Genomic DNA, 144,179 nt, shown 5'->3' with positions numbered 1-144,179 from the left:
TATATATACACAATGGAATGCTATGTCTCCATCAGAAAGAATGACACTGCCCCATTTGTTAGGAAATGGAAAAACTTGGAAAAAATTATATTAAGTGAAGTAAACCAGGCCCAAAGAAACATAGGTCCCATGGTTTCCCTTATTTGCAATATCTAGTATATGTATGAGTCAAGCGGAAAAGATCAGATAATGTGATGTTATGAAAATAAACCCTTAGATATGTATTTTAATGCTTTTTTATTTCATGCATTTGTTTCTAATGCATTTATAAGATTATCTCTTTGTTGCTTTGTATGTCCCTCCCCCACAGTATAACCCCTGCTTTCACTATATTTGATGTCAGTATAACTTGTGGAGGAGATGGGGAAAAACAAGTCCTTTAAGGATACAGGTGGACCTGTTGCAACAATGAGAAGTACAAGTTGTCATGTCGAAAACAAGCTTTACAACGTTGGTGGGGGGGAAAGGGGGGAGGATTGGGTGGGGGGGTAGGGGGAGGTAGGGAAGGGATGTGAAGGGTAAACAAAGGAGGAGGCTGCAATGCTTGATAAGAAATGTACGCATTATCCTGCCCATGTAATTGTAACCCCTCTGTACAGTATGTTCACATAAAAAAATTAAATTAAAAAAAAAGAAATAACTGTAAACAGTACAATATAAAAGTCCTCTTGTTCTCATTTCTTGGAGTTTATTTCAAGCATCATTTTAGAATCACATTGCCCCATTTGTAAAGAAATAGAGGAAGACTTGGAAAAAATTATAATAAGTGAAGTAAGCTAGACCCAAAAAAACATAGGCGCATGGCTTTCCTCATTTGTAATAACTAGAATATGTCTATAAATCTACAAGCTAATCTAATGGGTAGTAAAAGCAAATAGTTACACTTGGACATGATTAATTAATTCTAAGTATTGTCACACTGAGAACAAAGGAGTATAATCTTAGGAGAGGATCACAATGGCTCAACTTTACTTCTGTAAGTGCCCTGCCTGGAACCCTTTCACTCAGACTCTAATTCCTACCAATTTACCAAGACCCAGCAAAAGCAGCCACTTGGCTTTACAGTTAACCTTCATTATTCCATTTCCCTCCTGGTAATCTCTTTCTTCTCTGACCTCTTAGAGCACCAGTGGCTGGCTACAAGACATGATGTAGCACTTGATTACTTTCTGTCTTCGGCGATTGTCTAACGGTTTCAGCACACACGTTCAGTCTCCAAATGGATTGTAAAGTCTTCAAGCACAGGACCAGAGAGTCTCCGTCTTTCCTGGCATCCCAGAGGGAGAAGCATGGACTGCATCCTAGGCACTCAAATATTTCCTTCCCCGAGGCTAACCTGGGAAATCAAATCAACAAATACTCTGTGCCACCTGCGGCTGGCAGCAAAGTTGGCTTCTTGCACCATATGACCTCATTGTTTACATAAAAGCCTCACAGGTGAACATCCAAATGAGCTCCACAATGGGAAGCCTCGACGCTATTAATGCTCATAAATATTTAGCAGGGATTGCTCATTAACTGGGTTTAGAGAGGTCTCCCTTACTGTCACACTGTGTAATACCAGCTGGCATTTAATTGTGCTCATCCAATAGTAACTAAGCTGCTACAGGGCTGGGGAGGAGGGAGTGAGAAGCACAATACCCAATACCTTGAAGAGTCCTCCATGATTCTTAGGTGCTTCCAAGACAATTTTAAGGGTGCCCGGGGGAAAAGAGGAGACAGAGAGCTGACCCTCCATCCCTATTTATGTGCATTCAGCCTATCTCAAAAGAAGTTAATTCTGTTCCTAAAAAATATTTCAAAATATTTTGCCAAACCACTATTTGCCGGGCACTAGCAGCTCACCTCTATAATCCTTGTTACTCAAGAAGCTAAGACCTGAGGACTGAGGTTTAAAGCCAGCCCAGAAAAATCCAAGACTCTTATCTTCAATTAGCCCACAAAATCTCAGACATAGAGGTATGACTGAAGTGATAGAGCACCCATCCTGAGCATAAAAGCTAAGCAAGAGTTTGAGGCCCTTCATTCATACCCCAATACTGGTCCATACATACAAATACATATACACATGCATGCATGCATGCATGTGCACACGTGCACGCACGCGCACACACACACACACACACACACACACACACACACACACACACATACCACTAAGCACAGAGACTGCTGGGAATCAGAAGACAAAGTAATTTCCATGTTCTGCCAATTATTATTCATTGGAATCCAGACACATAGTCATTTTTCTGAAGCTAAAATTATGGCTGTAAGTATGGCTTTCATCAAATATACCAGCTTGTAGTGAAGACTAAATGAAGCAATGTGTATACAGTAGGTGCTTAACACCTGCTAGATGTGAATTGAACACACTCAACTTTATCTAGGGCATGCACTTAGGTACTGGGGCTTGGATGGGTAACAAAATCCTCATAAGTCCAGTTCACTGTGCTCAGGCCTCCAGAGACTCCCACAATGCCCTGCCCTCAATGATCAGGCCCCCTCAGACATTTCCATGGTGTTCATCTTTCTTCACTGTATATCAACAGATTGGAATCCACTTTGCTCTCATAACTCAATATAGCTCTCATGGCTTGGCCCACTGACTGCCCTTCTCCCCCAGGAGATCTTCCTGAAATCCTCCAGCCTGGTCTCCAGCCCAGAATCTTCATGTAAATATGAAGCCCACTCCCCTACCCTCTCAGGTGATAGGTCCCCGAGGGAGGGGCAGGAGACTTGCAATCAGTTCCCAGTGCCAGACCTGTTCCATTAACTTGAGGAACTCTGAACCTTCTGGCTACCTGGGACCTTGCCCCTCACCCATTACCTTATTTAAGCTCTTCCACCCCTGCCCTCAGTATACCATGCTCATGTCTCCTGACTCTCCTCAGGTCACCATGGTGTCCTTCTTCAACTTTCCATTGAAGTTAATCTGGTCTGCTGAGGTCATTTTCTGCTCTTTCTTTTTTTTGAGGGGGGTGGGAGGGCCCGGTCGTGGGGCCTGAACTCTGGGCCTGGTCGCTGTCCCTCAGCTCTTCAGCTCAAGGCTAGCACTCTACCACTTGAGCCACAGCACCACTTCCGGCTTTTTTCTTTTTGCTTATGTGGTGCTGAGGAATCAAACCCAGGGCCTCAGGCATGCAAGGCAAGTGTTCTACCACTGAGCCACCTTCCCAGCCCCTTTCTGCTCTTTCTTTATTCTAATATCTTCACGACTCAGTTTCCTAACATCAACCATCATTAAATCTTTGCGCAACTGTTTGCTTACCATCCACGTCTTCCTAATAAATACTGAACAATTCTGAATACTGAATATCTCCATGCTGGACACTGAGAGTATTAAAAAAGTAGAAAATAGGAATTCTGGACATTGAAAGACTTTTCTAGTCCTAAGAAAGACATATCTGAAGGCACACTCATCCAGAGCAATGTAATTAGATTTCTACCTAAATCTGTTACTGCACAAAAGGAAAAAAAAATTCTGGACTGATTTTTCCTCAAATTTGAAAGACGTGTTTGAAAGACAAACTACACCTATCTATAAAATTCACTCTGAATTTCACAGCTAACACTGAAATGCAGTAAAAGGACTGTCCATCAAGAAATAGATATCATAGGTATTAAATTTCTAGAGGACAGGACGTTTCTAAGGAAAGGTAGCATGGGTAGACATCCCAAATTACAGATAGTGATCTTTCATTGGGCTGTCTCTCATAAAAGTGAACTTGTGTGCTAATCCTATTCCATTCTATCAGATTTGGTTATTTAAGCATAATTCATGCATGGATAATTGTTCTCAAGCATGGTCAGCTTTCTGAGCCCGTTGTTAGGATTCTTACCCATAATGATAATTAAGCAATCCCTGTCTTCTAACACAACACCCTTCAAAGTGAGTATCATTGTGTCTATTGCACAAATTAGTTTGATCAGGATCCAGGAATTAAATGCCCAAAATGACAACTTGGGATGTAGCCCAGCTTGGAATTATGTCCCAGACTCTCTGACTCCAAAGCTCATGGATTTGGCAGTTTCCCTTCTGGGTTGGAAGGATTTTGAGCTTGAGACTTCACAACCTTACCCTAGATAAGCCCCAGGCACCACACCATTGTCATGGAGACCCAGAAATGAAAGCCTAGGAGTCTAGACCTGGGCTCAGAGCTTTTATTGTTAAAATGTGAGACTAGACTGACAAACCCCACAATGCCTCTCTTAAGAAAGCACATTCAAACTAGGCACCAGTATCTCATGCCTAAAATCCTAGCTACTCAGGAAGCTGAGGGCTGAGGATCCTGGCTCAAAGCCAGTCTGAGTAGAAAAGTCTATGATAAACTCTTACCTCCAAAAAAGCAAAAGTTAAAGTGTGATTTAAGGGGTAAAAAAACTAGCCTTGTGTGAAAAAATCCAGGCCCTGTATTTCAAGCTCCAGTACTGGCACAAAAAAAGAATGAAAGGCAGGCAGGTAGGCAGGCAGGGCAGGTGGGGCAGGGAGGGGAGATTGGGAGAGGGCAGGGGAGGGGAGGGCAGGGAAAGGATAAAGAAAAAAAAGAAATGGTCACTACACTGGAGTATAGAATGAGCTTGTCATTTTCTACACCAAGTAGAAGATAAATCTCTAACAAGAGTACAGGTTTGCCGGGGAGGGATGGAAGGAACTCCATAAAGCTCTGTACCCTGGTCCACAGCCCCCTTTCTCTTTTCCCCAGAAAGACCCACTGTCCTGAATTGGGCTCTCATTACCCCCTTGCTTTTCTTTGCAGAGATCACCATTTGCATTTGCAAAGAAATCTGCACATTTGGGCTGGGAAGGTGGCTCAGTGGTAGAGTGCTTGCCTTGCATGCATGAGGCCTTGGGTTCGATTCCTCAGCACCACATAAGCAAGAAGAGAAAAGCCAGAAGTGGCGCTGTGGCTCAAGTGGTAGAGTGCTAGCCTTGAGCTAAAGAGGTGAGGGACAGCGCCCAGGCCCAGAGTTCAGGCCCCACGACCGGACCCAAAAAGAAAAGAAAAAAGAAATCTGCACATTGCTCTAATTGATTGGCCTGGTCAAAGTCTTGACAAAGTATATCTCAAGAAAAAGGCAAAAACAAAAGTCAGTCTCAGTGCCCTACAATGAGTGGCCACAATGGCCACAGTTACAATCCTCACATAAATCAGCCAGCCACAGCCACCTCAGGGATGAGACAAGAATGGCTATCCACCTGTTTGGGTGATGCCTCACTCATTCTCTTCTAGCAAGTTCCTTCTCATGCCTTATTGACTCATGGTTTTCTCCTTGTAGGGAAATTCAGGGAAAAACACACCTTTCTCTCAGGGTGACTTATTTATATTTCATATCTAAGAGAGAGTTGCATGTTTACATATTCATAATTCTTCCCCTCACAAGCCAGAAACATTTTACAAACTCAAAATTCTTCGTGTCTCCATGTCTGGCAGACAGAACAGAATCCAGAAGTACATTCTTTCCCTCCTATCTAACTCCTTCTTTTGCTCACCATGCCCATGATTCCTCTCTCCTGTGCCTAGAAAGTCTATCCAAGATGCTGACTTTTCCTCTATAAACTTTTGGTTGGCTCATTCCTTCATGATCTTAGTCAAGATCTCTGTTTTGTGTTCGTTGCATTGGAACTAAATCAGCTAGCTCCTTTCGTTCGACTGAATGATCCATACATATTCACTTGTCTCTCTCCCAATTTATATTTTACCTAGAAGGAAGTTTGGTTAATGTAAAAACATTCTACATCTCTATACCACCCCCTTCTGTTTTCCTCTCCTATGTTCTCTATCTTTCTTTTAACAACTGTGTTGCTCAAACCCATTTATATGATTCTACACCTATTTTGACATTCCATGATTTCTCATGGGCCTCAGAGATACTGGCTCAACTTCCAAACATGTTTCTTTATCAGTCAAATAGATCAAAAGATAGTTGTTCTCTGTAGGAACAATTTTACACATACACACATACAATCTCTCACAAAATTTTCATTTTGCTTTCACCACCAGTCATTATGAAAATAATAGCCAGACTTGACTGGGAGCTTCCAACTTCATATTATATTACCTCCTTTCTATGCAGCATCTCATTTAAATCCTCACATCTTTTTAATACCATTTCACTGATGATGAGCTTGAACGTGGAGAAGTAAAGTAACACAGCCAGCAGGGGGAAATTACATTGAATATGACTATCTCTCCTTCAGAAAGTGTTTGCTAAGAAGATCAAGTCAGGAAATAGAGCTCTATGATGGAACATGTACTTAGCCTAAGTTCTATCCACAGCATCAAAAATAAAAGTACAAAGGAATATTTTATTTGTGGTAATGGTGGCAATGGTTCCATAAATGCTTTAAAAGTGACTTACAAAGTGTATATATGGCCTGAAGGATGTTCCCTGTGCTCTCTGGACCCAATAAAGAGGGAATTAAAGAGTAGGAAGGTCCTCTTAAGCATAGCAGACCAAACACTATTACTACTTGTGCTTTCTATAAAAAAAAATGGAATATTTCAGTAAAAGAGAGTTTTAAGATCTAACAAGACAACTAGAAGGGACAGAAAATAACAATAAAAGTTAGAAATCAAGAAGAAATTGGGGGGAGAGGGAAACTAAAGCTAAGATGGAAAAGCCAGAAGTAAGCACTCTTATTCTGTGACATATCAGAAAGGCTCAGTGACTTGAAGTACGAAGTGCCTCTGAACATGAGGGCACACACAAATGGAGCTGAAGATGTAGAAGGTGAGGGGTAATTAGACTCCCAGGTTTCCAACCTGCCCTAGACCACACTGGGAAGGAAGCACCTCTGTGCTACTCCAGCAGACCACTGAAGGCCTCTGAACTCAGCGACTCTAGCGCCCTCTGTGCCTGAGTGTTGCATTGAACATAGGAAGCTTAGAAGGGAAACCCTGAATGTCTGATGCCCCTTATCACTTCCATTCAGAAATTCCCCATCAAATTTATGCTCTCAAATCTGGAAAGTATATCTATTTTCTCTGGGGAAGATAAAAAGTCCAAGAAAAAATGAACTCCTGATAGTAAAACAGCTAAAGTTTCCCATCACATCAGCCTCCTCCAGGCCTCCAAAGCAAAGCCCGTGCTGCAAAGTCTGCCTGTCACTTTTGTAGACATCAACTCAAGAAAAGCTGAGAAGAAAGCCAAGGGCCCTCACAAAGTTGAGAAATGTGTCTAACATGAAAGATAGAATTCAAAACAACAAACCGAAAATGAAGCTGGAAGAAAATAGAATATGAGGGAGAAGAAAAAATCCAAAGCAAGCTGTAATTAATGTCCTCCAAGTGATAACAAATGACAAGGAAATCAGGATACAAGAACATGATGTTATTTTTTCAAAAAGGAACATGAAACTATCTTAAAAACTTAAGAAGTTAATATTGAAAGCAGAAATGAAAATGCCAGTGAAGAAAGGAGAGATGAGGAAATTCTTTATGAAATAAAGCCAAGAGAAAAACAAATGGGAAATGTAGGTATATAAGAAAAGTCAGTATCAGACCCTGGCAGGCAAAGCTATAGGAGCTGGTCAATATAGGAACACTGAAAGGAAGGAAATCATCAAAAATGTACTTAAAGAAAAGTTCTAAGCCAGGTGCTGGTGGCTCACATCTGTAATCCTGGCTATTCGGGAGGCTGAGTTCTGAGGATCGTGGTTCGAAACCAGCCAGAGGATAGTCTATGAGCCTCTTACCTCCAATTAACCACCAGAAAACTGGAAGTAGAGCTGTGGTTCAAAGTGGTGGATCACAAGCCTTGAGCAAAAGAGCTCAGAGACAGTGCCCAGGCCCTGAGTTCCAGCCCCATGACTGGCATAAAAAAAAAAAAAAGTTCCAGAATTAGAGGGATTAAGTTCCAGGTTTGAAAAGCTCACAAAGTACAGTCAAAGATAAAAGACTCAAAAACCATTGCAATGGTTTTTTAAATACTGGTAATGAAGTGTGGAAACTAACCACTTCCAGAGAGGAAACGTAGCTTAACAACAGGAGGGAGAACTCTTCATATTACTCTGTAGTGGCACAGAGATACTCAGGAGGGAAGTAGAAAGTGACTTTAAAACCCTAATGGATACTCAGGAGGCTGAGGTCTGAGCATCAGGTTCAAAACCAGCTCAGGAACACAAGTCTGCAAGACTCTTATCTCCAATTAGCCCACAAAAAATGGGAAGTTGAGGTATGGCTCAAGTGTAGAGCATCTGCTATAAGTGGAAACAGATGAGCAAGAGATCAAGGCCCTGAGTTCAAGCCACAGTACTGGCTTAAAACTCTTAAGGGAAAATTATTTTCTGCCTACAATTTATACATGTGAGACTATTGACCAAAAGGGAAGGAAGAGTCATACATCTTTGTCATCTTGTCAAGGAGCTTGGCCTGGCTGCATGCAGCCTAGAAACCTTAAATACACCAGGACATCTGCCCCTTCAGGGACCATCCCAATAGTGAGCAAGGCAGCCACTGTTGTAGTAGTCAGGTTATCAAGGAGCCTGAATGAGCTTGGTCATTAGCTTCCTGCACTATCTCCTACATTCCCCTCCCCACCTAAACTTGCCTACAAATACTCTGTACAAACCTATAGTTGGCACTCTGACTTTTGGATTTTGGAGGGAAATCCTCTGGGCCCACCGGCATAAAACTAACTTGAGTTACTCCAACCTCTCCGAGTATTTTGCTTGCTCTGCAGTCTACTCATATTTCCATAACAATATGTTTCCAACAGTGTATGTACCATGCAGCCTTTCCCAGAAAGCTACAGGAAGACAATCTGGACAAAAGAAAATAAAGAAACAAACAGGAAGACTTGCAAACTAGGGAAAGGGGGTCCAAGAGAGGAAACAGATGAGCACCATGATGAAGTTTTAACAACAGACCCTCTTACAGACAGACACCCCATGTGTGTGTAAACAGACATACATACATACATGTAAGTTCTCAGTTGTCAGTATGTATTCATGGAGATGTTTAATTTTAAATATTTAATGACTGAGCCAGGCACCAGTGGCTCACACCTGCAATACTGACTATTTAGGATGCTGAGATCTGAGGACTGAGTTTCAACACCAGCCTGGGCAGAAAAATCTGAGACTTATCTCCAATTAACCAGCAAAAAAGCTAGAAGTAGAGGAATGACTCAAATGGTAGAGCACCAGCATGGAGATAAAAGCCAAGCAAGAGCATGAAGCCACTTTAAGATGCTTATCCAAATGAACTCCAGGAAATTGAAACAAGAGGTTGTTTTTCATTGTTGTTTGTTTTTTTTTAGTGTACTGTTTGCAGTTATTTTTTTTCTCCTTTGGTTTGTTCTATGTCATCACTTTTTTTTATTTCTGTACCCTTTTGTCTTGTATATAAGTTTATCTGATTTGGGGAATGGAAAGGGAATCACAGAAACAATGGGACAAAGGGTGAACCAATGTAACTGATTCTCACTAGACACTATGTTGGAAATGAACTTTAAAACTTAAGAGACGGGAAGTGGGGGCGGGAGTGGGAGAAAATGAAGGAGTGGGTAACACTGTTCAAAGAGAAATGTACTCATTCCCTTACTTGTGCAGCTGTAACCTCTCTGTACATCACCTTTACAATAAATTTTTTTGGGGTCGGTCCTGGGTCTTGAACTCTGGGCCTGGGCGCTGTCCCTGAGCATTTCAGCTCAAGGCTAGCACTCTACCACTTGAGCCAGAGCACCACTTCTGGTTTTCTGAGTGGTTTACTGGAGATAATAGTTTCTCAGACGTTCCTGCGTGGGCTGGCTTTTGAACTGCGATCCTCAGATCTCAGCCTCCTGAGTAGCTAGGATTATAGGCGTGAGCACCGGCGCCTGGCTTACAATAATTTTTTTTTTAAGAGCATGAAGCCTTGAGTTCAAGCTCTAGTACTGGTACTAGAACTGGCATGCACACACACACACACACACACACACACACACACACACACACAAATTAACTACTGAGAGATGTCATAGAAAGGAAATGGCTAGGGAAGGGAAGAAAGCTTGATTGCTATCTTCTATAGCTAGAAGATAAAATAAAATAATTCTTCTATAGCTAGAAGATAAAATAAAATAGCTCAAACATAAAAATATGTATGTATAGAATTTTCCAACATGCAAATGAATGGCAGAGAAACCAATGAAGAACTAAACATCTTAATTACTTTTGAGAATGAATGTCAGAAGTGAAAGGTGGTAACCAAATGCCCCCTTTTCTTATAAATGTTAGAGAGAAGATTAAACTAGTTTATCTGTCATTCCTTGCATTTCTAATTGTATTTTTAGGACATCTATTTTATAAAATTAGTTCATTCTGAGTCCCAAATGTCTTACAGGAATCCTTCTTGCTAGAATAGGACCTGATTCCTCTCCTGCTTAATGTAAAACACCTCACCCTTGTTCCCATTCACCCCAGGGCACGATGTCTCCTCCCCAATATTTCTGGATCCCAACCTGGCTCCTACACAATGGGACTCCTATTTGAGAGAGGCATGGACTAGGCTTGTGTCCTGACAGTAAGTAAAGCCAGTTAGCCACATAGATTAGCAAAGAAAATCCACAATTAAGAACATTAATTAAGTTACTAATTTAAAAATTGAAATCAAAACCTCTTTCTTCATCTCACTCAGCCCTCCATACTGAGACCTTGCAGAAATGCTTTGACCACCAGTAACGAGGAAGCATTTGCAGCACCACAATAGGTCATGTCCTGGGTAATCTTATTTTAAATGGAAATTTGTCTGTGGTACATTGTTTGATGATAGAAAACAGACACAATCCCCACTTGAAGTTTCCTGCCTTTGTTAGGTTTTTAACTTTCTCTCTCTCTCTCTCTCTCTCTCACACACACTCACACACACACACACACACACACACACACACACATAAAGATACATACATGCAAATAAATAGATAGGCAGGCATGCAGACAGACAGACAGATAGATAGATGGACAGACGATAGATAGATAGATAGATAGATAGATAGATAGATAGATAGATAGATAGATAGATAGATAGATAGATGAGTCCATTAATTAGCTTGATAAAATATTCCTTTATGGCCCCTGGATATTACTTATCAATTAAGGACCTGAGTTGCCTTCTGCGGTCACAACCTGAGTCCCTATCACCCTAAAGCCCTCCCTCTCCCTCTGACAGCCCTCAGTGCAGGTTTGCTGACCTCCAGATAAAGTGCTCCATTACTCTACACATCTGAGCTGGCTCCACTTCACTTAGCCAAGTCAACCTTGGATAACGCCAACATGAAAAGCAAAACCAGAGCTTCTCCCCTCCCCTACAAACCCCCTCCTTCCCCTCCGGAGCAGGTTGCTTGCTGTGGCTGTGTAGCTGGCTTTGCGGGGAAAGGAAGAGGAGTGGGAGGGGTAGGTATGTGTGTTCTCACAAAGCATGCAGCGTCCACCACTGTAATGAAGACACATGCAGTAGACGGGGAAATGTCTGCCTTGATTATATTCTCTTTTGCAGCTACAGGATGTGTTTGATTGCCAGGCTCAAAGTACAGAGACCTAGAATAACACGCAGCATGGATTGTCCTCCTCAGGGAGCCCCCAGCACAGCCCCAGAGACCATGATACCCTAGACACTCCCACTCCTTTTGAGAGAGCAGAAACAAGGGATGCTGTACTGTGACCTTTAAGAAAATGGAGTCTCTGGTTCCAGCAATCTCTTGATCTAACTTCAAGTCAAATGTAGCTTCTTGTAGTATAATTCCCAACTTAGAAAAAAAGGTACTGCATGGCACACGCCTTGAACATGATCCCTATGTTCTAATGCCTATCATACGATTGTGTGAGCATCTAGCATTTTAGTACAAATCGTTTCTCACCCTCCACTCCACTCCCCCTAGCCAGCTGCCTTTCCCAAGATAAATTACAGGGCCTCAGAACACATTTCATTAGTCTGTAAAGGCTAATTAAATCACCCAATGTCAACACATTGTACTTTCCGAGGTTCGATGGACTTCAAAACTGTTATTGACCTGTACTAAATGAGCCAAAATATTTGCATTCTTCGAAGAATTTATTCCAACCACGCAAGGCTTACTAAGCAGAGTCCCATGGAAAATTCACTCAATATGGGGCTGGGGTGTTTTAACAGGGACAGGCTTAGGATCCACACAGCCAGGGAATGCTTCTCAGAGGTGTTTCCTGGCTGAGTGCACTGTGGTTAACACTCAGAAGGTTCCAAGATGGCCGGCCTAAGACTTCTCTGCTTTGAAGGAAATTCCCTGTGCTCCACAAAGAAAGAAAACTCCAAGCCAAAGAAAAATGCAATTGAAGTCACCCAGAATGGCACAGAGCTCTCAGCATGACAAGAAGAGAACAGTTCATCCCGATTGAAGGAATCTGTCACATAGATACCACCGTGAAGAAGAGCTTAGAGAATGATTGATTACACACTGCTCCCCAAGGCTCAGATGTGAAGAGAGTGAGACAGGCCAGGAGTTGGAGGTAGCAAAGGCTCAGGAACACCAGTGGGCTTGACCAGCAGTGGGTGGCTCAGGGCATGTCCAGAATGAGATCAGGAAGAGACAGCCTGCTCTGTCTGTCTGTCTCTCTCTCCCTCTCTTTTTCTCTCTCTCTCTCAGGCTCAGATTTCCATGGGAGTAAAGTAGCTAGGCTAAAAGCACTGTCTCTGTGGTTTTATAATGAGGGAAAGCATAGTCGAACACAAGAGATCCTTTAATACTAAGATAAGAATTTTGTGTTTCTGAAGTTGATAGACAGCCTCCACAGCTTTGCCAGTTGAGTGGTGGCCTGGCCTGGCTTGTTTAGTTGTAGGAAACAGTCCTGTAAAAGATGCACCAGACAAAGGCCAGGAAGTAGCAGCAGAAGCCCAGAAAACAAGGTTAGAGCCCTTGATTCTGGCCCTGATGCAAAGTCAAGCAAACTACCCTTCCTTTCTCTAACTACGGCAAGTGACTAGGTTTCTTGCTATCTCTCGAATGGATAATGACAAGTCTATCTCTTCTGTTGTTTGGGGGTTTCTTAATTTTTTAAATTATGGTTAAATAGTTGTGCAAAGGAGGTACCATTGAACAAAGTAGTTTAGGAACATAATGTATCTTGATCAGTGTCATCCCTTTCAACAGCCTCATCCACCTTCCACCCACCCTTGCCCTGATTTTTCTTAATTTTATGGTGTATACAATGAATTTGTTCTCTCCTATTTCCTCTGCTTCGTTCATCTACCCCTCCCCACTTGGTCCCATTGAATATACCCATTTTCTGGCTCTTATTTTCTTGAGCTTTGATCTAGTCTTTCTAAAAGGTTATACTATTTGAGCTCTCCATAAAGTCTATTATACCTCAGTTAGTTCACTTGTAACCACTTGCCTACTGCCCAGCACGTTCACTTACAGATTTATAGGTACATTCTATCTACCATAAATGAAGGAATGCACACAACCTTTGTTTCTCTGAGCCCAGCTTACTTCATTTATATAGCTTTTTCCAAGCCTTCCCACTTCTTTAGGAAGAGCACAGTATCATTCATTCCAATGGATAAGTAAAATTCCGTTGTGTATTTATACCACATTTTTTTGATCCATTCATCCACTTAGGGACATTTCGGATGATTCCGTATCTTGGCTATGATGAATACTGCTGCTACAATGAACATGCTGGTGGCTGTACTGTACCCTTGCTTGTATTCTATTGGATAAATGCTCAGGAATGGAACTGCTGGTCATAGGGTAGCTCTTATGTTTAGTTTTTTTGAGGAACCTCCACACTACTTTCCAGAGCCGTTGAACAAGCTTACATTCCCACCAACAGTGTATTAGGGTTCCCTTTTGGTTTTATCCTCACAAGTATTTGTTGTTGTTTGTTTTCTTGTTAGTGGACATTCTAACTGGGGTGAGGCAGTATTGCAGTGTTGTCCTGATTCACATTTACTTTTTACAAATTAAAGTGTAAGTCATCTAACTTGCCATTAGATGAGTAGGCTGAGGGCTCTGGATGTCCCATTTATTCATATCCACTTATTTATTTATTCATTTATTTATATTTTGGGATCTTCAAATTTCTAGTCCTCTGACTTATTTTTCTATCCTGAGATTCCCAATCAACATGCTATGTTCATTGGCGATTTCAACTGTAAATCATAGCTGATCAAGTAAATCATAGCTGATCAAGTGTGGGAGAATTTGCCAGGTGCCAGTGGCTTCTGCTTGTAATTCCTAGCTTCTCAAAAGGCTGAGATCCAGAGGATCATGATTCAAAGCCAGCTCAAGCAGACAAGTCTGCTATAGTCCAATTCCAATTAACCAGCAAAAAGCAGGGCTTCAGACTTGGCTCAAATTGTACAGTGCCAGCCAAGCAAGCAAGCCAAATAGATGTGAGGCTCTGAGTTCAAACTCTAGACTGCCAAATTAAAAAAAACTCATGGAAAGATTTATTAGCACTCATGGAAGCAATACAACTCACAAATTGAAGTTAACAGTTTCAACAGAAGAAAAAACTCAATACTACTGGAACATTCTAGGTATGTGTGAGTTTTCTTGACCCTGCTCACCTATCTCTGCATTGCCTGGTATACCAGTTGTATCTTTTCACTTCTAGCAACCCATTTCTTCAATTTTGTTTTGTTTTGTATTGTTTGAGTCAGAGGTACACTATATAACCCAGACTGGCTTTGAACTCAGATCTACTTGCTTAAGCCTCCTGAGTGATAGAATTACAGGTGCACACCATGACAATGGCACTGGTGGTCCATTCAGGAAACATAGCTAGCTGTCAGGAAACCCAGCTTAGCAAAGCCAATGTGAGGAGAGAGAAGTTTCTTCCCTGTGTTCTTTCAGTCTCAAGGAAAGACTCCAAGTGGGATTACCAAGCTTCCCTGCCCATTTCCTACAAAGATCACTAATTATTGTCACTAACCAAGCCTGGCTCATAGCACAGCCCCTATGGACCAAAAGCAAGGTCTGTTTCCAGAAGAAGGCATCTGAGAAAACCTTTATATAAATAAAATAGAGTAGCTGCCATAGTCTATTAAACCCACCTGTGTGGGGAAATCCTCAGGAAATCACTATCATCCACTCTCCCAGTTCAGAGCACCATCTTTCCCCATAGGACAAGGTTGAAAATGTGTGTTGGCCACTAAATCTGGTATGTTCTCTCATGAGTTGCTGAAGGATATGCAGGCAATGACATAGTTCTCACTCCACGTTTCCTACTAACACTTTAATGTAGCTCATCTGAGCCATGCTCTGATGAGAGAAATGCATATTATGTTCCATTCTCATGCATGGATATGGACCTCCAGCCAGGAGGGCTGTGTAAGCCTTATCCAAATCATTTGATACATATTGAGACACAGACTGTTCGCAGGCCTGTCTCCTTGTATAGGCATTTTGCATGGGCCATATTGTTTACATCCAAATGCCTTTAGGGGAAAAAAGGTTCCCTACTCATGTGCATAGAGGTTTGCTGTCTGTGTGTCAGGTCTTGGTGATATAAAACCTTTATAGAAAACCTTTCCTCAGAGCTGATGTATGCAAGTCCAAGTTCAGACTTACCTGGGAAACAAGCTTGATTCCAGGTGAGATGAACTTAGGCAACTCTGGCATCCTACCACCCACTTTCCAGGTGCTCTGGCTCCCCCTTTGAGTCCCTGCTGAAGGAATGGTGGCTCTACGTCTTGTTCTAAAGACCAGATTCCTCCATCAAAAAAGCTAGCCAAGCCCTCCCACCTCAACCCCTGCCTTGGCCCTCAATCCTAAAGGACAAAGCTCTTACCCACTCCCAATAGCCCTCTCCCAGAGTTCCAGCAGTTTTCATTCCTGTGGCAGAGACCCGCTGACCTCCACTAGGGCCATCTTCCTTGGTCTCCAAATCTTACCTCCTCAACTCTCCATCACCCCACTCCATCCTAACACACCAGTGTTTATTTGCAGACTTTCACCCACAAAACACCTTGGTGCTGCTTCTACTAAGGTACAGGTCCTGCCAGATACCAACCTGACTCAGCCTGCTATGTTAAGCAACGTGCACCATGACAGTTATGGCACTAAGTCAATGTCTCAAAACCCAGTGTAGCACGCCGAGGGATGAAGGCTGAAGAAACAGGAAATACCTTTGGCAAAATGACAATAAGCCTGGACACTATAGCTACTTCATGCATTCCCATCTAGACAGGGTGAGACAAACTAAGGTGACCACAATGAATGGAAATAAATTATGTAGGAAAATAATTATAACAATCATCTTGTTGTTCCACATAACACAAGCAATGAAAACATAATGACTAATCCAGCCATTTGTGACTACTACAAAGTTGTTTGTGGAGCTAGGACTAGCTAGAAAACAGACAAGAAAACAGACTACTGCTCTGACCTATCTTCAAAATTTGTCCAGGTACAATGGAAGGAAATACCTGAATCCTCAAACCCAACTCCCATACGCATAGATTTTAGGCCTAAACTCATCCCAATGGTTGTAACAGTGGCTCTCAAAGTACAGTCTTTGGAATAGTACCAACAGCCTCAGCTAGAAACTTGCTAGAAATATAGATTCTCAGATATTCCTCCTCCCTGAAGAATTGGAAGCAATATGTTTTAAGAAGCCTTACGGAGATCACTAATTCCCATAAAGGTGACTGCATTGGAAGTGTTAAAAAACATCCAGATGCTCATATCCCATTTCTGAGATTCTGATTGTGTCTGGTCTAGATAGGTATGGGATTTAAGCAATTGCCAAGGGGATGCTGATAGCTACTGTTGAGAAGCACTGCTTAGGATGTTCAGAATCCTGCAGTTTACTGTGTTCACTTTCTCTCATTCTGTCCTGGTTCCCTGCACATAAGAACCTTCATCAGTTCTTGATCTCCATGTTTCAGTCCCTGCAGAATGAGCTGGCCAATCCTGGCAAAGGTACCACCTCATTTTCAAAGGCTCCATTAATTATCAAGCTTCTCATTATTCATGTCATTTTCTGTTAGTTATAGTTGTTGGTGTCATCATCAAATCAGACTGAGAGATTTTTGCAGGCTTGCTGTGAAATGTTATCTAGATATCTGCAGTTTTTGCCAAGATCCGAGTTAGGCAATGTCACATCTGCTATCTGGAAGGACTGTAGTCAGCAAGTTGAGCAAATCCCAGAGCTACAAGAAGGGTGAGAGGAATCGAAGGAGCCTGAGATTGAAAGTTGGTTCAAGTTACCTACCATGTTCCTGTTCTTCATGGAGGCCCACCTAAAAACCACATGCTGTCCAAAGCTGTGTCTGGAAAAGGAGTCAGGACCAGGAGGTATTATACAGGCAGTAGGCTGTGCCTTACAAACCCCTGTGCTCTGCAACCTTCAAGAACAGAGGATGCATTTAATGCAAAAATACTGCCCAGAGCACCATCTGACAGCAATGATTCTTTTTGTGATGTTGGATTGAGAAAACCTACACAAAGTTAACTATGCTAAATTCACTGCACTTAGAAATGTATTCGAGCTGGAGGAATGGTTCAGCAGTATAAATGTCTGCCTAACAAGCATGAAGCCCAGAGTCAAAACACCAATCTCACAACAAAGGAAAAAAGAAAAGAAATGAATATATATTTCCCTTATCACTTTATGTATAAATGTAAACATATTTACCAAATATTTATATATTTACCTAAATAATGTCCTCTATTATTTGATGTGCTGATTTGCTGCATTTCCAACATAAAAAGGCTCACTGCAGCATGATTTAAGATAATTTAATCCATGGATGCTCTTTCATCCAGGAAGTCCTCTTTGACTTCTTGAGGCTGGGGGAGTTGGTCTTCCCACAGGGTCTCTCAAAGGCCAATCACAGTACCTCTGCTGTGACATCACTGCAATTGACACTGCTCTTTCTCCCCACCAGATTGCAAGGTTCAGGAAAGCAGTGACCACTTCTAATTCACTACTGGGCAAAGGGCTCTATGTACATCCCCTCCTGTTCAGAAACCTTGGGAATCTCTACATGATGTTCCACAAACTGCTTGTTCTGAAAGCTAGGGGACAGGTTTCTCCATGACTCAAGACAAACCTGTGTTGTTATTTGAACGACCACTTCCTCTGTGTGGAAATATTCATTTCTTTATCCAAGCATGTACTGACTGCTATGAGACCAGAGGATCAATTCCTTTACAACCCAGGGTACATTAGGGAGTTATGGACTCTAAGTAAAAGTCAAAAGTACTCTGATATTAGGAAACTTAATTCAAGAGTTTTCTTATGCCTTCCATCTTCTCAAAAGACCTTTTGTTGTTTGCTTCCTGTTGTCTTTTAACTGCATTTTCATGGTTGGTGTTGCCAGATTCATGACCTTCTCCTAAGAGACACAACATGGTTTAAAAAGTAGTTAGTGGTTTCTGGACATCTGTAAACTAGTACTTGGTGATGCTATCTCAGAGGAGCGATGCAGAATGTAGATAAGTGCCTAGAAAAGAGCATGAGATAGGCAACCCACCCATTACCTTAAACAGTGGACTTATTTTTTTGTCAGTCATGGGTCTTGAACTCTTAGCCTGGGCACTGTCCCTCAGCTCTTCAGCTCAAGGCTAGTGCTCTACCACTAGAGCCACAGCACCACTTGGTTTTTTCTGTTTATGTGCTCCTAAGGAATCAAACCCAGGGCCTCATGCATGCAAGGAAAGCACTCTACCACTGAGCCACCTTCCCAGCCCCTCAAACAGTGGACTTTATTTATACATTACCAGAAAAGACAAAACAGCCCACATGTTTGCCATCAAATTGGATTTACAGAGCTCTTATTGTAAACCGAAGACTATATGAAGTACTATACCTTTACTCTAAGAGGGTTTATATAATCTTTTAATGACAAGATGTATAGACCCAAACCTCTAGATCCCCCAAATTCAATTCTCAGCCCTACAGATGAATAAACATATTACAATCATCAACAAGCCTAACCCACCTTTGGAACCGATGAGTCTAAAAACAATTGAAGTATTGGGTTTGTGGGGGGGGGGGTACCAAATTGTTTTGACAAAAGGGTTTAGGGGTGTTGAGCCCAGTACAAGGAAGCTAAGAAGGGCTGCAGGCCTAATTCCCAAAGTACCATCACTTATAGCCACATCCGGATGCAGACACACAGCAGAACAATGATCAGTGCATTTAGGGGCATCAAACAGCAAGATAATAACACCAGATATTTACATACTTCCTGCTCCTGGAGTGTCAGAGGCTCTTGACATTTTTTTAAGTTTATGGACAAAAATCTCCCTAATGCATTAGGGCACATAACACATAACCACTGGTCTCGCCATCCTTGTAGTACAGGCAATGGGGTTCCAACAAAAGCCAGATATGAAACTAGCTCTCGTGTTTTTACCCAGCACCATATTCTTCCCTGTCTTTGCCTCTATTTCTTAGTTAGTTGTTTGATGTGGTGAATGTTCCTGTCATTGTCACAGTGCCCATTGGAGGTAGGCTGAGCTTGGTTGAGCAATGTCGTTGTCAATGGACACCGACAGAAGTAAACTGTACCACTTTACCCCTGAGGTGGCTAAAGTCATTGCCTATACCACTACTATGTTAACCTAGGTAGCCATGGGATGATGAACATTCATGGCAGATGAAATGCAGGAACATGGAATCACAAATCCAAATCCCTGGATGAATGACAGACCCCACCTTTTCTGCATCAGACTCCGCAAGTGTGGAGCAAACTTGTGTTGGGCTAAACCACTGGGGTGCGGGGACTTGTCACCTCAGCATCACTTGTCTTATCTGATCAGATGTCACCGATCAGCCATCCCCAGCCCATCCAGCCTTGCTGGCAATGGCCCAGTGTTGTTCCTGGTTTACCTTCTGTTTGTTTATCTGCTCAGAGCAAATCCTTCCCCAACCCAAAGAACATGAGTCATGCATCCATGCTGGCCGGCCATAATCCTTGCCACAGATGGGTGTAGGCCAATTTATAGAAGTCTAGACTTGGCATGATAAAAAAAATCTGAAGAACTTCAGGAAATGTTTCTTAAAGATAATCCTGAGCTTGACCCATTGTAACAGTGAGATGTACAAGACACTATGTTGAAACCAAACTTCACAACTTTGGGGGGTGGGGAGGGAAGAGTTGGGGAGGTGGGGAGGGAAGGGATGATAGGGGATAAACAAAGGAAGGGGTAACAATGCTTAATAGGAAATGGCCTCATTACCTTGCTCATGTAACTGTAATCCGTCTGTACAGTATCTTTACAATAAAAATATATAGTTAATAAAATAGATAATCCTGAGCTGTCAGGGGAGCATAAGGCCAAAGATGACAACCAGAATAGTGAACATGGCAAGGGAAGAAATACAGAAAGAATGTGAGTTCTAGAAATCACTGAGCCGTCGATTAACCAACTCTAGCACCACTCTCTCCCTTTTAAATTATCATTATCACTACGTGTCAGTTGTGGAGCTTGAACTTGGGGCTTGGACACTGTCCCTGCACTCTTTTGCTCAAGGCTAATGATCTCCTACTTTGAGCCACAGCATCACTTTCAGTCTTCAGGTGATTTATTGAAGGTAAAAATATCACGGACTTTCCTACCTGGGCTGGCTTCAAACTATGATTCTCGGATGTCAGCCTCCCGAATAGCTAGGATTGTAGGCATGAGCCACCAGTGCCTAGTTCTTTTTAATTATTTGACATGTGAGAAGTACCTGCCATTTAGTAGGCAATTTTCAACGCCAGATGCACGGTCTAGGGAACATTTGAAATATACCAGTGCCTCAGTTTAACCCTAGAGAATGCTGGTTTAATCTCTCTCCTGTGGAGCCTTGATATTATTTCTTTTAATCTCTCAAGCAATTCTAACATACAGTCAAGAGAACTGACTGCTGAGGGAGTACACTATTCCTTTCTGGTACCCAATGTCCCTGCAAATACCAAACAGAATTCAGAGTACAAATACATTCTCCCGTAATTGGCAAACACTAACTCTATAAAGCAGAGAGCAGGGGCTCCAATATATCTCTAGAGGTACATATTTACTCATGAAGTAAACACTGAGTTGTGAATGGGAAAAAGGGTCTTGTGGAACAGCCACCATCATCAGCCCTTCTCCCCGATTCCAGTGTATCTTTGGATCACAGGGTGCCAGTCTTCCACCACGTGTATCCCTGGCCCTTCTCTGCAACTTCAGTGCTCAGCCCTTCAGCCCATTCCAGGCACTGAGAGGATCTAAGGGCAGAGTCTGGACTTACACTTTTCTGTATCTGGTAGAGAGAAGTTCTCCAATATTGTTATTATCTTACGCTGCTTGAACATCAATCTGCTCTTCCTTTACCGAGAAGCCGTCAATTCCATAAAACAAAATTATTACTTTGCTTTATGCTGAAGGCTCAGATTCTGAACAGCAAGTGAAAGCGGAGCCCATGCTATAGAGCGTCAGCAGCCCCGAGGCAGAATACCTTCCTCCACCTCGGCCATTGCCCAAGGGCCCTCTGCTTCAAGGAACAGACGACCTCACCGAACACTACGTGTCTCTTGCTCTCTTCTTTGTACCCTGGAACCCAGAGAAAAGCCCCAGCTCTGAACACCTTCCACCGTCTTCCCCCTATTCCCTTTCCCTCAGAAAGCACAGTCATCAGCCCATTGCTGCTGCCTTCCAGTCAGCTCCACACTACAAACTAAGCTGAGCCTGAGCCTCTCGTGACTGTTTTGAAGCAATGAATGGTGCTATCGATCTATTCCCACCTTCTCTGCACAGGCACTGGGCCAAAGCTCCACAAGCCAGGCTCTGGGATAATGTGATCCTGCCCAGAACACAGTCCAGGGAACGGACAGTAGAAGGCTGAGCAAGTCCTGCATGAGCAAATTGCTGATGGAGCAACGGTGACTGCTGAGTATACAGAACTACTCAGAATTTCTTAAAAGTTTAAGCTAAGTTCAGCTGGGTACTTTCTCTAGTCTTGTCTGGTTTTATGGTTGGGGTATTAAATGTCCCTAACAATGTCCATATGTTCCCAGTCTTAGTCTCCAGCCTATTGTGACATTGGGAGATTATGGGACCTTAGGAGCTGGGGCCTGGTAGGAGGAAGTTAGGTCATTGGCGGGCGGGGCGGGGCGGGGGGGGGGGGGGGGGGGGGGGGTGGGAGGGTGGGGGGGGTGGGAGGGTGGGGGGGGATGTCCTTGAATGAGTATTGAGACCTTCCTCCTTTGGCTGCCACGAGGTGAGCAGCTGTTTTCACCATGTTTCCTAACCAGGATGAAATAACGAAGCCAAGCTATCATGGGCCGAAAACTCTGAAACTGTGCACTGAAATAAAACCTCCCTCTTAAAAGTTGATTTTCTGAGGAATGTTCTCACTGTGACAAAGCTGTTTTCCATCAACTGTAGGTTGTCAAAGCCTCTGTCTCTGGATGTTGACTCCTGTTGGCTAAGTGGACTCCATGGGTGTCTGTGAAGCCTCTCATACTCCATCAGTCTAGCTCTGGCTCATCCATGGGGCAGAAGCAGTGTTCCATGAGAAAGGGCAAGTACACAGAAACCTTGAGATCTAACCTTGGAACTGACATACAATCACTTTCTCTAAATCCTATTGAGTACAGCAGGTCCAAAGGCTAACTGGATCCATAAGGAAAAAAGTAGAACGCAACCCCTTAATGTGAGGACCAAAAACGCATCACAAAGGTCATAGGATCTGTGGAAGCTCTTACTCCACCAAATCTAACAAGTGATACAACTATATTGGAATCCAGATAGCATTGGTTTGGTCCCTCGATTTTATCCACTGCACATCCAGGTAACTACTCACACACCCAGCTGCCCAGGGCTCATAGTTCTTAATTTTTCCCAAGTGCTTTCCTTCCAAGTGAAAATTCCTGCCTACTGTGCAAACATATGCTCAATGCAGACAATAAGTAATGCCTGAATCAGCCATTCCCAAAACTGGAGCAAACAGAAGAGAGAAATTTCAAAACTCTATATAATCTTACATCAATAACAATATACCCCAACTAAATATCATTTGTGCTGGAACCTCAAGCACCAACAGCATTAACACAATCTACAGGATTCTGTGCTATGGTATACTAAGGTGGCACAATAGATGTCATTACACAAAACTGCAAGAAGAAATCATTGAGGAGTGAAGTATTTTCTGAACAGCTACTTTCCCCCTTAGAGAGCTGAGCATGCACCCAGCTGACAGCTCAAAACTCAGACTGTCATTTCCAAGAGCATTTCACCCCCCCAAAATTCCATCTTACAAAGACTGTTTCTGTCCTTGAACTCCCAAGACCAGCACACTTCATTTTTCTTCAAATTACCTGCAAACAATTACATTTGTATTGCACTCGTGTCCAGTAATACAAATCCCATTCCACCAAATTGTCTGCAATATGAAACATGACTAACTCCATCCCGGTGAGAATTTTTTTTTCTGATGTGTGTAGTGACATCTTTTAAACAGATTCTCACAAATTGAACTTATTACACCGTATGTAAGTATTACTTGGGATGTGCAAAGAAATCCTTAGTGAATATACCCAAGAGGTCTCCAACAGCATGAGTCCCCACTTTATTCTGCATCTCCCCTCTTTGGAGGATGTTATGGTCCCTGATTTAAGTAAGACACACCCAAGGCAACTGTATACACATCTGCCCCAACATTTGTGCCCCAAGTGGTCCAAACACCAGTGGGATCCAATGGGACGAGTGTGTCTTAGACTTTGAAGTGTTTCAGAGTAAAGGGAAATTCTTAAAGTATTATTTTAAGTAGTTATCCAAAAGAGTTGCCATTCAACAGAGCAGTTTGTGGAATACAGTGCTCCGTGATCAATATCACCTCTTTCAACATTCTTACCCACACCTCCCAACCCACCCCTTCCCTCACTTGCCTTGATTTTTAGGTCATGTGTTAAATTTTGACCATTTAACAAAGCAATTTATTCTTTTATTGTTAAACTACTGGACAGAGGGGTTAAAATTACATGGGCAAGGTAATGAGTACATTTCTTTATCAAGCATTGTAGTGTCTTCCTTTGTTGCCTCTTCCCATCACATCCTCCCCACCTCGCCCCCCTAACCCTCTTCCCCCACCAAAGTTGAAAAGTTCGTTTTTGACATAACGACTTGTACATCTCATTGTTGCAATGGGTCCGCCTGTATCGCAATGGGTCCGCCTGTATCCCTATTTAAACGATTTGGTTTTTCCCTTCCCCTCCACAAATTATATCGACATCAAATACAGTGAAAGCAGGGGTTATACCATGGGGGAGGGACATACAAAGCAACAAAGTGTAGAGAGCTGCGTGCAGCCGCACCTTAAAGATGGCGCCGGCTTCCGCCCTCCACCTTCCCGATGACGAGCGCTCTCTGTGGTAAACAACTCCTTATATGGCTAAGGCATAGAATCTGGCTTGCTTCCGCGCACCTGAACCTATTGATGGCTCTCACGAGGCGTATCAGGGTTGGCTACCCAGCGGGTACTTAAGGCTGTGTGTGGGATTCTCCCCGGGGTCAGAAGATTGCTCAAAGGTCCTGAATAAACTGCAGAGAGAAGAGCTCGGTGTTGAGTCTTCCTTGCTGGTCGAGGTGGTCGTGACAACAAAGAAATAATCTTACAAATGTGTCAGAAACAATCACATGAAAGAAAAAAATTTGAATACATATCTCAGGGTTCATTTCCCTAACATCAACTTATCTGACTTTTTCTGCTTGACTCAGACATATACTAGATATTGCAAATGAGGGAAACCATGGGACCTATGTTTCTTTGGGCCTGGCTTACTTCACTTAATATTTTTTCCAAGTCTTTCCATTTCCTAACAAATGAGGCAATGTCATTCTTTCTGATGGAGGCATAGAATTCCATTGTACATATATATATATATATATATATATATATATATATATATATCAATCACATTTTCTTAATCCATTCATCTACTGAGGAGCATCTGGGTTGGTTACATATCTTAGCTATGGTAAATAAGGCTGCAATAAACATAGTCGTGCTGGTAGCTTCAGTGTGGGGTCTTGTTTGTGAACATTTGGGCAAATGCACAAAAGTGGGATTGCTGGGTCATAGGGGAGCTCTATGTGGAGTCTTTTGAGGAACCTCCATACTGCTTTCCAAAGTGGTTGAACAAGTTTACACTCCTACCAACAATGCAATAAGGTTCCCTTCTGTCCACATCCCCTCCAGCATCTGTTATTAGAGTTCTTTTTTTTTTTTTTGGGCGGGGGGGAGGCCCAGTCATAGGGCCTGAACTCTGGGCCTGGGCACTGTCCCTCAGCTCTTCAGCTCAAGGCTAGCACTCTACCACTTGAGCCACAGCACCACTTCCAGCTTTTTTCTTTTTGCTTATGTGGTGCTGAGGAATCGAACCCAGGGCCTCAGGCATGCAAGGCAAGTGCTCTTCCACTGAACCACCTTCTCAGCCCTAGAGTTCTTGGTTATAGCCATTCTAACTGGGGTGAGGTGGTATCTCAATGTTGTTTTGATTTGCATTTCTTTTATGGCTAGAGAGGTTGAACATTTCTTCAGGTGTCTATTGGCCATCCTTCTTAACTCTTCAGAGAATTTTCTCCTTTTTAGCCCGCTTATTTATTGGGCAGTTATTTCTTTGAAGATTTGTTGATGGGGCATTTAATTTTTTGAGTTCCAGGTATATTTTAGATATGAGACCCTTGTCTGTTGTATGGCTAGTGAAGATCTTCTCCCAATCCATGGGTTTTCTATTGATCTTGCTAGCTATGTCCTTTGCCATGCAGAAGCTCTGCAATTTCATGCAATCCCATTTGTCCAACCTTTCTTTGATTTGTTGTGTTTCCAGGTCTCTATTAAGAAAATTTCTGCCTGTGCCAAGGAGACCTAGGGTTTCTCCTATTCCATCCTGTAATGTTTTCAAAGTGTCTGCTTTGACTACGAGGTCTTTGATCCATTTGGAGTTGATTCTGGTGCAGGGTGATATATAAGGATCTAGCTTTAGTTTTCTACAAGTAGTTAACCAATTTTGCCAGCACCATTTACTGAAGAGGCTGTCTTTCTTCCATTCTATTTTTTTAGCTCCCTTATCGAAGATTAGATGGTTATAGGTCTGTAGGTTCATTTCTGGGTTTTCCATTCTATTCCATTGGTCCTGAGGTCTGTTCTTGTGCCAGTACCAAGCTGTTTTGATTACTATGGCTTTATAGTAGAGTTTGAAATTTGGTATTGATATTCCTCCAGCACTGTTCTTTCTGTTGAGGATCGTTTGTGCTAATCAGAGTCTTTTATTGTTCCATATGAATTTTTGGATTGCCTCTTCTATTTCCTTGAAGAATGAGGTTGGAATATTGATAGGCATCGCATTGAATTTGTAGATAGCCTTGGGAAGTACTGCCATTTTCAAGATGTTGATCTTTCCAATCCAGAAGCATGGGAGTTTTTGCCACTTTCTAAGTTCTGTTTTGATTTCCTTTTTCAAGTTTTTAAAGTTTTCATCATAGAGGTCTTTCACTTCTTTGGTTAAGTTAATTCCTAGGTTTTTTATTTTTTTGTTGGGCTATTAGAAATGGAGTTGCTTTCCTAATTTCAGCCACACTTTTCTCCTTGTTGGCATACAGAAAAGCCATTGATTTTTGAGGGTTAATTTTATACCCTGCTACTTTGCCAAAGTTTTGAATCAGCTTGAGTAATGTTGGAAGGGAGTCTGTGGGATTCTTAAAATACAAGATCATGTCATCTGCAAAGAGGGAGAGTTTTATTTCTTCTTTCCCTATTTGGATCCCCTTTATGTTTGCATATTGTCTTATTGTTGTAGCTAGGCATTCTAATGCTAGATTGAAGAAAAGTGGAGAGAGTGGACATCCTTGTCTCGTTCCTGAGTTAAGAGGAAATGGCTTTAGTTTTTCACCATTAAGTATAATGCTGGCTGTAGGTTTGTAATATACAGCCTTTATTGTATTGAGGAATGTTCCATGGTTTCCTCATTTTTCCAGAACCTTCATCATAAAGGGGTGTTGGATCTTGTCAAATGCTCGCTCTTTCTGCATCTATTGAGATAACAATGTGGTTCTTATCCTTGCTCCTGTTATTGTTATGAATTATGTTAATTGATTTGTGTATATTGAACCAGATTTGCATCCCTGAAATGAATCCTGTTTGATCGTAGTATATGATTTTTTGGATGAATTGTTGAAGTCAATTGGCCAGAATTTTGTTGAGAAGTTTTGCATCAATGTTCATCAAAGAAATGGGTCTATAGTTCTCTTTCTTTGATGAGCCCCTGCCTGGTTTTGGGATGAGGGTTATGATGGCTTCATAGGATGAGTTCGGTAGTGAACTTTCTCTTTCAATTTCATTGAAGAGTTGGAGGAATATTGATGTGAGCTCTGCTTTGAAGGCCTTGTAGAATTCTGCTGTAAAGCCATCTGGTTCTGGGCTTTTCTTAGATGGGAGGTCTCTTATTGTTGTTTCTATTTCAGTGCTTGATATGGGCCTGTTAAGATGGTTTAACTCGGAGAGTTCTCAAGATGGCGACGGGGCAGTAGGGAAACGCCACAGCTCTCTCCAACCAAAAAGAGAGTTCGAGTTCCAACCTTTAATCTCCCCAAGAGACCGACAACAACAAAAAGACGAACACTCAGAGAAAAACCAGAGGTGGAAAATAACAAAAAAAGAAAGAGAGGAAAAGAAGAATTTCAGAACAGAGAAGAGCGAAGACCCCTCCCCCAACCTTTACTGGCCGCGCGGCAGTGCGCCAAGCCGCCGGCCAGCCGGCCCGGCAGGGGCTGCCGGAGCCACAGAGACACAGGGGGCTGCTTGCAGATCACCAGGTACCGGATTGCAGAACAGCGGATCGCCAGGAACAGAGAAACCTACCAGCCGGGAGTCTCCAGGAGGATCCCACCCCACCCATCACTCTCCACCGGAGCGGAGAGGCTCCATCCCGCCAAAGCCGCCCGGCACCAGCAGCGCCACAAAGGGACCTGTCGCGATCGCAACGACCCGGCGGGGGGCCGCCCAACCCAGCCCGCAACCACCCCAACTGAACTCGGACTGCAACAACAACTGACGGACTGCAACAACAACTGACGACCTACAGGGTGAGTACCCATCAGGGGACAGGGAATCCATCAAGGGAGACCAGAGCTGGAGGGAATCCCCAGACCCTGACCTAGACTCCCTACCCCAACACCCGGACCACAGGACCCACTAAAACTGGGAACTGTTCGAGAGCCCCACCAGCCGGTGGAGCACACTCTGCTGGCCAGGCCAGAGCAAGAGCGCCCCGGGAAGGGAGCTTAAATGCTCAAGCCAGGAACAGTGCCCCTGGGTCAAGACTACCAACAGTAGAAGAAATTTGAACTGTGTCCTCCAGGCTGCATAACCAAGGTGGTATACACATTAGCACAGGCCTAACGAGCGCGCTCCAGGCTGGGGCCGGAACCAGGCCAGGGGACCGGCGCCTGAACAAAGCAAAAAGGGTCAGAAGTGGGGCTGTGGCTCAAATGGTAGGGTGCCAGCCCTGAGCTGAAGAGCTGAGGGACAGCACCCAAACCTAGAGTTCAAGCCCACAACCAGCCCAAAACAAACAAAAACACATCAGGAGCCCATAGCAGACTCCAGTATTTGGGAGAGTGCATCCAGAGCATCTGATCTTCCCAAGAGCACCCGCAGGAGCAAACACAAGCAGTCTAGGCTGCTCAACCCTTCCAAAGGCGGGAATTGCTACAGCAGAGAGCTGAGAATCCTAAGTGAATAGCAGCTGGAAATAGGCTCCCAACAGAATCCAGATCAGACACAGACTCTCTCTACCAATAGAGAATCAGCAACCAAGCAAAGTCAGACACACCAAAACAAGATTGAAGAGCAGTCTCCTGAACCCCCATGCGAAAATCACAGAGAAAAATCACAAGGTTTACCACTACCCAGGACAGCAAGCTCACCTCAAAAGCCAGCAGCCACGCAGGGGAGAGCCCCAGTGGGAGCAAAGCAGGAATGGAAGACAAAAACTACATCCAAGGGTTGCTGGAGGCAATGACTCAAGAAATAAAGCGAGAAATGGATCAGAAATTGAAAGAGCACAAGGATGAACTATCAAAAGATATACAGGATATCAAACAAAAATTGGATGCAAAAATAGAAGCTGCACAAACCTCAGTAAGAAGTGAGATAAACGCCAAATTAGAGGTAATGCATACTGATATCACCTCATTGAGAGGTGAGATCAGTACTCTGAGAACCAACATTGAATCCATAAAGGGATCCATTTCCATCATGCAAACCACAATAGAAGCCACGGTCAACAGAGTGAATGAAATGGAAGGTAGAGTGTCAGATACAGAAGACAGAATACACCAACTGGACCAAAAAGTGACAGATATGGAAAAATCACTCAAATTAAACCAAAGGGAAATTCAAGAGCAAGCAGATAATGCTAAAAAATTTAACCTTCGCATAATCGGAGTGGACGAAGGTGAGGAATTCCAGAGCAAGGGAATGCAACACCTATTTAACAAGATAGTCAATGAAAATTTTCCCCACCTCAAAAACGACCATCTTAACTACATCACAAAAGCTTATCGAACACCCAACAAGCAAGATCCCAGGAGAAACACTTCTAGGCACATAATAGTAACAATGATGGATCTGAATAATAAGGAAACAATCCTGCATGCAGCAAAAATGAAGAAGGAGCTATACTACAACGGGAAAAAAATTAGAATCACTGCAGATCTCTCCACACAAACAATGAATGCAAGAAAAGCCTGGGAAAGCACCATACGAGCCCTGAGAGCCAATAACTGCCAACCCAGACTGATATACCCGGCAAAGCTAGCATTCACATTCGATGGAGAACTGAAAACTTTTAATAGCAAAGAAAAACTAAATGAATACATAAACATTAAGCCAGCATTACAAAGAATTCTAAGAGGGGGGACACAACCTGAAGAAAGCAACCAGGAACTGGGACCTGCCCCAAACAGGCATTACTCAAAGTCTAACTGAGCAAGCACAGGAGGAAAGGAAAGAAGAAAAACTTAGGAAAACGGAATGGCAGGGACAACAATGCATCTCTCTATACTTTCTCTTAATATAAATGGGCTGAATTCGCCAATTAAAAGAAAACGAACTGAGGACTGGATCAGAAAACAAGACCCATCCATCTGTTGCCTTCAGGAGACCCACCTCCCAGCCAAACATACAAACAAACTCAGAGTGAAGGGGTGGAAAAGGATCTACCAATCAAATTCCCCCAATAAGAAAGCAGGTGTAGCTATCCTGATATCTGACAAAATAAACTTTTCATTAAAATCAGTACAGAAAGACAAGGACGGACATTACATATTAATAAAGGGAACAATCCAAGAGGAGGATATAACCATCATCAACTTATATGCCCCAAATATCGGTGCACCCAGATATGTTAAACAAATGCTCTCAAACTTACAGAATAAAATAGATCCCAATACGATAATACTAGGAGACTTTAACACGCCACTCTCACCAAAGGACAGGTCTACCAACCAGAGGATTGGCAAAGAAGCTACCGAATTAAGTGAGGCCATACTTCAAGCGGAATTAACTGACATCTACCGAGTATTTCACCCTAAAACAACACAGTACACATTCTTCTCAGCAGCTCATGGAACTTTCTCCAAAATAGACCATATCATAGTTCATTCAAGGAACTTAAGCAAATACAAAGGGATCGACATAATCCCCTGTATCCTATCTGACCACAGTGGAATCAAGCTAGCTCTCAATAACAAAGCATACCGCAGAAATTTCTCTAATACATGGAAATTGAACAGCACACTCCTTAACAAGGCCTGGGTAACAGAAGAGATCAGAGAAGAAATAAAGCATTTCCTAGAACTCAATGAAAATGAAAACACCTCACAAAGAAACTTGTGGGACACAGCAAAAGCAGTCCTGAGGGGCAAATTTATTGCCCTCAGTGCCCACATCAAGAGAATGGAGACAGACCAAGTAAATAATCTCATGTTGCAACTAAAACAGCTAGAAAAACAAGAAAAAATGGGACCTAAAGCTACTAGACGAAGCCAGATAACCAAATTGAGAGCAGAGATTAACCAATTAGAAAATCAGAAAACCATAACCAAAATAAACCAAACAAAAAGCTGGTTCTTTGAAAAAATAAACAAAATTGATGGCCCGTTGGCAAGATTAATTAAAAAAAGAAGAGAGGAAACCCATATTAATAGGATTAGGGATGCCACGGGAAACATCACAACACGTACCCAAGATATCCAAACAATTCTAACAGACTACTTTCAAAAGCTATACTCTCTAAAGGAAGAAAATCTGGCGGAAATGGATGCATTTTTAGAGAAATACAAGTTACCCAAACTGAGCAAAGAAGAAGTTAACCAATTAAATAAGCCAATATCCTATAATGAGATACAGGAAGCTATCAAAAGTCTTCCAACAAAAAAAAGCCCAGGACCAGATGGATTCACAGCAGAATTCTATAAGACCTTTAAAGAAGAACTAATACCCATACTCCTCAAGCTCTTCAGAGAAACAGAGAAGGAGGGAGCTATCCCAAACTCATTCTACGAAGCCAATATCACACTCATCCCCAAACCAGGCAAAGACCCAACCAAAAAGGAGAATTACAGGCCAATCTCCTTGATGAACACAGATGCAAAGATCCTTAACAAGATTCTAGCTAACAGAATCCAGAAACACATAAAAAAAATAATACACTATGATCAGGTAGGCTTCATCCCAGAGACACAGGGATGGTTTAACATACGTAAGTCAATAAATGTAATCCAGCATATCAACAGAGCCAAGGTCAAGAATCACATGATTATCGCCACAGATGCAGAAAAGGCCTTTGATAAAATTCAACATTCATTCATGCTAAAAGCTCTGGAGAAAATAGGAATAGAAGGAACATTTCTAAAAACAATAAAAGCCATTTATGACAGACCAATAGCCAATATTATACTTAATGGGGAAAAGCTACAACCAATCCTCCTAAAAACAGGAACAAGGCAAGGATGTCCACTGTCTCCACTCCTCTTCAACATAGTCCTAGAACCCTTAGCCAGGGCAATAAGGCAAGAAAAAGACATTAAAGGGATCCGCATAGGGAAAGAAGAAGTGAAACTATCCCTTTTTGCAGACGACATGATACTATACCTCCACGATCCCAAAAACTCCATCCCCAAACTTTTAGAAATCATAAGTCACTTCGGCAAAATAGCAGGATACAAAATAAACCCACAAAAATCAGTTGCCTTCCTATACACTGATAACGCACAGGAAGAGAGGGAAATAAAGGGAGCAACCCCATTCACAATAACCTCCCAAAAAATAAAATATTTAGGAATTAACCTAACCAAAGATGTAAAAGAACTATTTAATGAGAACTATAAAAAGTTAAAGAAAGAAATTGCAGAAGACACTAGGAAATGGAAAGACCTCCCATGCTCCTGGATAGGCCGACTTAATATAGTAAAGATGGTGATACTTCCAAAATTAATATACAAATTCAATGCAATTCCTATTAAAATCCCAATGACGTACATCACTGAAATACAGAAAACAGTCCAAAAATTTATATGGAACAACAAAAGACCTAGAATAGCCAAAACAATTCTAGGGGATAAAGACAATATGGGAGGGCTATCCATGCCGAACTTCAAACTCTACTACAGAGCTATAATCACAAAGACAGCATGGTACTGGCACAAAAACAGACCCGAAGACCAATGGAACAGAATAGAAGATCCAGATATAAATCCACAGGCCTACAGCCAGCTGATATTCGACAAAGGAGCCAAAGACATACAATGGAAGAAACACAGCCTCTTCAACCGCTGGTGCTGGGAAAACTGGGCAGCCACATGCAGAAAACTAAAAGTGGACCCCAGCCTATCACCATGCACCAACATCAACTCAAAATGGATTAAAGACCTTAACATTAAACCTGAATCTCTGAAACTACTGCAGGACAGAGTAGGAGAGACACTTGAACTAATAGGCACAGGAAGGAACTTCCTGAACAGAGTCCCAGGGTCACAACAAGTTGGAGAGAGACTCGACAAATGGGACTACCTTAAAATAAAAAGCTTCTGCACAGCTAAATCTATCGCAACTAAGCTAGAAAGACAACCAACTAATTGGGAAAAAATATTTACCAGCAATATATCAGACAAGGGGTTAACATCCTGTATATACAGGGAACTCAAGAAACTAATCCCTCCCAAACCTAACAAACCAATTACTAAATGGGCAAGGGAACTAAAGAGGGACTTCTCAAATGAAGAAATAAAAATGGCAAAGAAACACATGAGGAAATGTTCATCATCCCTGGTGGTGAAGGAAATGCAAATAAAGACAACCCTGAGATACCACCTTACCCCAGTCAGAATGTCCCACATCCACAAATCAGCCAACGACAAATGCTGGAGGGGATGTGGAGAAAGAGGAACCCTATTACACTGCTGGTGGGAATGTACACTTATACAACCACTTTGGAAAGCAGTCTGGAGGGTCCTTAGAAAGCTAAAGATTGACCTCCCTTACGACCCAGTCATACCACTTCTAGGCATCTACCCTGAACAACAGGAACCAATATACAAGGACACGTGCACCTCCATGTTTATTGCAGCACTGTTCGCAATAGCTAGGATATGGAAACAACCTAGGTGCCCCACCACAGATGAATGGATCCAAAAATTGTGGTATCTATACACAATGGAATATTATGCAGCCATTAGAAATGACAAAATAATGGCATTTGCAGGGAAATGGATGGAGCTAGAAGGAATCATGTTGAGCGAGGTAAGCCAAGAACGAAGAGACAAACGGTACATGGTCTCCCTCATAAGTGGATGCTAAATCCATAAGGTTAGTGATACGACAAAACTAACAGGACTTAAGAAACAAAGAACTCCCGCTCATCTGGTTGAACCACTACTAAATATCCTCATGCTGCTGATCACAAATATGGTATATAACATGTGAACACTGTTATATATTACAGACTGTGGTAGACAATTTGCTCCAGGGAAGTTAGAATGAACTTGTGACTTTGAAATTATGTAATCATTTAATCACAATCAAAAAAAAAAAAAAAAAAAAAGAACCTCGGGGAAGGGAGGGAGGGAGGGGATGGTAGGGGGAAAACAATGGAGGGGGTAACAATGTTCAAGAGGAAGTGTACTCATAACCTCACTCATGTAACTGTGACCCTCTGTATAGTAGCTTTACAATAAAAAAAAAAAAAAAAAAAAAAAAAAAGATGGTTTAACTCATCTTGGTTTAGTTTCTGCATATCGATATTTGCTAGGAAAAGGTCCATTTCTGCCAAGTTCTCAAACTTATTAGCATAGAGTTTTGAGAAGTATTCCCTTATAATATTCTGAATCTTGGTTGTGTCTGTGGTGATGTTTCCATTTTCCTCTCTGAGTTTATTTATTTGGGTGTGTTCTCTTCTTTTTCTGATAAGATTTGCTAAAGGTCTGTCAATTTTGTTAATTTTTTCGAAGAACCAACTCTTTGTTTTGTTGATTCTATTTTTTTTATTCTAATTCATTTAATTCTGAGTTAATTTTAATTATTTCTTTCCATCTACGGGATTGGGGTTTATCTTGCTGCTGTTTTTCAAGGAGGCTCAGATGTCTCATTAAATTGTTGGTTTCAGATCTCTCCAATTTGTTGATGTAGGAACTCAGAGCTATAAACTTGCCCCTGAGTACTGCCTTTGCTGTGTCCCAGAGGAGCTGGTAATTTGTGTGTTCATTTTTGTTGAATACCATGAACATTTGAATTTTGTTTCTAATCTCTTCCATAACCCACTCGTGATTCAGCAGTGTGTTGTTCAGCCTCCATGTGTTACAGGATTTTCTTTGGTGGCTTTTGGTGTTGAGTTCTACTTTTAGTTCCTTGTGGTCTGAGCAAGGTATAACTTCAATGTTTCTGAATTTGGACAAGTTTGCTTTGTGGCGTAAAATGTGGTCTATTTTGAGAAATGTTCCATGTGCTACTGAGAAAAACGTGTATTCTGATGCTGCTGGGTGAAATATTCGGTAGATGTCTGTTAAATCGAGTTGATCTATGCAGTTGTTTAGATCTGCGGTTTCTCTGTTGAGTTTTTGCCAAGTTGATCTATCTAGTGGGGAAAGTGGTGTGTTAAAGTTCCCAACAAATAATGTCTTTGGATCTATGTGGGATTTGCGGGAAAGTAGTGTTTTTTTTGATAAATTTGGGTGCTCCGTTGTGGTGAATAGATATTTAGAATTGTAATATCCTCCTGAAGGAGAGATCCCTTAATTAGTATATAGCGACCTTCTTTATCTCTTCTCACTAATTTTAATTTGAAGTCTATTTTATATGATATTAGGATTGCAACTCCTGCCTGTTTATGGGGGCCATTTGCTTGGTAGATTTTGTTCCAGCCTTTCACTTTCAAAATGTGTTTGTTTTTATGGGCAAGGTATGACTCCTGAAGGCAGCAGCTAGAAGGATCTTGCTTTTTAATCCAACTAGTCAGTCTATGTCGCTTAATTGGAGAGTTAAGTCTGCTAATGTTGAGAGATAGGACTGAGAGGTATTTGGGAGTTCCTGCCATTTTATCCACCTTCTTGGGGGCTGAGGCAACTGGGTTCTTCCTATGGTACTTGGATTCTCAGTTTGAGTGTGCTTTCTTGGCCTTTATTGTGGTCTTGTTGGTTTTCTATGTGTAGGACATCTTTAGGAATCTTTTGTAGGGCTGGTTTGGGGGAGATACATTGTTTCAATTTTTCTTTGCTATGGAAGGTTTTTATTTGACCTTCGGTTATGAAAGAGAGTTTAGCTGGGTACAGAATTCTTGGTTGATAGTTGTTTGTCTTAGGGCATGGCATACATCATTCCAGGCTCTTCTTGCTTTGATTGTCTCTGCTGAGAAATCTGAGGTGATTCTAATTGGTTTCTCTTTATAGGTGATTGATCTTTTCTCCTTAACAGCTTTAAGGATCTTTTTCCTTGGTCTGAATTGATCCTGTGTGGATTATAATGTGACAGTGGGATGTCCTATTCTGGTCTGGTCTATTTGGAGTTCTAAAAGCTTCTTGTATCTGAATAGGCCTATCTTTTTGCATGTTTGGGAAGTTCTCTGCTAGGATCCTGTTAAACAAATTTCCTAGACCATGAACTTCTGTCTCTAGGTGCTCCTCTACACCCATTATCCTCAGATTAGGCTTTTCATGGTGTCTTTCAAGTGTTGAATAGATCTATCATATTTCTTGCATTTGTCTTGGATGGTTGTATGTTCTTTCTCCATTATTCTAGGCTGTCTTCAATCCCTGAAATTCGATCATCTGCATGGTCTAACCTACTATCAAGACTTTCTATTTGCTTTTGTATTTCTTTTCCTTCTAGATGGTCGGCTTTGATGGCTTCAAATTCTTTGTTGGAGCTTAACAAAGCAATTTATGAATAAAATGCATCTTGATTTGTGTCATCCCTTGAACATCTTCATCCCCCTTTGAGCCATCCCTTCTCTTAGTTTTCTTAGTTGTGTGTCATATACAATGCGTTCTTGCCTGCATTCTACTCATTTCCCCCGTTCATTCTTCTAACCCTCTCTCCTTGGCCCTTCTTTGCAAGTATCCATTTCCAGGTACTTATTTTGTTGGGCTTTGACTCACTTTCTAAAGAATTATATTATTTATACTCTCTGTAGCCTCTATTATGTTTCTGTAATTAGGGAAGTTTTAACTACAGCAGAACACTTCCCTTAAATTTTTACACATCACCCTCTTTGTCCCAAATATAAATTTAAGAAAATATTGGAAGTATTATTGCACTGAGATGAAAGGAAGAGCAAAAAGTTTGGGGCCCATGAGTCAAATCTGTAATCCTAGCTCCAGAAATCAGGGGGATTTTGGTTCAAAGCCTGCCCAGGCACAGAAGTATGTGAAGTGTCATCTCAACCAGTGGAGTAGCTGAGAAACAGAGGTATGCATGTTATCCCAGCTATACAGAGAGAAGAAATAAAAGGATCACAGTCCAAACTAGCCTAGTCAAAAATAAAGAGTTAGTGGTGTGATTCAAATTGTCAAGCAACTGCCCAATAATTACAAGATACTGAGTTCAAATCCTAGTACCAACAAAAGAAGGAAAAGAGAAACAGAAAAAAAAATGGAAGGTAACAGAACAAAAGGGAGATTGAAAATGAAAATCCCACATGGCAGACATGTCCAGTGGATTGGGGTTTCTGTTCTATGTTGCTACTATTCACAACCTGAATACTCTCCTCCTTTCTTCCCTGCATTAGAGAGGCTAATTGCTCTCACCCACAAAGCACTGCTTGCTTCTTCCCCACAATTCCCTTGTACAGTGTTCTGGTAACCTCAGTTTAGCCCCTTACCATACACACAATTCCCTTGTACAGTGTTCTGGTAACCTCAGTTTAGCCTATAGCTCAATACCTAGTCTCTTGTTATTATTTTACTTTCAGTGGACATTAACTATGTATATTTATGAGGTCCAATGTGATGTCTGAATTTGTTCTACAATGAGCAATGATGAAACCAGGCTGATTAACAAACCTATCACCTTTTTGTCAAGAGCATATTTAAAATCTTCTTTAATACATTCTAAATATAGAACATGTTTTTATTGTAACATTCATTCTATGCAATGAATCACCTGAACTTATTCCTCCTGAAACATTGAACACTTTTGGTCAACATCTCTTTCCCCCATTCACACCCACAGCCCTGGTCCCCTGGTCCTGGATTAACAGCTTAGAGATTGACTAGGATATCTGTCAGCAAGCCTGCGGCTGGAGCCAGTGACTTCATAGAGAACCACAAACATCACATAGGGAGCCCTACAGTTCCAATTCATGTCCTGACCCATCAGAACCTCCACAGAAGTCAGCTGAACACCTCCACCTGATAAGGCTCTCCTTATCATTTGGATGATTAATCACATTTGGCAATCAGTAGGAAAGTTTAAGAAACCAATCATTGCTCAGAGTAAAATTGGAACCAGAGGCTCTGAGGTGGGAGGGCTCTGGAAGCCACAGAAAAACACTCTCACATAAACTACCACACAGTATACAGATTTCATTCAGAGGACTCTGGTGGCCCATAAAACCAAGTCATTTTCAACTGCTAATAACCCTATGCCTTTTGTGTGTGTGTGTGTGTGAAAATACCATACAGAGGGTTATAATTACATGGGCAAGATAATGAGTACATTTCTTATCAAGCATTGTTGCTTCCTCCTTTGTTTCCCCTTCCCATCCCTTCCCATATCTCCCTGTTCCCTCTACCCAATCCTCCCGCTCCCACCAAAGTTGTAAAGTTCGTTTTTCGACATAATGACTTGTACATCTCATTGTTGCAATGGGTCCACCTGTATCCCTATTTAAACGATTTGTTTTTTCCCTTCCCCTCCACAAATTATAACAACATCAAATACAGTGAAAGCAGGGGTTATACCATGGGGGAGGGACATACAAAGCAACAAAGAAATATCTTATAAATATGTTAGAAACAATTGCATGAAAGCAAAACATTTGAAGACTTATCTTGGGGTTCATTTCCCTAACATCAACTTATCTGACCTTTTCTGCTTGACTCAGATATACACTAGTTATTGCAAATGAGGGAAACCATGAGACCTATGCCTTTTTCGTTTTCCTAATCCTAAATCTGGAATTGCAGTAGGCCAATAGAGAGAACACAACACAATATATTTTGAAAAAAAATCTCAAGAATTCAACTGTGATCAGCAAGGGTAGTCCATGTCCCCAACAGCTCCACAGAGGGGAAATGTTTTTGCTATGTGCTCCCATACCACAGTCACAGTCACTGCAAGCACTCTTAACTTCATGCCAGGTCTCTCCCTACTACCTTATCTACAACAACTAAGACTGATTTTGACCCCCAAAAAACTTTGGCAAAGCCAATGAAAATCTCTGCTGCAGCTGGGTGAGGAAGTTCCGCTGGTATCATCAGGTTAGGTCAGTGATGCTGTTCAACACCCTCTATCACTCATGACTGCTCCTTCTACGACAAAGAATTACTCACCCCACAATGTGAATAGTGCCAATGTTGAGAGGCCCTGGCTTAAATCAATGTGCTGCATGGCATTTAATTTACAATTAATGGGTTTGATTTAGTTCCAATCAACAAATAATCCTTTTCCAATAGTAGAGCAGTCTAGGTGACAGAGAAAACTTATTCATTCACTCAACCACTGTCTAAAATGCTAACTATAGAAGGGCATTCTGCTGATAAAAGGGCTTTCAACAAAAAAAGGCATGATCTCCACCCTTGTAAAGCTTTTAGCCTTAGAGATAAGCCTTAGAGGGAAAAGCATCACCTAAATCAGGGTAAAAAGACAACCGTATGATTTCTAAGGGAGTGGATTTTCACTGAGACAGGGATCAAAGAAAGCTTCCCAGAGGAAATATTGGTTGGCTTACATTCTGAAGGATGAATAGGAGTTCACTAGCAGAGGAGAGGAGAAAAGAGCATCCAAGCAAAAGAAACAACACATCTATAGGCCATGGAAGGAAAAAGCATGGTACATACGAGGGGCCACGGCTAAGCAAAGAACATGTGAGTGGCGCATGAAGAGGCTTTGACTTAGAAGAGGATGGGTTATTATCTTAATAGCAATAGAATCATCCAAGCCCTTTAAACTGGATGTTTGTGAAGTCTTTAAAAAGGGTCCACTGACTCACAACCCTGGTTGTGCATAAGAATTATCTAGAGAGTTTTAAACACACACACACACACACACACGCACACACATACAAACACACACACACACACACACACACACACACACACATGTTCAGCCCCTGGTGGAGAAGAAATGAATTGGAATCTTTAAAGCTATTATCCAAATATCTTCTATAGTTTGGGGCTTTATTGGTGGTGGTGGTGGTGGTGATTTTGGTGCTGGTCCTGGGGCTTGAACTGAGGACCTAGGTGCTGTCTCTGAGCTTCCTTTGCTCAAGGTTAGAACTTTACCACTTGAGCCACAGCTCATTTCTAGATTTTTTTCAGTTGTTTATTGGAGATAAGAGTCTCACAGAGTTTCCTGTCCAGGCTGGCTTCGAACTGTAATCCTCAAATTTCCGTTAAGATCACAGGGATGAGCCACTAACACCAAGCTTCTCCTGTATTTTCAAAACACGTGTCCTAAACCAAACCTACAATACACATATACCTCCCTGACTTGGTCAAATATAAACATGCCTGAAGATGAGACAAGAAAGTATTCACCCAGATTGCACCTGGCACTTTCTGCTGGAGAAATGACTGTAGCTAAGGATTGAGTGAGCTGGGTACCTTTGATTAACAGTTGCCAGATGTGGATAATAGATCAAACTTGAATTCTTGGCCTTGCAAATAACATTCAGGCCTCTAGAAAACTGTCAATCCCATGCATTTGGAAACCTATAAACACCAACGATCTACTCTATTTGGAAGCTGGAAATGCCGAGGCAGACATCAAAATTGCGTGCTGGAGCCAAACAATGATAAAAGCGAGGAAAAGAAAAACTGAACCAAACTCTATCTGGGCATGCAGAGAGATGTTAGGTTGTTAAGTAGTTTCGAAGGGAATAAGACCGGAATTTGTTGCTGAAGTTTGGAGTTCAGTACTGCCTGGGATTCAAATAATTTACAAAGGTAAAGGAGGTACCTTAGCATAGTCCTCTCAAGCTAAAGGACTTTGTCTTCTGCTGACTTAGCCCATTATGATATAGAATAGGCGATTAAACCAAAATGAATATGACAGAGAAATGATTGCATATCATATTAAAACCTATTCTAAGTACCAACACCAATAATAAAAAAATTCAAACTAATAGAGGCGCAGAAGCATTTCAACAGAAGTTATTATGCCAAACAGTGAGGATAACTCAATAAAACAAAACTAGCTCCATGCCGTTGGCTTTCTATCAGCTGAGAATTCATTTGCTTGCTGTATTCACCTTCTACCATAGAAGCTGATGCTTCCAGACAACTGAGAAATGCAGTATGTCCCCATGGAAGTCATAACTGGGGCTCTGGTCAAGGCTCACTGGCAAAATTGACTAACAGATGATTGTTAAGTCCTGGGGAGTTAGGAGGTAGGGGAGAGTCAAAGGGGGAAAAAAAGCACATTTGGCTTCTTTGGCCAAAGGCAGTTAGTTAAGTCTCGTTGTTATTGTTGTTATTTGTAACTGGGTGTTTTTTTCTGTCTTTTCTTTTTTGGTAGTAGGGATCGAACCCAGGATGTTGCACTTGATAGACAAGCACTGTGCCACTGAGCTACATCCCAGATCCAAGCCTCTAACTTTAAAGAGAACAGAGCAGATGATGAATCTTTCTGGAAGCTTCTATTTGGAAAGGATCTCAAAGTTCTATACTGAACTAATAGTCTATGATTCTACCACTTCAAGTAGCTTAGATGAAGGAAAATATCTGGGGATGGGGCATATAAAGAGGATACTAAGAAATAGGGACTAGGAGCTGGGAAGGTGGCTCAGTGATAGAGCACTTACCTTGCATGCATGAGGCCCTGGGTTCGATTCCCCAGCACCACATAAGCAAAAAGAAAAAAAGCCGGAAGTGGCGCTGTGGCTCAAGTGGTAGAGCTCTCGCCTTGAGCTGAAGAGCTGAGGGACAGTGCCCAGGCCCAGAGTTCAGGCCCCACGACCAGACCCCCCCCCCCAAAAAAGAAAGAAATAGGGAGTATTTTGATTAGAAGAGATTGATTTGTTATTTTTTAATTCTAACTCCTTGTAAAATTAAAATAGCAGGAACTCTATTAATACACTGTTCCATACTTATTCATAAGCCAAAGTATTCCAGAGAAATAAATTCTATTCAAATGCCATTCACCTGAACCTTAGGAAAGATAATATCCTATTAAAGTGATGGCTTATGATACCAGAAGCTAAATCAGAAAGTCTCTTGCAGGCAAGGGGAAAACATAGTGAATATTTCATGAAGTTTGTTTATTATTGTTCTTACCAGTCAATCACTTGATTAATAGTGGCTGCTGTACAAGACATTATGAATCTCTTACGTTGACCTACAACATGAATGAGGAAAAAGCCTTGTAATTATAGCTTTCTGCAAGATGAGCATTTGCACCAGAGGCCTAACCTTTACTACATGGTCCTGAATGGTCCTGCAAGCTCAAAGATAGATGCGCTGACATCTACAGAGAAATATACTATAGTTTCCAGACAATGAAGTATTTCTGTCTTTATCTGATTAAATTTACAACTCCATTTGAAAAATGCATAGCTGGTGGAATCCTTCTGTTTATGTTCTATTTACAGCCAGAGGAAGCAGGTGAGTGGCAGTGAGGATTCATTTCGAGTCCAACGGAGAAATCTCTATTATCATTCCAGTCAGGAATGACAATGTTTCCCCCAATGCATAGCAAATTAAAGGATGACTTTTCCTTTCCTTTTTTTTTTTTTTTTAGCTCTAAGACCAGGACTCGAACTCTATACTTGACACTTTTGTTCATTGGCTAGCACTCTACCAACCGAGCCATACCTCCAACCCAAATTGATGACTTTTTAAACAAATGACAGGAATGTAAATCTAGTTTTGTTGTGTGTGGGGGGGGTAACATTGGAAGAGAAAACATGAAACAGAGTGGGTTGAAGAACTTTATGTACATGTATGAAATTAGATGAATGAAACTTGTGATATCGTTTCACGGGGTGGGGGTGGGGATAAAGAAATTGGATGGAGTACATTATATGCATATATAGAAACATCACAAAAAAGCCCCTTGTATAACTAATAATAAATACTAATAAAACATAATAAAAAATGGTGATCATTTTTTTGGGGGGGTCCAGTCGTGGGGCCTGAACTCTGGGCCTGGGTGCTGTCCCTCAGCTCTTCAGTTCGAGGCTAGCACTCTACCACTTGAGCCACAGAGCCACTTCTGGCTTTTTTCTTTTTGCTTATGTGGTGCCGAGGAATCAAACCCAGGGTCTCATGCATGCAAGGCAAGCGCTCTACCACTGAGCCAGCCCCTGGCTATCATTTTTTATTGAGACAGTTTCAATGTCTAGACCAGAATTCAAGATCTTCCTGCCTTAGCCTCCTGGGTACTGGGATTACAGGCAAGTGATCACAAAACAAGAGCCTATCTTGTTGGTACTACCTGTTTCTTGAACAACCACTTCCATTTTGAAATGTGTAGGCTTTTTGAAATATGTAATTTCATTAGCTGAGATTGCTTTTCCGTATGTCAAGAAACTCAGGACTACTTCCCGCTGGTCTTCCTGAAGAACTGAGATCACAAGAGGACACAACACAACTCTACTTTTGTCACCATTGGTCCTGAGGCCAAGACAGCCTCCTGGAGCGGCTGCTGTTAGCCACCCTATCCATGGGCTGCAGCTTTACTGATTTCCTGAGATTCAAGGAGACCCAGCAGAAAGCTGTGAAATGATCAAGGGCCCACTAGTTCTCCAGCTCTCTTCTAGGAACTGAGGTTAAAGAATATCAACCATTGCACTAATATTAATAAGGAGGTGTTATTCCCAAGGGTGGAAATTACTGAGTCTCCAATCAGAGTGAGCAATGGCGGGCTTACATGAATGATTCCATGAACCAGGCACTCTAACTTTTACACTTAAAAGAGAGAAACTGAGGCTGAGAGGGGTTCTATGGGTACTTTGGATCACACAGAGCCTGAAAACTTATGCCAGTATTTGGATTGGGGTTGTCTGCCCTTCAGACTCTTCAGCTAGACCACCTAACTCACTACATCTTGGATGAAACCATAAGTCCATCTCAGGAGTTCCCACTGGACCTATCATAACTGGAGGAAGTCCCTAACAGGCCTGCAGTGGATCCATTAACACAGGTAGGTGGCTGTTTTTGCTTGATCTGATGATAGGATGGCAGATTCATGACAGGGACATGAGACAGAAGGATGCTAAGAAGACTAGGCATGAAATAATTGCAGTTGATATGGTATAAAAAGCTCTATTTCTGCAGTACCTAGAATGGAAAAACCAGGGTAAATTCAATAATACAGAGATTAACTGTAACCCCTCTGCACCTTTACAATAATTTAAAAAATAACAGCCAGGCAACGTAGCTCACATCTGTAATCCTAGCTATGTAGGAAGCTGAGATCTGAGGATCACAATTCAAAGTCAGCCTGGACAAGGAAAGTGAATGAGACTCTTATTTCCAATAAGCCCCCAGAAAACAGAAAGTGGCATTGTGGCTCATAGAGTGCTTGCCTTGAGCTGAAGAGCTGAGGGACAGTGCCAAGGCCCAGAGTTCAAGCCCCACGACTGACAAAATAATAATAATAATAATACATAGAGTGTTGAAGAACAGGATTGTGATCGCTTAGCCCTGGAAAGAGGGAGTGAAGGCATGGAAGGCACCAGACTTCCTTCTGGGAGATTGAATGATGCTATGTACTAGGTCAGAAGGGCCAGAAGAGCAGAACTGGAGAGTGGGAGAGGGGAGGTAACACCATGTTTCTGTGAAGTATGGGGGGGTGGAGAACGCGGGCGGATATAGCCAGTGGGATATAGCAAAGATCCTCATATCAAACACACAAAAATCCTTATATCAAAACCCATGAAGATAAAAAGCCACAGAAAACGACTCCCTTGGTTTCCTGATCTACCAATGTGTACACTGTGAGCCCTAGAAACTCAGTAGCATTTTGAGCCCCAAACACAAAGGAACTTGCAGTCTCCAGTTTCACCACAGGGAGCAGCACTGAGCCCCCTTCTCCTAGACATCCATTGTTCTACTTCTCCAAGGAATTAAGCCTCTAATTAGTGGCAGAGGATAATGTTGTTCTACTTGCAAAATAGTCCCAGGAGAGGCCTTGTCCATTTGCCTTTCACTCTTTTAACAAAGAGGCAGAGTAGGATAAGCAGTTTTCCCTTTGGTAAATTAGTCTTGAACATCTGAGCTCAGACAAAGCTAAGGAGATCTAAGTCTCTTCTCACCTATCCCTTAATAGAGACCTAAGTATACCAGAGGCAAATGCTACAGGAGTTTCATACAGACAATCAGTGACCAGCGTTTCCACCTGCCCCTTTCAATTTCTCTTAACATATATGTTGTAGGTTGTAGTCATATTAATTATAACCATAGGTATTATTTGCATAGCATCTCTGGAAGGGCCTGCAACTGTGCAAAGTCCATTGCATTCTGAAGCTGATGCTTTAATATTCAAGGAAAATAATATTTAATACCTACTATGTGTCCTAGGGATGTGGAGTAGGCTGGGACTGGGTCCCTAACATCAAATTCCTTCTTCAGATATTATCCTCATGGTTAGCTAAAGACATTAATTCCAATTCTGTTTAAATGAAACTCCTGTCACCCTGCACCAGCGTTTGTAGGGCCCAAGAGAGCTCAGGGAGCAGGGAGCTCCCATAAATCATCACACTAGGCAAAACCTGGGATTCATACAGCACTTGTAGTTGCTCTTACAAATTATATCATGTTGAGGTCTTAAGCAAGAGCCTACCCTATGTCTTCTTGCAGGTCCTCTCCCCTACTGCTCATCCCTCCCTGAAAATCCAAAACTTTTAACAAAAAGCAGAGCTGCATCCTCTCTCTGGTTTGGACTTTCTCCCCTTGCTGCTGCCCACAGCAAAGTGCCACCCAGGTTGATGAGCCTAAGGTCCCAGTTAGGTCCCAGCTAGGGAGCCCATCAGCCAAGCATCCGGGGCTCAGACTTCTAATCCTAGCTATTTGGGGGTCTGAAAACAGGAAGACCACAGTTCAAGGCCAGCCTAAGCAGAAAAATGTGCCAAGAATTCACCTCAATAACAGAAGCTGGACGTGGTAGCGCATACCGGTCATCCCATCTATGGTGGGAAGGCTAAAATAGGCATATCACAGTCCCAGCACATGTTTAGGCAAGAAGTGATGCCCTATCTCTAAAATAATAAGAACATAAAGAAGGCTGGAGCTGGGGCTAAGTGGTAGAGTGTTGGTTTAGCAAGAAAAGCATCCTTCCATTTTTGGCCATAGTGTTTTTTCCACTTGAAATCATATCTCCCTGTCATTTGAGGAAGAATGAGGTATACTTTTTAGGAACTAGGAAGTGGTAACTATATATGCATGTCTCATCGTGGTTTAAAAAAGTGGCCTCTGGAGTCAAGTTGCTCAAGTTTAAATCTCAGGTCAACCAGTTGGAAACATTCACTATTTTTCTTTTGTTTAATGAGGATAATCATGACAACCAACACAAAATTAGTAGGAAGAACCAAAAGTGATCATGGATGCAAGACCCTCAACACGGTGCTGGTGGAAAGCAAGACCTCAATGCACACCTATCACCACAAGAGCTCCCTGTCCACGCCACCAAGAACTCACCATGTCCAAATGTCCTCTTGGAATTGGAGAAAGTTGGGACACCTCCCTGCCTTGTGAGGGGGGAAACTGAGGAGGGCCCTGAGATGTCCAGGAGAGAGATTGCACCAAGAATGCCACACAGCTGCTGGGAGAATCATAGGACTCTGCACCTGGGTTGCTGTGCTCAGCACCGCCTGGCTTCCCCTAGAAAGAGCCATCTACTCAGCCCTGACTGCAGCCCCCACTTCTGCCCAGCGCTGACAGCAGACCCCTTATTCTGTCCAGCGCTGACAGCAGCCCCCCACTTCTGCTCGGTGCTGGCAGGAGCCCCTACTTCTGTTCAGTGCTGAGAGTTGCCCCCACTTCTGTCCAGCGCTGACAGCAGCCCCCCACTTCTGTCCAGCACTGACAGCAGCCCCCCAATTCTGCTCGGTGCTGGCAGGAGCCCCTACTTCTGTTCAGTGCTGAGAGTTGCCCCCACTTCTGTCCAGCGCTGACAGCAGACCCCTGCTTCTGTCCAGCACTGACAGCAGCCCCTCTGCTTCTGTACAGTGCTGACTGTAGCCCTCCACTTCTGTCCAGTGCTGACAGCAGCCCCCACTTCTGTTCAGTGCTAGAAGGAGCCATCCCCCACTTCTAGCAACTTATGCTGGTCAATACATAGGACTACTGGGTTCTACTACTGGCCATGGTTCTCAACAGGGAGGAACTGAAGGTGTCTGGGGGCGTTCTGGGGGCACTAGCTTGGGGCTCGTTAGCACTCTCCACCATTACTACATGGCAGAGAGTGGCTCGACTTCCATCAGCTGTGAAGCCACTGAGAGTTTATTTTCCTGCATGCTCTTCCCCAGCACTGAGGAAGAAGTCCACAGCCCGGCAAGGTTGTGGCATCAGCACCAAGGGTCCAAGGAGAGGACTCACCTGAGGAGAGAGAAGCCCCACCCCTTGCACACATCCCCCTCGGGCCCAACTGCTCAGAGGGGTCACCCATGCCAGATTCCAGGGCTCCCCACCAAATGCAGAGCAGACAGGCTTAGATGTCAACCACAATCAAGTAGGAGAAAAGATGAGGTATTCAATGTCACTACCTACCCCCGATGGCCTGGCTGCTGCAGACCCTGCTGGCTTCCACCCAGCCACGCTGGATACCACACCACCACCTCCAGGACCTTCCCACATGCGTGGGACTCAGTCCTGCCACGTCCTCGGGGCGTCCCTGTATGCTGTTCCCTTGTCCCAGCCAAGGACTGCTTAGGAAGACCAGATCACACCCACTCCACAGCGCTTTTGAGGTGATAGGAGGTCCTGGCTCCACACCCTCCTTCTTAAAGGGGCCCAAAGGCTTGTCAGGTGCAGATGGTTCAACCCCGCAAAGGAAACTTTCACAAACCCAACCGCAGCCATGGCCTGAGCATTAGCAGCTCTGAGCTAAGTGGACTTCAGATCTCTGCTAGAAAACGCTTCATTTTTCTTCTCCCTACATGCATTCAAGTCCAATAAGACCGTAAAAAGTCCCCCGGAGGTCACAGGGGTCTAACTCTCCTTTTACAGACTAGGAAACTAAGTCACAGAGAATACCCACACATTAAAACAACAACAACAAAAGACCTGACTCTTACCTGTGGGCCACGTGTCAACACTGGGTGGAGAAACGATGCTGGGGAAGTGTGGTCAAGAGTTCATCACCAAACCGTGTGTTATGAATAACGAGGTTAGGAGCTTCTACGCCGGCCCAGCAGGGGCCGGGGCTCCCTCCTTTCAGTGGCTCTCATCTAATTACGGGTAGGTACAGTAATTGGAAACAGGCTATCTCCGATGGGCAGGGTTTCAGGAAATGGAAACCGCTAATAAGATTCTGCCTGGGAAGACTCAGCCTCACCAGGGCATGCAGCTGGGACTCTCTCCCGAGGCCTGCCCCAGAGGAGAAGACAATTCCAGGAGTAGGAATAGCAGGCTTGGAAGAGGACATGGAGCCAGACACCTCTGGCTCACACCTGTAATCCTAACTATTCAGGAGGCTGAGATCTGAGGAGCACAGGTCAAAGCGAGCCCAGTCAGGAATGTCCATGAGACTCATTTCCAACTAATCACCAACAAAGTGGTTGAACAAAGAAAAGCTCAGAAACTGTGCTCAGACCCTGAGTTCAAGCTCTAGGACCAACACAGGAAGGAAGAGAAGGAGGAAAGGAGGAAAGAAGGGAAGGAGGGAGGAAGGAAGAAAGGAAGGAAGGGAGGGAGAAAGGAAGGGAGGGAGGAAGGAAGGAAAGAAGGAAGGAAGGAAGGAAGGGAGGGAGGAAGGGAGGGAGGAAGGAAGGAAGGAAGGAAGGAAGGAAGGAAGGAAGGAAGGAAGGAAGGAAGGAAGGAAGGAAGGAAATGAAGGAAAGAAGGGAGGGAGAAGGAGAGGGAAGTTTCCTGTTTGAGAACTAGGTCCTCCATGCTAGGGCAGCACTAGAGGTTGATGAACCAAGAAGTATATAAACAAAACCCACTAGCAAATGATTAGGTGTAGTTTGAAAGTGATCTTCAATAAATGGAACTAGATACCAGTGACTCTTCTTTCCATTATCCCATGCAATCTTCAAAGCCATTCTCTAAATTACATACCTCCATTTGGCAGAGGAGGAAACTGAGGTGTAAAATCATTTGAGCTACTTGTCCATATTTGCCCAGGTAGGTGTGGAGAGGATTGGACCCACCCATGTCCAGGCCCAGAGGCCTAGCATTCTCTACTCGATGCTATGCCATCTTTGCCTTCCTATTGCAACAGCCTCTGTTCCTAATCGGGACCAGCCTCATTCTGCCAGGCAGGGTAGGCAGATTCACAGGCTCTATCAAAGCAAAGTGGACCTGGGAAAGAAGACAGAGGTGCCCAGTGGGGACCAATGCCCCCTCTCTGTGGCTTGAGGACAACCAGCCCGGGGCGCTCAACCATCCCAGGAACTACAAGCTGAGGCCGACATCACAATGCGCATTCTCCGCACAGGGACCCAGGATCCTCATCACTATTGGTACCACCTGGCCCTCTGGGTATCAACTATGTTACCATTTGCAGCTGAGCTTGAGCTGAAAAGCATCCAGTGAATATCAGTGAGCAAGTTCATAGCTCAGTGGTTCCCCAGATAGATTAGCCAAAGCCTCATGCTCTGCTGCCAGATTTTCCACAAAACCAGCTGCACGTGGCTTCCTAAGGTTGCCTTGTTAACAGGCCTTGATTTGTGGATCAGCACTTTCCCATCTGGTGCCCACCAGCTGGGCTGAGAGGGAGGGGATGTCTCTTTCCTCCTTATCCTCCTCCTCCTCCTCCCCTTCCCCTTCTTCCTCTTCTTTATCCTCCCTGTCTCCTCTTTTTTCTTTTCTTCCTCCTTCTCTTTTCCTTCTTCTCCTTTTCCTCCTCGTCCTCTTCCTCCTTCTTCTTTCTCTTACTTCTCTACTTCTACATGTTCATTCCCAGCAGTTCAAAACCCCATACCCTCTTTGCCCTCATTTTAAAGCCCAATCTCAAGCCCAGTCTCTCCTGTCCTACATAAACCTACATCACCAAAAGGGAGCTCTGTTCTGCTGGATCCAGCGGGTACAATTCCGTCGGCTGGTTTAGGTCCACCCCTCTTGCCCTGTAAGGTTCCCCAGTGAGTTGGGGAAGATAAGGGCCAGGTTGTGCTTCGCTGTTGTTACAGGTCATGTGCCCTAGGGACCCTGAGGGCCACGATCCCTGGAATCATCCCACCCACCTGCCGTTCCAGTCTGTGGAGGCGCCCAGGCTGTCTGGGCTTTCTCACCAAGACTCCTCAGGAAGTCGATTCTGGTCCAAAGCCCTGCTTCCTGACTGGAAGGCAAAGGTGGATCCTCTGACCCCAGTCCAAATCCCAGGAAGCCAGCCCCACCCTGTCTGCAACCTCGGCCTCCCTACCCTGGACCCTAGAATCTTCCTCTGATTAGGGTCTTGTCCCAATACCTCCTGTTCCTTATGTAATAATCTGAGTCTGAGTCATCTCTGCCCCTCTAAGATCTAGGCTATTGAAATTCACAAACCAGCAAAAATGGTGCCTCAGCTCCTGTCTGCCATCAGCTGGGTTGGCAGGAGACAGGATTTCACTGATAAAAGGAAGGGAAAGGAGCGAAAACAAATGACAGTAATCAGCTAACTCCTTTCTTCCTTCTTCCCTCCCTCCCTCCCTCCCTCCTTCCCTCCCTCCCTTTCTTCCTTCATTCCCTCCCTGCCTCCTTCCTCCCTCCCTCCCTCTTTCCTTCCTTCCTTCCTTCCTTCCCTCCTTCCTTCCTTCCCTCCTTCCTTCCTTCCTTCCCTCCCTCCTTCCCTCCCTCCCTCCTTCCTTCCCTCCTTCCTTCCTTCCTTCCCTCCCTCCCTCCTTCCCTCCTTCCTTCCTTCCTTCCTTCCCTCCCTCCTTCCCTCCTTCCTTCCTTCCTTCCCTCCTTCCTTCCTTCCTTCCTTCCCTCCCTCCTTCCCTCCTTCCTTCCCTCTCTCCTTCCCTCCTTCCTTCCTTCCTTCCCTCCCTCCCTCCCTCCTTCCCTCCTTCCTTCCTCCTTCCTTCCTTCCTTCCCTCCTCCTTCCTTCCTTCCCTCCATCCTCCCTTTCCTCTCACTTCCTTCCTTTTCTTCTTTTCTTTCTTTTTCTTTTTTGGTAACAGTACTGGGGTTTGAGCTGAGTCCTTGTGCTGTCCCTTAGCTTTTTTTACTCAAGTCTGGCAGTCTACCACTTGAGTCATGGCTACACTCTGCCTTTTTGGTGGTTAATTAGAGATGAGATTGTCAGGAGCTTTTCTACCTGGACTAGCTTCAAACTGTGGTGATCCTCACATCGCAGCCTCCTGAGTAACGGGATTACAGGAGTGAGCCACTGGCACCCCACAAGCCAATATGTGTTAACTATGATCTTGTTACAAATTAGAGACCAAGGCTCAGAGCTGTGACCTGTGACACATTCTGCTCAAACACTCAGAGCCAAGGTTTGTGGAAGAATTTGATTGAACTGGACCTAAGCGCCAGGGATAGGAGATGCTAGAGAGGGAGACTTTAGTCAGTGAATTGCCTGTGATTCAGAACTGCTGGGCCTCACCCAGGGAGATGGGACCTGAACAAACTCCCCCAGAAAGTGGAGAAGCCGTCCATCTGCAGACGGGGAAGGAAGGACACGGGAGGACAGGCTTGTGCATCAACTAGCTATGCCTTCAGGTCTGTGACTCCTAAGACTCCGGAGCCTCTTGACATGGCAAGGACCAGGTTCTGGGGTTCTTATTTCAGAAAACATCCTGTGGTCCTGCGTCCCACTAGTCAAGGGGAAATCATATTTTTTTTTAATCATTAGCAATGTGTTCATGCAGGAAATCTTATCCAGGAGGCCCACGTGGCTGGGAAGGAAGTAGAAGAGCCTGAAGCCCAGGGGCTGCTGTGACCTGTCCGGTCCAGTGTCTGTGTCTGTGTGTGTAGAGCAAGTAGGCCACGCAGAGAGATCTCCAAATACCAACCCGACCAGTCACACCTCTGCTACTCCCGGGAGAGCACTGGGTGGTATTATCCATTTGCTGGGGTTTTCGTTTCTTCTATTTTTGTGTTAGCAAATGATGGATGGAGTGCCACCCCCTGCGGGGACTGAGGGACGCCTGGGAATGAGTTCTGTGAGGCGTCACCCTCCAGGACTGGCGTGTATAGTAAAAGACACATGAAGAAAATGGCGCCCTGGCTCTCTCCCGACTGCCCAGTGTTTACTCAGCCTTGATGAGGCCCTCCCCACAAAGTGTGCCCAGCACAAGGCTGGGTTTGGAGGCCCCTGACGGTGACATGGACAGCTCCAGGGGAAACAGGGAACGGTTAACCGGTCACATGCCTCCTCTCTGCCCGCAGAGCCGTCTCCCCGCCCCCTCAGTCCATCCACATCAGACACCTCTGATGTCTCCAGGACCACAGAGGACTGAAAGACAGCAGAGGAGGAAGCAGAGGCCGCAGCACAGGGAGCTCCCAGCACTGACTGCTGAAGCACTTTCAATTGGGAAGGAATTGTCATCACCTGTGATCTTCAATAAGCGCTGGGCCAGCTCTCTTCCATGCCAGCCTGGGAGGGCGCATGGATGGGGGAGGGGGAATGGGGAGGAAAGGGGAGGGGCAGGGGAGGGGGCAGGTTGGCTCGGCTCTTGCTGTTTCTCTAGGTAAGATCAGCCCAGGCAGACTTGGGCTTAAGCCTGCAGTGACTCAGTCTGATTGCCAAGTCACCTGCCCTCCATGCCTCAGTGGACCCCTCTGGAGCCCCACACTCCCCACAGCCCTCCCCACCTGCCCATGGAAGCATCCTGTCTGCGCCATGCCTTTGCACTGTTGCATTGTGTCATTCGCCACATCATGGCACCCAGACTCTGGTGGATGCTGCTCACTAGGGGCATAAATCACAGCCGAAAGGTCTTTCCTGCCCCCAGGCCCAGGGCCTTTCCTGGGTCAGTATGGCCATGTTCTGTGCACAGAGCCCGTGGAGACCAGAGTTCGGCACCTCCAAGCTCAGGACCAAGCGCAGAGCTGGCAATGCCCTTCCACTGAGCCTGCTGCCCCACCATACACCTTCCCCCGCCCTGCACAGCCTGTTAACCTCCGGCCCTCCACACTGCCTGCACCTGTGCAGTATTGCCACTTGTATAGACGTGGGGTTCATCTATTCAGCAAGTTTGATAAACACCTATTGTGCGCTAGACACAATATGAAGACCAGTAACCACAGAACAAATAAGATGGATGCCTGCGCCTGCAGAGAGCTCATGAGCAGGAAGGAAACAGGCTCACAGTTTAGTTAAAATCGCATTTAATAAATCACAATTTATAGTCAGGAATGGTGGCATCATCCATAGAGACAGCAATCGGGAGTTTGAAGCCAGCCCAAGGAAAAAGTTAATGAGACCCCCGCCCCCCCACCCCCACAGCAACAAACAAGCCAGGTGTGGTGGCTTGTGTCCATAATCCTAACTAAGCAGGAGGTCATGGGTAGGAGGATCACAGTCCCAGGGTGACCCCAGGCAAGAAGCCAGAGAAGTGGTCTAGGGCAGGGACTTCTATAGTTAGTTTCTTGAGAGAACTCCAGACTGATATCCATGGTGTTTGCACCAGTTTACACTTCCCGCCGTTTATGGGTTCCTTTCCCCTCATCCCCACCGGCTTTCCCCTCAGCTTGCTTTCTTGACGGTTGCTGTTCTGACTGGGTTGGATGGAACCTCTGTTTCTCTCTGTGGTTAGGGACATTAGCACGCTTCTTCATGTGTTTATGGGCCATTTGTACTACAGTACTTCTGAGAACTGTTTATTTGCCCACTTAATAATTGGTTTATCTGTCCCTTTGGCATTTAGTGCTTTTGAGTTCTTCCTATATTCTGGATAGTAATCCTCTGTCTCATGAAAAACTGGCCAAGATTTTTTTTCCCTCCTTCCTTTGAGGAGCGGAAGCCTCCCTAATTTGTGGCAATCCAACAGAGATCATTTCCACTGGCTCCTTGTCTGCTCTTGACAAGTAGCCTGAGGGAGGAGCAGGATAACTGCAAGACTGCAGGGTTGGAGAAGCTTCCAGAAGAGGCCAAGAGAGAGCAGAACAGCCATAAGGCACAGACATGTGCACACAACCCTACACACACGTGTGCACGGCCTTCCCCACAGGCTGTCTTCTGGTTTGTGCTTTCAGAAAGCCAGCACCATCAACACCCCAACCTGAGCGGGATCGGAGCTCTTGGTTCACACGCAAGGCTGCAGGAAACACAGGAGGTGGAGGAACATTCTAGACAGCACCCGCAGGAGAGAAACAGGAAGTCGCCAGCTTGGAGTTGCTGAAGAGACCGCATGGTTCCTTCAATGAGTCCATTGCCAGAGGGCAGAGGGTGAGGAGACACCAAGCGTGAACACACACTCGTGTGAACATCCTCGGCTGCACACCATGCTGGGATCCCACTGGCGGTCCAAGTCCACTGAACACCGAGCCCTGTCTGGGATTCCTGGCGGTGTTTTGAGGTGGAGCCATGGCAGTGGGATTGGCTGTTGTAAGAGTCGTTACCCTCCAGACCGCTGCTGCTGCTGAGACATGGACAGATGAACTTGCTTTGAAAACAATCCAGGAATGGGAAAAGGAGGAAAAGAGCGGGAAGGAAATGCTGGTCCTGCGACGGGAACAGCCACGTTCAGCATGGAAAGGTGGGGCTTGGCTTCAAGGCCTCGCCTCTTCTGCTTCTTTGGATTTTCCACCAATGACAGGAGTGTGTGTGTGTGTGTGTGTGTGTGTGTGTGTGTGCACGCGCGCGTGCATGTGTGTTAAAGAAAGTAAAACAAAAGATCTGTGTCCAGGAGACACCCAGCTCTGTCCCTGAGCAGCGCCTCCCCCTCCACTCACTGGCAACATTCTAGACTCTCCTCGGAGGCTGAGACCCACGGTTTGTGAGGTGTAGTTGTTCATTTGTGGTTTCTTGGTACCTAACCTGCCTCCCATGGCCTCTTGTGGGTCACGCTGACAGTCTGGACTTCACCATCCTGCCTGGACATCACCAAGAAAACTCCAGGCTGCCCTCAGTGTCTACCCTGCCCTAAAGCCCTGTCAGCACCATCCACTGAATGAACGATTGCACTGTAGATTCTCAATTTCAATGTCCCACTGGCAGAAAGAACTCAAACCGTTAGGAAACATCTGTGCCTCCTGAGTCTTACGCCATCTCTGCTTTGCTGGGCAACTCTAGGAAAAAATCTTAACCTCTCTGAGCCTCTTCTCCTTTATGAGCCACATTCATTGCACACTGTGAGTGATACAGACAGGATGGAAGCTTGGTCTGGTTTCACACCCAGCCCCTTGCCCGTCCTCATCCTGCAGGAGTGATTATTGCGTTCATAGAAACCGCTCCCACGCCTCCTGCCCGCCTTCCCCTTTGGAGGCTTGCCCGGTCGGTCCCCAGCCTCCCCTTCTCCATTAGACTCCCTAGAACCTCTGCACAGGCTCTGGACAGCTTTTATCACAAAGGCTCTTGTTGTGAGGAAACGATTCACCAGTGTCACTTAAAGGAAAATATATTAACATCGTAGACAAGCTCGCTAGGCAGCCAACCCTGTGAGGGATTATTCCAGGCAGGAGACATGGCCGCTGGAGTCCAGCAAGTGAAGCTGCAGGAATAGAAACTGTATCTGCCAGGAGAGAAAAACACAGTCTGGGCAGTGTGGTTCCATAGAGGGAGTCCAGCAGGTGTATGGCTCATGGTAGTAAGGCTGGACACACACACACACACACACATGATTCTGGTGCAGCCCTGAGCCCAGGCTAGCCATGTTCCAAGAGGAGGTGTTGGAAGCCAAAGTCAAACCCTGCCACAATTTCTGCTGCACCCATCACTCAGCATCCCTGGGTCCCAGGCTGTCTCAGGAAAGGCCAGCATCTGGACAGAGGGTCACAGAGGAGGGGCGTGCAGCGGGGGCCCCTGGCTCCTCTCGGCTTAGCAGGGCTGCGGAGCGTGGCAGCTCCAGCCTCATGGGGGCTGGTGTTCTGGCCAGGCCTGGGGTCCTTGGTGATTTCTCAGTGGACACTGGATGAATCCTCCCCAGTGCCCCCACCCCTCCCTGCCCCAGGCCAGAGGCCTCTCCCCGGGGCTCACCCACCTCACAGCTCTCTGGGAAGGGGTTCCCGCGGATTGCAGGCCGGTGGTATTTCTGAGTTCCTGAGCCTCCTGCTCTCTGCACCTCTCACTCTCTGAAGCCTGGCCCCAGGACTCAGTGCCCCAGAGAAGGCTGCTGGCGCCCCCTGGTGGATGCCGTGGTCATCACAGGCCGCGGGGAGTTGACTGAGGCTCTCTCTTCCTTTTGGAAGGTCCCAGACCAGACCCGGGCCAGCCCAGAGCAAAACCACCCAAATGCGGGAGCCTCACCTCCATCCGGGTCCCCCTGCCCCCCGCACCGCCCCTCCTCGGCGTACCCCCTCCTCTTCCCGTAGATGCCAGGCAAGAAGCTGCAGCCTTAGCAAGGCCTTCCCCAGGGTGCTGTGTCGGCTTCATCTTACAGAATGAGTTCAACTTTGCACAGATCTGTCTGGGTGCGATCAAAGGGCAGCCTGGTCTGGGGGAAGTCAGCGTGTGGCCTGGGGGTGCCCGTGGCCAGTGGACCCCAAAGACACATGTCCGGGTGACGTGGGAGGCGCTCTCTCCCCCTCCCCACCCCCACGCGGTGGCTGCTAGAAGCCTTCCCAGGATAGGCAACAAGCAGGTCCTGTGGCAGGAGCTGAGCTGCCCTTTGTGCCGCAGCCCTCTTCCCCATTTCTGGACCGTTCCTTCCCCGAAGGAACCGTCTGTCTGGAGGTGAGAAGCCGCGCTGCCAGGGGGCATCCCTGGAAGCGTCCACCCCAGGACCAAGGCCATCCCTTTCCCGCCCAGGTCTGATCCAGAGCCCTTTGATGAAGTCCCGGCGCCACCTCGTGGACAGATCGGGAAAGCGCGCGCGGCCGCGCCCTGCACAGCTGGACTGGGCAGCAGCGAGAGAGAAGCCAAGGCTCCCAGGGAAAGCCAGAGCCAGAGCCGGACCCGGGCAGCGATAAGGTTCGCTGGGGCCAAAGGCGTCCTGCACTGCTCATTCCTTCTGGGTGTCCCTATTATATTCCAGATTAGAGATCTCTGTAATATCTCAGTACAGCGGTGGTTCTTTCTGGAACTAGCAAAGCAGCCAGGGCAGCGTTCATATCTCATTCCCAGTCATTAGAAATACTAGAAGATTCTCTCTCTCCTCCTCTCTCCCTTCTCTCCCCTCTGTCTTCGTCTCTGTGTTGCTGTCCCAGGGCTACAGGTTTAGTAGAGGTTCACTTGGGCTTGGAGAGGAAGGGTATCTCCTGACTGCACAGACATTAACATGTCAGAGCACAGTGTGGGAGGAAGAAGGGAGCAGCCGAGGCCTCTTCCATCTGCGGCAAGACACAAGGATGTTTTCCAACCCGGAGGACACAGGGAGACCAACAAAGGAGCCCAGCGGAAGCCTGGGTCCGGCCCTCCACCGCCCAATGAAGTGCCATCTCCCGACTCCCTTCCAACGCACCTGTCTCCCCTTCCAGACATGGACGCAGGTGCTGAAGGCCTTTCCTGAGTCTTTGAAACAATCTGTGCTGAAAATCAAGGTGGAAACGGGCCACACCAACTGAGTAATTTGCTGACACTGTTTTCTAGCAATTCAGCTGGTGCCTGGCACACAGGACAGTAAAACATGATCTTGCTGATCATTTCTTGAGAGTCAGCACTGGTTGGAAGCACACGTACACTCAATGGTAACATGTTGCAGACATTTGGCAGCTTTGAATCTCTCCTCCCGCTCAGCCCTCCCAAAGCTCAGCGCTAGTGAGCCATGGCAAAGCCCCACACTTCCATCCTCCCTGCGACCTAAGGCAAAACGCTGCCTGAGACTTGGCCTCTCTCGCCATGCATTGGCCAGTATCTTTATAAACTTAAATACAGTCTTTATAAACTTAAATATATAAATCCATGACAGAGAAGCTTGGCTGGAGGCATGGTTCAAGTGGTAGAGCACCAACCTAGCAAGTATAAGGCCCTCAATTCAATCTCCAGTGCCATCAAAAACAAAACAAAACAAAAAGCCAGACACCAGGTGGCTCACAGCTGTAATCCTACCTACTGAGGAGGCTGAGATCTGAGGATAGTGGTTCAAAGCCAGCATAGGTGGAGAAGTCTGTGATCTCCAATTAGTAAAGAACCAGAAGTGGAGCTGTGGTTCAAGTGGTAGAGCACCAGTCCTGAGTAAAAAGAGGCAAGCAAGAGTTCAAGACCCTGTGTTCAAGCACCAGTAACAGCACAAATAATAAATAAAACAATGACAGAGAAGCACCAGGCTTAGAGGAATCTTTAGAAATGCAAAGAACATTTCCTTTGTAAATACTAAGTAAATATTAGTAAGCACTAAGTAAATACTAAGTAAAAGGAGGAATTTCTATCTCCAAATGCTTCAGCAAACTTGAAAGATATGAACCAACAAAATAAACTGTACATACCTGTTTGTATCAGGTTATTTTTATACATAGTCATAAGATGCTATGTAAAAATCAAACAAGAACTGTATAATAAATTATGTAGGGTACTTTTAACAACACATCCAAGACATCAAGAATAGTTTCATTTTTTGGTTTATTAAAACAAAACTACATGTCTGTGCTTCTCACAATACATTATCAGGCATAAAAATCAACATTCCCAAGGAAAATTCATTCACAAAAATCACATAGTGTTATTTCACAATACTTTATAATAATTCTTTTTACAACAATCTAACATTTCTCTTTACAACATGCAAATACTTCAACACCTCCCATCAAAACATTTAGCCCTTTTGCTGTTTAGAAGTAAGGTCAAGAGTCTCTTTCGAAGTGATCATTAGTCTATTAAACTGAAATGCCAGATGGCAACTCTCAACTATCTTAAAAAAAAAAAAAAAGGTTGACATCCCACAGTAAGTCTTATAAATTTCAAAGACAGGTCCTATCATTTCAAAACTCTAGATCTACCTACGGATAAAAATCTGTATTCAATTGTGCAACGTTTTCTTCTAGATGGGAATAAAAATCTCTATTATTTAACTCCAATTAATTCTGCTTTGGGTAAACATGTTTTTAAAAGCCAGGCTGATGGGTGGCCAGTCTTTCCATCAAAGGAAGGGATTCTTGCCACCTGCACCACCTGTACTACACCTTCAGTGCCTCTCCTTCCCACGGAAGAAACGTGCGGTCCATCCAGTGAGCCATCTGATGGGTCAAACACACACACACACAAATCCTACCACAGTGCCTTCTACTCATTACTGTTTTGACTAAAGAACCACCTAAGGAAGAATTTCCCAAAATGTTTCCATGAGATACTAAGTGAGTAGGTTCAGAGGTGTCCCAGAGAGGGAAAAGTTCCTGAGGTCAATAGTTTGGGAAACGCTAGGTTAACTGGGCTTTGCGGAGCCCTTACTTCGCTGAGGTGGACTTTGCTTCCAGGCGTTTCTGAGTAGAGCTTTCTCTGAAAGCCTGGTGCATGTGAGGAAATGCCCTCCCCGCCAGGGCACAGGAAGCCCCGGCCTGAGCTTCTACTCATAGCCATCTGGGTATTTTCTCTTCCCATTCCCTTGACTGGATACGATATAACACCTTTATGAAAAAAGACATTGTGCTCTCTCTGTTCTCATTTTTTATTTTACTTTGTTTTTCTTAACATTTTAAAGAGTAAAAATTCCTTCTTCCTTTCTGAATTACTTAGGAATTCTCACTTGAAAAAGCAAAGTGAGATTTCATATTGCTTATTACTAGGTTTTTAATTTTTTATTGTTTTTCACTTTGCTCACAGTCTTCCCCTGAAGGACATGCATTTCCCTTTTGCAGAAATGCAGGAGAGTAAACTGTAACAAAGTATTTACAAGCACCTAGTTGGGTTAACCTTATGAAAAAGCTACCTGCTGTTAAAAAACAACCAGGATGCATCTATTAGCAAAACAGTGCTACCTAGAAGCTTTATTGTGATGATTTAGTATTCAGTAATGAGGCACTGAAGGATGAGTTGTGCAAAACTTAACTCAAGGATCCGCTTATCTAGATGAACACAACTTTGGTTGAAATTTATTTTCTTCCTTAAAAAAGGTTTTCAAAGCACCAGTTAATTACAAAAAAAAAAAGCATGCATATTTATCCTCACAGTGAGTCAAGTGGCAAAAGAGCAAGCAGAGTACATTCCCCAAAGCATCGGATTGAACTTCTCAAAAACAGAGGAACCAAAAAGGAAAACAAAGCTTGGGTTGGCAAGACAGCTGCGATCTGCGGGCAGTGAGACCCAGGGGGAGTCAGTCTCAACGCTGAACTTCCAGCCGATTAACAGAGTGATTCTTAGTATACAACTTGGAGTATGGGAAGAGAGAGAGAGAGACAGACAGACAGACACAGAGAGAGAGAGACAGCGAGACAGAGAGAGACAGAGACAGAGAGAGAGACAGACTGAGGGGGGGGGAGCGGAGTGTCTGACTGCCCAGATAAGGAATGCAGGCAGGGGCAGAGCAGATGCCCGGATGTGCCCAGGAGCAGTGCAGAGAGGCGTGAGGTACACTACCCCAGTTAGTGAAAAGGAAGGTTTAGTGGTGACCGCCACTCCACACCAGAGCCACTGCCTCTGACCCTGGTGACTGGGACCAGAGCTCCAACAACAGTCTAGAAAACATGCATTTCCCAAGCCAACTCGGAGAAGCCCAGGGAAGCATGGCGGCAGGGCTCCCACAGGGCACCTCCGATGGCGAAAGGCCAATCCCCAGCTCCAGACGCTCGCCCCTCTGGCATGGCACACGGCTAGTGTTTAAAATCCAAGCCCAGGACAGTACTAATTCTATCCTCAACACTTTGATACTAAATTCGAAGAATCTATGCAACATGGGGCCAGGAAAAAAAAATGCTTTCTGGTTCCACACTATTGGGTAGATAGGACAATAAATTGTTAGAAAAAACTGTAACATTACATGAAGGTTAAGAAATCACCATAATCACCACAAGGAACAAACGATTAGACTCCCTGCTCACACACACAAAAAGTACCTACTCATAAACAGACAAATTTTCACAATTACTTGCCTCTGTGTCATTGGGGTGGGCATATAGCACATAGATTTCTGAAGAGATAAAAAGGTTATTTTTTTCTTTTCCTCAGAGCTAAACATCTATAAATGTCTCCAAACATTTACCACTCAGCGGCATCAGCACATACACTGCAGAACTCCTGTGAGCAGCAGGCACCCGGACCAGGATGCAGCATACAGTGTGTGCAGTACATGAGTCAGTCAGTGGTCTGCAGCTAGACCACAATAACAGTCTGTCCAGCTGAGCTAATCGACTGAGTACAGTCACTGCCTAGAAAACAGCTGTGCCCATGGGAGGCGGAACCTTTCCAACTGAGAGGTGGGAAAAAGTCCAGCTATAAAACAGGAGTCATGTCTAAACACTTGCTGGTCATTGAACTCAATGGCACTTTATCATATGAGCAAAATCATTTGGTACCAGTTTTCTGGCGTGTCCACCTTGAATTCTACCAGGCAGAATTCCCTGTCTAAGCACAACATCTCAACTCCTTAACCTAAATGAATACTATCTTTTTTTTGTCAACAACTGAAACATTTTCTACATCTGGCCACAAGGGGCAGCATAGCAATACCTGGGTAATGCCTGGGTATGTTGTATTTCAGCTCATTTGCTGAGGGGATGAAGGGGGCTCCCAAGGTACAATCTAGCTACCATGGACGAAGCTAGAACTAAAAAGAAGTGGAGGGGCTGGGCGCTGGTGGCTCACGCCTGTAATCCTAGCTACTCAGGAGGCTGAGATCTGAGGAGCACGGTTCAAAGCCAGCCCCGGCAGCAAAGTCCGTGAAACTCTTATCTCCAATTAACCACCAGAAAACCAGAAGTGGCGCTGTGGCTCACGTGGTAGAGCGCTAGCCTTGAGCTGAAGAGCTGAGGGACAGCACCCAGGCCCAGAGTTCAAACCCTATGACTGACCAAAAAAAAAAAAAGGAAGTGGAGGAATGGCCCAATGTTCTTCAAGGAAGCATTAATTGTGAATCAGAAAACAGCATGATGTGTAATTCACAAGAGTCAGATCTCCAAGACAACTATGCATTGGTGTCCATCACAGTAATTAGTCCTTAAAAGTTGTACTTAAAAGGTGAATCTTTAATCAACTCCAAAATAATTTATTGAGGCTTCATCTAGCAATCTACTGATTACGAGCTGCGAAGGGGGGGCTGAGGCCCTGAAGGTCATGTGCAGGCCACTGCATTGGAGTTGGGAAGAGCACAGGTCCCGAGGGCAGAAGGCACTTTTCTTCCAGGAGGCCCCTCAGGGCGGGGCGGGGCGGGGCGGGGCGGGGCGGGGCAGGCCTGCCGTGGCACTGCCACTCTCAGACTGCGCAGGAGCCTACACGGCACTCATCTCCAGCCCTTCATCCGTAAGAGGTGCCACAAATTACCTACAGCACCACAAAACTCAGAATATATTCTAGAAGTTTTTGCCGGTTGCACTGAGGTAGGAAAGTGCTGCTCAGTTCTAAAACAGATACTTTCTTTTGCTTGGTTTCTTTGAACACCTGAAGAGAAAGTTCAAAGTAAATTAAAGGAGAAAAAAGAGGAGGGGGGGACTTTATTTTGTCATCAACCCTTGACGTACAAGGCAGTGAAGGCATACCCAAGTGCAAGCGTGGACGGGGAGGCAAGTGAGCGTGAAGTGGGGGTTGTAGGGGAGGTGGTCTTGACTGAAATCACTTCATTAAGGTTCAGAATTGATGTTAGAACAAAGCGCCTCCCACCCCGGTCCCTTTCCAAAGGTCACTGGAGGAAGTGCAGGTATGGCGCAAGTGCCAGCCTTGAGCAAAAAAGCCAAGAGAGCTGAAGGCTCTGAGTTCAAGGCCCAGTACCAGCCCCTAAATCAAAGGTCACAGTAGCTCTGTAGAGCACATGGCCTGCATGACAGGTGAGGGCAAAGGATCCCTGAGGACAATACTAGCAAAAACACAAGACAAGGGCAAGGAATCTCCGGAATACCACGTGCAGAGGTATTCTGAGATGCACGGACACCTGCCACACAGACGCCGCTGGGGCAGGAATGAGAGCCAGTGCTCAGGCTACTGAAATAAACCTGCACTGATTGGCCTCATCCCCCACAAACCCCACCCCGACCTTCATTCCTAGACACACTCTCCCACTTAACCCAGGAAAAGCACTTCCCTGGGTTCCACCCCACCGCAATCAATGGCAGCACAAGTAGACTGGATCTAAAGAGAACAAAACTAGCGCTTACTTGTGTGTCGTAAGTACTGGATACCTACCCCGATATCCTTAAACATTTTCACAGCATTCTTCACAAGACAATACGTGGCGCTCTCGGCTGCAGAGAAACAAAGCCTTGTTAATGCCGAGGCCCAGGCCACAAGTCTGGGTGAGGTGTAAGCAAGATGGTGGCAAGCTCCACTTCTGTGGCTGACTACTGGGTAGCTCTCTCTCAAATGTTGTGTTGCCTTGTCATTTACTAAGGGAAAACAGGGAGAATGGGGGGGGGGGGGGGGAGGAAGGGGAGATGGAGGGAGAAGAGGAAGGGAAAGAGCAATACCCAAAGCATCCACCCTGCAAGGGTTGTGAGACTCAAACAAGGAAATATGTGAAACTTCCTTTAAACTCCCTGGGGATGCCCAGGGATTCTCACACCTGTGACCCAGGTCTAGAAGGCAGCAAATAAGACTGTGAACCTGCGAGTGGCTCACACCTGTAATCCTAGCTAGAGTCTGCTTGTGAGTCTAAGAACTGAGGACTAGCATTTGAAACAAGGTTCAAAAATCTCCAATTAATCACTAAAAAGGCTGGAAATGAAGCTGGAGCTCAAGTGGTAGAGCACCAGCCTTGATTAAAAACACTAAGGGACAGTGCCAAGGCCCTCCATTCAAGCTCCAATATTGTCACACACACACACATACACACACACACACAAACACACATACACACACACAAAACAAAACAAAACAAAAAGTAGTATGGCTCAAGTGGTAGAGCACTAGCCTTGAGTGCCAAAGCTAAGTGAGAGCACAAGGCCCTGAGGTGAAGCCCCAGTAAAAAAGAATTGTAAACCTGAACCTGTGCACTAACTAGCCAGGACTGGACAGTTTTCTCGTGTGTAAAGTAAACAATGGGGTGGATATCTGCATATCCCTGCTGACTCTGATCCTGATTCTCCTCAGGAATGATATCCACATGAGCATGGGTGTCCAAGCACACACACACAAACGTGTGGAGTCATACCTTGCAGTGCCCTAAACTGCAACAACCCCAAGCAGCCACCACCAGCAGAAGGAATAAAATGTGCAACACTACACAGCAACAGAAAAAAACGAAAGTGCACACAACATGTATGAATCTCACAGACAGTGCGGGGTAAAGAAGGACAGACATAAGAGTGCGTAAGTGTATCATTTAATTCACGTAGCATACCAAGGCAGAGGTCAGAATAAGTTTGCATTTCCTCCAATTTTCTACAAATACCAGTGGATTTATAAAAGAAACACTGATTTGACATACCATACACAGCGATATTCCGTTCTGTCCTGGTTATGAGGAACTTGTGCAGTTTCTGCAGGTACTCGGGCTCGGCGACAGGACCGCTGAAGTTGTGGATGAAGGTGGCGGCAGAGCTGTAGGCCTCCAGCAGGGGCCCAAGAAGCCTCTGCAGGAAGGCGATGAACTGCTGGTGCTCCTTGGACTGACTCACCTGTAAGCACAAGCGCAGGGGGAAGAGTCACAGGAAAGGCTCAGGAGAAGGGAGGGCCAGCGAAAACGACCATATGCACTTTGTGTGCGGACAATCTCTTTAGGAGACAAAGGCCAATGGGGATGTGAGCTCTTAAGTTCCATTGTTCCTTTTTATAGTGTTTGAGGCTAATGTGCACATAACATCGGCTGTCTGACGTAATTATGACACTGGCACCATTGAAAACAACCGAGTTTGTGCCCTCCAGGTTTTGAGTCCTTGACTCAACAGCCAATCAGTAAAAAGAATAAGCCACTCAAGTGGGCCTAAGGCATGACCACCACCACACCATCAGCTCAGCCCTCACTCGCAACCACATTCTACCTCCCCTACGTGTCCGGCACCATGGAGAAGGACAGCCACAGTGAAGAGGTTTTGTAGTAGGAGAGGGGGGCTCAGTGTGACCCCAAAACACAAAGAAAGGTTCACTGATGCCTCTGGAGTATGGGAGCAAGACCACTGCCCAATGGTGAAAGCCACACTATCCTGCTAGGGAAGGAGTGGATACCCAAGTGTTGTCTGGAAATAAAACTACTGTGTTGGTGCTTGCTGGACAGATTTCTGGCTGAGAACCCATTCTTCTGCAGAAGTCACTTTTGCTGAGACAATTCTTTATTTTCATGTTTATTGTGACTCCAGTGGTTCTTGGAGTGCATAGTTATAACAATTTGGAGGCTCACCTGGGGTCTTTCCATCTGTGAAAGGAGCCTGGAAGCCCTTTTCCCAAGGGAGACGCCTCCCTCTGCCTTGTTGCAGAGGCCCTGGGGTATTGGGCGATTGATGCTCTTGGATTGGAAATCCATCAGAGGCCTGAAATCTTTCAGCAACATGGGGAAAGGGAGCTCCAGCGAGTACCACAGCAACATAGCAATTTCATCCACAAACTCAGACAACAAATGCCACCACCATCGATGGCAAAGTATTTCTTGGTGACAGGGAGATTGAGCATCTAGGTTGTGAGACATCTCCAGGGACTAGCTGTACAAGAAACCTCCCCTGTGGGTGGAGGAGGGGGGATAAGTACAACAGGGGTGCACAGGAAATCTCCAATAAGGGGGCTAAGTGCACAGGAAAGCCTAGGCATGGAAACGTGCCTAAAATGGGAATAGAATTCTAGGCCTAGGGAAACAAAAGTGGGGCTAAGGAGGTTCCTTTGGACATTTCCCTGTGTGTCCATTGGGAAACGTTAAATTCAGCATGCTAATGTATGGTTGAGTTCTCTATCATTTCTTTCTTAACAGCCTGTCCTTAGTAGAGGTTCTAAATGTTGTTGGCATCTTCCTCAGGTGTATCTACCTATTCAGGGCTGAAATATGGGTGCTACTCTACCATGGCATGTATTGTCTTAGTGTTTATTGTTGCAAATTTCCAAGAGGTCTGTGTTCTCTGTTCTGGGTCTTTGTGTGGTGTGTTGTGTGGTTTCTATAGTCCACTCAGAAGTGCTGTGGCTATGGAACTAAGAGGGAACTTCAGGAATTTCTAAGACTGCTTGAGTGAATCCAATCCTATGACTTTAGGAAACGCTACTCTTTCAAAGGAAGAGTCTAACCCTGTAAGTTGGACATTAAGGAAATTCCAGACAAGAGAGGACTTAGGGCAGACCTTAGTTACAGCTCCTGCATTTTCTTATCCTCTTTGGAGAAGTTTCATTTCTTTTCCAAAGTGAACAAAGAAACTGCCCTTGAAGTTCTCCCTGGAATGAACAATAGCTGGCAGATTAAGGCCAGAGTCTCAGGACAGAGTTAAGGTATTTGTGGATGGTTCCTCCAGGATGACACAGGGAAAAGACATGGGTGTTCAGTGGTGGCTGCATTTAAGTTAAGGATTATTAACTTGGAGAGATTGCCTAGCAACCGATCAAACTTTTGAGCTGTTTGCACTCAGACTGGAAAGGGGGGAACAATGTGCATTGATTATGACTATACATTCGGTATGATATATATCTTTGAGAAATATGGGCTGAGAGGGGATTAATTAAAAGAAACAAATCTTTAAAATAAATACTGTCTCATGGGGAGGGAAGAGCTCTGTGCCTATGTGCTTCCCGGGAGGGTGGTGAAGGTGCCAGCAGCCTTCCTCTGGGACGGTGCAGCGCTGGCTTGTCTTTCCACTGAGCTCAAATGCTTTGACCGTCACGACTAGGCGTAAGCACTCGGTGCTTTAGCTATGAATGAGTCACAAGACGCCTGGTTTATCGAACTGCAACAAGACCTCACCTCATCACTGTAATGTACCCAGAACTCTTCACCAACGTACCTTCAGGTAGCAATCCCGCTGCTCCTCCCCAAAGTCGCTGTCTTCATCTTCTTCACCGCTTCTCCAGTTCAAAGGCTGAGGGAGCTTCTTGTCCCACTGCTGCTCTGCAAGACCAGGACTGATATCTTCCTGGTCATCTTGCTATGCCAAGGAGGCGGCCAACAGTAAATACATATGCACGGGCCCACAAACATCACCCAGGGAGACCCCAAAGCGGCCCTCCCCTCTGGCTCTTCTCAACCTTCTCTGAGGGTCATTCCACACACCAATCCAGGTGCTCTCCAAACCCATACCTCAGGAGAAAACAAGGGAGAAATGGGACAGGGAGAGGAGCTACCAGACAAATAGATGTCTTTTCAGGTCTTCTAAATCGATACCTACTTCCTCAGGACTTTCCCTCATCACTAAATCTACAAGTTAAAACCCTCAGAAAAGAAGACTTGGGATGGACAAGCCCTAAGAACACTGATATACACTGCTCATCCCAGGAGGGGACTTTCGCAGGTCACAGTCAAGATGTATTTTAGACAACACCATTTCTGCAAAGGGAATTAAACAAATTTGCTCTCTCATTCTTGTTTTTCTTCTTTCTTATCTGGACAGAACTACCTGGCAAATGTAACTAATTTGTTTAAATAGTGAGTAGAAATATTGGTCTAAATAACTGAAAAGATAACCTGTGGCCCTGGGTTCGATTCCTCAGCACCACATAAGCAAAAAGAAAAAAGCCGGAAGTGGGTAGAGCGCTAGCCTTGAGCTCAAGAGCTGAGGGACAGCACCCAGGCTCTGAGTTCAGACCCCACGACCGCCCCCCCCCCCCCAAAAAAAAAAAAGATAAGGAACTCTGGGCTCCAGTGGCTTATGCCTATAATCCAAGCTACTCTGGAGGCTGAGACCTGAGATCACAGTTCAAAGCCAGTGAGGCAAGGAAAGTCCATGAGACACATAACTCCAACAAACTACTTAGACAAAGCTGGAAAGGGAGCTGTGGCTCAAATGGTAGAGTGCTAGCCTTGAGCAAAGGAAGTTCAGGGGCATCACCCAGGCCCTGAGTTCAAGCCTCAGGACAGGCTAAAATAAGCGGGGAAGGGGAGAAGAAAAGATAAGGAACATGAACTTAAATACAGGCAAATAAAAGGAGGCTCTTCCTCTTACCTCTGCCACAGTAAGAATTCCATACTGGATAAACCTTCCCACTGTTTCATGGCAAACTTGGTAAAATGTCTGGCAGGGCTGAAAAGAACAGTCATTAAAACATAAATGTCACTGGCCCATACTGCACAAAGAGGCTGCTAAATCCTTCCACTCTACCATCTCATCTACTGTCTTGGTAAATTGTATGATTCTTCATGCCCATTTGATAAATACATGCTCATGAACAAAGCACAGGAATGCCCTTTTCCAACAGGCAGTGTACCTGATGCAGCACTACCTGCAGAGGGCACTCCTGAATTAGATTCTATCTCCCAATGGAGCAAGTTCTTTTGCTTTTTGAAGACGATCTGTCAAAGCTATTAAAGATTGTCCACAAGCCGGTAGCTCATGCCTGTAATCCTAGCTACTCAGGAGGCTGAGATCTAAGGATTGTGGTTCAAAGCCAGCCCAGGCAGGAATGTCCATGAGACTCTTATCTCCAATAAAACCACAAGAAAACTGGAAGTGGTGCTGTGGCTCAAGAGGTAGAGCACTCGCCTTGAGCTGAAGAGCTAAGGGACAGCACCCAGGCCCAGAGTTCAAGCCCCATGATCGACAAAAAAAAAAAAAGATTGTCCACAAAAGAAGTAAGGAGATGTAACATTCCAATAATAAAAAAAGACCCGTGGAAAGGATGAGGCTTAGGATCCTTATCTGTCCACACGCAGTCCCTGACTGCTACAGGTTCCCAGTAGGAAGAGCAATCCACCACACATGAAGCAGATGTGGAGGAGGACATACTCAACACCTACGTGCTTGCAAATGTCCCAAGACATTCATTTAAGGGAAAATAACACTGGAGTTCAAACATAAATCCTACCTGATGATTTTGAGAGTCCAACATCTATTTTTCAAAATATGTACCTCATTATAAACATCTAAGTGTGAAGATGTGATATAAATCTATACTTGTAGTGAAGGGCTTCAGTGAACTGAGCAGGACTTGAGTGATGATTTTTAAGGTTGCACTGACTTTTTAAAAAATTATGATTATCTTTAAGTAGTTGTATAAAGGAGTTGCCACTTAACACAGCAGTTTATGAATACAATGCATCTTGATCAATGTCACTCCTTTCAACATTCGCACTGTCTCAACTTTTGTCATCTGCTATTGGATCCTCCATAGGTGAGTGTGTCAATTACTAGTGAGCTCACTACCCACTGGGGTCTCTTGCACAGTAGCCGCTCAGACTTTTGAGTCTTACAGAGTAGGTGCTCAGTGTCTTTGGATCTCACCAATGGAGAACCTTGAGCAATCCACCCTATCCTTACTCGGTGCCAGGGCACAGAGCCACAGAAATTCCACACTGGTTTTGTGGTCATTGACACCCACAGAAAGCTGGCCAAAAATTCTCTAAGAGATAAACTAAGGTGGTTCACCTCTCCATACAAAGGTTCAGAGAAAAGAGAGACAAGGTAACACAGAAGAGCCCTCACTCACAAGAGAGATGGTGCCTTCGTTGGAGAGCAGGTAGCACAGGCTGGCTGCCTTCCGTACCAGCTGCTCCTGGCTGATCAGGCTGCCGGGGGTGCTGGCAGACCCTCCTGAGCCCCTCTTACTCAGAATGGCATAAAGGCTGCAGGCTGAGAAAATAAAAGCAACATTTAATGAACTTAACAGCACTGGGTCTCTCTATCTAAACAGGTGGTTGACATCAAAAACAATGGTTTGTGTGTGCTACTAGAACCCAATAGGACTCTATTTCGATGATGCCATGGGATCCAGCCCCATCAAAGGTCTTCCTACCAGCTCAGCCCTCTGCCTTCCTCCTTCTGCATTATCTTAACACGTCCCCTCCACTCTCTTCTCTGCCTTGTGGATCTGCCATCGCAGTTAGATTTTCAGCTCCAAGGTAACAAGACTCCTTACTTGGCTTCCATAGTCAACATTCATCAGGGTAATTCGGTGAACTACTGGCTGGAATTCTAAATGCTGCATGGCAGCACAGCAGATTTTCATTTGAAAACCAAAACAACAAGGCACTCCCTCAAATAAGAGGCTGTTCTGTTCATCAAAGTAGACTCCACTGTGCGTTCCAGGCCCTTGGACACTGCAAGAAAATATCTGAGAATATCTGGGGGCCTGACTTACCTATGATGGCCTCCATGATAAAGACATGAAGCACCCCGTTGCTATAGAAGTTGAGTTCGAAGACGGATGGGACAGTTGTGTTGGGAGTAATAAAAAACTCATCATTTCGGCTTGTGTGTGTGATGGTGACACAGTTTCCCAGAAGCTGTATGGCATGCATGACTACATCTTCTGAGTTTCCTGAGAAACCCAGGTCAAAGTCACGAGCCAGCACTTCCTCCTTCATCACAAAGAAGTCTTCCACCAGTGTAGAGAGATGGATGCCCTAAAGACAAAGAAGGAAATGGTCTCATAACAGCAGAAAACGGACTTTCTAAAGGCCAAGGCCAATGTTTCCCAACAAGCAAGATCTATTTGCCTTGACCTCCCGCAGCTCACCACAGATGCCAACAGAAATGGGTCCAGACCACGAAACAGAACAAGTCAGAAAACCAATTCAAAAGCCGCTTCCCCTTTCCCCCTCACAAAGGTCATTTCATGGGAACACACCAGATGCTAAAGAACACTCTAGCCACAGGAGCAAGGAAGATCATAAAGGGAAGGGAAAGTAAAAGTGCTTATTTTTTTAAGCAAGGATTTTCTCCATTTTAAATATTTATCTGACAAGTATTTTGGGGGCCTATCTACTGGCCCTATGTCTGGTGTCAAGAACACAACTGGCCAGGTGGGAATGTAAACTTGGTCAACCACTTTGGCAAGCAGTATGAAGGTTCCTCAAGAAACTCCACATAGAGCTCCCGTATGACCCAGCAATCCCACTTTTGGCCATTTACCCAAACAATCACAAACAAGGCTATACTAAAACTACCACAACAATGTTTATCACAGCATTATTTACCATAGCTAAGATATGGAACCACCCAGATGCCCCTCAGTAGATGAATGGATCAAGAAAATGTGATATAGATATATATATATATATATACACACACACACAATGGAATTCTATGCCTCCATCAGAAAGAATAGCATCGCCCCATTTGTTAGGAAATGGAAAGACTTGGGAAAAATTATATTAAGTGAAGTAAGCCAGGCCCAAAGAAACATAGGTCCCATGGTTTCCCTTATTTGTAATAATTAATGTACATCTAGGACAAGCAGAAAAGGTCAACAGCTATGTACCTATGACCATATAAGATGATGTTAAGCAAAATGAACCCCAAGACAGGGACACAAGTGGTTTTTTATTTCTTGCTATTGTTTTTGACATACTTATAATGTACTATGTGATTTTTTTTTTTTTGTTTCTTTGGTATGTTCCTCCCCCACGGTATAACCCCTGTTTCACTGTATTTGATTTGGGTGCCCTGAATCTTGTATATACACTTTTCTAATTTGGGGAGGGGAAGGGAAAAAACAAAATGCTTAAATAGGGATACTGGTTGACCCATTATAACAATGAAATGTAGAAGACACTATGTTGAAAATGAACTTTACAACTTGTAGGGGGTTGGGAGGGAGGAGTTGGGGAGGTGGGGAAGGAAGGGATAGTAGGGGAAAAACAAAAGAGGATATGACAATGCTCGATAGGAAATGTACTCATTACCTTATTCATGTAACTGTAACCCCTCTGTACACTATTCTTACAATAAAAAATGTATTAAAAAAAAAAAGGAACACAACTGGCCAGGATAAATGTGCTCTCTTCCCCTGAACAGCTTAGACAGATTAGCTGAGCTAAAACTCATGGTGAATTCCAAAGTACAAGTCAAATCACTTAGAAATGGTTCACTCTCAGAATGCCAAGAGATGTCATTGAAATATATCCTCTTTACAGTAATCATATTAACCAACGAATGTCATATTACTATGCATATGAGTCTTTTTTATGTACCTTTTTAAATTGTGTAATATAATGGGTTTCATTATGACATTTTCATACATGTGTACAATGTACCTCGATCATCTTCCTCCACCAGATTTAGAAACTCTTTTGGACAGGGTCCTAGGCTAATGTCACTTTTTACCCCACAGTACTAGAAGAAACAGGAGAAATCTACCCTGGATAAGTAGACAGCTGGCAAAACATCTCGGACTATCTCCTGAACTACCGGTGGCGCTGCAGACATACCTGCCTGTGTCTGTAGAGGAGTAGGCAGGCCACGATGTGGGTGGACATAATGGCACAAGACTTGCTAGCAGCTGGAAGGCAAACACAGAGCTTTATTTGTACTTTCTTTTCATTCAAAACAAGAAGCATTTAAAGCTACAAAAGTCCTGACTACCACAATTTCCATAATTGCATTTGCCAATAGAAACACAACTGGATTTCCCAGTGTTCTGTGCACCAGACCTTTCTTGGAGATCACTGCTCATCATGCCACAGCCTGAGTCAGGTCCAGCTTCAATCCAGGCCAATGGAATTATGTTATTGAATGAGCAAAATATGCCTTTATTGAAATGCCAAGACATAATAATAATAATAATAATAATGTAGTGACTCTACATCACTCTCTTACAGATATCTACCACATCAAAATGAAGGTACAGTAAAAAGCCAAAAGAGGATTTGGAGTTAGAATAAAGTGAACTCCAGTCCTAACTTCTACACTAATTTCATGACTTCAGGCAAATTACACAAATTCCTGAGCCTCAGTCTGAAACTTCTATCCAGCCCAGGGGCCAGGCAAGTTCACCATTGTGAGTGTTCAGACTGAGCTCATAAGGGAAGTATATTGGTTTAATTTCTTCTTTGCATCCTAGCCCAGTTAGGGAGAGAGGGAGTAGAAACTCAAGTGAAAACACCAATACTGCATAATCTAACGCTCTGAATATGTATAGAATGATCATCGTATAGATCAATTACGTGAATGACCCAAGAATAATCTCAAATGATGATGTCATTTGTGAGTTTTCTGGGAGATGACAATGAAAACTGACAGCTTCCGTGTGTGAAAAAAAGAAATAAAAGAATGCAGTTACATATTTTTCATCGTTCTAGCAATACAAAGTACCATATTTGTAGCAATTACAAAGACTTTTTATAAAGAGTTCTTAATAAAAATAAATGTATTATAAGTGAAAAACAGCACAACACAAAGCTATTAAAGTATCTGTAGAGATTAAACAGCAACATCACTTGTTATCTGGGTAATGGATATATTTCACCTTCATTTTCCAGCCCTTCAAGTAACAGGAAGTACTTAGTTAGCATCCAGATCTTAGGCAAAGGAAACACACAATCAACTGTCCTTAAAAATACAATGACGTGGGGCTAGGAAGGTGGCTCAGTGGTAGAGTGCTTGCCTTGCACACATGAGGCCCTGGGTTTAATTCCTCAGCACCACATAAGCAAAAAAGAAAAAAAGCCAGAAGAGGCGCTGTGGCTCAAGTGGTAGAGTGCTAGCCTTGAGCTGAATTGCTGAGGGACAGCGCCCAGGCCCAGAGTTCAGGCCTCACGACCGACAAAAAAAATAAAAATAAAAATAAAAACAACCAATGATGTGATCTGGGGATCACAGATGGCTCAGAGACAGAGCACTTGCCTAGCAAGTGTGCAGTCATGCATTGAGCTACAGCACTGTGAACAGAAGGGAGAAAGGGAAAAGGGAAGAAGGAAAGAAAGGAGGAAGGGGAGGAGGGAGTGAGAAAGGAAGGAGATTTTAAAAAAGGAGGGAAAGATTGAGAAAGAAAAGAAAGAAGAAAAGGAGGGAGTGAGGGATGGAAGAAAGGAAGAGAGGGAGGAAGGGAGGTTCCCGTGGCTGGGAGTCAAACAGGAAAAGGAACTGCTAGAAGGGAAGGAGCAAGCTGAGGGGAAAGGTCCTCCAGGACAGTATGGGCAGGAATTGCTCACAGCCTGACCTAGACATGGCTGCAGGAATGTCCAGAAGTTCCCACAGGGGCTCAGCACCAAGACAGCATGGTGCTGCTGTCTGGGATTCTAAAGCAGCCGCTACAACAGTTCCCAGTGATGCACTATTTATGGCTGGGGCATAATGCCTTCAGTTCATATTCTTCAGGGCCACTCTGACTTAGGTATTTATACACAACTATTCCATGGAGAGGAGTAGAAGCTATCTGAGTGCAGAATCACTAAGGGACCCATTTGTATTCCCCATAGCTCAAACCAAGCTTCAGGATTAATAGTCGCTCAATGTTTACTGAATAAGATACCCAAGGGGTTTGAGGAGAAAGAAATCTTCAACTATAAACCTAGATGATGGACCACCCATAAGTCAAGACACCTATTCAGCCTGACACCAGAAGCTCCCACATGTCTGTAATCTTATCTACTCAGGAGGCTGAGATCTGAGTATCATGGTTTGAAGACAGCCCAGGCAGAAAAGTATCTGTAAGACTATTATATCCAATAAACTACTCAAAAAAGTCCAAAGTGGTGCTGTGCTCAAGTGGTAAAGTAGTTGCCTTGAGCACAAAGCAGCTCAGGGACAGCACCTGTCCCTAAGTTCAAGCCCAAGGACCACCACCAACAAAAACAAATATTCAGGGTGGGTACAGCACTTGCTTAGCAAGTGAGAGATACTGTGTTCAAACCACAGCGCCACAAAAAGAAAAAGAAAAAAAAAGAATACCCAAGGAACCATAAGCAAAAGGAGCCACACATCATTTCGACAAAACTATTGTTTTAAGAGCACAGGTACTATCCCATGACACCTACTGCATGAGGCACTACACACTTCAAACCTCTAGTGTTCTTTCTAAAACTTTAACTGTCACCTTCTGGGGATTAAGTAATAGATCTAGTAGAAGAAATTACCCCCAGTAACCTGCAGAGTTTCCACTGTGCCACATGGATTCTGAGCTGAAGAATTCAGTTTGGAATTGTACTCACTGAAGAGAATGTGTTCCGCCAGATTTGCAATCAGCCTTCGTCGAAAGGATTCATTGGCTGCATTCCGGGACTCATTACTAGACGTGTCTACACCTTCATCAGCAGCATCATTAGGTCTGAAATGATTGTAAAATCAGCGCCCCTGTATCCCCAATCTTTTACAAGGCAAATGACATGGGATTAAGTCTACAAATATATAGATACTTCAAATTCCTACAGACTTCTAACTTACACCACAAATAGGTTGTTACTATGGATTGTTTCCCATCATAACATACTTTATTAGATTCTGTATACTGTCCTGAACTAAATATGTTATTTAGTTATGACTACATATGTTATTTGGTTGTTGGTACATTGCTTCCAAAGATGACTAGCAGAAAAAAAATGAAGAAAATAGATGTCACATTTTCAAACACATCTGCAAATAATGCTTCCACCTATAAAAGGAAGAGCTTCTTATACAATTCAATTTGAATTCTGAAAATTCAAATAGCACAAAATCTCTTACATGTTTCATTTATACATGACATATATAACCTAAGTTACTACAAAGAATTTACTTCAAACATTCAAAAACATAAATCAAATTAGAACTCCCATATAATTCACAAATCGAAACTATTTTATATGCAAATCATCAAAAAACCCAAATACACATTTTCACAACCTTTAGCAGATCAAAGGAAAAGTTAGTCCCATGAGGAAATGAGCAAGAATAATATTCTATTTATTAGCACATATACAATATTGCAGCTTTCTCTATATATACATATAAGGTATTTCAATCACATGCATATCTATTACTCTTTCTATTCCCTTCCTTTCGTTTATAATTTTTTACAATAGATAATGGGCTCCATTAGGCTATGTGCTTTCTTTCCTTTCTTTCCTTTCTTCCTTTCTTTCTTTCCTTCCTTCCTTCCTTTCTTTCTTTCTTTCTTTCTTTCCTTCTTTCTTTCTTTTTTTGTTGGTCATGGAGCTTGAACTCTGGGCCTGGGTGCTGTCCCTCAGCTCTTCGGCTCAAGGCAAGCACTCTACCACTTGAGTCACAGCACCACTCCGGTTTTCTGGTGGTTTATTGGAGATAAGAGTTTCACAGACTTTCCTGCTAGGACTGGCTTTGAACCAAGATCCTCAGATCTCAGCCTCCTGAGTAGTTAGAATTATAGGTGTGAGCCACCGGTACCCTGCTTAGGCTATTTTCATGCACGCAAATAATATACATCAATAATTTTAAACCCCTCCCCTTAGCTTCTCCCCCTTCCCACTGACTGGTTCCACCCCCTCCTTTCACATTTATGTTATACATATTTACATCTAGATTCTGTATATGAGAGGAAACATAGCATATTTGTTTTTTTGAGTTTGCCTTATTTTGAAAAGACATGTCCTTTTAATATTAACCTACTTTTATATGCAAAATAAGAAGTAATAGTTATTTGATAGCTTAGTTAATATAAAAAATTTATGCAAATCTTACCTTGAAGGAAGTATCACTGGTAACAATGCTTGCTCCAAAGAATGGGGAGCAGACACAGGTTTCTGACTTTGGCTTTCTAAATACTCCTGGAAAAAAAAACAAAAAACAAAAACAAAACAAAACAAAAAAAACAAGAACATGAGGAATACTCTTGTTGTCTTACTTTCCTAGCAACATATAAAATATATTTTGATTTTCAAAGGTTAAAAGTAACCAAATGCCATTGGCTGGTGCCTGTAATCCTAGCTACTAGGAGGCTGAGATCTGAGGATTGTTGTTCAAAGCCAGCCAGATCAGGAAAGTCTGTAATACTCTTATCACCAGTTAACTACCCAAAAGCCAGAAGTGCAGTTGTGGCTCAATTAGTAGAGTGCTAGTCATGAGCAAAAAATCTCAGAGATAGCACCCACACCCTAAGTTATAGACCCAAGACTCACACACACACACACAAACACACACACACACACACACAACATCACACAATGGTTAAAGGGAGATATTTAGAAAACAGGTCATGGTAAAAAGTTTAGAAATACTTTCTATATCTAAAGCATGTCCAAAATAAGTCATAAACAATTAGGGAGCCTGGTGTTTAGGAATGGAACATACAAAGAATAGATGATTAGTAAATAAAATAAATCATATTAAGTGAAGTAAGCCAGGCCCATGGTTTCCCTTATTTGCAATAACTAGTATATGTCTAAGACAAGCAGAAATGGTCAGATAAATTGATGTTAAGTGAAATGAACCCCAAGATAAGGACTCAGTGGTTTTTCTTTCTTGCTATTGTTTCTAACGTATTTATAAGGTGATTTATTTGTTGCTTTGTATATCCCTCCCCCACGGTATAACCGCTGTTTTCACTGTATTTGATGTTGGTATAACTTGGGGAGGGGAAGGGAAAAAACACATTGTTTAAATAGGGATATAGGTGGGTCCATTGCAACAATGAAATGTACAAGATACTATGTCAAAAAATGAACTTTACAACTTTGGTGTGTGGGGGTGGGTGTTGGTTAGGGGAAACAAAGGAGGAGGCAACAATATTTGATAAGAAATGTACTCATTACCTTGCTCATGTTATTGTAACCCCTTTGTATGGTATTTTCACAATAAAAAAATTACTAATAAAAAAAATTTAAAAACGAAACCTGACTTTTGTTTGGAAACTATATAACTCCAAAATTAGTAACACTGATAACTGAGACAACCACATTTGGAGGAAATCTGGCAATCTGAGGCCCGTAATACTTAATAAAAGCGCAATACCAAAGTGAATTGTGCTCTATTCTCCAATAGAGAAGCTGTGTGATCATTAAAAAAAATAAAAGACCAAGAACAAGAAATGGTGCAGTTCCTCCACAGTTAAAACGCAGAAGGCCAGAAAGAATCCACGTAGCAGTCAGAATCTTCTTTCCATTTGTAGGAGAGGGTATTGAACACAGGCCCTGCTAGTTAGGCAAGGGTTCTACCATTTCAGCTAAGCCTCCTGCTATAGTGTAAAGCCTTTTTCTTAGCTCATATTCTTGTAAAAGTAGATGTAGAACAGGAGAGTCAGGACCTCTGCTCCTGCTTCAGTTTCTTACCTATACCTTTCTCTGTTCTCTCTCCTTTATTCAATTTGAAAATCAATGGAATTTAAGATGGCGGGATCTCAGGGAACTGGCAGTCCCAGGCTTTTAATGAGATTGGAATTCCCCTTGGGGTTTTAGAATACTGGATCCTACTTTAGCATACAGCATCATCCTATCCATTTTATCTGGATTTTAGGGGAAGTATTTTAAGTATTTTTTAAAAATTCCCCCTAAATGCAATACCTATTAAACTTTAAAACATAATACAGGACACCAACATGTATCATAAAGTAATATGCAAGAGTCTCATGATTTTTTTTTTCTTTTGTTAATTGTGGGGCTTGAACTCAGGGCCTGGGCAACTGTCCCTGAGCCTCCTTGTATTCAAGGCTAGAACTGAGCCACAGTGCCACTTCTGGTTTTTGAGTGGTTAACTGGAAATAAAGAGTATCACAGGAACTTTTCTGCCCAGAGTTGCCTCAAACCACAATCCTCAGATCTCAGCATCCTGAGTAGCTAGGATTACAGGTGTGAGCCATCTATGTCCAGTGGATTTTTTTTCTTTTTTAATAGCAATAAATAGCTTGGCATCTCCCAAAGATAGTCATCTCACCTCTGTGTCACTAGGCACACTTTGACTAAAAAGTTCAGGTGAGGTCCCTTTTCTCATAGTGCTGCTTTTCAAGAAAGGAAAAGGATGTCACAGCCAGCAAACATTGGATTAGAGCTGGAACAAGCCCTCAGGGTTTTTTTTGCCTCCAGACAATGCTTTGACCATAGTTGATACCAACAGGCTCTCACCTTTAAGGAAAATGGTTGTGCGAAGTCCACTCTGACATAGCCATAGTTTTTCCGTAACATCCTAATAACACCTCGTGCTACACTCCACAGGCTCTCATTCTTCTTGGGTTTGCCCTAAATTCCAGAGGCGAAAAAACAACACAGTAAGAAATAAGTCAGGTACAGCCATTCTGCTTTCCAAAGGATAGGAGTACAAGATCAAAAGAAGAAAACAAGTTACACATTAACTAATACCTATGAGAAAATGTTTAGTGTTTACAGAAGCTAAAAGATGTAATGAGTTAGGGAGTCAATATTTACTACTATTCCATTTAGTTCCCATAATTCACCTAAGTATAGCTACAAAGTAATGAAGGACAAAATGCCATAACACCCTAAAAACCATTCTGTAAGCAGTCCAAGGGGCTACCTATCTGAAGTCTGTGGATTACCAAGCCTAATACCTAACTTCAAAGCACTAAATGTCATTATTAACCTCACAGTGTCCACAGAGCTGATTATTTGCTCAGAAAGCATTTATCAAGCATTTGTTGTACATAGAAGGGGAATCGTGAAAGACACCCTTGCATATACAGTCAGGATATTCAAGGACACACTGACCACATAGGAAGAATGCCACTCATCTGGTAATCCAAGTCCATCCCTTAAAGTATAAAACCTACAGAGGTCATGTGTCCTTGAATGCCTCACTTATTTAAAGCGGCAAGTTTGAAACAAGTACACTAATTCAGGACCAAACTTGATTCCTCACATTGTTGGTAGGTGTGGTAAGGTAGAAGAACCAAAATGTATGAAAGTTCAACATACATACTCTACGATCTATCACTTCTACCCCTAGGTAGATGTCAAAACGAATATATAGGGTACCAAGGTTTATTCATGTATTGGAATACTGAGTGGCTTTGAGAATCAACTAATTACATACAGCAACAGAGAAGAATATCAAAAATACCTGTGTGAACAGAAGGAACTAGATCCCAAGAGTAAGCACTATTCATCCTATTTATATAATGCTTAGTAACAAGCAAAACTAATATATTCTGTAAGAAGTCAGATAAGTGGTTATTCAGAAGGGACTGATGACAGGAGGGGCCCAAGGGAGACTTGTGGAATCTTGATGTGTTTCCCTCATTTGAATGCTGATTACATATATCTATATGCACTGTAAACAACTCAGTGTGCATATTTATGATTTATGCATTCTTTGGGGTAAAAAGTTCATTGCAGCCAGATGATGGTAGTTCATGACTAGCTACGAAGGAGGCTGAGATCCAGAAGTTCATGTTTTGAGGCCAGCCCCAAAAGAAAAGTCCAAGTGACTTCATTTCCGAAATAATTAGCAAAGAACTGGACTAGATGTGTGATTCAAGTTGCAAGCTAAATGTGAGCCCAGAGTTCAAACTCTGGGACTGGATAAAACAACGTTTACCGGTGAGCTGGAGATATTGCTCAAGTAGTAAGATATATGTCTACTCTGTATAACAAGTACGAGGCCCTGAGTTCAAACCCCACTACTACCACTATCCACTCCCCCCCCCCCCCAAAACTGACTGAAAATAAATACCACTCCCCCTCAAATTAATTTGTTGTTCTTTTGTCCACATGAGCCCGCCAGTTCTTCAGGCTTAACTGAAATAAAATGCACACATAACCAGCCGGCCCTTAGGAGAGGGGCCAGAAGCCTCCACTTCCCAGTCCTCTGACCAAGGCCAATACATCTAATTGTGCATAGGAAAATCTCTGCCTAGTGGGTGTCGCAGAGGCGACCACCATGCCTCCCCAGCCATGTTTCACAACTGCTCTCCAGTTAGACAATACTAAGAGATACTCTTAGTTAATCCTATAAGCAAAACCAAATGCTAATCATTAGATCTAAAAGAAAACCTGTAAAACAAAACTGAATTTTGCATAGGCACTTCCCTTACCAGTTGTTCACCATTATAGTGACCTTCAATTATGCGATCGTAGGAGATGCCAACCGGTATCACCAAGATGTCAGGGATGGTGTTGGTGGAAAGAGTGTCTACCACCACTGACAACAGTCCTGCCCGGGCACAGGAGGTTTTCCCACTCCGGGAGCGTGTGCCTTCCAGAAAAATCTCCAAGAACTGTTGCTGCCGGAGTAGCTCAACTATATGCTGGAGTATGAGAGAAAGCAACACATGAACTTAGCCACTCAACTTAGATGAAGTTGGAAAAAATTTTCAGGCAAAACCCAGAAAAAAATAGAAACTATAACTTCTCTAACGACAAAATATTTCACCTGCACAAATAGCATTAAAGAAGCTTTATCAACACTGTATTTTGGAAAATTCAAAAAAAAAAAACAAGTTCATACTTACACCTAAGCCATCATCATTCAAAAGATTCTGAGAACAGTTTTATAAACACTTCAACCCAATCAAATCTTTGTCCTTCCACTTGCTAGCTAACGTAATGGCTTTAAGAATAATTAGAAATCATACACACCCCATGAAGCAAAGCTCTATAGAGAATATCTTTCCGTCCATCTGGTGTTTCATCTAGCCTCCGTCGTATGAAAAAGCCCCCAAGCTTATGGATCAAGGTACTATAAATTCAAAAATGCACTTATTATTTATAAGGAAAAAAAAGTCAAATTCCAAGTTACTTCACAACAGTTGCCATTTGTATAAAAATGATCTGTGTTGCCTGAGAGCTGACAGGGAAAATGCAGACATTTATTTTCATGTTATTGACACGTCTCACCTGTTCACAGTATGTATACTAAAGTTCTAGTACAGCAGTGCCAAGCCAGAGGATTAGCCCTGGTGTGCTACCCAGAAGAGAACATGGCACAAATTGTGTAAGAATGATTATTAAAATGCTGTCCACAATCTCAAGATATGGACATTGTCCCATTTCCAGACACACTGAAACTTTCAAATTTTTCTGTAACAAATTTACAGAATGAAGAAAAGTTCCTTGGGGAAAATATTCTCAAATAATTATTACTTAAAGAAGCCAAGGAGAATTCACCAACTTGAAACTGGGTGAAAATAATCTTCATGTACACAGGAATCAAAAAATCCTGATCACAAACCATGTCTATTTTAACAGCATTGATCACCTGTGATAAGAAGTTGCAATTTTCTAAGCCAGGTTTTCCAAACTCACAGCATCTTCCTATTCTCTCAAATGGAATAATTCTTTTCAAATAGATATAGAAATAAATATTTTTATGTATATTGCTATAGAGAAATAATATTTTAAATATATTTAAATATTATTAAATATTTGTATGTGTATGTGTGTGTGTGTTGGTCATGGGGCTTGAACTCTGAGCCTGGGCACTGTCCCTCAGCTCTGCAGCTCAAGTCTAGCACTCTACCACTTGAGCCACAGTGCCACTTCCAGTTTTCTGGTGGTTTATTGGAGATAAGAGTCTCACAGACTTTTCCTGCCTGGGATGGCTTTGAACCATGAATCTCAGATCTCAGCCTCCTGAGTAACTAGGATTACAGGCATAAGCCACCGACGGCCAGCTATATTAGTGTATTTTTGGTATCCTCCATAGTCTACATAAAGACTGAGTATCACTTTGAATTCATCCTGCAATGTAAGTTCATAATGAGCTGGAGGCTTGGTGGCTCATGCCTATAATCCTAGCTACTCAGGAGGCTAAGATCTGAGGATTACAGTTCAAAGCCAGCCTAGGCAAGAAAGTCCATGAAACTTGTATCTCCAATTAACCAGTTAAAAAGCAGGAAGTAGAGCTGTGGATCAAGTGCTAGGGTGCCAGCCTTCAGTGAAAAGCTAAGCAAGAGTGCGAGGCCCTGAGTTCAAGCCCCAATACTAGCATGCATACACACGCATGCATGCACACATACACAGGTTCATAATCATGTACCCCAGAAGCAGTTTATGACTATGTGGGTAAGAGCGTGACAAAACAAGGCTGCAGAGAAATAGGCTGGTGATTTATGACAATTGTCTATGTCTAAAGAAGGAAGGCTAAGCAGTAACTGACTCAAAGTTCATGAAAGGGCTGAATTGTGAGAAAGTATGAGTAAAATGGGAATGTGGTTGCTCTAATGACAAGAAGAGGCCAGCCTTCTCTGTGACCCCATGGGAACAGTCTTCCTCCTGTGAGACTGTCCACCAGCAACTTTATGATGCCCTTCACATTTCAGATTCCTTGACCTCAGGACAGGATGCCCCCGGGAGTAAAAACAGCTATTCTACTGCCCAGAAACCAGGCCTGCCCTGTAGGGTCCAATCACAGTATATTGAAGCTAAATGTTTATTTGTTAGCATGCCCCATTGTAAGCTACTTGGCAGAGAAAAATACATGTGCTCACTCTCATCCAAAGTGCACCTGGAATCTGGATAAGTATCAATGACTGCATGAATAGACGGTTATGACTCTGCTGATCACATGAGGCTGGTTAGCTATCGTAGTCCAACACTGAGCCAGTGGGCTGGGAACCTGCTCCTGGGCTGGGGATGCTGAAGCCCAGGCTGCCACTCTGTACTGCTCTACCCTCTCACCGGCTAGGCCACTTCCCTTCCTGTTTCCATCCAAATGAGTCTCCTCTGCTTCACCTTCTACTCACAGAGCTGACCTTACAGCTACTTTTTTCTCACACCAGCTCAACCCAGTCCTCACCGGCTACCAAGTGGTGATCAGACACACTGTTGACCCTGTTTAGCGAATAGAAAATACCTGTGTCTCTCCTAATACTCTGCTGAACCTGAATCTGAGTTAGTACCAAGTCTTACACATTCACAAAGTACTAAATAGTTTTCAACTTACTAAATACTTTTCAAATCTTCCTATGCCTTCCTCCCAACGAGTACTACTGCACTTCTCATTGAAGCCCTCATTATCTTTTACCCAAACTATTAGAATCAGAATTGAGCTGGGTACCAGTGGCTCACACCTGCAATCCTATCTATTCAAGAGGCTGAGATCTGAGGATCATGGTTCGAAGCCAGCCCAGGTAGAAAAATCCCTAACACTCTTGTATCCAACTAATCAACAAAAAGCTGGAACTGGAAGTATGGTTCAAGTGGTAGAACTCATTTCTTGACTGAAAAAACAAAGCAAATAAACCAGTGACAGTGTGAGGACCCAAGTTCAACCCTCAGTACCAGCAAAAAAAAAAAAAAAAAACAGAACCCATTGAACTTCTAATCTAATGTCACCTTTCAAAGCACAGCACCTGTCATTTTTCAAGTAAAGGACAGACACCATACTCTTGGCTGAGAACTTCTTTTAACCCATATCTTACTACATGTGCAGCTACCAGCCTCTGATCTCTCCCATCTATCTGTCTACCACCTCCCAATCCCATCACACCCCATGGCTTCATTTTCCACAGAATGCACTGCCTTCTCCTGAAAACTCTAACACACACATTGTACTTCCCACATTTCTAGCTCTATCAAAGAATGAGTTTAAAGTAATAGGTTACTCTTATTGAAAGCGAATATTATTACAAAGTAATAGCTACCCATCACCACCCAAACAACACTCAGGCCCTACTGCCAAGCCTGATACACTAATCACTATGTGACCTTTTACCCACTTCTAAATATTACTCATCACACTTGAGTATGGTTAGTTCACTAAGTATCCCACAGGAAATATATAAACACTGGAGATAGATAATGTTTTTCTTTTTGGACTATTCCAGTTTTATACACTCCACAATCACTACTTTTATAACACTATTTACAATAACATGTATCAAAACATGTAACAAATACAGTGACAACAGGAGATAAAGCACAGGGGGAAAAACACAGAAGAAGAAAGAAATTATATAGTACATTAAAAATAACAACAACAAAGAAAAACCTTTTGTGTCCATGTATTGGGAATTCATTTCACTTACCATCATCTTATATGGTCATATGTACATAGCTATTAGCTATTCTGCTCATCTGCTAAGATTATCCTAGACATATACTAATTATTGCAAATAAGGGAAACTATGAAACCTATGTTTCTTTGGCTCTGGCTTACTTCACTTAATATGATTTTTTCCAAGTCCTTCCATTTCCTTACAAATGGGGCAGTATCATTCTTTCTGATGGAAGTATAGAATTCCATTGTATATACATACTACATTTTCTTGATCCATTCGTCTACTGAGGGGCATCTGGGTTGTTTCCATATCTTAGCTATGATGAATAATGTCACAATAAACATAGTTGTGCTGGTAGCTTTAGTATGGCCTTGTTTATGGTATACATTTATCTGAATTATGGAAGGGAAAGGGAACAAAAAAATAGTGAGACAAAAGACAAAGGGGGAATCTATGAAATAGCAATACTCACAAGATAGTATGTTGGAAATGATCTGTACAACTTGGGGGGGGGGGCGCGTTGGAGGGAGGGAAAGTGGGAGGAAAATGAGGGAGAGTAACATCTTAGACAAGAAATGTACTTACTACCTTATGTATGTAACTGTAACAACTATGTACATCACCTTGACAATAAAATTAAAATTAAAAAATACATAACAATAGCAACAACAAAAGTCAGAATAGCTTTAAATTTTCAATCAACTGTCCAACTGAGCCAATCTTACCTGAAGATGGGAATGTTTAGGTTATTGCCCGAAGCGATGTAGGGCGCTTTGATGTTGTGGCAGAAGAGAATGAAGGTGAGCAGCAGGTAGTCGATATGGGACCGGTGCACAGGCAGGAACAGAAGCGGCAGACTTGTCTAATAGAAAGAAAAATGTCAAATTTCAAATTCAAACATTAAGTCCTAGCCCTCTTTCCAACCACGCTTTGTTTAGGATCACTAATCAGTAACTCACTCTTTGAAAACATTTTATGATAGTAATTCTTCTTTACATTGAATACTTATTCAGCTAAATGTAAGGGCAATTATAACAACAAAAATCAATTGGGGGAAGAAGAAAAGTAATCAAGGGTTCAAGTTGACTGCAGACATCTTCTAAGAGGTAACCCAAATCATGAGGGGGGAAACAAAGAACATAGAATATTTTTTTTTCTTCTTTTTGTGCTGGTACTGGGGCTTAAATTCAAGACTTCATGCTCTCACTCATGCTCAATGTTGGTACTCTACCACTTGGATCCATACCTCTAGTTGCAGCTTTTTGCTGGTTAAGATGCAAGTTTTTTAGATTTATTTTCCCCAGGCAACTTTCAAATTGAGATCCTCAGAGCTCAGCCACCTGAATAGCTAGGAATATAGATGTAGGCCACTAGTGCCCACAAAGCACAGGCTTTTTGAACCAGGCCTGGGTAAACTACTTAATATCTGTGATTTAGAACAGCTTCTTAATCTGCCTGTATCTCTGTTTCTTGTGCATAAAATAGAAATTTGTGCCATCTGGTTCCCAATAGCTTATAAAAGTGATTCTGAACATTATCCTCAGGCTGCTTGGGCCCCATCTCTCCCCCAACTGGCGAGGATTGGAGTGTTGCTGGCCACTGCAGTATCACAATAAGGGGAAGTCTTCCAAGTGGGTTGAAACAGAAAACAACACACGGGGAGCATTTCTAAAAGAACTCCATAAACTCTCTACAATCGGTCCATACACATGGGCAAAGAAACAGCAGGTTCACAGAAATGCTTGCCTCGGTTGCAGCTTTAACCATCTCAAGCTGACCCTTGTGAATCTGAATGTTCCAGAAGAAGCTGTTGAATAGTTTTAGCAGCACCCACCCCGTCAATCTGAAAGAAATATTTTGTAAAAATTAGATCTATACACATATAAGTATCCATCTGTATAGGGTTGACTTTGTTTCCTTCAGTTTCTTAGCCAACAACCTAAGAGTACTTGAAAATGACCTCATGTGTGTGAATAGACATCTGTGTATCTGAACTGAAGAATTAGTGGACTAACTTTAAAGACTTATTCCTTATAGAAGTACCCACTTATTATAGACTAAGATCCCATTTCACCCCAATAACGCTTTGTACTTCAAAGACAAATGACCAAGCTAATATTCAGTGAGCAGAATGATCCCTGTAATACACACAAACCACTCCCTTATGACACATCGGCACAGTTTAAGACAGCTTGAAGCCTACACGGTGTTACTTCTCACAGAGATTGAGTACACATCTAAAAGGTGAACAAAAGTAGCAGTGTTCCTCACTAGACACTATTGAAAATGAACTATATAACTTGTGGGTGGGATGGGAGGGAAAAACTGAGAGAAAGCAAAGGAAGGGGTGACAATGTCCAAAAAGAAATGTGCTCTTCACCTGACTTACATAACTGTAACCCCTTTGTATATCACCTAACAATAAAAAAAAATAAATTAAAAAAAAAAAGGAATTGAACTGAACACAGAAATGCAAGGCAGTATCTTCTTCCATGAGCACAAAACTAGGGAGGGAAATGCAAAGTCTATCCCCGTTTGGTTGCAAGCTTCTGCTTTGTCTTTTCATACCTGATCATCCCTGGTGACACAGTGGCGACCATTTCTTGAAGGATCTTTTTGGCTTTCTTCTTCACTTTCTGGAGGGCTTTGGATTGCTGCTGGGCAGAACCATCCGAATTCAACTCAGCAGCCACTTCAGCAATTGCCTCTTGTACTCTGAATTGAACATGGAAAGACATACAATGTAACTAGTTCTATGCTATATTCCCCAGATAGAAATCATACGACAAAATGTTCACAATGTATGTTCTCTTTAATAAGACATAACAGAAGAAAAAAAAAAAAAAGCTCAACTTAGAAGTACTCTCCCTGGCTCTCTATTAATAATGTGCCAGGCTTCATAATCGGCTAAATCAATAAATCCCCAGCAATCTTTTTTTTTAATTTTTATTTTTTTATTGTGAAAATACTGTACAGAGGGGTTACAATTACATGGGCAAGATAATGAGTACATTTCTTATCACCCCCAGCAATCTTAAAAGCAGACTTAAATTCAGATACAGTGGCTGACAGAGAGCTATGAGGAATAAAAATGTTACTCTAACAAAACAGAAAAAGAAAAGTTATCCTTTTAGGCAAACTATTCAGAGGCATGAAAAAACCCACTGTCAAAGTGATGTGTGATTTGTCTTTTGAAATCCTAACTTAATATTTACTTATACTGTCCCCCTATTAGAAGAACCGCATCCAAAAATCGCTGGGAAATATCAAAGAGGAGAATTAAATATTTCAAGATTTTTTTCCTAAATTGAACCACTAATTTAAAAAAAAGCACAGTTCAAGATCAAAACAGCAATAAGAAATGAGTTAAAGGGAAAAATCTAATGCAGTTTAACTCTTTCACTTGACTTAGTAAAGAAAACATGAGGTTAAATGTTCATAAGCCACATCTAACATCCCAGTTACTACCCAAAATAATGGGACAGCTGAAACATATGTAAAGGGTTTTTAGTTTTGTTTTATAGTTTTAAAAACAATCTTTAAAAATTAATATGTGCATTACAGGAAACACACACTAGAAACAAAGAGTGAGTTATCCAAGACTGCAATTCTTTCTAGCTGGAATTCTTTCTAGGTCCTACATGTTCACATAAAAATCCATTTTAGATCACTAGGATCATATAGAATGTGTCATGCTTTTCTATACATGGTGACTATTTGCCAATTTAAAATCCCAAAGCTCCATGAATACTGTGCAAACCAAGAATCCCCTACAGCAATCTTATAAATAAACAAATTGTAATGTTTTCCTTCAGGACATATTTTTCGCTAAGGACAAAACATGACACCAGGACTCTGTATAGAAGTAGTGGTAGAGCCGGGTGGCAGTGGCTCACACCTGTAATCCTAGCTACTCAGGAGGCTGAGATCTGAGGATCGAGATTCAAAGCCAGTCCGGGCAGGAAAGCTGGAGAAACTCTTATCTCCAACAAACCACCAGAAAACTGGAAGTGGCACTGTGGCTCAAGTGGTAGAGTGCTAGCCTTGAGCTGAAGAGGTGAGGGACAGCACCCAGGCCCAGAGTTCAAGCCCATGACTGACAAAATAAATAAATAAATAAGAAGTAGTTATAGTAACAATTAAGATACTGCTTTTCCTCAGTGCTGAATTTCAAATGAGACAAAAAGCTACAGAAAACACTGGTGCACCATTTCTAAAAGGAAGTTTATTAACAAATATGAACTACTAAAATATTAGCAAGAAGATGCTACACCCAGAAGATGGACACACTAATGACTTCCCAAACATACTGAAGGTTAGCAAGAGTTTCAAATAATTACTTTCATCTACCATTGCTACTGAGTTCAGAAACTCTCCACAATTCATTAATATTAAAGGAACAGCTCCAAGGACACAGAGGTACCCAGGCTATTCCTTGAATAGCATTTAGTCCACCTGGCTAGGAACATTTTCAGAAGGTTGAATGAAATCATCTCTATTATCAACTCTTCGCTTGCTTATTCAATAAAGACTAGAGCCAGCACTTTTGAAGCTTTATTTACAACCCCGTGATGGTTAAAAACAACCAGGTCTCAATCCACCCGTCTTCTGTTCTCTAAATTGAGCAATACCACTAAAATGGTCAATATCAATAAGACAGAACAGAATAACCTTCATCCACACTCCCATGCTCTGGATGATGTATTCTGAGCCTCTACTAGGGCTCAGAAAACCATACCACAAAAATAGGGGGGTTGGAATACTGTGTGCCTTCAAATTAAAAGTAACTGGAAGGCCTTGGGAGCTGCCTGAGAACCAAGGACTTCTGAACATTCTGTTGTATCTCTGCACCCAAAGCACAGGGAGTGGCTCTCTGGAATTCCCTTATCTGCCTGGGGAAACTTCTTCCAAAAGAAATGTGATTGTCTTAACTCTCCCAGAGAACCTCATTCAGTAGGTTGAGTGCCTGGGAAGAGAGGAGAATGAAAGTCTTCACCACGTCCAGATAGGCTTCACTTCTCTTCTGAGGGCAGCTCCCACACACCGCCTGAGAGATGGGAGTCTCACTGGGACACTGTTCACAGAGCTCTGCCTTTGCCCTGCCTCCCAGAGCAGAGAAGACTTTTGTCCCTCAGCTACTGTCTCTTCTCCTGACTCACTCATCATCTCCTGAAAACCACTGACTAAACTTCAAAATTACCTATGTCCCTTCACTTCCCTCTCTTCTATAGAGAAGTCTCGTTGGAGTTACTGGATAATGATCACTCTTGTGATGCCTGGGGTATGTCAATAAATTCACAAGCCTATTACTTCTGCTACTCTTTCAGGTGTCAGTTTGTTGAAACTTTGGAGGTCAGAGAGAAAGTATCCCCTTCCCCTCTACCCATTTTCCTTCCTACACATGGGCTAGGTCAACATCCCATGTTGACAAGCAAATGCCTCTAAGAATAAAGACAACCTCTACTCTTTTAGATTTCTAACAATGATTTCCATGGCATGAATATATCCCTAGGTACTAACTATTTGACACCAACAAACTCAATTCCCTTTGGGCTATAAAACTGAAAATGTGATGTCATCACTAGTTACAAAACAGAAACCTTACTACTACAGAACCCTGGAAGCATGTGGATCTCTGAACTCTAGCTCATGATTCGCTTTTCACCTACTGAAAATCCATCCAGACCAGAATCCATAAAACAGGATGGCTCTTCTTGCAGGGTTCTGTTTACCTCCTGCCACAACCTCGCCCCACACCCATGCCCATCCTTTGCAGCTGAACATTTCATGTTCGGAAGTGCAAACACTTCAGGAGACCAAAGGTTCCACACATCCCCGCCCCTCCGCACCTTGCCGACAGTGTCCCTATCCTCACCTGCTGCTGTTTAGGACATTTTCTGTGATATTGGTGGCAAACATGCCCTTATGGACATCCCGCTCTTGAATGAACAGGATGTATGAAAGACGTCTGGCAAGCCAGCCGCGGTGCCTAGAATGTAAATATAAATGAATTAGCAACAAAGTCCTAGGTGTCCCTTGAGGAACACCTAGACTATCACAACAAGAACAACCCTTGGAGGTCAACCATTCTGAGACTTAGGCTCTCCTCTAGCAAATTCGCTTTGGTACTCTAAGATGCTATGCAGCAATTCAGTGTGCAATGTCTTTCATGCACTCTCAAGTAAAATTAAAACTCATAATTTATGCATTCATGCTTGAATAATCTTACTTTATTGAATAATAACCCTAATTTTTAAAAAAGTAAAAATCTGTTAAAGCTAGGCATTGGTGGCTCATGCCTATAATCCTAGCTGAGTGGGCTGAGATCTGAAGATCACAATTTGAAGCCAGACCAGGCAGGAAAGACTCTTATCTCCAACTAATCACCAGAAAACTGGAGTGGAGCCACGGCTCAAAATGGTAGAGTGCTATCCTTAAACAAATAAAGCTCAGGGACAGAGGCCAGGCCCTTAGTAAGCCCCATGACCGACAAAAAGAAAAAGAAAAAAATCTGACACTTAATACCACTAATAAGGCAAATATATCAAATGTGAAATAGCCTAAACACACATATATGTATGTATGTATGTGGTATGTGTGCATATAGATATCTATATATATATGGCTTATAGAAAGATTTGGTACTTTTCCCCTAACATAAATGATATATGACTACTTTTTATTATTATTACTACAGTATTTCTTCTAAGGTAATCACTGATTCCTAATTGAATCAACAAAGGCTGATCAGACAAAAGAAATCAAGCAATAACCAGCCTATGAAATGACCTAAATACTTGAACTGAGTTCAATAACCCAGTTTGTTTACCAACAAACATTCTATATAACTGAGGGACAAGAAATATTCCTCACAGTGACTGTGGCTATTTGCTATTTAGATGGGAGTCTGGGTAGCTACTTTTCAGAATAAAAATGCTACAAGTCTGCATTACGTAATGATTTGCCACTCTTTGCGATGATTACATAACCCTGCACAGTCACTCTGTCTGCAGTGATGCAGACAGAGAGACATTTCAAGCAGAAACAAAGTCACTCTAAAATGACCTGGAAAACTTACACTGGGGATATAACTTGTGAGAATCACCATTCCTTACCTCTACTCTTATTTTTTTCCCTTCCTCCTTTCTTTTGTCTCAATCTTCTGAAAAGTTAGCTAAATATGCAGCATTCTTTCTAAAGTCTTCCTCCAGTGGAAGGAATCAGTGGTTAAGATACAAAGTCCAGCTCTGTATGAAATTCCCTTGAAACCGACCGAAAGCACTATGCATATGACTGAAAGCAGTGTGTGTGTCAATGTAAGCACTGTGTGTGTGTGTGTGTGTGTGTGTGTGTGTGATTGAAAGCACTGCATGTGTGTGACTGCAAACACTGTGTGTGTCAAAGTGTGGAAGAATGAGTAAGTGCATGAAAGTGTAGAGCACTTGTAACAGTATGTGAGAGAAAGTGTGTTGGCATGGAAGTGGTAAGGGTATGTTTGTTTGTAAAGATATTTAGACCTTGTTTCATATGACACATAAGCCGAATAACTGTGGAGCAGCTTCCTGCACTGAACAGTCTCATATAAACAAGTCAATACAACCAATGCTATTTTTCTTAACTACTCTGCTTGGGGATAACAGCAAAAGTTTTGGCTTCATATGTAAAATCTTTATTTAAATAAGCCAAACAATACTGTATCCCTTTACTTAGGTTATCAACCATATCAACCAAGAAAAATACTTCAATGGCCCAAGTCTTTCCTTTAAATTCCAGAGAGACAGACAAGAGGTGGAGGAGGAAGAGAAATAGGTGGAGGAAGAAGAGAAATAGGAGGAAAAGGAGGGAGGAGGAGAGAAGAGGGTGAAGAAGTGAGAGGAAGCAGAGAAGGAGGAGAAAGGAGAGGATAAGGAGGGAGAGGAAAAGGAAGAAGAAGAAGGAGGAGAAGGAGGAGGAGGAGGAGGAGGAGGAGGAGGCAGATGAAGAAGAGGAGGAGAAAAGAGCAGCCTGAGGATAGGAAAAAAAATATATCCCTTATATCCCTTGAATTAAACTTTTAGTCCGTGTGTGTGTGTGTGTGTGTGTGTGTGTGTGTGTGTGTGAGATATATCCCTTATATCCCTTGAATTAAACTTTTAGTCCGTGTGTGTGTGTGTGTGTGTGTGTAGCAGGTCTTACATCCTCATTTAGAATCTCTTCCTCTAGTAATATCAGAAAGGCTTCAAATGTCCATACTTGACTTGTTAGGCCAATTTGCATTCTCATCACTTGAGCCTACCACTCCCTACTTCAGGCATCTTTTCTCACAATTCCAAGGCCTGGTAGTAGTTCTGATTCCTGCTTCTCTTGCCTAAAACACACAGCCTTCTAATTCGTTATCCTCTCACTTAGATTCTATAAAACAAAGGCCCTTTTCTCTCTCTCTCTCTCTCTCTCTCTCTCTCTGACACCTACCAATCCATCTCCATATGTCTGGAATTTGGAAATAAAAATTCTAAGAAAAATCTTAGCTGCATAAGCTAAAGAACATTTGCTCAGTAGAGGACAACATTTTTAATATTCTATAGGTCAGGCAAAAATTTTAATCATGTACACTTTCTATGGAGTATAAAACAATCATAATAGATCATAAAACATTCAAAACTACTTCTCTCCTTAAATATTTCCCAAGGTTTAGCAAAAGTTAACGTTATGAATAAGTTAAAGTATACTCCAAGTACAATGACATGCCCTGGGGATATTTGTTGGTACAGCACAGGTTAATAGTGTTAGATCTTTCTGGTGACTATCCTGCTTCTAATTTTTACATAAGACTTCTAGGTAGAAGCTCATATTCTATTTATTCTCAAAACCAGACTTATCTTAAAGTATGCTCATTGACATTACAGAATTTTTATTTTGTGATTTAGTAGAAGTATAAAAAGTTTCTTTTTACCTGGTATGAGTTTCATTGATATAAATAACATTCCGCAAACCCAAAGATGGGATGCTAGGGTTAAAAAATTTTTCCTGTGTAAAACAAAACAAAATAAAGTAAGTGAATAGACAAGTAGATTGCTGGTGAAGAATTCCCATTCCTATTTCTAGATGACTTTTAATATCCAAACATAAAATTGGACATTGCTTTGAAAATCTACCATGATAAAGAAAAACAGGTTTATTCAAAAGTCCTCTGACTATTTCAAAGGTCACAAGTCAATTTTTTCATAGTATATCTCTACATTTAAAAAAACTCATAGTTAATTGCTTTTTAATATGCATATATGCAGATATAAAATCAAAACATAACATGTTAAAACATACACACATCCTCATAAACACATACTGAAGTGAACACAGGGCATGCCCACCTTACCCTCCGTATCAGATTCATACTGTCCTAATATACAGGTTAGCGTACAATAAATCATCCAAATAGCTCAAAGTACTTCATTAATACTTATTAATATTAACATTCATTTCCATATCAAGTGGTGATATAGGACTGTCTGTACAAGGTAGTATGAAGGTGGGAAAACATTCCCAGTATCTCAGGTAAGCAAAGCCCTGTCCGCTACATCACCCTTGGTCCCACCCCGCCTCTTCATTGGGTTTCAGAGGCCAGTCTTTAGATCAGGGCATCCAGATAAGCAGGGGTTATATTTGTCAAAATTAGTTTGCTTGCTTTTGCTTTTTTAATTTTTGCCAGTCCTGAGGCTTGAACTCAGGGCCTGTCCCTGAGCTTCTTTTGCTCAAGGCTAGCACTCTACCACTCCAGCCATAGCATCATTTCTGGCTTTTTCTGTTTATGTGGACTGAGGTATTGAATCCAGGGCTTCACACATGCTAGGCAAGCACTTTACCACTAAGCCACCTTCCCAGCCACAACAGCAGTTTTTAATGTCAGATAGCCAAAGGGTTTTGGCCTCTTCCCTTTCTGTCTCACTCTTCACCTTTACCCCCAAAGAACTAGAATTAGCTTAAATCATTCACAAGGACAGTCACAGATCTGTCACAAGTCACAAGTACTATGCAAAGTACCACATGGTTATGATTAGATTACTAAGTCTCCTGATATAACACAGTAAGATCATGGTCCCCATTAAGGCTGGTTAGAAGTTTAGAAGATTTCAAATATAAACTTGTTAGATCTGAAAAGATCCAAAAAACTCATCAATTGAGAAAAAAACAATTTTCCTCAATTCAGTCTAAGATCTTGCTCCCAAAGAATGTGGTCTTCCTATTCCCCTGTATGACTTTTCACATAATGAAAAAAATGTACATTCATAGCTTGTTATCTTTGTAGATGATCTTCAAAGATAATCTAGAGACAATTCAGTTGGAAAGAGGAAGTTAGAAAAGGTATATGACTCACAAGTAAATGCTAATTTAAAAAGACATACTGTACCCTCAAAAAAAGATGTAAAAGCCAGGTACCAGTGGCCCATGCCTATAATCCTAGCTACTCAGGAGGCTGAGATCTGAGAATCATAGTTCAAAGACAGCCCAAGCAGGAAGTCTATGAGACTCCTATCTCCAATTTATCACCAGAAAAAACAGAAGTGGCATTGTGGCTCAAGTGGTAGAATACTGGCCTCGAGCTGAAGAGCTCAGAAACAGAGCCCAAGCTCAGAGTTCAAGCCCCATGACCAAAAAAAAAAAAAAGATGTTAAAAAGTACTTAAGTAAAATTTCTTTAGAGAAGAAATTTCTTTAGAGATTTCTTTACAAGCAGGATTTCAGAGTAATTATAGCAAATGTCAAAAACAGTACAGTATTTCCACTCCACACAAATTATTTAAATGAACATGCCATGGAAGGAGATCAAGTTCAGCTTGATCAATTACCATACTGAACTTAGAAAATGGCAAAACCTCCCATGCTCCTGGATTGGAAAGATTAACATCGTGAAAATGGCAATACTTCCCAAGGCTATCTACAAATTCAATGCGATACCTATCAAAATTCCAACCTCATTCTTCAAGGAAATAGCAGAGGCAATCCAAAAATTCATATGGAACAATAAACGACCCCGAATAGCAAAAACGCTCCTCAACGGAGAGAACACTGCTGGAGGAATATCAATACCAAATTTCAAACTCTACTATAAAGCCATAGTAATCAAAACAGCTTGGTATTAGCATAAGAACAGACCTCAGGACCAATGGAATAGAATTGAAAACCCAGAAATGAACCTACAGACCTATAGCCATCTAATCTTCGATAAGGGAGCTAAAACAATACAATGGAAGAAATACAGCCTCTTCAGTAAATGGTGCTGGCAAAATTGGTTAACTACTTGTAGAAAACTAAAGCTAGATCCTTATATATCACCCTGCACCAGAATCAACTCCAAATGGATCAAAGACCTCGAAGTCAAAGCAGACACTCTGAAAACATTACAGGATGGAATAGGAGAAACCCTAGGTCTCCTTGGCTCAGGCCGAAATTTTCTGAATAGAGACCCAGAAACACAACAAATCAAAGAAAGGTTGGACAAATGGGATTGCATGAAGTTGCAGAGCTTCTGCATGGCAAAGGACACAGCTAGCAAGATCAATAGAAAGCCCACGGATTGGGAGATCTTCACTAGCCATACAACAGACAAGGGTCTCAAATCTAAAATATACTTGGAACTCAAAAAATTAAATCCCCCAACAACAAATCCTCAAAGAAACAACTGCCCAATAAATAAGTGGGCTAAAGACTTAAAGAGAAACTTCTCTGAAGAGGAAAGAAGGATGGCCAATAGACACATGAAGAAATGCTCAACATCCCTAGCCATAAAAGAAATGCAAATCAAAACAACATTGAGATACCACCTCACTCCACTTAGAATGGCAAAAATCAAGAACTCTAACAGCAACAGATGCTGGAGGGGATGTGGACAGAAGGGAACCTTACTTCATTGTTGGTGTGAATGTAAACTTGTTCAACCACTTTGGAAAGCAGTATGGAGGTTCCTCAAAAGACTTCACACAGAGCTCCCCTATGACCCAGCAATCCCACTTTTGGGCAATTACCCAAATGTTTACAAACAAGACCACACTAAAGCTACCAGCACAACTATGTTTATTGCAGCATTATTTACCATAGCTAAGATATGGAACCAACTCAGATGCCCCTCAGTAGATGAATGGATCAAGAAAATGTGGTATACATACACAATGGAATTCTATGCCTCCATCAGAAAGAATGACATTGCCCCATTTGTTAGGAAATGGAAAAACTTGGAAAAAATTATATTAAGTGAAGTAAGCCAGGCCCAAAGAAACATAGGTCCCATGGTTTCCCTTATTTGCAATATGTAGTATATGTATGAGTCAAGCGGAAAAGATCAGATAATGTGATGTTAGGAAAATGAACCCTTAGATATGTATTTTAATGTTTTTTTCTTTCATGCATTTGTTTCTAACGCATTTATAAGATTATTTCTTTGTTGCTTTGTATGTCCCTCCCCCACAGTATAACCCCTGCTTTCACTATATTTGATGTCAGTATAACTTGTGGAGGAGATGGGGAAAAACAAGTCATTTAAGGATACAGGTGGACCTGTTGCAACAATGAGAAGTACAAGTTGTCATGTCGAAAACGAGCTTTACAACGTTGGTGGGGGGGGGGGGGGAGGGAGAGGATTGGGGGGGAAGGCTGGGAAGGGAGGTGAAGGGTAAACAAAGGAGGAGGCTGCAATGCTTGATAAGAAATGTACGCATTATCCTGCCCATGTAATTGTAACCCCTCTGTACAGTATGTTCACAAAAAAATAAAATAAAATAAAATGAAAAAAAAATTACCATACTGATGCAAAAATGAATGATCTGTTGTACTATCTCTAGCCACTCAACCCTCACTAGCCCCAAATAATTCTTTATATTGCTTTCTGATTTCAGAACACGTTGTAACATTGTGGTTACTATACTGTTTTGAATACTCATTTAAAATTAGAATTAGATGAAATGCCAGATCTGAAAAGGTCTGATCTTCTATTTAAATCTTTATTTCCCCTGTCCTCTGAAAAAGGAACTGGCTTTACTCCTGGACTAGAAATTTCCATGATCTTTCAATATTACCACATTCTTGCAGCACGGCCCTTTAGTTTAAACAAATACTTCTAATAAATTCTTGATCAGACCTAAACATTAAGCACAAACTGCTTGAGACTTACAAAAATCTCTCTGATGTTAGGAAATCACTTTACATGAAACTTGGAATTCTACTTCCTATTAGGCCAATCCCCAGGAGTGAACTATTCGTACAGATTAGAATGAACACATATTAGTAACAGGCACTTAAATGGCAGAATTCCTGCCTTATAATAACTGGCCCATTCCAGGGTGAGCTTAACAACCAAATATAACCTTTTAAAAGGTAACTCTAATGCCTGAACACAGTGACAAACAACATTCTACACCTTGTGCCAAATTATCCCTCACCAACTGCCATCAGAAGCACACTGCTCACCCACCTCAGCTCTTCCCAAGTACTGCAGTCACTAGCTCCCTTTCACCAAAACACAAGCAACAAATATAAACATACTCTTTCTTAAATCTTCATTCACCCGAACATCTTAGTGGCCATTTTTTACTATCACAGTCAGAAGACATTCCTGAGCAACAGAAACACAGCCAAAGCCAACAGAAAAGCCACAGCTTGAACTCTGTCTCCAGCATCTCTCATCCTGCCAGGATGCTAACATTAAGGCTAAAAGCCAAAGTCTGGAAGGTACGTGAAGGTTCCTTCTAGCTCTCTGGAAGAGTTAACTCTAGGTAAGATCTACTCTCTCCATAAAATCATACTAAAGCCACAAAGGAACCAAGATGTTGCCTACATTTATGATGAAACCAATATGGGGGGAGGGGGAAGGAAAGAAAAATCAAGTCAACGTCTCTACTTGGAATAGTCGGTGGGTCTCAGTTCTAAGAACAAACCAAATCCATTAACACCAAACCACAAAAATGCACACCAAGCTAGAAACCTATGTTACATATTTTGCTGTTTCTTAAAGGCCACCAAACAGGAATATTCTTACCCAGCTCTGAGGAGTGCAGGAATAACAGCATCTTCCAACAAATGGTCTTTTCCGGCTCATGAGGCTTTCTTTCCATTTTAACGTTGCAGATCTGAAGAAGGTGGGTCTAAAACCACAGTCACCCTAATGAAGATTTAGGAAAAATAGAGTCTAAATGGAAAGAGAATTATACTTATCTGCTTGCTCTCTAAAACTAAGATTTCATTATGTTAACCAAAATAAGCCAAGCAAAGAAAGACAAACACCACATGCCCTCACGCATATGTAAAAGGCAAAAAAGTTGGCCCAGGAGAATTAGAGTAGAATAATGGCTGTTGGCTAGGCAAGTTGGTAAATAAAGTTTGGAGAATGGGTACAATTATATAGGAACATTGTATTCTTGTGGTCCAGGGCACTGTAAAATTAAACTCAAGGCGTCTAGTACTGGAGTAATGTCAACAGATTTTTTTTCTTTTTAGATTTTGTTGTTGTTGTGTTTGTTTTCCAGATAGGGTCTTGAGCTTTTGCCTGGGCTGGTCTCAAACTGTGATCCTCCTATCCCTACCTCCCAAATAGCTTGGATTATATAGGCATACACCACCACACAATGATAACTTATTATACACTCCTCAATCACTAGAAGAGAGCATTTTTGAGTAGTTCTTTGTTTTGTTTTGTTTTGGTCGTGGGGCTTGAACAATGGGCCTGAGCACTTTCACTCAGCTCTTCAGCTCAAGGCTAGTGCTCTACCACTTGAGCTACAGTGCCACTTCTGGTTTTCTCTGGTGGTTTATTGGAGATAAGAGTTTCATGGACTTACTGCCCGGGCTGGCTTTGAACCATGATCCTCAGATCTCAGCCTCCTGAGTAGCTAGGATTACAGGCATGAGCCACGGGCACCTGGCCCATTTTTGAATATTTCTAAGACAAGGAAATAATCATTGTTCGAAATGACGGATTAGTCCTGATTGAACACTTGCACATTGTATTACATGTGTTGAAATGAGACACTGTAGCCCCATGAATACGAACAATTATCATATTAAAATGTTTAAATGCCTTACATAATGAGCACTTTCTTCTACAGCTTAAAATATTTTACTTTAATGAAAAAGAAGATAAACATAGTAACATTCCTTTATTATATCAAGTGGCAGTAAAGGCTGGCATTTAAATTAAAGCCATTTTGCTACATTAGGGCAAAACCCTGCTCTGTTGTTCTAAAAGTTTTCTTTGAACTTTGAGCTCATTAGTTGCTCAAATCCTATTGATATAAATCATTTTTTAAAAAAATAGAATGCCATATTATATGAAAATAAGGAAAACAGTACATAACAGAACATGTTTTTTATACTAGATTCATACAAATTTTTCTCATATTTAATTTTTAAAGTCTACTTCCATTATTCATGCTTATTAAATAAAAATTATGGAGAGTAGCTACCAAGAGAAAAGGAAAATAATCTCTTTATAGACAATTACATGACCCAAAACAACTACTAGGGTCCCTCCCCCCAGGCAAAAGTGTTTTTGCTTTTTAACATAATCTCCATACTTCAAATTTTGTATCCAATTTTTCTTCCCAATTATAACAATACCATAAAAATATCTATAATTGTTAGATTTTATAATCTCCCTTCTAACCATTGGAGGCAATTTCTGCAACAAATAATCTCTATTTCATATTATGTTGCTGTGATAACACTGAAATGAACACTGCTGAGCTAAATTAGGCTTTTCTCTCAAACTTACCCATTCTTCACTTGCATGTTTACATCGACCGAGGCTGTATTCTGAAGAATTGGGCAGATAAGAAACATCTATTGTGCCAAGGGTCAGTGCAGACTCATCCATGTCCCAGAATGTAACTCCCAAATCATGTGCTGTAAGAAATATATACCACTTAATGAGGAATCCAGAAAGTTAATACTGCAGTTCTAGATTTTGACTTGTACATTAATTGTTCCCCAGTAGGCTAACAAATGAATTGGTAGATTTCTACTCGATTGAGTTACACTGTAAAAACTGCCCTTGATGAGTTGGCATGAACTCAGTGAAAATACCCAGACTGGAGAGATGGGCAGTGTCATATTTGTATCTTGAATACTAACGTTACAATTCATGTGTCCTTAGATTTCTTCGACAAAATACCTGTGAATACTCACTTGCAAATGTGTAATTAGGTATAATAATTATAATAAATATAATTGTGCCCAGAATACAACAAATAATTATCTCATTGATATTAATAACTAAATAATTCTCAGAGAATAAAGAAATGCATTTATTTAACTCAACAAAGTACATGCATACACACAACTTTTAAGATTATGAGCTGGGAATTTTCATGCATGCACACTTATGCAGCATAAAATGGACAAAAGAAATTAAGGTATCTCCATAAGTTTCCCACTTAAAATGAATTAAGCTTCTTAGTTTCCATAACATGATGTAAAAGCAATGGTCTTTGTACAAGACATCCTCAGAGCTATACAAGAGAAGCACATCATTTACAAACATCTCTGGCTTTTAAGTTTTCAATCTTTTCAATAAGTCTCTTCTTAGCCTAAGGGAAAATATTCACTGGAAGCAAACTCTAAAATAGATATTAATGCACAATATTAAAACTTTCTGTCTCTATCCTCTAGTTTAGCTTTGAGCAATTTCTCACCTGGATTACTTAAAATCCTTAAAAAAAATCACCTCCATGTAGCAGAGCTCTGGGAAAGGTATATTCTAATTTCTTTTCAATTACCATATGGAGTTGCTACAGTAACTATGAACCTCAGTCTAACTCTTCTGTCCTTGACATATTACCCATAAGTAACAATGTATCACCACAGGCCCTAGGAAGAAGAGTAAAGCTGTACACACGGAACAAAAATTCTGCTTTAGCATACAACAGTGTGAACACAAGCTGCCTCCTGGTATGTGGGGGGGGGGGGGGGGGGAGGGAGTAAGGAGCTAGCAGGGAAGCAAAAGAGAGACAGGAGGGAGAGACAGGTGCCAATAGGAAGTCCATGCCTTGCTCCTCCTCCCTCCCCAAAGAGTTTACAAGGGAGAAAGGGGGGGGGGGGGGAGAGGAGGAGGAGGAAAGGGGGGAGGGGGGAGAAGGGAAGGAGGAGAAAGAAGAAGAAGAGGAGGAGGAGGAGGAGGAGGAGGAGGAGGAGGAGGAGGAGGAGGAGGAAGAGGAAAAGGAAGAAGAGGAAGAAGAAGAGGAGGAGGAGGAGGAAGAAGAAAAAGAAAATAGAGGACCAGCTTTTAAGTTTTTTGGGTTTTTTTGGCCCGGTCGTGGGGCCTGAACTCTGAACCTAGGCGCTGTCCCTCAGCTCTTCAGCTCAAGGCTAGCACTCTACCACTTGAGCCACAGTGCCACTTCCGGCCTTTTTCTTTTTGCTTATGTGGTGCTGAGGAATCGAACCCAGGGCCTCAGGCATGCAAGGCAAGCGCTCTACCACTGAGCCATCTTCCCAGCCTCCAGCTTTTAGGTTTAAACACACACACACACACACACACACACACACACACACGCTGGACTCCTACGCCTCGGTTTCCACACGCACACGCACACGCACACACACACACACACACGCTGGACTCCTACGCCTCGGTTTACACACACACACACACACACACACACACACGCTGGACTCCTACGCCTCGGTTTCCCCCGGTTTACACACACACACACACACACACACACACACACACACACACACACACACGCTGGACTCCTACGCCTCGGTTTCCCCCTCTGGAAAATGGGCAGAATGCTCCGCATCCTCGTTGGGCTGCACTAGGAGTGGCTAACTCGTACCCAGCACGTGACACGGGTGCCCGCCCGGTCTCACCAACGTGGTGCCCCCCCCCATCATCCCAGCCCGGTCTCACCAACGTGGTGCCCCCCCCCCGATCATCCCCAGCCCGGTCTCACCAACGTGGTGCCCCCCCCCCCATCATCCCCAGCCCGGTCTCACCAACGTGGTGCCCCCCCCATCATCCCAGCCCGGTCTCACCAACGTGGTGCCCCCCCCCATCATCCCAGCCCGGTCTCACCAACGTGGTACCCCCCCCCCCCGATCATCCCAGCCCGGTCTCACCAACGTGGTGCCCCCCCCGATCATCCCCAGCCGGCTGCTCTCGGCGCTGTACCCGCTCCGGCGAGGCTCCGGCCCAAGCCCTGGGCAGGTGTCCGGCCCGGCTGGGCTTTGACCTGCCTGTCCCGCCCGGCTGCGCCCGGCCCCCGCCTCGGGAGCTGCAGGGAGAGGAGGAGCCGGGGAATCGCACCGCGGGGATGCGGCCAGGCACCGGGGCGAGGGGGCGACCACGCACCTGTCCCAGCGCTGCAGCGCTCCGGCGGAGCGGCCTCCCGCACCCGCCCCGCCCCGAAGCTCCGCCCGCAGCTCCGGCCTCCGCGGCAGCTGCCCGGACTTGAAGCAAGTGCTTGCTGCAATGTCGCTCCCTGATGATGCAACCGGCTCCGGGAATGACGTAGCCAGAGCTGCTAGTGACAGGCCAGGAGCGGGCCAGGGCTGAGAGTGAGGGGCGGGCCCTGGGCTTGTGTGGGGCGGGGCGAGGGGCGGGGCGAGGGGCGGGGCCAGGTGGCCTGGTGCAACGTGGTAGATCTGAGTGTGCGTGTGTGTGTGTGTGTGTGTGTGTGAGAGAGAGAGAGAGAGAGAGAGAGAGAGAGAGAGAGAGAGAGAGAAATCTGGGGCGAAGGGTATAATCGGGATTTGTATTTGCTGGCTGGGAGGGGGTGTATGGTGCAGTCTGGGGACTGGTATCTCCTGCAGGTCTGTCTGTGTATAATATGGAAATTTGTACCTCTCCCAAGCTCAGCTGGGCCAGGAGTCTGATCATACATGATCTGCCCTTTGATGACATTTGTAAGAAGATGCAAAATTGATTAGGATGAGGGCTGCCGAGATAGTGAATATCTTGTATGATTTCTGTAAGAGGAGCCCAGCCTCTGGAAAATGTGGGATAGAAAAGGAAAAACAAAGACCCAAAGATACAAAGCCTCAGTTAGGCAGGAGAAATGATTTTGGTTTTTTTTCTTTCCTTTGAAATATTATACATATAGTACCTGATTTATACTGTACATTTAGTAAATAATAATACATTGTATTCTGAGATTCTGAAATGTACATTTCAAATGTTCTCACCACAAAAAAATCATGGTTTTTGAGGTAATGGTGAGTTAATTAATCACTTCACCTCATATTCATAAATCAAATTACTCATACTTTGTAACAGATTTGTCATTTTATAAGTAAAGCATATTTTTCAAACGGCTTAAAGTCTGTGCCAAAATTTGTCTCCCTTTAGCCATTTGAACAGAACACTGTGCAAGAAGAGACTCTTTGGCAATATTAATCATGCCACCGACAAAGCCAATGGCACATTTGCAATTTAAAAGGGAAATGATAACCTTTTGCTTGCACTCAGGCCACAAGCATCAAAGATGAACTAGGAACTGAGAAAACAAAGATGACTAAGACAATCTCTGTCCTCAAGCCTCTGCCAACAGCCCTTGTCCCCACTGCACGAATTAGCTCCCATCCTCTGCTCAAACCTTTGCGCGCCTCCATCCAATTAAAACCCATCCAAAGCTCTCTAAAGCACACATGTCTCAGTTTGAAACACAAGTCTGACACACAGGCTCCCATTTTTCTCACTCCTCTCCAGCAGGAGGCACTACCCCTCTGATTGTTCTGGGACAAGCCACAGTCACTCATATTTCTAACTTCGCTCATGTTATTCTCTCCCCAGATTGTAAAGCTCCTGAACTAATTCCCCAAGTCTTCCCTCCTATCTCCAGGCCTCAATTATCACACTTTCCTGTGAAATTTCACAGATAAGCTATGGCATCACATCATGAGTCTTTCTCAATCTGTGTCAGACTTTCACAGGATTACAAACTCATCTACCAGGGACTTGTTTCAATCTAATTATCATTTCATTCCTTGATATAGTAAAGAGCTCAACAAATACTCCAGCTGAGAAACAGCAAGAATTTCTTTTCTTGGACTTGCTACTTCTGTGTATGGGGGATACTTCTTTTTCCCCCAATGCAAATATCCTCTTCTTCTGAAAAATCCCAAACAATAGAAGTGAATATTCCTATTTTTTTAAAAGATATTGACCTTCTTGAAGTCAAAGTCCCTGTCTTTACCTTAGCAACAAGCCCATACCTAGTTCTAAATGACTATATATTGAGAAGAATAAAATAAATTACAATTCCAAACATTCCAAGGTATTTGTGTACAATTACTGGCTCCTAACAAAGAAAAAAAAGATGGAGAGAAAAAAAATACAGAAAAAGCCTTAGAGTTTGAATCACTGCTACAGGGCCAGTAAAGAAATGGAGAAAAGTGAGTATCATAGAAATTTTTAAAAAGTAAGCTAGAGGGGAAAATTGTCTTTCCATAAAAGTCACATACAACTCTTCATTAACACTTACTGAACAAGGTTATGCCCCTGTAAATGTGGACTGATTGCATGCCAGGTATTTCATGTTGCTTAATGAAATTGTTTTGGAAACAGATGACACCTTGGTATTCTAAGTGACACCCTCAGTAATCTAAACAATAATTTCTAGCTAGCCAGTCTAGCCAACCAAGATGGAGCAGCAGGACTCAATTTACTGTCCCGCTTAAAGAAACTGAAAACAAACAGACAACTATAAAACAATGGCTTCCAAACATTAGATCATGTAGCTTCTCAAGACAGGAGTCCCAGGGAAAGGAAACAAATGAGCCCTGTAATTCTCTGAGTTTATCACCTAGAGTGGCCACACTGTAGCACAGAGAAAAACATAGAAATCTTCTGAGTTGAGGAGCTAAAACTGGAAGACCAGGAAGGCCAAAATAGCTGGACTTGGAAATGAAGTTACAGAAATTAGGAAACCACACAGAGAGAGAGGGAAACATGGAGATCGTCAGAAGATCTCCATCCGCTCTCCAGCAGATGAGTGTAGATATATGAGGAACCTGCCCAGATCAGGGCAGAGCAGCTTATAAAGAGAAGATGCAACAATTTAATTCTTTCTGTTTTTACAAATCACAGCAGAAAGATATTCCATGATCTTATATAAATGACCATGAACAGTGCCCAATCCTGGCACTTAGAGTGCAAAGATCTAAGACTAGAAAATTGTGATTTGTGTCACAAATGATCTCACAAAAGGAGCAGGGCAAATTAACCTTACAGAAAGTTCTACTGTGGTCCAAAATTAACAAACCTTCAAAAGCCATCCTCCTAGAGGATCAAACTATTTCTAAGAACAAAGAATCCAAGAACCAAGCACAAGAATGCGTATAGATAATCAAAACAATCAACATCTAACAAGATAAAATCCTTAATGGTACTGAATCAAAACTGTAGATGTATTAAAAAATACAGGAAAAAAAATAATCACCCAGGGGCTGGGAAGATGGCTCAGTGGTAGAGTACTTGCCTTGCATGCATGAGGCCCTGGGCTCAATTTCTCAGCACCTCATAAGAAAAAAGAAAAAAGCCAGAAGTGGCACTGTGGCTCAAGTGGTAGAGCACTAGCCTTGAGCTGAAGAGCTGAGGGACAGCACCCAGGCCCAGAGTTCAGGCCCCACGACTGGACCTCCCCCCAAAAAAAAAATCACCCATACTGAGAAAGTGGAGGGAGACCTAGGAAATCTATTGTTTGGAAGAGTCCTAGAAATAATAAATGATAGAAGTAGACAAGGACATGCTAAGCACCAACATGGAAAATCTTTTAAACATTAAAAAAAAAATCCAAACCGTCTAGTGATTATAAAATCATAGCCATTTTATATGTGCATACACACATGCAGCTGATTCACAACAGATTAAAAAGGAGAGCAAAGAATGTTAAAATACATTACAAACTACCCAAAATGAAATTGTGAGAGAGGAAAGACTAAAAATAAAAATAAACAAAGTATTAATAAACTTAGTATACATGCAATTGGTGTCCTTGAAGGAATAAAAAAAGAAGACAAGGACTCATTTTTACACACACATATTCACACACACACACACACAATGAAAGAATTCATTAGCAGAGGGCTCCCATAGAAAATAGCCTCATAGAAAATGCCACTGTGGTCCTACTTAACTCTTAAGAGACGGTCCCTGAGGAAATAAAATTGTTAAAGGGAAAATGTTAAAGTACTTCAAGCATCAAGAAAATGCTACTAGCTTGAGGGATTAATCTATATAAAGGAATTAAGATCTTTAGAAAACATACGTAAGAAGAAAAATAATTTTCTTTTTTTTTCTTTTTTGTCGGTCATGGGGCCTGAATTCTGGGCCTGGGCACTGTCCCTCAGCATTTCAGCTCAAGGCTAGCACTCTACCACTTAAGCCAAGCACCACTTCTGGCTTATTCTGCTTATGCGGTGCTGAGGAATCAAACCCCGGGCCTCATGCATGCAAGGCAAGCTCTCTACCACTAAGCCACCTTCCCAGCCCTAATTTTCTTATTTTTAAATCCTTTCAAAAGCTAATTGGCAACCTATAACAAAGTTTTGAAACCATATTTTATAGGGATTACAACATATGTACAAATAAGAGATGTGGTAATAAAACCATTTCTAGAAAGAACAGACAGAAAGTAGCAGAGAAAGGATCTAAATCCAAGCCTTTTTGCTTAGTAATTTCTTGCCAATCAATCACAGTGCTTTCCTTGCAGTCCACCTTCAGTAGGCCTCTTCAGTCTGATCCAGACTCCTTGATCAAAAACCCACCTGACCACATTTGTTCCTGCAGCTACAGTTCCACTTGCGTATCATAGCATTTCTCCACAAGAATATTACGAGAACACTGTTGACTGGCTTGCAAACATCCAATGATAGAGAACCTATGACAATTTCTTTGATCTAAAAACAGTACTTAAAAGTTTTAAATGCTAGACTTGACATGATTTATTCCCATAGGCTGTACTCCTCATCTCCTTCTTTCTTCTCCACTCTGATCCTTTTGCTTATTTATTTAATCCATATTTACAAAACCTCTACTTCACACCAGGCACTCTGCCATAGATACAATCTTGATCTACACAGCTCAACCCTTCCCCACTTACAGCTTACAATCTGGAATACTTACTCAACTCCTGCTTAGTAATTGTTTCCAGAACGATTCAAAGGTGAATGTAAAATTCTTTGGTCTGTGGCTTCTAGAATTCACTGAGCTGACTTGGAGCAGCACTGACATTCAACTGTCCAACATCTAGTTTCTCTCTCTGATTTTGTTGGGGCAATTCCTTGCCCAGCACTGAGTGAAGAATGAAATCAAGTATAGCAGCCAATCATGATAATCTTGTTCTCTAAATCATAACTTCCCTGCAGCCAAGCCAATCCATGTTCCAGCACAGAGCCATGTGACCTCGGGCAACCCTGAGTATTTGTAGAGCTCTTCTTTCCAAATAAAAGGGAGCAGACACAGAAAGTGCTGCTCATTTATTCCCACTTAGTGTGCAGCATGTCTATTCCCATGCCCCTAAGTCAAACACCTCTGGATTTCATCAAATCCCCACCTATTTATATTACTACCATCATGACTTCTGTGAGTGTTGAGCAAATGCATTTTTGAATCCTATTTAATTTTGAGCACAGATCTTGACACTACAATGACTCAAATAAATAGAGATAGACACAGAGAGAGAAAAAATAGATAAGAGTTTAGAAATAGTCCCTGTTGATGTATCATGCTAAGGGCAGGTAATGGAAAGGAACTTAGACTGTTTTTGTTTTTTTTTGTTTTACAAAAAATGACATTAGGCCAAAAGAGGATGACCTCTCAGACACATTCAGCACACCAAAGGCACAATAAGGGCTTTATTGAAATGTAAAGCTGCTTGATTAGTAAATTAAGCTTCAAATAGGAAAAGGATGATTGGAAAATTAGGTTTGGTGTTCACTGAAAATGTCTATAATTTCACCCACCCTTGGGCTACTAACTGTATACCCACTATAAGTATATATATAATCAATATTGTATATAGAGAGATGTATAGAATCTATACATAAAGAATTAATTGATTTATAGAATCAATATTCAATTTTTCACAATTCAAAGCAGCAAATAATATGTATTGGCTTTCTTCTAGAGAAAGTAAGACTCTCCCAAATGGTGTACCATGAAAACTGGGCTCTGCTTACAACATCCAAACAATTTACTTGGCCCTGAGTTATGGTACCCATGCTAAAATATCTGTGATATTTTCTCTTATATATCTACTTGCTTCAGGTCTTAAAGTAGACAGAACTGTGGCTTATTACAGTGAAAATTTCCTGGGTCTGCGGACAAGGCACACTGAGACCTCATCCTAGAGAGGAGATGTGAGGACATAGCCCAATAAAATGAAGACGAGGAAATTTCCCCCAATACCGAAGCTAGTTATAATGAGGCATAACATACAAAGAATTCACCAAGCCCATATTCAACTCATATGTACACTGAGGATGGAGGAGTCTGTAAGGCAAAGCTGTTGGAACAGCAGTCACTAAGAAGGGCTATCAGATACACTTGAGCCAAGCACCAGATGGTCAGATTCTTGGGAGACCTGCCCTGATATTATCTAAAAGGACAGGGTACTGGGCAAGGTTTAACTCCTCAGGAAAGAAGCCCAGCAGGAATTATCTAGGTTCCAGGTTTTCAGCCTCCAGTTGTGCCTCAAAGCAGGGTAAGAGTGTTTGAGAAGTGCTGAGGCCTAGGGCAAACAGGAGGATAATTGTTTTTAATGAGCCTGTATGCTTTTAGAAAAAAAAAAAAGTAAAGAAACTATGCTTGGCATCAATAACTCATGCTTGTAATCCTAGCTACTCAGGAGGCTGAGATCTGAGGATCACCTCAGATGAAGTCCATGAGACTCTTATCTCCAATTAAACAGCAAAAAGCTGAAAGTGGAGCTGTGGTCCAAGTGGTAGAGCACTACCCTTGACCAGAAACATTCAGGGACAATGCCCAGACTCTGAGTTCAAGCCTCAGGAGTGGCACCAACAATAAAGCAACTATTTGCTCATTCTTAAGAAACGAAAGGCATTTCTCCCTTTTTCAAGGCCGTAGCTGGGCTCCCGGGTTTTAAGTCCCAAGGGCCCCAAGCCTTTGAGAAAGAATTGCCTTCACAGCCTTTGGTGATAAAAATCCAATAACTGAGAAGCTGCTTCACTGGGGTCAGTAGCCAAGAACACAAGACATCAATGGAGTTGGGCTGGATTGTATGAGGAGAGGATGCTTTGAAGGAGCTAGAGGTAACATAGTCCAGGTACTTACAAAGGTACAGGGCTGAGGGGTCTGACTGGGGTTTAGGCATGAAGTTCTCCTATTGGATTCAGGGCCAGGGATGCAGTACATCTCAAAAGAGGATGAAATGGGACCAGTGTGAAGAGTGAGAATCCAGAGGTTTTGGAATCTCAGGGAAGGTGCCAAGTGTTGTGTGTGTCATGGAGAGAATGGAGCCTCATATACCACGCAAGGCCCAGGCAAGGACAAAAACCAGCTTGAACTGAGCCAGCATCTCTGCATAACACAAGCTTCAGGTAAAGAACAGGCTCAAAAATGTTCACTAGGGAATTAAGGTATGTTTTTCTGAGACGTTTAAAGACCAGTTAATTCAACCTTCATCCATCCAACCTATGTTGACTGAGAGCCTTTTTTTTTTTGAGCCATGCATCTTGCTATGTGCTGAAGATGTATAGATGAAAATGCTATCAGGTGCCAGTGGCTCATCCCTACAATCCTGTCTACTCAGGAGGCTCAGCTCTGAGGATCATAGTTCAACGCTAGCCCAGGCAGGCAATTAATCAGTCAAAAGCCAGAAGCCAAAATTTGTCTCCAATGATAAAACACTGGCCATGATTGAAAAGGCCTAGTGAGAACATGAGACTGAGTTCAAGCCTTAGTACCAACACATACAACGCCTCCCCATCAACACACACACACATACCCAAAAGATGAAGATTTCCCCAATGAATCCTACTCCTTGTGAAATTAATAGTGCAGTGGTATATGGCTTTAGGAATGGACAGGAGGAAGAAAGACAATAAACAAGTAAACAAAGAAAGAAAATGGCACTGAGGAATTTAAACTGCATTAGTCACAGAGGTGAGTAACCTTCAAATGATCATAGAGGGCCTCAAAATGGAAGGATAGGGAGCTACACTGAGCCGGGAGCTCAGAGAAAACCCATCCAGGAGACACCTAGAATGCCAAAGCCCAGTGGGAGGGCAGAGCTTGGCAGAGAGTGAGAACTGAGCCAAGGCCAGTATTGCAGGAGAGACATAAACAGAAAGTGGTAGGCAGCAAGCATGAAAAGCCAGAAGGGACCAGATAAAGCCGTAAGATGTTTGGAAACATAATGATAAGTTGTTACATGTGTCATAAATACTATAGAGGAATTTACACACCTTTACCTAGTAAGGGTAGGTAAGGATGAATGACATACAAACACACGTCTGTAGGCTTGGTTAGTCTGGAAGATGGGGAGGCACCTGGGAGGTCCTCAGGGGCCCGCCTGGGGTAAACTGGCAGTAGAAGATCTTGGTAGGAAGTAAATCTATTGTGTGAGTACCCCTTTATCCAGCGCTAAGGATCAAGCATGGCCCTAAGCAAGCCTTTCTGTCAGTCTTGAAACCGCCAGGAAAACACAGTCCCACGCCAGACAACTCAGGACTGAAAGGGTTTAACAAGGTCCTGGAAGACCTGTAAGGGCAAATGTGGGGGGTGGTGAAGCAACTCGGGGATTAGTAACAACACAAGATTACTGCCCTCCCTAGGGCTGGAGAGACAGGGCCAACTGGGACAAAGGAGAAGAGTCTGCCCGGGAGGAGCCTAAAAACACAGAGCCACCACCTGAGCAAGGGGGGTAAACCCTGGCATACCCACTTTCTGCTTTCCTACCACCTTTCTGCCCTTCCTGTTGGCGGGAACAAGCTGTAGAAGAAGCCCTGAGACATAAATCTACAGTGCTACCAAGCTGGAGAATGGAACAGGGAAGGATGGTGACTAAGTCGAGAGGGACACGAGGCACCCAAGCTTCCTAATAATCTCATGGGCAAGGACAATTAACACCTCCGTTTTCCAAAGAGGAACCTGAGTGCACCAGGAAAGGTCACGTGAACCCAGACAATTGCAGACTTGATAGTTCTAGCTGATTACAGAGCACAGGCAAATAAATGCTTAGTCATGCATTCAGCCTAGCTGTAGACATGAAGGCATCTTATTTCTGGAAGAAGAAAGCTAACATGGACTAGAGGTATGTTCAGAGGACCTTTTCTACTGTTCTATCACCTGATATAAGTCTATTGGGTACTGACAGCATATTGAGCAAGTGGCCCAAGCTCTGATTGTAAGAAGCAAGGCCTTTCCTTGATTTGACAGCCCATGCCCACCTGCATCTCTCTACCTATCAACATGGCTTTTCATGACATCTTAAATCCCTCCTCATTCTCACCTTATGCTCTTTCCTTAGCAGACTAGGAATCTAGGAGTCATTCTGGCTTTCTTCCCATACCCAATCCAACGCTGGCTCCCAGTAATTGCACCTCCTAAATTGTTCTAAAGCTTTTGCCCACCTTTCTTCCTGGCTATCTGTACTCTCCTTATACAAACCACAGCCATCTGCGCAGAGCTCAGGGGTGGGGGTAGGGGCTCATATAATGATTTAGTGCCAGGATTTTTCATGTCTGGTTTTCCACCCACTGCCCTTAACGTCCCCTCCTACACATCAGCCAGAACGAGCATGTGAAACACAACAAGGACTGTTCCTAAACTCTCATTTCTTTTCCTCATTCAACAACCCAGCTGAGTGCAGTCCTTTCAATTATTCCTTATAACATCAAGACAAATACTGAAGTTGTGTGTGTGTGTGTGTGTGTGTGTGTGTGTGTGTGTGTGTGTGTGTGTGTCTTGGTACTAGGGCTTGAACTCAGGGCCTCATGCTTTCACTTGACTTTTCTGCTCAAGGCTGGTGTATTACCACTTGAGCCACAGCTCCACTTCTAGCTTTTGGCCAGTTGATTGAAAAGAACAGTCTTGGAGTCTTTTGAAGAACCTCCATACTGCTTTCCAAAGTGGTTGAACAAGTTTACACTCCCACCAGCAATGCAGTAGGATTCCCTTCTGGCCACATATTAAGTGAAGTAAGCCAGGCCCAAAGCTCCCATGGTTTCTCTTATTTGCAACAACTAGTATATGTGTAGGACAAGCAGAAAAGGCCAAAAGCTATGTGCATATGACTATATAAGATGATGTTAAGTGAAATGAACCCTAAGATAGGGACACAAATATCTTTTTTCTTTCTTGTTATTGTTTCTAATGTATTTATAAGGTTCCATGTGATTTTTTTGTTTTTTTTTTTGTATGTTCCTTCCCCATGGTATAATCCCTATTTTCACTGTATTTGATGTTGGAACATCTTGTATATATATTTCTCTAATTGGGGGAGGAGAAGGAAAAAAACAAAATGCTTAAATAAGGATTTAGGTTGACCCATTGTAACAATGAGATGTATAAAACACTATGTTGAAAATGAACTTTAAAACCTCGGCGGGAGTTGTGGGGGTAGTTGTGGAGGTGGGAGGGAAAACAAACAAAGGAGGAGGCAACAATGCTCAATAGGAAATGTACTCATTACCTTGCTCATGTAACTGTAACCTCTCTGTACAACATTATTACAATAAAAAATGTACAAAAAAAAGAAAGAACAGTCTTGGGGTTTTTGTTTTGTTTTTGTTTTTGTTTTTTGCCTGGGCTGGCTTTAACTTTGATCCTTGGATCTCAGTCTCTTGAGTAGCTAAGATTGCAGGTATGAGCTACCAGTGACCAGTTCAAACACTAAAGTTTTAAACATGGCCTCTGCTATCTGGTGTGGTTTGTCCTCATTGACCACTGCTTCTACTCACCTTATTTCTCTCTAAAAGGAGCCACCCTGGCTTTCTTTCAATTCCTTTATAAAAATAGTGCCCTCCTCTTGCTCATGGGAATCCCTTTGATTGCACTGTTTCCCTACACATGCACACACACACACACACACACACACACACACACACACACACACACACATCTCACTTCTTTTCTCTAATTCACACTTCCTAATGCAGCTCAAATCTTACCACTTCATTAAGACCCTTACTGATCACTCAGATTGAGTCCCTTGTCACACACTTCTCTCCCAGGGGATCTATCATGGTTGTAATGAAATACTCAGTTGTGAAATTAACCATTTCATATTTGCCTCATATGTGTCATTCTTGAAGCCTCCCATTCCCATCCATTTCATTCATTCCTAGCATGGAGCAATGCCTTGTACAAACCAGGTGTACAGCTATTTGGCAAATATCTACACACAAGACATGATTGAATGTAATAAAAGAGACTGTGAATGGCTCTCAGAACTGTCATCTTGTATGGACAAGTGTACAACTGTAGAAATAGAAGTGTTCAAGGAGGGGATGTATAAACTGTAACATTTTGAGCAGTCAATACTTTGTGAGTCTCTGGGAAGTAAGGTACACAAGCTTGATAGAGAAGTAGGCTCAGATTTCCCATCTGTTCCCTAACCCTATTTCCTTAGTCAGAACTGTAAGAGAAAACAAAGGCCAAGGTCCTCAGTTGTGAGCAGCAGCACAGGGTGGGGGAGTAGTCCACGGTGAAAGAGAATGCCACAGAGCTAAGCCAAGCAGAAGCTGGAAGTAAACACATCTGCCCAGTGCACCCAAAGGAAAGAACTGGAAAATATACTTCAAAGGAAGTGCTAGACATTCTTGCTTTTCTCTTTCCTCCCAGAATTAGACTTCATCAAAAAGGACAGAATTTTCATGAAGAGGAGAAACAGAATTACTTTACATTTAGATTATTTTCTAATGAGTCCAAAGCAAATAGAACCTCACTCATTTATCTAATTGGGAGGAAGATGAATCAAAATTCAACAGAGGCTCACTTTCGAACTACTTCTAAAGGAATTTAATTTGGTTATTTTCAAGGGCATATAAAGGCTCATAGATTTCTCTCTTTGGGAAACTTTATTCTCTTGTGTGTTTCAAATGTACTCTGTAACTAACATCTTTGCCTTTAACTCATGCATTTCCCAAAGGAAATGGCTTCCAAAGTAAAGAATTCATCCATTTCTAATTATCCAAAATAGTTTATATAAAGAGCAAAATCCTAAATATAAAGTGCAAGCACAATTAACTGTGGATTTAGTCAGATGTATCCAGCTGTTGGTCTCCCATAGAGAACTGATAGTATTCTGACAGGCTTTCCATCACACAAAATCACAGGGTGCAGTACCTGTCTGACTCCATTTTTTTTCTACTGGTTGAATGGATCATGGAGTCCAACTCTTCACTTCAGGTAAATTACACCTTCACCCCATTGCCATCACACATTGGTTTTACTTATAAGATAGAAAAAAACCCCACACCTTCCCCATTTCGTTGATGAAATGTTACTCTTTCCTGAGGTTGTCAGTTCTGTGGGAGGATCCCCACTTCATTTCCATAAATCAACAGACATTTGTCTTGTTTTGTTTTGTTTTTTGTTTTGGGTCCGGTTGTGGGGCCCGAACTCTGGGCCTGGGCGCTGTCCCTCAGCTCTTCAGCTCAAGGCTAGCGCTCTACCACTGGAGCAGCCACAACGCCACTTCCGGCTTTTTTTCTTTTTGCTTATGTGGTGCTGAGGAATCGAACCCAGGGCCTCATGCATGCAAGGCAAGCACTCTACCACTGAGCCACCTTCCCAGCCCCAACAGACATTTGTCAATTGCACACTCATGACCACTTCAGTGAATGGATGAGTTAAGTAAATATTAATATCAATCATGTTGGTTTTTCTCCAGATTAAGTAAGTCCTTAAAGGACAGGCCATCTCAATTTCTAGGTCACGTGTTCATTAACTGTTGAATAAATACAAATTAGACGAAGAGTGAATTCTATCTGAACACACATCAGTGGATCAAATCCTGGAATGAATGAAAGTTTAACCTCCCAGGGACAAGGTTTAGTTGACCTTCAGCTCTTGAGAGTTGAGACATGTTTTATATACACAGTGTAAATTTTTAATGATGACAATAGCTACAAAAATCCAATTGCCTAGTTTGTTAGTTAACCCCATTTTTTTCTTTTTTCTTTTTTTAGCCAAAGTGACTCTAGCCAAATCCTAATTAAACAGCAGTCAGTTGGCTTGCTTCTGCAAGTGACCTGTAAGTTTTTCTTAGTCTCAAACCAGAAGTGAACATATAGGAATCCTATTATTATTTAGGCATGTGCTTCAAGGTCGCAACATGGCTGCTGTTCAGGCATATCCAAAATTACAATTATATCCAGTAATTACATCTCAACAAACTGCCTGATCTAGAGTTGTGGAGGAAGGAGGCATGTAAACTTCATTTGTGGTTTTTAATCTCTCAGTGCCTCATTTTCCTCTTCTGTAAAACAAAGATAATCACAATACCCACTTTATAGTGTGGCAAGGATTAGGGGTTAAAATACATAATGTCTTGAGATGGGGCCTGACTCACAGCTATCATGAGAGATCTTGGGAAAAACGTCTCCCCTAAAAGGGGGATTAGACATTATGGGTCCATATATCATAATTAATAAGGTCTAATGCACCGAAGGGTGGCAATAGTTTGAAATAATATATTATATACTTAGGAAAGAAGGTTTGCCAGGCACCGGTGGCTCATGCCTGTAATCCTCGTTACTCAGGAGGCTGAGATCTGAGGAGCATGGTTCAAAGCCAGCCTGAGCAGGAAAGTCCGTGAGACTCTTATCTCCAATAAACCGCTAGAAAACCGGGAGTAGCACTGTGGCTCAAGTGGTAGAGCGCTTGCCTTGAGCTGAAGAGTGCAGGGACAGCACCCAGGCCCAGAGTTCAAGCCCCATGACCACCAACAACAACAACAAAGAAGGTAAAGAATCCATTAGCTTCATTTAATCATCCTACAATGTATAGGTATGTATGGAAACATTACCTTGTGTATCATAAATATGTTTGATTTATCAATTAAAAAGAATCAGTGATTGAAAGCAAAGTCCAAAAAATAGCCAAATTTATATTTTGTTCTTTTAACAATGTTTGAAGCAAGATAAGACGAAAATGTTACTTCTGTGATGTTGTTTTGTGTGTGTGTGTGTGTGTGTGTGTGTGTGTGTGTGTGTGTATGTGTGTGTGTGTTGCTGAGGATCAAACAACCCAGATTCTTTACCTATGCTGGACAAGAGCGCTCCTGTATGCAATAAGCTATATCCCAGCCCTACTTCTTCTGTGGTGGTTTGAGTATAGTTTGCCTGCCTGGACTGGTGCAGAAAGTTAATCAGCAAAGTCATATATGTCAGTGGTGGAATCTTAAGCCAAGGATGATGCTTAGGGGTGGGACCCTTGGAAAGTAATTTGATTGAGAAGGTAATTACAATGCAGTCTTCCCTATGTTGGATTCTTTAATTACAGGAACAAGGAGAGAAACCATAGATTCATAGGCATGTGCTCTCTATCCCTTGCCAGGTGATATCCTATGCTACCACAGGTCTACGTTCTCAAGAAGGCTATTAGCAGATGAGGTCTCTAGACCCTGACCTCTGGGACAGAGCTAAATTGACCTCTTTTCTTGAGAAGTTAGTCTGCCTCAGGTATAATGTTATAATGACAAGGGGTTGATTAAGGTGTACTTCCAATAAAAGGTTTTGAAAGTAATGAAGATGATAGAAGAGGAGGGAAAAAAGAGGAGTCATCCAAATGGATTAAGATAGGTAAACCAAAGGCATACTGTTACCCTTAAGTAAGCTGAGTATGTAGGAGTGCCTTGCAACCGTGGCTAGTGTGAGACTATTATTAGTAATTGTGGGGAGACTTAGAGTAACTGATAGTATCTAAGACTTCTTTTAAGTCTCAAACAGGAGAAAAAAATACTATCACTAAGATTCCCTGTCTGTGCAAAGACTGAGACAGAAAAGAAATGCTAATTATAGGAACCAGAGCTATGAATTCTGAGTGACCCCAGGGATTCAAAATACTGCTTATCTATTGGTCTTCTGTTGCTGCAAATTTATTAGAGGTTTTCAGATTACATTAACTGATTTTCACCTTAAGTGCTCTACGTGGAGAAACAAATAAAAGCTCTTGGTAAGGAATGATTTCAAGAGGTAATGACATGCTGGGTGAGTTAGGGGCACTGTGAGGAGAAAAATCCCAGGAAAAGAGGGCCCAGTCCAGGGGGTGGTGTGAGAGGCTTGCCACGCCCAGAGCTGCAACTTCAACAAGGTCTGAGGGCCCCTGTCATTCCTGCTTCCAGTGGTGACCAATGCCAGCCAAGACAGGAAGAAAGAATAACACTATCTCCAACAGAGAGAGAGCAGAGGATCTGGGTGCCAGTGGCTCAGACTTGTCATCCTCACTCCTCAGGAGGCTAGGATTCAGAGGACCATGATTCAAAGCCAGCCCAGGCAGAGAAGTCCATGAGACTCCATATCCAAAATAATCAGCCACAAGCCAAGCTTGAGGTATGACTCAAGTGGTAGAGTACCCTCCAAACAAATAAACAAACAAGTATGAGGTCTTGAGTTCCAATCCCAGTACTGGGTTGAAAAAGTTCTAAAATGAGGTGTGGATCTGGCTTCATTTCTCTCCTATTATGGTCTCAGATTATCCCCGATCTTAGTTGCACCCTGCCTGAGGCCTTAAACTTCGACCTGCTTCCACCCCTGTCTGCCTTACCTCCCACAGTGCCTCTGTCCTCAAAGACATCTCCCTGTTCCGGGACCATTCCAAGTCCAGCCCTGGCTCAGGCGCTTTATGTTTCTGGTCTTGTCTGCCAGAAACATTCCTTCTCAAGATAGGTGCATGGCTGATTCATTCTTATTTTTAGCTTTTAGCTCCATTAGCAACTTTCTGTCCCTTGCCTTGTCATTTTCTTCTACCTCATTTTATGTTATTTATAGTACTTATCATCAAACATCAAATAGATGTTTTCTGGACAGAGAAATGAATGTTCATCATGGCTATAATTCATTGAGGATTTACTCTGTGCAAGTTTAAAAGCTATAGGTTTATTTGTTTTCATTTGTTTTGTCGTTGTTTTGTTTCTTAACTATGATCTCACTCATTATCCCCATGGTCTAGATTGATGTCTTAGAGAGGTTGTACAACTTGCCCAATTCCACAGCTCACAGGAAACCAAGACATACTCCCACATCAGTGGCTTATGCCACCAGTAATCCTAGCTACTCAAATGACTGAGACGAGAGGATGGTGAGTCAAAGCAGCTTGGGCAAGATAAGACTCATCTCCAATTAATCACCAAAAAGCTACGTGGCTCAAGTGGTAAGAGTGCCAGCCTCTAATGTAAAGCTAAGAAAAAGTACCCAGACACTGAGTTCATACAAGTATACTCACACACTCGCGCACGTGCGTGCATACACACACACACACACAAGAAACCAAGACCTGATTTGAACCAATGTGTGTTTGTCTCATACAAAAGTCAGTACATTGAGCCAGGTGCTGGTGGCTCATGCCTGTAATCCTAGCTACTCAGGAGGCTGAGATCTGAGGATCACGGTTCAAAGCCAGCCCAGGCAGGAAAGTCTGTGAGACTCTTATCTCTTAACTACCAGAAAACTGGAAGTGGCACTGTGGCTCAAGTGATAGAGCACTAGCCTTGAGCTGAAGAGCACAAGGACAGCACCCAAGTCCAGAATTCAAGCCCCATGACTAACAACAACAACAAAAAAGTCAGTACATTATTTTCAGTATAGGGTCAGAAAGTAAATACTTCGGGCTTTATGGACAATATTGTCTCTTCCACAAGTGCTCTGTCCAGTTGCTGAGTGAGAAAGACCACAGAAAGTACATAGCTGATCTGTGGAATTGTGTTAGTATGATTTTATTTACCACACGGGTGATTGGCAGGTCTGGGTCCAGGTGCCCAGATGACCAGTCCTTCCTTAAGCGCTCATTTTCTATCTAGGGGGTGGAAAGAAGGGGTGAGGCAGAGTTAAAGACGACCTTAAAATACATGTTCTATGAGCAGGCATGTCTTCAAATAAGGAAGATAGCAAGTAGTAACTGCTGAGTTAAAAAGGCAAAACAGAAGATGAATTCTTATGGGATTTGGGACTCTATTGATCTAATATTGTGTTTGTTTGTTTGTTTGTTTGTTTTAGAGAGAGAGACAGACAGAGAGAGAAAGAGAGAGAGAGAGAGAGAGAGAGAGAATACTGGAACTTGAACTCAGGGCCTGGGCACTGTCCCTTAGCATTTTTGCTCAAGGCTACCATTCTACCACTAGAGTCACAGCTCTACTGCTGAGGTTCTTTTTGTTGTTGTTGTTTTCTGGGGGTTTTTCTTGTTGTTTGCTGGTTGTATTTGTTTTCTTGTGGTTACCTAGAGATAAAAGTCTTCTGGACTTTCCTTCCTGGGCTGGCTTTGAATCATGATTCTCAGATCTCAGCCTCCTGAGTGGCTAGGATTACAGGCATGAGCCATCACAGCTGGCTGCATGTGACTCTTAAATCCTAAGCACAGCTATAGGAAATACATTGAAGACTGCAGTGCTCAGTGTTTGACTGGAGAGGTAAACATAGTTCCAAAATTCTTCATCCTGAACTCTTATCCCCCTGCCATGAAGTCAGGCCTCCATGGTTCATGCTGGCATCACAGTTGCTGTGGGCATCCACACCGAGAACCTGGGAGAGATGATGCCCCTTGGTGCTGTCAGTCTCCCAGGAGCACACGTAGAGTTCACCTGTCCTCGGTCCTGTACGGTCACAGTGGTGCCCAAACAAGGGTATCTGTGGGCCTCTGGTTTCCAGAGAGTCCTTTTCTTTGAGGGCGAGAGGCAACCTCCTCAAAGATGGGCCAAGTCAACCATCTGGTGATACAAGGGACCCAGGACCCTACTTCAAAGAAGGACTAGGGCAGCTCTGGCTTGACCAGATATGAGGGAGATGGAAGAAGGAAGTGACTTTGGAAGGGATAGCAAAACAAATCATTTTCAGAGACTTGATTCTCTCTGAGGTAGGAAGGAAGATGGAGGGGGGGGGGGACTAGTTTAATGTCACTGGATTTCAATGCAGTTTCAATTGCTTTCCTATATTCTGAGCACTAGTCTCGTCACTAATGTGTTAATGTTTTACAGAGGGGAGGCCAAGTGACTAGCAAGAATCTAAATAGGAATGCTACGTTTTTTCCATTCTGCTCTGGGCTGCTGCAGACTGGAATTCACATTTGCACAAAGGAGAGGGCATTTTGTAATATGTGTAAATATATATAAGCATATATGTAAGAATGTATTTACATATATGTAAATATGTAAAAATATATTGTGTGCATTTACATGTATGTATACAAATACAAATGATATACATACATAGATATTTAAGTCACAATGCCAAATAGAGTTCTGACACACTGTAGAAGCTTAATAAAATAGTATGCATTTACAGCTCTTTATGTACTTTCTCAAATTAAAGTAGCTTGATCCTACAGTTCTTGATTAAAACGATCATTTTGTCACCCAGGGCACATTTGGAAATATCTAGAACTATTTGGGAATCATCACAAAGGAGGCGAAGGATCTTCCTGATCTCCTGGGTTGAGGCTGGGATATTGTCAAGCATCCTGCAATGCAGAATCTCATGATAAAGAATTATTTGAAATCTGGGGATATGGATTCATGAGGCAAAGCCCTTGCCTAGCATGCAAAAGGTCCTGGGTCCAATCCTCAGGATTGCATAAAAATAAAAGGAGAATCTATCTGAACTAACATGTCCATAGTACCCGAGGCCAGAGATTCTGATCTGATCTACCACATTTTACACTCATCTGTAAAAACCAAGGGCCAGGACCACACTACTGGTTGCTGGCCACTCAACATAAGAGATCCCTCCTACTTGCCCATTGCTCTGACCACAGTCTCAAGCTGCTGATCAGCTAGAAGGTTGTATGTTGTAAGAAGAATGAGTTCAGCAGGAAAGATTGAGTCTAAGCAAACCACACACAGTTATGTAAGCTCAAGTGGACCACACCTGTTGCTCTTCAGCCAGGACCGGTTTCAGAGGATTAAGACACCAAGACTTAGAAGACAGAATTTTCCCCTAGACATCGATTACTGCTACCTACCAGCTGACACTCCCACTCTGCTAACTAAACACAGTACTCAACTCAAAGAATGGCAAGTTAAAAATACAAGCAAGGATGAATCATAGTAGGTCAAAGTAGAAATTGCCAGAAATGGATTCGTCATTTGCACTACCATGATCATCAACTTTTGACCTCATATGTGCCAAGAGATATATTGGGTCTTGAAGACATGGGCAGAGAGAAAAGGTAATGACTACCAGTATCAGGTATAAGACCCCTAAGCAGGAACTTTTCCTTTGCAGTTACCACATCACACAAGGGAAGATTGTCAACAAGAGTAAAACAAAACCTGCATTATGGGTGAATAACTGAGCTCAGCAAGACTTCCTTTTCTTTTCCTTGGCAGTAATGGGGTTTGAACTTGGGACATACACACATTAGGCTGGTGCTCTACTGTTAAGCCATGCTGCTAGCCCTTGCTTATAGTGGGTTTTTCTGAGACAGGGTTTTGCAAACAGTCAGTCTGTAATTACCTATTTTAGGCTTCCTGTTGTTGCTAGGGTGACAGGCACACACCCTTATGTTAGCTTTCCTCTGTGGAAATGGAGTCTCATGGACTTTTCCACCCAGGCCAACTTGGAAGCCTGATCATGATCCCCCAGCATTTTCAGCATCCTTAGTAGCTAGGATTACAGGCATGAGCACCAGCAATTGGCAAGACTTGCTTATTTTAAACAACTTCTAACACAGAAACATCTAACTATAGCCCAAGAACTTAAACGTTACCACTTAGATAATTTGGATTTGGCTTTCCTGGTAAACATTTTCTTTTATTCATGAAGGTCTGTGGGAACCTGGCTAATATCCTGGACCATGTTTAAGACACTAGGATAGCCAGATGCATTCGAGACTTCATGTAGCCAGGGAAGATGCTAGGACCTGAGGCTCTGGGAGCTCAGCAGGTAGCTACAGAATGCTACATTTTGGCCACCCCTCAGTCAGGGTACAGGCATCTTTTGAAGTATTTTGTGAACTGTATCTAAAATGGAAGCTGGTGACCTGGATTAAACACAACTCCGAAGATCAACTTTTATCTTAAAACATCAATGAAAAATTCAACAGCCTGATAACACTGCGTAAGGACTAATGGCTTTTATTTCCATTGCAGTTGCTTTCAGAGACAGATAATTCCCTTTTAGATTTTCATGAGTTTGGCCCAGAAAACAGATACTTGACTCATTAAACATAAAGGAGCTGGAGAGGCCAAGAATACAGTAGATTCTGTATAAGGAGGTGACTTTCACAGCCATCAAAGTATCTTAGAGAAATGAATAGAATTTAAATTTATCAATCCCGCCACTCCATTTACAGACCCATAAGTCGGAAACTCTGAAACCCATCACAAGGGCCTGCTTGGGATTGGACATGGGGCTAAGCCTTGGGGCTAAGTGGCATCAATACTGCGCAGTAAACCAAGGGTGAGCCAGTCATTGTATTAAACCAAATATAAGCTGTCAATTGACAAATGCTATTGTTTCATCAAGGAAAGAATGTTTTACCATCCTAACCAGGGATGACTCTCCAAACAAAGGGCTGTATTAAAAACTTGGAATTTATATGTATATAAATGGCACAGAGAAACCCATAAAAAAAACTTTAAAAGATAGTGGGGAGGAGAGAGATGGTTAAAGAAGAATAATATCATTGGGGTAAATTTGGTCAAAGTACATTATATGCACATTGTTAACAATCATAATGAAACCCCCTTGTAAGTTTGATTTATGCTAAGGATTTTTTTCTTTTTTCTTTCTTTCTCTTTGTGTGTGTGTCTGTGTGTGTCTGTGTGTGACTGTGTGTCTGTGTCTGTGTGTGTATGTGTGCCAGTACTGAGGCTTGAACATAGGGTCTCATGCTCTTACTTTGCTTTCTTACTCAAGACTGGTCCTCTACCACTTGAGTAACACCTCCATTTCTGCTTTCTTGCTGGTTAATTAGAGATAAGAATCTCTTGGATTTGTCTGCTCAGGCTGGCTTCAAACCTTGATTCTCAGCTCTCAGACTTCAGAGAACCACCAGGCTAGTTCAGAAAACAACAACAACAAAAATGCCTTTCTAACCTACAGCTTTATCCTTAGGTCTGACATATAGCACACATCTACAGTCTAGACCATGGCACCATAAATGGTAAGGAACCAGTGTTGTTAAATGGAGAAGAATTAGGTTTGAGACTGATGCAGATGAGAAAATATGGCCAGGCAAGGGTGGAGAGGGAGGCGAGGAAGCCCTGAGGGAGAGGGAGGCCCTGTACTATGGGCACAGTACAGTTCTCCAGGGCCACTGTGTAATGTTACACTCCATTACCTGTCTAATTGCCGGGCCCTTCCACTAGGCTGTGAGTTCCTTGAGAGCATTAACTGTTCCTTGTTGCTCGGGCTAATGAGAGGAGGAGCCAGGATGGTGTATGGTAAGGGGGCATGGAGGGGACACCAGGGACACACTCTCTGCTGCCTGGACCCAAGCCACGTGAGCATCGGAGGATGACTCCTCACCTTCTTAACCATGTGTGAGTGCCTTCCCGCAGGCCTGCCCTGAGCTTCATCCCACGAGATAATTACATACACCCCAAGGGGAGTGTCATAAGGTCAGGTCTCCCAGGAGCCAGGGGATCTCTGGGCAAAGGTGCAGGTCCTCTTCCATGGTCCCTGGAAAGGAGGTTGGGGAGACTCCTGGGAGAACACGGAGGAGAAGCCATCCTCCTCCTGCTGTCGCCTGGTCCTCGGTCTTCCAATGCTAAACCTTAAGCGAGCTCACAGACCCAACGTTTGCCTTTTCCCAGGCCCTTGTAACTCAGGGACACGTTTTAAAATGGACTTAAAACATGAAACAAACACAGGGTTTCCATCAGTCCTCAGGATTCTATGCCTAGAATCCCCCCTTTCCCCACAGAGCCAAGCCCAGGCCTCAAGGAGTAGAATCCCCCCTTTCCCCGCCAAGCAAGCCCAGGCCTCAGGGGATGGATGTTCCTATCTTCCACCACTCATTTCAGGGGTTTCTCAGCCAACCCTGGTTCCTGGCAGAACACTGACGTCTCATGCACAGCTGCATTCCCTCTGGCCCTGCGTGCGGGGAGAAGGCAAAGCTTCCTGATCAAGGGCGCTGAGGCAGGAGGAGGCTGGGTGGAGAGAGAGGGTGTCTACTAGCTGCTGGCGAACCCAGGAATCCTGATGGGGTATTTGCATGCATCCTGCCAGTACAAAATCTAGAAGCACCATCTCCCCACTGAAATGCTGAGGGATTGGCAAGACGGCAGGATCCAGGAACTGAGGGGGTCCTAACGCACTGGGGGGTGTTTTCCTCTTCTTGCCTGTGGAGATGGGGGTGTCCTTTGATGCGCAAAGTCTCTTCAGAAGTGCTCTTGGTCTGATGTTCTATTGCATAGCAACTGGGTTCTTTTCTGATGCCGAGTCCTCCATGCAACCAGGTGTTCTCCAGCCATGCTGTGTCTCATATCATCTTCCCCTGGGTAGGGGGTCGGGGTGGGATCTCCCTGGCTGAAAGGTCCACGTCTCTAGGAGACGTTACTATATACACCCTGTGCCCAGCAAGAAATAGGCATGGGTTTGACTAACAAAGCTGAAGGCAAGAGCAGAACCTCAGGTAAGGAGAAAGACATGGAGACCAGATACGAGAGCCTTCATGGCAAAGGTGGGAGGCAGATAAAAATCGCTGACATCATGATTGGTTCAGGAGTCTGGGGCCATTTCCTTCCTCACTGTGGGGTTAGCTTTCCTACCCACCTCAAGGAGCCCGCTGCCCTTGTCTGAAAAATATGCTAACCAGCTCTTCTAAGAGCTGTCCGTAACACGGTGGCCTGAGAACTCAACAAAAGACACTTTGTGCGAGAACACGGTGTTCCCGGGGGTGGCAGAGTGGGCAGCCTAGGGAGCACTCATGGGCAGCCAAGGAACAGGCTGTGGCCGCAGCTCCAAACCCTCAGCATCCCGCTCAACTCCCAGCCCTCTGGGTCTCAGAATTTCCCCAGCAGGGAACAAGGCCACATGGATGGAGGAACCCCGCCTGGACAATTACCCAGGCTGCCCCTGTCCACAGAGACTGCAGCCACAGGAGGAACATGGTGCCCACCAAGGGAACATCTGAGAAAAGTGACCCCAGGAAAGTGTGTGTCACTTCTAGGAAACCTGGCAAGCCAGGTTTCTCCTCCTGGCCCAGCCTCTCTTCATCTTCCAAGCAGGAAGAGCATTGTACAGGGAGTCACTACCGTTCTCTCTCTCTCTCTCTCTCTCTCTCTCTCTCTCTCTCTCTTCTCTCTCTCTCTCTCTCTCTCTCTCTCTCTCTCTCTCTTCACTGTGATCAAAAGGATCACCTAGACACAGCAGGACAGCCTGGTCTCAGGAATCATTTTGTTCAGCTCCCTCCTCTTGTGCCCTGATTCTGAGTCCCAGAGCAAGCAGGTCCTTGGCCAGGCTGGCACACGGGGCACTGCAGCTTTCCGGTTGAGGTGAGGCACTGGGTGCACAAATACTGTGAATTCACCAAAGAGCCTTTTCTTGACTGGTTCCCAACTCCTTCTAAATCAGATCCTTTGTTCTTCTCATACCCAAAGGGGATGACCTAGTTATTTGTGTGATTTTTTTTAATGCCTGTTGCCCCATTCAGCTGCAGTTCCACAAGGATTCAGGATCTCTCCCTTTCTCCCCCCCCCCCCGCTGTGTCTCTCTGTCTCTGTCTCTGTCTCTGTCTCTCTCTGTCTCTCCCTGTCTCTCTCTTCCCCCCCTCCCCTCTGTCTCCAGTGCTGCACACAGTAGCTATCCCAAGGAGTCTCTATTCTCAAAGTCACCCTGTAAGAGAAGTATTGCATGCATTTTACACAGAAAGACTAGAGCTTTAGCTATCTGAAGAAAACGTGGAAAAGCAGGATTCAACTAAGACTTTAAGTGACCCCTTTCACCTTGTTCTATGCCTTTTCTAACAAAATTAACACCGTGACATGCCCTCAAGTTGGGAGCTTTGGTTTAGGGTTTTCTGAATGTTATATTCTAGAATCAAATGCTCCAAGACCATTCTCAAGAATAGCAGGAATGAGATGAGGAGAAAGAAACCCAGGACGTTCCTTTTAGGACTGAGGGTAGATAAGAGCAGGTCCCCCGCACAATTGTAGGCCTGCAGGCACCAGTGGCTAGAGAAGATACTAGTACTAGGGCTCAGGGGAAGATGATGAGGCTATGGACCAGAGGCTGGGGGGCATCCCATTGGGGAGGCAGACAGAGAGAAAAGGGATATTGAAAACTACCAGCGACTAAGGCAAATGCTTAGATTAGAGTCTAGGGAAAGCCTTGCCAGATAAAAAGAACAAGAGTCTGGAGATTAGACCTGACTGAATCTCAGCCTCCACATTTATCAGATGATGATAAGGCTATGGACCAGAGGCTGGGGGGCATCCCATTGGGGAGGCAGACAGAGAGAAAAGGGATATTGAAAACTACCAGCGACTAAGGCAAATGTTTAGATTAGAGTCTAGGGAAAGCCTTGCCAGATAAAAAGAACAGGAGTCTGGAGATTAGACCTGACTGAATCTCAGCCTCCACATTTATCAGCGTGAGCAACTTACTTCCTCCTTGGGAAGTAATTCAGTCTTCTGGGAAGACTAAGTAGATAAACCTGGCTCTGAAGGCTGATGGGGAAAAGCAGATGCAGAGAAAGGACAGATCTCAGAAGTGGTAATGTCTCAGCTCAGGATCTGCTCATGTTTGCACCACAGCCTGATAGCCTGCTAGGATCAATTACCCATAGGCTCAATTGTGAAAGGCTGTCATTCATTCCTTGTTCATGGTCTCGGCCCTCAGGATGGAATGAAAGCCCAAGCTCTGAGGTCTCCATTTATTGTGCTAACTTACACATTTTTCTTAAGTTGCAGTTTCCTCAACTGTTAAATGGGTTGGCACCACCCCCACCAGCTTGTTGTGGGGATCGAGTTCATCAGGGTAAAGCACTGGGAATGAGTGGAAAGTCAGACACATTCCCTACCTACCCAGGGCTGTCCATCTAGTGCAGGGGGTGGGCCCAAAATGAGCAAGCACAAGACAGCAAGATAGTAGCCCCAGAAGGAAAGTCCAGGTTCAAGGAACCCACCCTCACCACAGAGGAAGAGGACAGAATGACAGAGAGGCAGTCTCTTCGTTTGGCCAGACCTGGAGGAAAGGCATGGGGAGAAAGGATAAAATGTGATGCCATTTGGCCATGGTAGATCTAAAGTACTAGGAGAACATCCACATGGCGAGATGCAAATGAAGGAGGAGGAAAGGGGGAAGCAGAGAAGAGCATGACCTAGGCCATCCAGGTGCTGGCAATGGAGGAAATGTTCCCAAATGTTACCACGAGGTAAAACCCCTCCGTGGCACGGCCTCCTCTCTCCTTTAAAATCAAGAAGGGAGAAGAATTCCCTCTGATGAACTTCTCAGAGCTGGGGCTGAGGGGGCCAGGGAGGAAGCCCAGAAGAAGGAGAAAGAAGAGTCCTCAGTGTTCATCCAGGGAGAGAGAACCACATGGAACAAGCCCTGATCTTCTCCTACCACAGCTCACCATCTAGGTTCAACCTAGACATGACTGCTTGAGAATTCAGACACTGGATAGAGACAGGAATACACACAGACACCCAGCCTAAGGAAAATCATTGTTAAGAATACCAGAGTCTGGGCTGGGAAGGTGGCTCAGTGGTAGAGCGCTTGCCTTGCATGCCTGAGGCCCTGGGTTCGATTCCTCAGCACCACATAAGCAAAAAGAAAAAAGCTGGAAGTGGCGCTGTGGTTCAAATGGTAGAGTGCTAGCCTTGAGCTGAAGAGCTGAGGGACAGCGCCCAGGCCCAGAGTTCAGGCCCCACGACCGAACCCCCCCCCCCAAAAAAAGAATATCAGAGTCCCATCAAATTATTCTTTCCAACTCAACACTGAAATGAAATTGTTTCCACATTGTACCCTCCCCTCCTCAGCCACCTGCAGCCAGGCCTAATAATCAGAGAAGACAAAGTCAATTTCCATCTTCTTTGTAAGCAGTTAGATCCCTGTTGATCCAACATGAAGCCTAGCCCTTAACCAGCAATTGTGTCCAAATTCTTGGACACAAAGAGAGAAGTCACCACTGGGTTGGGAATGCAGTGGAGCTCAGAACTAGCATTACAGCTCAAACCCAGGCCTCACGCAAAGTGGGAACCAACTCAAAAATGAGGTGCTCTGCCCTGCTCTGCTGTTCTCCCTAGCCAACATCACAAGAATGAGATATAGGGATTCCAACCTCTTGAGAATGCTTTTCCAGAGCGATGTCCTTCTGGCCAGTCAGATTTACCAGCATTCCACGCTAAAGCAATTGGATTTGGGGTGGGGGTGTTTTGTTTGTTTGTTTTTTGGTTAGTGTCCAAAACCCTCACAGGGGAATTGAGAGTCTGAGATCAGGGTGATGGATTACATAAGAGCCAAAAGGGCCTGTAGGCCTCCGAGAAGGATTTCATGGGATATAAACAAATATAGATGTTAGAGCTGCATTCAAACATCCCTACACATCCCAAGATCTGCCCAACAGCCTGTTCTAGGTTTGGCATTGTCATAGAGTGCCAAGACTGAGAAAGTTCCTCCACCTGGGTTTGCCTCTCATGGGTTCCAATTTGCTTCTCTGGTCCTCCCTCCTCCTACCCCCCATAAGCACCCCAAGCCCCGACATATTCAGTACCTGGATCCTGGCTTCTGCAGGGTTTGAGGAATTACTTTCAATCCGTTGATTAGCAAAGCTGGAGAATCTGGAGAAGACAGCCTCTGGCTGTGGATGAATTAGAAGCTCCTCTGAGTGCCAGAGGCCTGAAGACTTTGGAGTACTTGGGCTGTAACCTCAGGGGGGAAAAAAATCCCCCTAACAGCAGCAAACACTCCCAGCAAAGTTTTGAAACACCACAAGAGGAAGAAAGCTCTTTCATCAAATAATAACCAGCTGGAGATAAGGCCTGGTAGGCTGAGGAAAGCCAGCCAATCACATGCTTCGTTCTGAGGGCAAGGACAGGCAGACCCAGGCTTCTGGCGTGAGTTTCCAGGCTTGTTATAATTTAATGATGCAGTGGGTGGTGTCGTTGTGGCATTGGTGGGGGAATTTTCTAACTGGACAGTGAGGCTCTGGGCTCAATAACCTCACTCTCAGTGGAGGGGCCAGGCCCAGGGGCTGTAGCTGAGTATCCTAAGTGGTCATGTGGGGCACTAGGCTCCCAGCCTGACTGTGCTTACTTTGCCAAGACTGTTCTTTCTCACTGCTGCTGGGAAGGGAGGCTTCAGCTAACTAGTGCTGGAAGCAGGAGGATAGTGAGTGTGTTTGACACGAGGTGGGCATCGCAATGTCTGTGATCCTGAGCAGGTCACCATGGAAAACCCTTAGGGACTTTGTGCTTGCATGTTGGAGATGCTTTCTGTGCTGCTTATGATTGGTAGAGATTAACATAGTTGCCTTTGGGCTTCTCTCCTTCCTCATCCTTTCCCAAGTTATCATTGCTCTTCGAGGAGAGATGAGATATTATAAGGCAATATTTATTTTAAGGAAGAATCCTCTAAAGCCCCAGGAGCTTCACATCTTGCCAACCCTAGGAACTGGTTAAGCGGGCTGCACAAGCTAGCTACAGAATTCCCTAGCTCCCCAGCAGGCTCATCCAGGCCCTAAAAAGATGTTATAAAACCCTTAAGTGGTATTGATAAATTAAAGCTAAATATTTAAAGGAACTGAAGGAGGAACCATTGTGATAGGAATAGTGAGATTCACTCAACAAATAGGCATTTCACTTCTCCTCTATTAGAGATTGTGGTCAATACTGGATGTACCCAGGTAAGGAAGACTCAGCTTGGCTTCTGGCCCTCATGAATGATATCCCAGCACTGGAGGGAGCAGCTAATTAAAGAAGTCCTTAGGGGCGAGCACAGGGAGCTTGTCATGAAGGATATAAACAGATCCAAAGAGACAAGGAAAAAGATTCCACCACAATGGACAGGAAGTGAACTAAGTCAGAAAGTTTAGCACCAGCAGTCACTGTTCCAACAAGCCTTATACAAGACAAGTAAAAGTCAAAGTTGTGTTCTCCACCTTTTTTCAAAAATGATATAAAATAGCTTCATTGAGGTAATTCATCTACCACCCAATTCGCTCAATTCCAAGTATACAATTCAATGACTCCTGGTACATTCACAGACTTATATAGCTCGCCATGAGCACAACCAAGTTCTAAAATAAATATTAAGTGAAGGATACACATGAGCATCCACTCACCAACCCCTTCTCCTCACTATCCCTCCCCCCAAGAAAGCTTTGTTCTCTTGAAGCAACCACTCATCCACTTTGGGTCTCATGGATTTGCCTCTTCTGGATATTTCATATCAGTAGAATCATAAACAGGAGTTGTAATAAATGACATTCCCAAGATGCATCTCTTTCCTTTCCACTGCTGAATAATATCCCATTGTAGGAATATAAAATTTGTTTATTCACTCCCCTGTTAAGTGGTTTTGAGTTTTTTGCCACTATGAATAATGATATTAGAGACTTTCATGTTCAAGTCTCTCCTTGTTTTTACCCACAAATTTACAAGCACATAGCCAAGATACAAGAAGGAAGCAAAATAGGTGAGAGAACCATCCACTGAAGAGCTTCTCTCCAGCCAGAAGGTATAACACCATACTGGTAGCTGAGCCTGATGTTGACACAAATTTTTACAGCACACAAAGCGTAGCTACACATTTGCTCCTCCCCTTAGCCAAGGCAAAAGAAAGATATTCTTTTTATTGGCACTTACTTCAAAGAGGAAGTCCTGGGAAAACCTGAAAGCATGAGTTCCTGGCTAAAAACCCACTCAGCCACAGAACCAGAAGTAAGTCCTATGTTCTTTCTCCTTCAGCTCCTCACAGAAAAGCAGCTGTTTAATCTTCTTGATTTTTGAGTTCAAGGTGGAAAACATTTCAAAAAAAGGAAAAGGCACAAAGGGTAAGTGGGCCAGCAAACAGTTGTTATGGTTGGGATTTAAATTATTTTGACAGAACACTCACACAGATGGAATATTTTGTCAGAAGGCCCAGAGATAGTGAGCCAGCCATTGCCAGTGTAAAAGCAGATATCATCTACTTCTAGACATAATCTTGTCTGTCTGGCTTGCTGCTTTCCAGCAGCTAAAGGAGGATGGTGCCTCTGCTTGGTTGTTGGCTGGATCACTTTGGTAAGAAAGACCCCAGGAACAGCAGGGAATTGCAATGGGAATCAGGAAACGTGAAAATCTGAAGATGCAGGAAAGGGTAGCTATAGGAAGAACCAAAGAGCAAAAGTAAACAGAAAATATGAGTGAAGTTCCATGGAAAGGCTAACCAGGTTTCCAGTTTGACCTGTGGTCAGGAATGTCTCCTTCCAACCCTAGAGAGAGGTCACTTGAACAAGTTGAGGCTAGGTAGAACAGTATAGAAAAACAAATAAATCTATCTGGGACTGAAGAGCTGTGATTGGAAGAGAATCCTCTGAGAGTCTCATCACCTGCCAGTCCCAAAGTCCACAGGCCTGGAAGAGCTCTCCAGAGAGGGGGCCTTGTCAGAAGTAGAAAGAGAAATCTCTCCCACGAGGGTGACAAGCAACCCAGATGCCATGGCCACAGGTCATCTTGCAGGTAGAGAATGGAGGACAGAGCGCTTCTCACCTGGGAAGAGACAACAAGGACTTGTGAGAATACCAGAGGACTGGGACCTTCAGACACGGACATCACACCATCTTCATTTGACTGCCCTTTTACTTGTTTGGGCTCATGACTTGCAGAATTTAGTATATCTGGCAAGTCACTGTAAAAAAAAAAAATCAAGACAAAACATCCCTTAGGTAAGGTCTCTGAGGGTACAGAATTGTCCCAAGCTCCTCTCAGAGTCATGGGTGGTCCTGGCTATATTGTAAAATCAATGAGTACCTTGGACTCTGCTCCCCATTCAAAGCACCAGAGTATAGCCGGATCAAGATTTTGAGCAGGGACAACATAGAACAAAAATTCATCTCAGTGGGTGGAAACAGCTCTTGGGACCCACTATGGTCAGGTCATGGATTGATGCCTCTTGGCCCCAATGTTTTCTTCTCCAAACACCAATAGGTTAGTGTGTGTGTGTGTGTGTGTGTGTGTGTGTGTGTGTGTGTGTGTGTGTGTGTGTGTGTGTGTGTGTGTATCCATTTCAGAGAATGAAAGAGCAGAGCTCATAAGTCAATTAACTTTCTTGAGCTCATTTATTTAATATGTGGTAGAACTGAGACTTGAGACCCCCCAAATTCATGACCTTTCCATTTCTATTTCTTGGTGGAACTTATAAAAAGAGTTTATAGGTTCCTTTCCTTTCTGGGTTTTTTTTTTTGGTTGGTTGTGGGTCTTGAACTCTGGGCCTGGGCACTGTCCCTGCGCACTTCAGCTCAAGACAAATGCTTTACCACTTGAGCCATAGCGCCACTTCTGGTTCCTTTCCTTTCTGTCTTCCAAGCTGCTACTTGTTTCCATTTTCCTTCAGCAACTTTTCTAGCACTACCAGAATCATCCATGTATGTTGCTATAGTACCTGTATACCTGTATACATCTAGATCCACACACATACATCCTTGTGAGAATGCATTGCTGCACATATATATATATATATGTGTGTGTGTGTGTGTATGTGTGTGTGTGTGTGTGTGTGTGTTTGCATTTAGCCAAGTGTGTCTGCCCTCAGAGAAGGGTATGAGTGGCTCCAGTTTTCACTTCCCTTAGACTGTCTATCCTCATATAGTTAGTTGGCTTGTGGTGTGTGTCTAATTCTGTCAGCCCCCCCACACACAAAAATCAGCTCTGTGACCAGGGAAGTTACCTTATTGCAAGCATTTCTGAAAACATTTTTTCCTGGGATGGGTTTTTTGCCCTGGAGGAGAATTTATGAGCAAGATTCCATTAATGGGGACATCCAACAGAGAGAACTTATTGATGTACATGGCATAACCAAACAAAACCTCTCTGTCATTGGGGCTGGCTCCACATGGCCTAAGGAGCGACCACACAGTCATGTGCACACACTGTCAACCACATCTGGGAACTGGCCACTAGATCACAAATTCACAGGCATCTGAGCACCAGGAAAGCTTGTGGTGAGAAAAGCAGCAGTGTAGCAGGGCAAATGGAGGGTTACAAAGGCATCTCCTCCCTCTAGTCAAATAACTGCTGTGAGAAAATGTAAGGTCTAGCTTCAAATATAAGATCTCTAGCTTCAAGGGAGATTGGAATTGTGGTTAAATGTGAAATAATTTTCTCCCAACTTGGCAATTGTTCAAAGAAATAAAATACTTCTCAGGCCTGATGGTCCACACAGATTTTCAAGATAAAGTCTGCCTGTAGGCAGCCAATTTATGTCCTCTAATGGGGACAAGATAAGCGTTTGTAGACATCTATTCACCAACACTGCAACCAAAGGTTCTAGACGAACTGGGAGAATCAGACCTCCAGTGGGGCATGTGGGTATCTCTCTCTCTCTCTCTCACTTCTTGTTCGCTTAGACTAGTCATAAAAATATGGCCAGAGAGGCCTGCATCAAAAACCTCCATGTACGTGATACACTAAGGGTTGCCCAAGAAACTCTAGAGGCAGAGCCCCAAATATGCATTTTAGCAAGACCCCTTCTCCTCAGTACACCAGAACTGTAGACTTAAATTGACTCTACCCAAAGGGCTTTGGGGGTTAAGATAAAGAAGCATTTGAGTATATTCTAAAACTCTGGAAAAATCACTGAGAATGACACTACTCAATTTAAAAAGACGGCTCCATTCCAAGTGCCAACCACTCATGCCTGTAATCCTAGCTACTCAGGAGGCTGAGATCTGAACATCATGGTTCAAAGCCAGCCTGGACAGGAGGGTCTGTGAGACTCTTATCTCCAATTAACCACCCGAAATCCAGTGGTGGAGCTCCGGCTCAAGTGGTAGAACACCAGTTTTGAGTGGAAAAGCTAAGGAACAGTGCCTAGGCTCTGAGTTCAAACTCCAATATCCCTTCCCCCTGACAAACACTCATAAAGGATGGCTCAAATTCATTACTATACATCCCAGAAGAATGTTTCTCAACCTGTGGTCCTGGCCCTGCCTTCATCAGAATTACTGTAGTGTACTGTTGAAATAGATTTTATAGGCCCCTTTCATTCACAATTCTTTATATATGTTGTAATCATAGTAGGAAATACAATTACACCTAGATTTTAGGCTAAGTACTTGATATAAAACACAGCTAAAGACCTGCAGAATAGAAAAAAAAATGTTCCATGAGTTCATAGTTGTTAAATTTGGTTGATAAATATATGATTCATTATATGATCATTATATGATTCATTGCTATATATTTTTTCATTTTTTTCTATATGCAATTTTCCATCTTTTTCATAATGACTAGGAATAGAGGACTTCCTGCTGTGGTATCCATCATGAATTACAGAGCATATCAAATACCTGGGTGCTGAATGAATGGCTCTACCTATTGTTTGTGCCTCCCATGAATATGATCAGGATATCCAAAGTCACCCTAAACCATTACTGCAGAAGAGTTGAGCACTCAGGATGTGTGTCTTTGCTGAGTGGCCTTATCATAGAATTCAAGGAGGCTTTCCAGCTGCTTGGCCAAATATAACCAGGAGGTGATGGGAACCCTGAACCAGAGCCTCACCAATGCCCACTGCTGAGATGCTCAAAGAACCCCAAGGGTAATGAGATCAATGAGGGTGTTCTTACGAGGACTACTGTCAAGGCCTTCAGGTGTTGAACAAGGAAGGGAACAAAAGTGGTGATGATGTTGCGGACACACTGCGTGAGAAGGTGACAGAGGGAAAAGCAGATTCAGGTGGCAGATCATGCGGACAGCAGTGACTGGAGAACTAAGAAGAGCCGGTCCACATCATGCTGAACAGCTGAGGAATTTCCCAGCATGCCCCGCGTCCATGCCATGCCCTGCATGAGAGTTCTGCGTGGCCCTCGAGGTTTCCTGGGTCCCCCTGTCACTGCATCGTTTCCCTGTGGTCTCTCTCAGATGTCTGTTCACCAAATAAATGTACTCTCTCTGCTACCTACCCCTCCCAACCCCCAAAATAAGTCACATAAGAATCCACACACATCTCTGTAGATTTGAGTGCTTTGAAAACAAACTATTTTGTATCTTTAAACGCTTTCAATATTGTAAGTGTATTTATAGTTACAAATAAGGTCACTGCACTGGACATTGCGCCTTGTACTTTGTAGGCGCTGAAAGGATGCCTACCGGGCAGAGGAAACCCGTGGGCACTGGGAAGGAGGAAATGGTGTGCAGAACACCTTGCACACATGCCTATTCAAACATTGCCTGGGAACAACTCACGCTGTCCTCCCCGGGTCTCTCTTTGAACTTCTTGGACGCATTGTTCCCAGCATCTCAGACTTCTCTATCTGCCTCCTCTTTCTTATTGCCTTTGCCATTAACTAACACATTTAGTCAGGCATGCATATCTGGCCTTTCCAAACTAGGTCCTCTGTTCCCTGGGGATGCGAACAATGGCACTCAGGCCTCTGTAGCCTCAGAGTCCTTGTGCCACAGAGCCTGGCCCAGGGTATGTGCACAAATAATGCACACCATTGCAGCCTCAGAGGAGCCCTGCCCAAGTCTTGCTCAGAAAACCTGCTACAGGAACATAATGGACTAATGGGCTGTCAGTGTGGCCCCTTTGAGCCCACTTTTCACTCCTGCCAAGGCCACATTGCTCCCAGGCTATTTTTGCTCAGTGGCTGCCCTTTCAGGGACACATGGCCCTGTACTGTGGTCCAAGACTTGCCTGCACCTACTCCCTCACCCCTGACCATGCACAAACAACCCTAGTAAATCTCCTAACTTTTCTTTAGTATCTGCTGCTTCTCAGAGAACCCAGTGTTGAACAAATTGATGTGCTTTCCCATTACTAATAACCCAAGCCTTCCATGTCTTGTTTCTTACAGATAAAACAAATTCAATTGATCTCTGCCATTACACTTAACGATTTGGTATGAAATTCTGGTCCCAAGACAAATTAAGGGCACATTATGCCAAACATTGCTTTATTTTTATGTTTGGTTTGGTTTGGTTCTGTGTGTATACCAACCTAACTATATTTCAACAAAATTTTATTTAAATAAAAATGAAGATGAGGACTAGATCTATGTTTGGAGGGGTGTAATTTTCTGACGCTTACCCTAGAGTCATGGTATTTTATGGTTAGACTAGATCATAGTTATCATGAGGTTCTGGGAACTCAGATCCTTCCTCCTATATTTGTGGCAGGCCTGACTAATGGATCAGGAAGAATCTTCTGTAGGGTCAAAGGTGGTTCCAGTATCCTCCTTCACACAGGGCCACCAATCAAGCTCATTGGGCTAGATAGCAATGTCTCTCACTTCCCATGATCTTGTTCAATTCCTATACCTCAGAAAACTGAGGCCAGCAATTCAGTAACAATAAATCCAAAAGTATTTGGAAATGCATAAAGCACATCAACCCAAGATATGCTGACTTAAAGCCAGTTGTTTAAAATATAATTTTAACAAAATGACCATGGTTATTTCCTGTAGCAAGAACACCTGGACCCAAAGTGCTTTTCTTTTCTTCATCTCCTGGAAGGTAGAAATTCGTTCTTTTAGCATGTACAAGTAAAGGTTTCCTGTGATTTTCTGCTGGCAGGAAGTAGACCTGTCTCCTTGGCTCTTGGCTGGAGTCCAGGAGGCAAAGGTATTCATTCCCACCCTGCTGGACAACAGAGGCTGGGAGAAGACCGTTTGTGATTCACTCCAAAGATATTCTACTCTCAAAGCAAAGATACCCAGTTCCTCTGACCAGATCTTCCCTTTGCATTTTGGAAAGGCAATACTGACATTTCCCTTCTCTTCTCAACTTGCTCATGAGAAAGATCAAAGCTTTCTGCAAAATATGCAGATACTCAGAATTGAGACTGTACTCTGCCACTCCTAGGAAGTCAAGTTCCCAGATAAATATTAAACTTGTGAGTCTTTGCCAACTCGGGGTCCACTCTCTCCTTTGGAGCTCCTCTGCTGGCAAGTCACATACTCCATAGTCATCCCTTACCCATGTTTTCCAAACAGCATAACCTTCTCTTTGGTGATATCCAAGCAACAATAATCCTGGACCACTTAATGCCATCAGTGTTGCTGCAGCAGGCAGAAAGTCTTCTCATCTCTGGGCAAAAAACTTATAATCTCAGCCAGCAGCACACATCTTCAGAGGAATTCACCTGGTTAGGGCCTTCTTCGTGGTTCCACATAGGTGTCCACCTTGGTGCCTGAAAAGATGTCTCACAGAAATCCCTTCCAGTCCTGGATGAACACTGCTCCAGAACAAAGGCCAGCTCAGGCCTGGGACATAGCATGTGCTGCATTTCTACAACATGGTGTTATCCACATTCCTCTACCACAAGTTCAGAATCGAAGAGACTAAACCTGCACTGGCCAAGGCTTCCAAATGACCTACAAACCATGAGAAGGAAGAATAGAGAATAGAGCTCCAAGCCAATATGAGTCTGAAAGTCCTAGTATCCACAGACTGCTATTCAAATCTGTATGGTTCTGAGCCACCTGCTTTACTTCACCCTAGGTATTTTCACCAGGCCATCTCCTTTCCTAGAATTTTTCTACCAGAATGTGTTGAAAAGAATGTTCTAGATTACAATGCTACAGAGCAGGTCACGATCTCTTTCCATAAGTGAAGCCTTTTCTGACTCTATATTCTTGCCAATTCCTTCCCCCTCCTCATCCTCGGCCAGCATCACTGTTCTCTGTACATTTCTTCGTTTTCTTCTGTAACAGGAAGCATTGTGAATCACTCTGTAAAACACTACAGCTGGTCATTGTTTATTATCTCTCAGCCTGTACTAAGAGGTCAGCTTCTTAACTGCAAGAATTTTTACATTTGTCTTGCTCATTGCCGTGTCCCTATCATTTAAAAGGTTGCCTGGCACAATAAACATTCATTAAATCCATTTAGTTAATAAACAGAGTAAGCACCTCTAAGAGGTCCAGTTTCTGGAGCCTAGCACAGGCCCCATCTTCTCCAGGCTCCAATGCGCTGAGACTCACACCATGGCTCGGCTCCCTCAGCCATCACTCATTTGTGTAAGACATTTGCGTTGAGCTCCTACTATGTGCCACATTAGACCCCGGCTGACAGGAAAACCAAAGGCCTCAATCCACAAAATCTTACAATGTGGTTTAGCATAGGAAAAGCAGCTCATTTAAGTTTCCAATTATTTCCTGATGATAGGATTTGTTTTCCTCTCCCAGAAAGGGAAAGAGGCTTACACTGCCTGAGGACCTACTATGTTCCCAGCATGTATCAAGTAATGGGAAGCGTCCAGGGTAGGCAGAGAGCACAGAGGGCAAGACTCAGAGGCTGAAGAGGAGCAGGAGCCATTGTCCATAGGAAAACAAAAGAATGTTGAAAGAGATGCAAATGAGCACTGGGCCTCATGTAAAGAAGCCCCATTGCACACTGGAACCCTGTGGTCCCAGGTATTTCATTCTCCTTTGAGAACATTACAATGCCACCAATAGGCACAGTAGTCCACAGGAACTCTTCATCTCTCATGGGCAAACATCAGTTGCTAAGCAATACAGGGGTCTTTGTCCTCCACTCCCTGAAGACCATGCTGACACCTCAGTACAGAAACCAATTATGATGTTTGTAGTAGTGTTTCCCCTAAACTTGAACTTGGATTTCATAGGCAAAATCATAGGAGTGATGACAAGCATACAAGAGTCCATTGATTTCCTTGGTCTATTCCTTCCATCTAGCCCTAGAATCATCTCCCAGTGATACTCTCCTCTCCTCTGCTTTCCCTCCCTGCCAGGCCCACCTCCTCATGGAGCCCAACCATTGGCTGTCCCCAGGCCCACCTCCTCATGGAGCCCAGACATTGGCTGTCCTCATTCTTCTCTTGCTCAGGTGACTTTATGCAATTATCATGAATCCCAAAGTCCATGAGGTTCCTGTAGTCACTAAAAGGCCTTGACTTCTAGACCTTTGGCCTCTCCTAGGCAGAAGCCAACAAGCTGGCTTCTTGGCAACTCCTCCCCCATCATGCTGGTCCCCATCACTGAAGATGGATTGAGCCACAAAAAGACATGAACCTAAGACACCCATTGAGCAACTGGCTTTCATCTGGTGACTGCAGATAACAAGGCAGAGGTCAATCATCCCTGCCTCCAACCACAACCACCACTCAACTGCTGTCAAGGATAACTGCCTGGCAAGGACCTGATGGGTTTTGGAATCACAAATAGGCCAAATCAATTTGTTCTGAAGACTCATTGGGTAACCAGGCACTTTTTATGTGCCAGATCATGAGGCTCCCTGCTGACCTATAGCTTAGCCAGATAGATAGGAGGACCAGTCCCTCAATTATAAGGATCTGACTGATCACATCCCACTTGCAATCATGATGGGAACACATGAGCCTTATCACTTTCAAATCTTTCCAAACATATTCTTTCAAAAATGCCAGTATATCACCAGAGTGAGCTACATTGCTAATAACAGTAATATAAGTGATAGATGACAGAAAGCTGGAAAGCTGATTTTTTCAATCAAAGTTCTTCAGTGTCATTTTGACAGCTTTGCTTAACAAGTTGAAAAACAAATGTTTTGCTTTTGGAGATTCTTTTTTTTTATTGTGAAAATACTGTACAGAGGGGTTACAATTACACGGGCAAGATCATGAGTACATTTCTTATCAAGCTTTGTAGCTTCCTCCTTTGTTTCCCCTTCCCATCTCTTCCCATCCCTTCCCATCCTCCCCCTGCCCTCCCACCCAATCCTACTCCCCGCCCCCACACCAAAGTTGTAAAGTTCGTTTTTCCACATAACAATTTGTACATCTCATTGTTGAAATGGATCCACCTGTATCCCTATTTAAACCATTTGTTTTTTCCCTTTCCCTCCACAAATTATACCAACATCAAATACAGTGAAAGTAGGGGTTATACCATGGAGGAGGGACCATACAAAGCAACAAAGAAATAATCTTATAAATGTGTTAGAAACAATCACCTGAAAGAAAAAAACATTTGAATCTTTATCTTGGGGTTCATTTTGCCTAACATCAACTTATCTGACCTTTTCTGCTTGTCTCAGACATATACTAGTTATTGCAAATAAGGGAAACCATGGGACCTAAGTTTCTTTGGGCCTGGCTTACTTCACTTAATATAATTTTTTCCAAGTTTTTCCATTTCCTAACAAATGAGGCAATGTCATTCTTTCTGGTGGAGGCATAGAATTCCATTGTGTATATATACCACATTTTCTGGATCCATTCATCTACTGAGGGGCCTCTGGGTTGGTTCCATATCTTAGATATGGTAAATAATGCTGCAATAAACATAGTCGTGCTGGTAGCTTTAGTGTGGCCTTGTTTGTGATCATTTGAGTAAATGCCCAAAAGTGGGATTGCTGGGTCATAGGGGAGCTCTATATGGAGTCTTTTGAGGAACCTCCATACTGCTTTCCAAAGTAGTTGAACAAGTTTACACTCCCACCAACAATGCAGTATGGAGATTCTTTAAAGACATCCAAATCCAGAGTCTCAGAAATCCTAATCCAACTGGGCGCTAGTGGCTCAGCCTGTAATCCTAGCTATTCAGGAGGCTGAGATCTGAGGATTGTGGTTCAAAGTCAGCCTAGGCAAGAAAGTCCATGAGACTGGGACCTCCAAGCAAGCACCAAAAAGCCAGAAGCAGAGCTTTGGCTCAAGTGGTAGAGTGCTAGCCTTGAGCAAAAATGTTCAGTGACAGTGCCCAGGCCCTGAATTCAAGTCCTAGAACTGGCATAAAAAGAAAGAATGACAGTAAAAAGAAAGGAAGGAAGGAAGAAAGGAAGGAAGGAAAAAGGAAAGAAAGAAAGAAAGAAAGAAAGAAAGGAAGGAAGGAAGGAAGGAAGGAAGGAAGGAAGGAAGGAAGGAAGGAAGGAAGGAAGGAAAGTAAGAATCATTATCCACAGTTATAAACAAAAAAATCAAATCACTAACATTAATTGGGCATCTAAATTTCACAAGGCTCTATGGTGAGGTTTGGTACACACAAGTACCCAGCTCAGTCTTTGATTTACAGATGTTGAGTTGGCCATTGTATTAGTCTATTTTCTGTTACTATAATAAAACACTTGAGTCAGGGTATTATATAAAAAATAATTTTTTAGCTATCATTTGTGATGCTAAAAGTCTAATATGAAGGAATTCCACCTGTGAGGGAATTAGTCTCTGGTGAGGGTCCCCTGGTTCCTTACAGCATGGCAGGGAAGGGAACCAGCCTCTTGCAAGAAGGACCACGTGAGGGATGATCTCACTGTGTAACAACAATCTCTCAAAAACTAACTATGCAAGAACAGCGTTAGGCCCCATTCTGAGGGTAGCACCCTGGTGACCTAATTACCTAGTACTGGGCATTTCCTCTTAATCATTCTATTAACTCAATACCACTACCCCAGGGGCCAAGCTTTCAGCACAAACATGTATCCAAACCTTACCAGTCACTAATGGAGGACTGAGGACAGAGAAGTTTTCTGGTTCACATACTAAGAGGTGAGTGGAACCGAGCCAGATGTTGCAAACCCCAATGAAAATGAATGTCTGAAATGGGAACCATGCTGGATTTATATATATCATTGTGAACATGGCCCCCAAAAGTTCAGATGTGAGATTTGATCATTGGTAAGATACATGGAAGACTATAGGACAGATATGACAGATGCTGGATTTGATTAAATGTCCTGCATCTATCTACAATTCGTTTTGGGAGTACACAGCTGCAAGAAACAGAAAATGCCTGAAGCTTAACTTAAGCAGCTATAGACATATTCTACTCATTCACCAAGAGTTCTAGAGGTTGACAGCCCTTAACAAGAGAGGTTGCTATGGAAACCATCCTAAGTGTCTCTCTTCCTATACTGTCCTTTGTTCTTATGTTTGCAAACTTGCTGCAACATTCTGGACAATGTGTCCATATCCCAAGAAAAAGATAAAAGAGAAGTGTAAAGCCTTCGCTTTTTGAGTTGCTGTGTTTTTATGAAAGGTGGCTTCATCAGCCACACTGGCCAGAATTAACCACATGGCTATGGGCAGCCACAAAGGACAAAATACCTGCACATTGCAGGCTCCATTTAAAAGAAAAAGCAAGGAAGACAGTTATGGAAACAGGTTTCACAAGACCCATTGCATCTGCCAAACGCCACATAACAATCTGCAATAAATGTCCACTTGACTTACTATGGCTGCATTCCAAGTCTATTTCTCTAGCCTCAAAGAACATGCAACAAGGCCCTGTGTTTTTGTTTGTTTGTTTTTAATCAATCATACTACAGTCTCAAGAATATATTTTAAGGAATAATTATATGCACATCTTGTAGTGACTGTTTCTGAGTAGTAAAATTATAGGCACTTTTTTTAGTTCTGTGCTAACTTTTGCTTTGCTTTATAATGTTCTATATTAGAAGTCCATTATTTTATAGTAAGTAAGCAAAAAATGTTTTTCTGCAGAATGTTCATGCTTGGTGTATTTGGTAGTGTATACCTGCAATCCCAGTACTCAGGAGGCTGAGACAGTAGGACCAAGAGTTAGTTACAAAGGGGACCCTGTTTCAAAAGCAAAGTTTTTTTGACTGTTTATGCTATAACATCATGGACCAGCCATGTATATGGGATCTTCCCAACTTATATAAAGAGATGCAATAAAGCAAAGCCTGAGGAGTTGTTTTTGGCCTTCCCAGTGATGGTTCTACACAGACTATGGAAGAGAGACTGTCCTCATTTTCTTTCCTTTTGATGTTTAAAAGTTGATCACAATTTTCAAAAGAAACAACAAATAGCTTTTGTAGGTGAAGCAGTGCTCAGCTCTAAGAGAGAAGAACAGTCCTTGGGAATAAAGTAAATATCGCACTTCCCCCCACTTCCCTCCTGCCAGACAGTTTCTGCTGAGAAACACTAAACCCCCTTAACATTCTTAAGAGGATTGTCAAGTCCAAGGCCAGAGTCCTACATAGAGGGCTGTTTGTTCCTTCTGTAGAGTCAGCTGTGAAATGCCGCTCATTGTTCCGGCAAATATGGCCGCTGGAAGGGGCCCTTTCGTGCCTCGTTTCTTCCCAGGGGACTGGGAACAGAAAGACAAGACGGTTCCTTTACCTTTCAGTGGCCCCATCTACATTTTCACAAATCCAGCAACCATTTTCTTTGTTTTGTTTCTCTTCCTTTGTTTTTGTTCTTTTCTTTTTCTCTTTTCATGTTCCCTACTTCCTATCCAGTAATCATTCTACCTTCTCCCAGAAAGCAAGAGGCCATCTATAATTCTAAACTTGCTGAACCAATAACCACCCTGCCAAAGGCCTAGTCACAGAAGACAGCAGATGCTCTATGAAGAGTTTGCATCAGAGGCAGAGCAGCACTGAAAGACTTATACAGGAGCAAGA

At 43.2% G+C, this 144,179-nt stretch overlaps 1 protein-coding gene and 1 long non-coding RNA gene across 5 annotated transcripts; both read right to left on the bottom strand.

Moving 5' to 3' along the window:
* Positions 1-44,320: 44,320 nt before the first annotated feature.
* Positions 44,321-61,579, bottom strand: LOC122115774. The gene is made up of 3 exons (XR_006148840.1): positions 60,339-61,579; positions 45,465-45,473; positions 44,321-44,331 (listed from the first exon to the last, which is right to left on the bottom strand). It is a non-coding gene; the product is annotated as an uncharacterized LOC122115774 (long non-coding RNA).
* Positions 61,580-61,926: 347 nt separating this feature from the next.
* Positions 61,927-129,708, bottom strand: Gpam (glycerol-3-phosphate acyltransferase, mitochondrial). Of its 4 annotated transcripts, none has more exons than XM_042689662.1 (21): positions 129,392-129,708; positions 100,325-100,455; positions 98,594-98,716; positions 93,522-93,595; positions 90,465-90,578; positions 87,158-87,304; positions 86,336-86,432; positions 85,315-85,451; positions 81,228-81,327; positions 80,684-80,896; positions 78,759-78,872; positions 76,384-76,469; positions 74,901-75,016; positions 72,180-72,250; positions 70,109-70,373; positions 69,458-69,600; positions 67,978-68,055; positions 66,823-66,963; positions 64,338-64,527; positions 63,098-63,156; positions 61,927-62,359 (listed from the first exon to the last, which is right to left on the bottom strand). In XM_042689662.1, the coding sequence occupies exons 2-21, from the start codon at positions 100,424-100,426 to the stop codon at positions 62,243-62,245; spliced, it is 2,487 nt and encodes an 828-aa protein (XP_042545596.1). In that variant the 5' UTR covers positions 100,427-100,455; positions 129,392-129,708; the 3' UTR covers positions 61,927-62,242. The 4 variants fall into 4 exon arrangements, with proteins under 4 accessions (XP_042545596.1, XP_042545595.1, XP_042545594.1 ...); XM_042689661.1 differs by lacking the exon at positions 129,392-129,708 and adding an exon at positions 107,678-107,795; XM_042689660.1 differs by lacking the exon at positions 129,392-129,708 and adding an exon at positions 102,905-103,016.
* Between the last annotated feature and the right edge of the window lie 14,471 nt (positions 129,709-144,179).

The sequence above is a fragment of the Dipodomys spectabilis genome, unplaced genomic scaffold, assembly GCF_019054845.1.
Source record: "Dipodomys spectabilis isolate Male_0828 unplaced genomic scaffold, ASM1905484v1 ptg000125l, whole genome shotgun sequence".
Taxonomy (NCBI): Eukaryota; Metazoa; Chordata; class Mammalia; order Rodentia; family Heteromyidae; genus Dipodomys; species Dipodomys spectabilis.
The sequence above is the reverse complement of the archived record's forward strand: the minus strand, read 5'-3'. Positions and strand labels throughout refer to the sequence as shown.

Bases quoted from the DNA above. Each gene is read 5' to 3' on its own strand.
- Gpam (XM_042689662.1), bottom strand. From the start codon at position 100,426: ATGGATGAGTCTGCACTGACCCTTGGCACAATAGATGTTTCTTATCTG. The intron at 78,873-80,683 runs GTAAGGGAAGTG...TCTGGAATTTAG, and splicing joins ACTATAATGGTGAACAACTG to GGCAAACCCAAGAAGAATGA. The intron at 69,601-70,108 runs GTAAGTCAGGCC...TTATTTTCTCAG, and splicing joins TATCATGGAGGCCATCATAG to CCTGCAGCCTTTATGCCATT.